The 118,209-nt window shown below is 32.3% G+C and overlaps 2 protein-coding genes and 1 long non-coding RNA gene across 3 annotated transcripts; 1 reads left to right on the forward strand and 2 right to left on the reverse strand.

Annotated features, from left to right (window-relative positions):
• Positions 1-404: 404 nt before the first annotated feature.
• Positions 405-113,105, reverse strand: LOC144856255 (uncharacterized). Its single transcript, XM_078714202.1, has 6 exons — positions 113,063-113,105; positions 109,102-109,172; positions 108,883-108,970; positions 1,317-1,424; positions 631-735; positions 405-449 (listed from the first exon to the last, which is right to left on the reverse strand). Exons 2-6 carry the CDS (start codon positions 109,107-109,109, stop codon positions 405-407), a joined length of 354 nt encoding a protein of 117 aa, XP_078570328.1. The 5' UTR covers positions 109,110-109,172; positions 113,063-113,105.
• On the forward strand, positions 47,137-55,522 carry LOC144856501 (uncharacterized). Its single transcript, XR_013614932.1, has 3 exons — positions 47,137-47,534; positions 55,008-55,130; positions 55,269-55,522. It is a non-coding gene; the product is annotated as an uncharacterized LOC144856501 (long non-coding RNA).
• On the reverse strand, positions 60,139-97,184 carry LOC144856109 (uncharacterized). Its single transcript, XM_078714079.1, has 39 exons — positions 97,107-97,184; positions 95,777-95,881; positions 95,425-95,535; positions 93,651-93,761; positions 93,096-93,206; positions 92,436-92,540; positions 92,084-92,194; positions 89,287-89,391; positions 88,983-89,087; positions 88,579-88,689; positions 87,552-87,656; positions 87,248-87,352; positions 86,846-86,956; positions 85,668-85,772; positions 85,316-85,426; positions 82,548-82,652; positions 82,197-82,307; positions 79,433-79,537; positions 79,080-79,190; positions 78,287-78,391; positions 77,690-77,794; positions 77,217-77,321; positions 75,800-75,884; positions 75,482-75,647; positions 75,243-75,343; positions 74,838-74,900; positions 71,743-71,849; positions 70,825-70,914; positions 70,536-70,733; positions 69,394-69,639; positions 67,565-67,759; positions 67,155-67,307; positions 66,727-67,026; positions 66,338-66,433; positions 66,038-66,242; positions 63,403-63,459; positions 61,574-61,603; positions 61,309-61,365; positions 60,139-60,927 (listed from the first exon to the last, which is right to left on the reverse strand). The coding sequence occupies exons 1-39, from the start codon at positions 97,182-97,184 to the stop codon at positions 60,245-60,247; spliced, it is 5,169 nt and encodes a 1,722-aa protein (XP_078570205.1). The 3' UTR covers positions 60,139-60,244.
• Positions 113,106-118,209: the final 5,104 nt, after the last annotated feature.

Here is a 118,209-nt window from a genome sequence, read left to right on the forward strand (position 1 = left end):
ACCAAATTTTATTTAATTGTGATTCATGGTTGTGAAGATATAATTACAAACGTGATTTCGTTAAATCGTGCGTAGACCGCGTACTTTTTTATTGCGCACCGTGAAAACATAACCACATCGATTCCTGGCCATAAGGAATATTCTGTGAAAAATTGACATAGCTAGATTAAACTGATATCAAGATAAGTTCAGAAAGCGATAAAACGCATAGTGATACCGGACCGACAGACAGACAGACCGACAGACAGACAGACCGACCAACCGACCGACATAGTGAACTATAGAGTCGCGTCCACGCGACTAAAAATAGACAGAAAAATTGAAGAACTACTATAATTGTAATACAAATGTGTGAACGACAATCGATTTATGATGTCATAATTGGCGAGACGCACTTAGTTATACTATGGAATAATGATTTTTACAAACACATATCGATCATGGCATGTCTGCATAATATAGTTTTTAATTAATTTATTTTTTATTTAATAACTGTTTTGAATTTGCAATACCTACTTATAAATAATTCATATAATTATAAAAGAGACGTCATAAATGGAATAGAGATGTTTGCTTGAACCGATGTTTTATTAATACTGGCATAATAGACCTCCTAAAATTGTATGTTACCTGATCTTGTGACGTTACTGATGCGCCGTGTTGTATGAGATAATCGACTAATTCTGTTGTAGGGTTTTCACATCGTAAATACAAATGTAGTGGAGTGTCTCCAAACTAGAAAGAAATCATAATCAAGTAGTTTATAAATATCAATTCCAGCTGTAATGTAATCATATATTTTGATCATGCCACATTGATAATGGTTGTATATTCTACATTGTTATGACAAAATCTTCTGAGTGTACAAAACAATAAAAACCAGCTAAATTCATTTGTACATTATTTACCACACATAGCTTGTTACATAACATACCGTACTGACCAACGTCAACACAACAGTCTACTTTGCTACGCCTTTATAAAATAGGACCCAAATAAAATTATTCCAAGAGTTGATTATTGTATTATATAAACCAACTTAAACAGACTAGACAGATAAATTAAAGTGCTACTATGTGTGAATTAATATTAATTGACTTTATGCAGTGTAATATTGTTTCTAAAACACATGTCGGTTATTGCATGCCTTCGTTTATTGTTTCATTCAATAACTGCTTCTAAAATTCGCAATGAATAATTCTAAATAATTAATTTAAATTATAAATGAGAAATTATAAATGAAATAGAGATGTTTGCTGGATCAGATAGGCCTGCTGTTTTCATAATAACAATCAGTATGATTGTGTGTACATTACCAGAGTATCTTGTGACGTTACTGGTGCGCTGTGTTGTATGAAATAATCCACAATTTCTGTTGTAGGGTTGGGACATAGTAAATACGTATGTAGTGGAGTGTATCCAAACTAGAAAGAAATCATAATCATGTAGTTTATAAATATCAATTCCAGCTGTAATGCAATTTTGTTTTATTCATGTCACATTGACAATTGTTGTAAATTCAACATTGTTATGAAATGACTAAAATCAGTTAAATTTATACTACGTTTAATAACATGCTAATCTTAAAAATCATGAAAAACAAAAGCACAAACAAACAGTTATTGTACAACCCTGTAAAAAGTAAATAATTGTTATAACTATAATGATAAGCGAAATAAGTGAATACATAGTTGTTGTTGTCGATTGACAAAGAAATGTGAGTCTACTGTAGTCACCATTATGAATTATCTGTATAATTATTTCGAAAATGTTTTACTAGATTAGATGTAGATGAACTCAATTATGCTCTTGAAGTTTTTTATTCACATACACAAAATGGGCTCTTGACTTGAAACTGTCATTCTGACCGTCTACCTAATCGGCCAACCCTCTACAGTAACTGTACACATCGATCTCATAATTTAAAACAAACATTATCAGTAGGCCTAAGTACTGATTAATATCGTCACTAAGTTTATTTAATTTGCCGCATTCGTCAATGAAGCCTGTGTTATTGATCCAGGGTATTATACAGTAATCGTTACATTTGAATATATATAGGAATAATGATTACAGTTTTACAATTTACATACATGTAATGGTCTAATAGACTGACTAATTGAATGAAAATAATTGGTTATCCGCACTTGGCGGATAACCCCTTGTTATTGTCAGGATCTTTTTTTTTTTTTGGTTATCCGCAACTTAGTTGCAGGATAACCCTTGTGATTGTAAATATCTTTTTCTTCATCATCTTCTTTGTTGGTTATCCGCAACTTAGTTGCAGGATAACCCATGTGATTGTAAATATCTTTTTTTTCATCTTCTTTGTTATTCTTCTTTCTTTCCCGGATTTTTGTCTACAACATATCCCCTATTGCTTGTGAACATAACTTTGTATAACTTGGTAAAAAGACTGACATTGAAGTGTAGATGTGCAGCCAAGCTTTTCGATGATGTCAGATCCGCGTTGCGTAAGTTACGCGCGATTTTATGAATTTCTATAACTGATCATAACTTTAGAACCAACAAATATTCTTTCATGAAACTTAATAAAATTATAATTCATATCATGGGTCAACTTTCTATGGATTAAAAATGGCATGTTTCACAAGAAGTTACGCGCACACACGCATTTAACATTTCAAAATGCGCAAAATTAATTTCTAATCAACTTTCTACGCTGAAAATGACATTTTAAGCATGTCAAAAATTCCCACGCGCGCGAAAAAAATTACGCGTAAGGTGCGCGCGGAGCATGAAAATCATGTGTTTTTCTCTTGAATTATGATTTTACAGCCTATCGTAGTCATTTTAAAAAAGATTGACATCATTTCAAATTAAAATGACGTCATATGAACACGTTGATTTAGACAATTTGCGCGCGTTTTAGTTGCAAAAGTGACAAAATATTGTCAAAATTATGCCTATTTTGAATCTATTATAGCTCCTCAGGATCAACCGTTACCCCCAATTTTTTTCATTTAATATAGAAGCAGATAAGTTGTAGATATGAATTCATGCAGAATCTTTACCCCTCGGATGTTATGACGTCATCGTATGGCCACACAAATGTAAAATATTGGATTTTTGACTGTTTCGTTATTGCTCATTACATTAAATAGAGCGCATCTCGCTTATACGTATTCCATTTCCTCATATATTTTAATACTGTCTAGGTCAATCAACTATCTTTCGCATGAGTTAAAAATATTTTAATTTTTAAGACGTCATCATGTCTAAAAATGTAAATAACGTGGGTCACCTATTTTCATCTTTACAGTAAATTTCAATCTGTTATAACTCGTCAGAATAAAAAGTGATAATCATGATTAAAACGTTTTCTGGAAGCTATTGGATTGTAGATACAAATTCATGTGAATATTTTGCCAATCCGATGTTATTATGTTATTGTATGGGATCAATATTTTTTTCTGTATTATTCTTCTTTCTTTCTCGCTATTTTTGTGCAGCGCGTTTCTCTAAAATGTGTAAACATAACATTTCATAACTTTGACAACATGTGGACATTTACCTGAAGTTGGTCACCTCCTATTTTTGAAAGACGTCAGAGTTGCGTAACGTGACTTACGTGCAATTTTATGATTTTTTATGATTGATCATAGATTAAAAACTAAAAGTAATATTTAATTGACACGTTGTGAAAATTTAAGTCATATCAAGAGCAAACTTTCTACGGATTAAAAATGGCATGTTTCACAAGAAGTTACGCGCGCACGCGCATTTAAAATTTCAAAATGCGCAAAAATAATTTCTTATCAACTTTTTATGCGTTTCTTGTCATTTTGAGCATGTCAAAAATTCCCACGGGCGCGCAATTTTTTACGCACGCGGTGCGCACGTAGCGTTAAAAACATATTTTTTTCTCTTGAATTATATTTTTCAAGCCTTTCCTAGTAATTTTGAAAACAATTTAGACCTTTTCCAGTTTAAATAACGCCATACGAACACGTTGAATTAGACAATTCGTGCGCGTTTTTTATGAAAAAGCTTAAAAAATCGTCAAAATAATGTCTTTTTTTAAACAGTCATAGTTTCTAAAGTAAACCGTGAACCGTTTATTTTTATTACAAAATCTAGAAGTTGATGAGTTGTAGATATCGGATTATGCATCGATAAGGCTAAAAAAACATTGTGAAGTCATCGTATGGCCACACGAATGTAAAATATAGGATTTTTGCCTTTTTCGTTATTGCTCATCACATTCAATGGAGCGCATCACGCTTATCTGTATTCCTTTTTCTCCTACATTTATATATTGTGTAGGTCAATCAACTTTCTTTAGCATGAGATAAAAATATTTTAATTTTTATGACGTCATCATGCCTAAAAATTTTAATTACGTGGGTCATTAATTTCATCTTTACAGTAAATTTTAATCTGTAATAGCCCGTAAGAATAAAAAGTGATAATCACGAATAAAACGTTTTCTGGAAGCTATTGGATTGTAGATACGAAATCATGTGAACTTTTCGCCAATCGGATGTTGTGACATCATCATTTGGCCAGTTGAATAAAAAAAGTCGTATTTTCATATTTTGCGTAATAGTTTATCACATTTAAAAGGGTGCGCATCTATATTTTACGTATTCAAATTTCTTCTACACGTTAATATGTTGTTCCTGTGATAATTTTCTTCTGAAATTGCTATCTAAGTGTTTCATTTTGATACCGTCGCCATGTTAAAAATTGGAATAAATGGCGGGTCTCGTAATTTCACCTATTCTACACTGTATGTAATATGTATACAGATTATACTGTTTGCACTGTATATACTATATGACACAAAATTGACAGAATTCAGCACTAACAGCATATCATATTCTTAAGTTCTTGTCATAATGCCATAATCTTTATCTGTGTGCAATATTCCAACGTATGACGTGCACGTGGCGTTTGCCGTGGTGCGGATAACTAACTCGTCAAAGTGACGAGTTTTATGTCTAGTTTTTCATCTTTATTCTTATTTCTTTCCCGGATTTTTGTGCGTCGCATATCTCTCATCCTTGTCAACATAAGATAGTATAACTTTGTCAAAAGATTGACCTGTAGCTGTAGATGTAATTTCACCTATTCTACACTGTATGTAATATGTATACAGATTATACTGTTTATACTGTATATACTATATGACACAAAATTGACAGAATTCAGCACTAACAACATATCATATTCTTCAGATCAGGTCATAATGCCATAATCTTTTTCTGGGTGCAAAATTTTAACGTATGACGTGCATGTGGCGTTTGTCGTGCGGATAACTAACTCGTCAAAGTGACGAGTTTCATGTCTAGTTCTTCTTTCTTTCTGTCATTTTTGTGCAGAGCGTATCTCTAAAACGTGTAAAGTTAACATTTTATAACTTTGTCAACATATGGGCAATCACGTGAAGTTGTGCTTTCCTATAATTGAATGACGTCAGAGTTGCGCAACATGACTTACGCGCGTTTTTATGAATTTCGCGTATTTAACATAGATCGAAAACCATATAACAATTTAAATTGAAACTTAGCAAAAGTCTAATTTATATCGTGCGCTAACTTTTTGTGCACTAAAAATTGCATGTTTTACACGAAGTTACGCGTGCACACGCGTTTAAAATTTTACAATGCGAAAAAACAATTTCTAATCAACTTTCTACGCGTTTCATGTCATTTTGAGCATGTCAAAAATTCCCACACATGCGCAAATTTTTACGCGCGTGGTGCACACGTAGCGTTAAAAACGTCATTTTTCGAGTGATTTATGTTTTTCCAGCCTTTTCTAGTAATTTTACCAACTTTTAAACAATTTCGACTTTAAATTACGTCATACGAGCACGTAGAATATGATAATTTGCGCGCTTTTTTGATAAAAAACTTCAAAAATTCGTCAAAATTAAGCCTTTTTTTAAACAATCGTAGTTTTTAAACTAAACGGTAAAAATTATTTTTATTAAACATTCTGGAAGTTGATGAGTTGTAGATATCAGATCATGCATTAATTTGGCTAACTGGACATTGTGACGTCATCGTATGGCCACGCGAATATGAAATTTAGGATTTTTGTATCTTTCGTCATAACTCCACACATTTAATAGAGCGCATCTCCACTTATCCGTTTTCCATTTTCACCCCGATTTTGATATTGTCTAGGTCAATGAACTATCTTTAGCATGAGTTAAAAATATTTTAATTTTTATGACGTCATCATGCCTAAAAATTTAAGTTACGTGTGGCATTAATTTCATCTTTACAGTAAATTTCAATCTGTTATAGCTCGTAAGAATAAAATGTGATAATCACGATTAAAACGTTTTCTTGAAGCTATTGGATTGTAGATACAAAATCATGTGAAAATTTTGCCAATCGGATGTGGTGACGTCATCATATGGCCAGTTAAATAAAAAAAGTCGTATTTTCATATTTTACGTCATAGTTCATCACATTGAAAAGAGCGCGCATCTATATTTTATGTATCCAAATTTCTTCTACACGCTAATATGTTGTTGCTGAGATAATATCCTTCCGAAATTATTATTTTAGTGTTTCATTTTGATACCGTCGCCATGTTAAAAAATGGAATAAATGGCGGGTCCCGTAATTTCACCTATTCCACACTGTATGTAATATGTATACAGATTATACTGTTTATACTGTACTGTACTATATGACACAAAATTGACAGAATTCAGCACTAACAACATATCATATTCTTCAGATCAGGTCATATGCCATAATTTTTTTCTGTGTGCAAAATTCTAACGTATGACGTGCACGTGGCGTTTGTCGTGCGGATAACTAACTCGTCAAAGTGACGAGTTTCATGTCTAGTTAGTTATCCGCATTCAGCGGATAACTCCTTGTAACTGTCCTGTTTCATCATCTTTTTTTTTTTTTTTTTCTGTATTATTCTTCTTTCTTTCTGTCATTTTTGTGCAGAGCGTATCTCTAAAACTTGTAAAGTTAACATGTTATAACTTTGTCAACATGTGGGCATTCACTTGAAGTTGTGCTTTTTTATTTTTGAATGACGTCAGATTTGCGCAACATGACTTACGCGCGTTTTAACGAATTTCGCATATTTAACATAAATCGAAAACCATATAACATTTTAAATTGAAACTTAGTAAAAGTTTAATTTATATCTTGCGCTAACTGACTGTGAAAAAAAAATGGCATGTTTCACACAAAGTTACGCGCGCACGCGCGTTTAAAATTTCAAATTGCGAAAAATTCATTCATTTCGACTTAAAATCACGTCATACGAGCACGTAGAATTAGACAATTTGCGCGCATTTTTGATGAAAAAGTTCAAAATTTCGTGAAAATTATGCCTTTTTTAAAACTGTCATAGATTCTAAACTACGTGGTGAACTTTTTTAAAATTACAGATTCTGGAAGGTGATAAGTTGTAGATATCGAATTATGAATCAATATGACTAACCGGACATTGTGACGTCATTGTATGGCCACTCGAATATAAAATATAGGATTTTTGTCTATTTCGTCATAGCGCATCATATTTAATAGAGCGCATCTCCACTTATCCGTATTTCATTTTCTCCCATGTTTTTATATTGTCTAGGTCAATCAATTATCTTTCGCATGATTTACCATTTTTAAATTTTTTGTGACGTCATCATGTCCAAAAGCGTCAATAACTTTGGTCACTTATTTTCACCTATTCTGCACTGTATGTAGTACGTATACAGTATATAGTGTTATACTGTATATACTTAGACGTGACACAAAATAGAGAGCGCACTAACATTTTTTCAATGGCATAATCGTTTTTCTGTGCGTAATATTCTAACGTATGACGTGCACGTGGCGTTTGCGCTGCGGATAACCTAACTCGTCCGTAGTGACGAGTTCAAATCTAGTTGGTTATCCGCACTTGGCGGATAACCCCTTGTTATTGTCAGGATCTTTTTTTTTTTTTTTTTTTCTATGTTCTTCTTTCTTTCCCAGAATTTTGTTGCGCGTGTATCTCTAAATTTTCTCAACATAACATTGTATAACTTTATCAGAAGATTGACCTCTATCTGAAGATGTCGTAATAAGGTTTTCGGTCCCGTCTGAGTTGCGCAGCGTAAGTTACGCGCGATTTTATGAATTTCGCGTATTTAATTTAGATCGAAAACCAATAAACCATTTAAATTGAAACTTGGCAAAAGTTTAATTTATATCATCATGCGCTAACTTTCTATGGAGAGAAAATGGCATGTTCCACAGAAAGTTACGCGCGCACGCGCGTTTAAAATTTTAAAATGCGAAAAATCAATTTATAATCAACTTTCTATGCGTTTCATGTCATTTTAAGCATGTCCAAAATTCCCACGCACGCGCACATTTTTTACGCGCGCGTGCGCACATAGTGCTAAAAACATACTTTTTTCGCGTTATTTATGTTTTTCCAGCCTTTTCTAGTAATTTTACCAACTTTTAAACAATTTTGACTTAAAATCACGTCATACGAGCACGTGGAATTGGATAATTTGCGCGAGTTTTTGATGAAAAAAGTCAAAAATTCGTTAAAATTATGCCTTTGTTTAAACAGTCATAGATTCTAAACTACATTGTGAATTTTATTTTTTATTACAAATTCTGAAAGTAGATGAGTTGTCGATATCGAATCATGCATCGATATGGCTAACCGGACATTGTGACGTCATCGTATGGCCACTCGAACATAAAATAGAGGATTTTTGTCGCTTTCGTCATAGCTCATCACATTTAATAGAGCGCATCTCTACTTATCCGTATTCCATTTCCCCCCATTTTTTTATATTTTCTAGGTCAATCAATTATCTTTCGCATGATTCACCATTTTTAAAATTGTGATGACGTCATCATGTCCAAAAGCGTCAATTACTTTGGTCACTTTTTTTCACCTATTCTGCACTGAATGTAGTACGTATACAGTATAGTGTTATTTTGTATATACTTAGACGTGGCACAAAATAGAGAGCGCGCTAAAATTGTTTCAATGGCATAATCGTTTTTCTTTGCGCAATAATCTAACGTATGACGTGCGCGTGGCGTTTGCGCTGCGGATAACCTAACTCGTCCGTAGTGACGAGTTCAAATCTAGTTAGGCTATCGCTCTCTGTAGAGCGATAGGCTATTGTTATTGTCAAAGATTTCATTTTTTCTGCTCATTTTTTGTTGGTCGCATATCTCAAAAACGGCAATAGCAGTTATGTTGTAACTTGGCCAGCAGATGCACGTATATATGTAGTTGTGCAACAAACTTTGGTTTAATGAAAATATGGTCGCGTAGCGTAACTACGCGCGATTTTCTGAAATTCTTAGATTGACTATAACTTGAAAACCAATAGCTATTTTTAAATACCACTTGACACACGTATGCTTCATGTCAAGGGTCATCTTCCTGTATCATCAGCAAAATTTTGAACATTGGTCAAATCGCGCGTACGCGCGCTTTGAAAGTTAAAAATGCTCAAAATCAATTTCTAATCAACTTTCTACACGTTTCAGGACATTTTAAGCATTTCACATTTTTCAAAAAAATTTGCGTTGCGCGTGCGCTTTTGCGCACTTCGCTCGTACGCAGCCTAGAAAGTCCGTTTTTGCGCTTGATTATTATTTTTCATAGTTTTATGATATATTTCTTTCATATTTGCAAAATAATGACACACGTGCACGTCAAACTTTAAAAATCGTGCGCTTGAAAATTGGTAATTTTATACAAATTTGTGTAAAAATATGCCTATTTTGAATCGATTATAGCTCTCTGGGATGTCTGGTGACCCCCAATTTTTTTAACTTAATATGTAAGCAGATATGTTGTAGATATGAATTCATGCAAAATTGTTGCCTCTGGGCTGTTGTGACGTCATCGTATGGCCACACAAATGTAAAATATAGGGATTTTGTCTCTTTCGACACAGTTCGTCACATTCAATAGAGCGCATACCGCGTAAACGTTATCAATTTTCTTCCAATTTTCAATATTTTATTACTAAAACAATTCCTCTTTAGACTTTTGAACTTTTTTTTTTATTTGAAAAGGTCATCATTTTCAAACAATTGAATAAACGTGAGTGGTGTAAAATAAAAAATAACCGTCAACTAAACCGTTTACAATGCTAATACCGTCAACTGTTGACACTTATTAAACGATTTTGAAGTATTCCAGCTGTTCGTTACAATCGTTATAGTGCAGCCTATTGTAGACTAAGCATAATAAATAACATGTGCGTGTCACGATGCGTTGGGCGATAGCCTAACTCGTCAACGTGACGAGTTCAAATCTAGTTGGTTATCCGCACTTGGCGGATAACCCCTTGTTATTGTCAGGATCTTTTTTTTCTTTTTCTTCTATTTTCTTCTTTCTTTCCACGATTTTTGTTCGCAGCGTATCTCTAATTCTGGCCAACATATGATTGTATAACTTTGTCAAAAGATTGCCCTGTAGCTGTAGATGTGCAAGAAACTTTTTTTTTCGAGATTCGTGTCGCGCAGCGTAAGTTACGCGCGATTTTATGAATTTCAATGATTGATCATAGAATAAAAACTAAAAGTCATTTTGTATTGAAACTTGGTGAAAATTTAAGTCATATTATGCGCAAACTTTCTATGGATTAAAAATGGCATGTTTCACAAAAAGTTACGTTACGTTAAAATTTTAAATTGCGAAAAATTCATTTCTAATCAACTTTCTACGCGTTTCATGTCATTTTGAGCATTTAAAAAATTCCCACGCGTGCGCAATTTTTTTACGCGCACTTGCGCATGTAGGGCAAAAACATGTTTTTTTTGCTTGATTTTTGTTTTTTCAGCCTTTTCTAGTAATTTTAACAACTTTAAAAACAATTTCGACTTAAAATCACGTCATACGAGCACGTAGAATTGAACAATTTGCGCGCGTTTTTGATAAACAATTTCAAAAATTTGTCAAAATTATACCTTTTTTTAAACAGTCATAGATTCTAAACTACATGGTCAATTTTATTTTTTTTTACATATTCTGAAAGTAGATGAGTTATAGATATAGAATCATGCATCCATTTGGCTAACCGGACATTGTGACGTCATCGTATGGCCACTCCAATATCAAATAAAGGATTTTTTTCTCTTTCGTCATAGCTCATCACATTTAATAGAGCGCATCTCTACTTATCCATATTCCATTTTCCTCAATTTTGTAATATTGTCTAGGTCAATCAATTATCTTTTACATGATTTACCATTTTTAAAATTGTGATGACGTCATCATGTTCAAAAGCGTCAATAACTTTGGTCACTTATTTTCACCTATTCTGCACTGTATGTAGTACGTATACAGTATAGTGTAACTTAATCAGAAGATTGACCTCTATCTGAAGATGTCGTAATAAGGTTTTCGGTCCCGTCCGAGTTACGCAGCGTAAGTTACGCGCGATTTGATGAATTTCGCGTACTTAATTTAGATAAAAAACCATTAAACTATTTAAATTGAAACTTGGGAAAAGTTTAATTTATATCATGCGCTAACTTTCTATGGAGAGAAAATGGCATGTTTTACAGATAGTTACGCGCGCACGCGCGTTTAAAATTTTAAAATGCGAAAAATCACTTTCTAATCAACTTTCTATGCGTTTCATGTCATTTTGAGCATGCCAAAAATTCCCACGCGCGCGCATATTTGTATGCGCACGTGCGCACATAGCGTTTAAAACATACTTTTTTCGCGTGATTTATGTTTTTCCAGCCTTTTCTAGTAATTTTACCAACTTTTAAACAATTTCGACTCAAAATCACGTCATACGAGCACGTGGAATTGGATAATTTGCGCGAGTTTTTGATGAAAAAGTTCAAAAATTTGTCAAAATTATGCCTTTTTTTAAACAGTCATAGATTCTAAACTACAAGGTAAATTTTATTGTTTATTACATATTCTGAAAGTAGATATGAGTTGTAGATATCGAATCATGCATTGATATGGCTAACCCAATATAGTGACGTCATCGTATGGCCACTCGAATATAAAATAGAGGATTTTTGTCTCTTTCGTCATAGCTCATCACATTTAATAGAGCGCATCTCCACTTATCCGTATTTCATTTTCCCCCATGTTTTTTATAATGTCTAGGTCAATCAATTATCTTTCGCATGATTTACCATTTTTAAATTTTTTGTGACGTCATCATGTCCAAAAGCGTCAATAACTTTGGTCACTTATTTTCACCTATTCTGCACTGTATGTAGTACGTATACAGTATAGTGTTATACTGTATATACTTAGACGTGACACAAAATAGAGAGCGCTCTAACATTTTTTCAATGGCATAATCGTTTTTCTGCGCGCAATATTCTAACGTATGACGTGCACGTGGCGTTTGCGCTGCGGATAACCTAATCTAGTTTGTTATTAGTAATATGGGAGTCCTATCATTATTTTGTCTTACCTCATCTTCGGTTTTCAAAATATATGGCTCTCTTTTACATATTTCTTTAATTTGTTGCAAGTCATTAACCTCGAATGCATTTTGTAATCTATGACAGTAAAGGTATAGGATATAACATGAATTACATCAATACATTAACAAAATAATGATATAGTTGTTTATAGTCTCGTTAGAAAATATATTTAATATTCGTATAGTGTTGTTCTTCTACTCTATAACTCACCTCAGCATCTTAATTACTATACTGAGTCTTCATTTAGCTTATTTCTTTTTTGGTTTCGTTTGATTTGTTTCTGTGAAGATGATATAATTAATATCTTTTGATGCAACAATAATATTATATTCTTTGCATGTTGACATAAATCTGAAAGATGAAATTATCTAACAAAAATGTAATGTAATACTAATAATATGAAACGTGTGGAACACAACATTTAGGGAAAATAATGAAGCCCAGCTGCATAAATGTGACTAACACATGTGTGACTATTACTCATAATGAGAATATGTACATTTAATAAGTATTATTTTTGACTTTTGTCATTTACCCATATGGGTAGTGTTTTATAGATCATTCAATCATACAATGATAGAACTGTTAAGTACAATAATTAATAAGACTAGCTATGTCAGGAATACCTTATTATTATACATTATTCACTTTTGTGAATTTTACAATTAAAATGTTGTTTCTCCTATAATACTCGTTTAACTTGTTGTAGAGAATAAATGTATAGGTATTACAAAAACCTTTGAGGATTCTTAGAATTCTTTTTATTTTAAATAGATAAAACTGTATATTATAATAGGCCTAAATATTTAAAAACCCGAATAGTCTGATAAATGCATTTACATTTTACTTTAAATTCATAATTTCGTCCAAGCAGAATACTACGAAAGATATCCCACCCATGAGGAAACAATGTAGTCCTGAATAGCCTGTATTATATTTTGGCTAACATTGGCCAGTACAACGTACATTAATATAGAAACAAGATATTCCACTCCAACATAAATACGTTGCTTTCAATCAATGTATATTTTATACATACTTGCTTAATGATAATTTTAAAATAATCAGTTGAAACATAAAAACTTGACTTGAAAAGTTGATGTCATTTCAACAGTACCTGTATGCTTACGATGCAGTATGAGGATTGGATTTTGATTGAATTTTACCGTTTATTTTTTCTTTTTAAGTGACACACTACGAAAGTGATTAACTTGATTAAAACTGCAAAATTACCTATTACCTTTTCATGTTTCGGGGGTGAAATACATCTTTAAGCTAACAGACGCATTGCTAGTCTACACATACCGAACGACTCACAGTTTTGTATAATATACGGTATACTAAATAGTACGGACATGGCGATAATCTAATGAGTTTAATTATATATTATAAACCTTTCTAATGATTCGATCGTATGTGATCCGATGTGGCCTACGTTATACCAGTGTTACATTGGTACTAGTAAGTTGCTACTTTTAAACAGACGGTCCAATTCATCAGTAGATTGATTTGATAATAGAGATAGAGAGGTAATAACAATAGTATTTCCAAACTGTTTCCTATCTTTTCGTGTTTGTGGCTGGCGTATATATCGAAAATAAAAACTATTATAGATTTTGATCTATTTTATCACATTTTTGTATTAAATAAAGAATGATTATGATCATAATAATAAACACATATTTGTCAGATGTTTTGCCCTACTCGGACGTTTGTACTATGTAGGCCTACATTGAGAAAATATTCGCAAGTAATTACACAATAACAATCCTGCTTAGGCTCGAATCTCACCCTTGCCAGCTTGGTGATCTAGATGTATGAACGCCATGGTAGAGATCTTGAGGTCATGGGATAAATACACCTTGACCAATTGTTGTTGTAAGTTTTCTTAATGTACTTAGTACAAATTAGGGCAAAACTCCCTGACGCAAAACTACTCCACAGTAGTTAGCAAGTAAATTCCTGTTGGTTCAGTACCCGCTGCACTATTAATTTTGTTACGTGTGCTTTATCAGTCTGATTTTACGCCTTCAAATAATACGTAGGCCTACCTGTACTTGGTTTACATTTTACCGCCGCTTTCATATTTTTGGAAGTTTAAATACACCGTGAATGTTTTTGTTGTCAACAACGACGTATTTTACAGTATTTTCTCATTTTAGAATCACTTTTTTGCAACAATAAAACAATAAATAAATAAATAAATGGAATAGAAAATAAATAATAAAAAGAAGATACAATTTCGATAATTTTCTCCAAATTAATTGTTGAAATGTCATTGCCCAGGATATAATAAATTCTTTAAAACCCGTTTTTAAAAAGGCCGCAAATACATGGTGTTCAAATAAAGTTTATTTGATTGACAACAATGCTTTAGTCAGATTACTTCCCAATATAGGCATAATGAAAACTAAGGTGTGGCGAAATTGTTGCGCCTTTTGTAGAGTTTAAACATTGCTTCAAAAAGTATGTACGTTGTTCATATGAATGTGAACTTTTATAACTAAAACAAATATTTTAATAAATAACAGATAAATGTAAAGTGGATTGAAGGAGAGAAGCCGATTATACTGTGACCATAAAACATCGCTATTTGTGATAACAAAAAAAGCAACAGGCATAACTTTATCTCCTTATGTATATTCATAACGCCCTCTGCAGTTTCTGCCTTAGCATGCTTGAAAACAAAAATGCTGCTGAATGAGGGCATGCTTATCCGAAAGCTTAAGTTTAAACTTTTTGTTAAAACAAAGTACACAAACCTGAAACGAATGTTTATTATACAACATAATCGTGGACAAAGACAAAATCGTTGGTGAAAATTGACAATTCTGGTGTGCTCAGATATCGATTGAAACGACCTATACATTACTTATAGAGCCGGGCGTCCGACCGAGGGCACTTGGCGAAATTAGATCAAAATGGGAGTGTATATGAAACTGATAAATCAGTACTTACACTTAAAGATCTAATGAAAAGAAAAAAACTAATAGGCCTAGATGTGTGGAGGTTAAAGAATGAAAACAAAAACCAATTTACATGGCGACAAAAAGTTAAAAATATTTATCGTAGGTTAGATTACTGGTTTATATCAAAAGAACTAAATGGGGATGTTAAGTCTTGTGACATTCGGCCTGTGATCTTAACTGACCACCAGGCTGTATCGATTAAATTATACATGCATGAACCAAGACGAGATCCTGGTATGTGGAAATTCAATAACAGTTATTTGCATGCAAGACCCAACGTATACAAATCCAATAATTAGTATAAGTGTAAAAACAATATCAAGACATTTAGATGTATTGGGTTTACCTAGTCAATTGGAACTTATAAAAAAAGATAGACATAAAAAACAAATTTAAAAAAAAAGAAAAAATGACAAATATATACAAAGATAATATACAAATTGAACTAAAATATGTTTAATGATGGAATTTATTATATGGATCTTGAAAAAATAAGAACATATATGAAATTGAAAGAAGATTAAGATCTAGGGCAAAATGGGTTGTTTGCCTCTTATTTTGGTCTTGAAAAATCAAATGGTAATAAAAAAACAAATTAAGAGAATGTTAAACAATAAAGGAACTACAGTAAAAAAGCCAGAATATATAGTTAGTATACAAGTAACGCACTTTAGCAAAAAGGAAATTAATGACTACCTTAAAAAAACACAAGTGAATACTCTATCCGAGAAAGAGAACGAATTTTAAAAGTTAAATGTATTATTCTGGTCCTCAAGCTTAACTGGACACTAAAGGAAATCGGAGTAGGCCCTCCACGGACACACGGCAGCCAGAGAAAATCCCCTTTTTTTTTATTAGTGTACCAAACTCTTTAACGTGCACTCTTAAGTACACGGGACCAACGGCTTTACATCTCATCCGAAGGATTAGTCAATGTAAGTAAAGCATCTTGGCAATTAGTATAGTACCGATAACCTCGAACCCATGCCTATCACATGCTAGTCCGATATTATCATTACACCATCACTCTTTGGTGTATACAGCACCCGCCGCTATTTCTATACGCTCTCCCATCCAGAACGCAACCGGACCCAACGTCGCTTAACTTCGGTGATCTGACGAGAACTGGTGTTTCAACGCAGTATGTCCGTATATATAATGCAGTGTGGCCGTACATAAAGAACTATGTGAAGATAAATCACTACTGCTGAGGAATGTAAATAAAAACAAATCACCTGGTTCTGATGGGCTGGGTGTAGAATTTTAAACGTTAGGAGTATATGTAGGATATGATCGCAAAGCATGTGAAGCAAAAAACGGGAATGAAACTTTTAAAATTATGGAGTTCTAGAAATGTATATAGCTGTATTTAAATTACTTGCACTAGCAAAACTAACGTATACTGCAAATATTATTGATGTACCAAAATATGTTTCAGATACAATTAGCACATTAAGTTATGCATTTCTATGGCACAAAAATTAGAAAAAAGTAAAAAGGAAAACCATAATTGGAAACTTAAATAAAGGTGTGATTATGATGCCTGATTTTGTGTTACATACAGAAGCACTTAATGTTTTATGGTGAGAAAGTAAAATGGAAATATATTCCAACATTCTTTATTCATAAAATATGTCCAGAGCACATCCATTTTAAGATTACAGATGAAAATCGTATTATACACGCTATACCTTTTTTTATGCAAATATGTTAAAAGCAACTGTAAAATATAAAGATTGTTGTAAACAAATTGCTGACACATATATGATGGTATAGACTATATAGCCTCAAGTCTGTTTTCATTGTATTTTTTTTTTTATTTGGTTTTATTTCGATTTTTGTCTGAACATACAGACTTTTGAAACACGTATAGAAATCGATTTGCAGACCACAAACATCCGGTAAGAATGACGTAAGTTATCATGCCGTATTTGGCTATATGGAGCAGGTGGTATGTACATATGGATTTCGAATCAACCAATGATTATTTTGTTTCAAAACAAAAAAGATCGAGTAAGTACAGTAGTACTAATAAATGCTGAATGTACTATCGAGACTGAAATAACACCTATTGAAATATAAAATCGCGTTGCCAAGTGTTTTTTTTTTATTAATTGTCCCGTCCTAGCCTAGGCCTCCTTCGTAGGCCTCCTTGTACGTATGACCTGCCAAATAAAACGCCAATAAGATACATACCACCGCCGGAACACATAGCTACACCACACAGGACAGGGTTTTGGGGTGGGAATTAAATCAAACCACATAATAAATGATCAAAAAAAATCCGATCAAATGTTTACCTGACTACTAGGCATATAAAATCATGTCTAGCCTTAAGAAACTGTCATCATCACATCATCATCACTTGGCTTCGCGATAATGTACCTAAACATGTACACAATGATGTTGTAAAAGAGAATAGGTTCTTAACATCAACAGAAATATTAGGAAATTTAACACCTAAATCTGGTAGAATGAATACATGTACTTATTAAAAGCATTACGAACCAAACAAATGGAAACGAATTCATCTTTAGTTGAATAAAATAGACTAGATAAATCTCTATTCTTGCATCTATTACACACATGTACAAGACTAGAGTTGAAATCATCATTTTGAAGAATTATAACAAAGTATTGTCCTACCAATTATACATCTCTAGATTATGTGGTTCACCTTCTTCACAATGTTAATTTGATGTCCGGTCTTTTCCGGTTTCCGATTTACTGAAACTATACAACATTAAAAAGTATGAGTACATTCAAATACATGTATGAGGGAGTGAATAGGCTTACTAGTCAAACTAAATAATATATACATCTTTTATCAAAGGTAGGAGCCAATAATTACATTTCTAACATTGTATCACCTTGTAAACTAAGTTGATGATGGGAAAATAAATGCTCAAAGTAAAATTTACAAATAATTATAACCTGATTTAAAAAAAACCGATATAATTCGTTTTGTTTCATGGTTAACACCCTTTTCAGTGGTTAGGAAATTTCTATGGAAGTCATTAATATTTATGAGCCTCTTGGCATTTCCTGTTTGGTATATGATACCTTCTCAACAATTATTTCGATTTCTTCTCAGTAATATTTTATAAACATTTCCTGTCATTTCAACATGTTTTATACTGAACAATTATTTTAATAATATCAGGTTTTGTCTTGTTGTACAATGTTTATTAAATGGAGGTCTACCTGGTTTTCTCTCGCAAAGTATTTTAATGAGCTTGGTCAAATTGAAAAGAAAACAAACTTCCTAGTTACTGTAATTGTTGCTGTTGGAATAATGGGCCATATAACCAATTTTCCTGTAAAAATCACCATTCATACATGTAAATATTTGTCAAAATTGTATAAGAACTGAATAGCTATTCATTTCTATGTTTTATTGTATAAATCCAAAGGCAAAATACTGAAAAAAAGACAATGCTGTGGGTATCAGAGGCTGGATCTCAATGGAGATACAAAAAAAAAAAAAAATCAAAACGATAAAGTAAAATAGCCAGAAAAGTTAGCAGAGCTGTCGGGCAACACTAGCCCTTCGTCAATGCAAGTGAAGGTACTTTGACAAGATAGATAGATATATCAGGCAAGCGCTGCCTGAGTGGACAGTAATAAAAAAATAGAACAAAAGAAGCATAAGACTGGTGAATAGAGGGTGTGGATAGTATTGTGTAGAAAAATAAGAAGAAGATAGCTTGGTAGATATAAACAATTTAGAAATAAAACTAAAAAACTGCTTAAATGGTGGTTAATATTGAAACTTAAATGTAGGTAGTCAATGGAGTAATTTTACGGATCTGGGAGTATATTCCTAATTTTTTATTTATTTATTATTTTTTTTTATTTTATAATCTTTCTTCAATACATTGGAAAAAAAAAACAGACATTACATCACACAGAGTAAAAATAGAAAAATTATACATAATCAATTCTCCTATATAAACATCCTCTTATAAATTTATGGAAATACAGTTGTGCACGTCGAGTCAGAATATAGAGTGACAAATCTATGTTACAGAAGATTATCCCAGGCTCTCCACTCTTCTTATTCTTCGGCTCTGTTATTAATCAAACATCTAAACTTTTTAATTGTAAAGTAATATTTTACAAAGCTTATGAGGCCGGTGGGTGAGAGGAGGCCCGAACTTACTCTTATAAATATAAAACTTTAGTATTGACAAAAGTAAATTAATCCTATTGGATGGTGTATTACTAAAAAGCAGTTCACTTTCCGATACACATATGTGAATATCAAGATTTCGAGAACAATATATTCCTAATTTTAAGTCCAAAAGGCTTTGCGGTTTTAAGTAGTAAATCCCAGTGGTTTTCTTTGTCTTTGCGAGTTTTGTCGGTGCATTTGACATCGTGGTCTATTGCAATAACTCTGAAATGTGCAATCGAGTGACCAGCTGAATTAAAATGTTCGGATACAGGTATTACAGTATATGAGATAAATGGCGTTTTTTGTTAGACAATTAACAACTGATTGTCTTATCCGAAAAATGCGGCCAGTTTGGTTACTCTTAAATTTCCAGTAGTCAACAAATGAACAAGTTTTGCAAGATTTTCCGCAAAGGTGACTGCCCAAATTTTGGCTGTCATGAGAATTAATTTCACTCTTAAATGTGGTTCTTACTAATATAACACGAAGGTTGGGAGGTCTACGAAATACAATAATGGGTTGTTACGAAAAAACAGTCCAGAGACGTTCTGTGGACTGTAGAATGGGCATATGTTTCTCAATAATGGCCCGTATTGGAGGCAATCTAGGGTGATAGGTTGTGACCAATGGCACACTTGTCGATTTTGGCTGACGTGGTTTGTACGTCAGTGTCTGACTTCGAGGAATATCTTTTGCTTTGTTTATAGCAGTTTCAATGTATTTCTTCTTGTAATTTATATTCCGGAGATGTCCGATTAGTTTTCTGTACGATTCTGAAAATCTAAATCTGAAGAAAATATACGTCTGATACGTAATGCTTGACTGTACGGTATGTTTTGGTACAGTGTCGGGGATGACAACTGCTGGGTAGCAGGTACATATTTTTATCCGTGGGTTTACGGAATAGGTCAGTTTTGAGTGTAACATTTCCTATGGTCACTATAGTGTACAAAAAGTCAACGCTACTAGTGGATTTAGTAGCTGTAAAGTTGATAGTTAGGTGAACTGAATTAATATTCAGAAGAAATGAATCCAGATTTTCTTCACCATGGGTCAAGATCATGCAGATGTCTTCAATGTATCTCAACCAAACAAGTGGTTTATTAGCTTGGAGGAACAGAAACTTGGCCTCAAATTGTCACATCAATAAATTTATAAATGGCGCCATTTTTGTGCCCATCGATGTGCAATAAATTTGGAGGTAATATCTATAGTTTATTTTTATTGGTTCATTTTCATGATTGAAAACAAAAATGCTGCCGAATGAGGGCACGCGTACCCGGAAGTCACTTAATTTAGTAAACAAACCCTGAAGTGTCAGGAAAATTTAATTTATCACAAAAAGTAACTATAATTTGTGAAAGTGACAAATTCGTTTGATTTTAGATTAGGTGTCTACAACAAACAAACATGGAAACTTTTAACATAATACTCCCTATTAAAGATCAACACAAAAGCTAAACTAACTGTAATATTCCCTAAATGGATTAAACATTGGTCCAAATAACTGTAAAACTGCACATTACTTGAAAATATTAACCTTATTAATGAAATTGAAACGGCATTGTCACAATAATATAAATACACTAATGGCCAAACACAGAAAATACATACCAACAAGAGGCAAGCAAATAAAAAAAAAACATAGATGAACAAAATCCAATATATACTAAAAAAGTAAAGGTCACTTATTCAATTCTAAAGATAGGGTAATGAGCTGTAAAGTATGTTTTCCTGTTGACGTTATTCTACGCAATCGTTAACAATAATCGGCGATGTTCTACGTAAACATTAAGATGTTACCGATTCACAGTACTTACGTACTTTTTTAACTGACGACGATACAAAATGTCGGCAATTTACAGGAAAAGGGGTAATACTCGACAGTAATCGACTCTACAAGACACGATAGTTGACAATCGCAAGAGTTGAATCCAGTTCAACTCCATCGATATCGCAACGCTAGAACGTAAGAACTGACCAATCACCTTGGCGATATAGCACATGACGTCACATAATTGATTTCTGCTGACTACAATTATTTTGGTTGCATCGCGGTGCGGTCAAAGCTATGCCTAGCCTAGCCAAAGTGACTATAGAATGATGTTCCGGAAAGTAGGCGTGGAGATATTAGGTAGGTCTAAGTATTCAGCCTAGTCTAAACTGCTATTTGGGCTAAGATATGCCTACTGAAAACGAAGAACCATTATATAGAGATATTAGGCCGACGTCTCATACACTGTGAGCCTACTAGTAGATGCAGCTGAGTCTTATATTCTTTTGTTCGCCTTACTGCGACGTCGAGAAAGAAGACAGGAGTTTCAACTCTAACGTTCAACGCTAGAAATCAAATGTTCGCGCTATCTTTATCATTTCAACCTAATCGTTTTTAAACGATCGTCTTTGAACTTTTAACGATGATAGAGTCGACTAACATCGACAAGAAAACAGGCTTTAGGAGCTAATTCGACCTGCCCCGGCATTTTGCGTTAGGATAGCCGGTTCTTTTCCACGCCGACTTATCCTCCCTAGTATTGTCAACCAGGTACTCATCTACAACTGAGTAGACTGGGAGTTGTGGGGAGTTGAACTCTCTGTGTGACAGTCAAGTATCCTAACTAAGTGTACTACCAAACACCATTTATATTAGCATACAACTTACATATAACTTTATGACGATACAACAGTATAATGGCTACGCTTACTAAACCCATACACAAAACGTTTGCGTTAGCGAATTTTAGTTAGCTCAATTCTTACGTCACGCATTATGGATATGACTAATGAATATTCATGTTTATTTTTTGACGTTTCATGATGGGTCCCAGCTTATATAGCTACCTGTAAGCCACTTAACTAAGTAAACCAACCCTGAAGTGTCATGAAAATGATATGTTATCACAAGGAACAAGGAAACTTTACATTATAGACTCACTATTAAAAGTCAAAACAAAAGCTAAACTAAATGGAATATATTCCCTGAATGAATAAGCATTGGTCCCGATAACTGTAAAACTGCACATTGATTGAAAATAAATAAGCTTAACTACGGCAAATAAAAAAATAGTGAACAAAATCCACAACAACAAATGTAATTTATACTAGCATACATGTAGGGTAAAACTAACCAGTAGAAACTGTAGAAGCAACTTACATATAATTCCACGACATTCCAACAGTATAATGGCTACAACCATACATATTTAGGCTTTTATCTGTATAACCGTAGCTTTTTGTTTAATTGTGATTGTGAACTCGGTCGTTATCATTCAAAATAAAGAGGTTTCGCATGACTACCAAACAGACGGAAATGAATGAATATTAGTTAAATAATAATAGACTTTGAGTAAATATCTATATTTATAAAATTAGAGTTAAAATCATCATGTTGACGAGTTATATATCATGTACTAGCAATAAAGCTCTAGACTATGCAAATACGGTTCACTTCTGCATTCCACAAAACGTTTATTTTCTGTCTGGTCTCCGATTAGTACTGAAACTAGACAACACTATAAATTTGACTATTTAGTATGCGTACATATTCAATTACATGTATGAGGTGGTGAATACTAACTAACATATACATCTTTTCTTAAAAGGTGTGAGCCAATAATTACATTTCTAACATTTTATCACCATATCAACTAATGTTGATTATGAATAATTAATGCTCAACGTAAAATTTACCAATATAAAGTGATTTACAATAAATAGAATACAGGTAATTTGATTATTTGTCTTGTTTCAGTGTTAAAACTCTTTTTCAGTTGTTAGGGAATTTCAAAGGAAGTTATTATTATTCACTTTTCTAAAACTGTATTGTAGAGACTAGAGGCCGACACACAATGTGACCAAAAGAACATCGCTATTCACGATAATAAAAAGCAACAAGCATCACGTCATCTCTTCATGCATATTCAATTGACTCGATAACGCCCTCTATAGTTTCTTTTTTTTTTGCATGATTGAAAACAAAAATGCTGCCGAATGAGGGCACGCGTACCCGGAAGCCACTAAACTAAGTAAACCAATCCTAAAGTGTCAGGAAAATTATATGATATCACAAAAAGTATCTATAATTTGTGAAAGTGACGAATTAGTTTTATTTTAAATTAGTTGTCTACAACAAACAAACAAACGAGGACACTTAGCATAATACTCTCTATTAAAGGTAAACACAAAAGCTAAAATAACTGTAATATCTTCCCTGAATGAATTAAACAATGGTCCCGATAACTGTAAAACTGCACATTGATTGAAAATATTAACCTTATTAATGAAATTGAAACGGCATTGTCACAATAATAATTATAAATACACGAATGGCCAAACAGAGAAAATACATACCAACAATTCAATTCAATTCAAAATTCTTTAATCATCCCACACGGGGCAATTCAAACCAGAGGCGAGAAAATGAAAAAAAAACAACAAAAAAACATGGATAAACAAACTCCAAAACGGTTTATGTCATTTATACTAAAAAGGTAAAGGTACCGTTTCAATTCTGAACATAGGATAATGAGCTAATTCGACATGCCCCAGGCATTATGTGGTAGGGTAGCCAAATCCTTTCTACGTCGCCATATCCTCCCTAGTATTTTCAACCAGGTACTCATTTACATCTGAGTAGACTAAGAGTTGTGGGGAATTGAACCCAGGTCTCTCTTTGTGACAATCAAGTGCCTTAAGCACCTGGGTGACAGCCAAGTGTCCTAACCACCTGGGTGACAGTCAAGTGTCCTAACCACCTGGGTGACAGTCAAGTGTCCTAACCGCCTAGGTGACAGTCAAGTGTCCTAACCACCTGGGTGACAGTCAAATGTCCTAACCACCTGGGTGACAGTCAAGTGTCCTAACTACCTGGGTGACAGTCAAGTGTCATAACCACTCGACTACCAAACTTATTTATACTAGCATAGGGTAAAACTAATCGGTAGAAGCTAAACCAACTTACATATAACTTCACGACACCCAAATATAATGGCTACGTTTACTAAACTCATACATATTATCTGAAGTTTTCTTGTGCATAACCGTAGCGCGTTGTTTAAACAAATAAAGTGTAGGAATATTGTGATTGTAAACTCGGTCGTTATCATTTAAAATAAATAGGTTTCGTATGACTACCAAACAGACGGAAATGAATATTTAGTTTAATAATAATAGACTTTGAGTAAATGTCTATCATTGCATTGACTACCGTGTAACAACATACGTATTATTTTTAAAATTAGAGTTGAAATCATCATGACTGATTATATATCATGTACTAGCAATAAAGCTCTAGGCTATGCAAATGCCGTTCACTTCTTCATTCTACAAAAGTTTATTTTCTGTCCGGTCCGGTTTTACTGAAACTATACAAAACTATAAAGTTGACTATAATCATGAGTACCTATTCAAATACATGCATGAGGGAGTAAATAGGCCTACCAGCCAAACTAAAATATACATCTTTTCTTAAAGGTGTGATCCAATAATTATATTTCTAACATTGTATCAACATGTCAACTAATGTTGATGATGAATAAACGCTCAACGTAAAATGTACCAATATAAACTGATTTACAATAAATAGAATACAGGTACTTTGATCATTTGTCTTGTTTCAGGGTTAAACCCTATTTCAGTTGTTAGGGAATTTCTATGGAATTCATTATTATTCATTTTTCTAAAACTGTATTTAACAAATAACATATAAACGAAAAGAGAATTGGAGGAGAGAGTCCGACATACACTGTGACCAAAACAACATCGCAACAACGATAACAGGCATATTCAATTGACTCGATAACACCCTCTAAAGTTTCCTTTTTTAGAACGATTGAAAACAAAAATGCTGCCGAATGAGGTCACGCGTACCCGGAAGCCACTTAACTAAGTAAATCACCCTGAGTGACAGAAAAATCATTTTTATCACAAAAAAGTATCTCTAATTTGTGAATGTTACGAATTAGTTTTATTTTATTATGTGTGCACGAAAAACAAACAATAAAACTTATTTATTATATTATAGATTCTCTATTAAAAGCCAAAACACAAGTTAAGATAAATGTAATATATTCATTCGCTGAATTAATTAAACATTGGTCCCGATAACTGTAAAACTGCACATTAATTGAAAAAATTAACCTTATTAATAAATTTGAAATCAAAACATAAATAAACTTGACTACTGCATTGTCACAACAATATAAATACACTGTTAGCCAAACAGAGAAAATACCTACCAACGAGAGGCAAGACATGAAAAAAATATAGTGAACAAAATCCAAAACAACAATGACGTATGCTGTATTAAATTCAGAATATAATTTATAGTAGCATAAATGTAGGGTAAAACCAACCAGTAGAAGCTAAACAACTACATATAATTATACGACACTCAAACAGTATAATGGCTACATTTACTAAACCCATACATATTTGTTCTTTCTTCTGTACAACCGTAGGTTTTTGCCTATAAACAATAAAGTGTATGGCTATTGTGATTATGAACTCGGCCATTATCATTGAAAAAATAGGTTTCGCATGACTACCAAACAGACGGAAATGAATTCATCTTTAGTTTAATAAAATAGATTTTTAGTAAGTATATCATTGCATTGGCTATTTTGCAGCATCATACATATATTTATAAAACTAGTGTTGAAATCATCATTTTCAATACTTATACCAATAAAGCTCTTTTCCCAGACGTTTTTTGGATCCAGAAGCTTGGACCTATCAATTAGTCGAGTTTACAAAATACCAAAAATGTCGGCCGTAGATAAAAAGCTTTCCGCTTGATATAGCTTCTGAATGAGTAGTCCTCTGGTGATATAGCTGGCTAAAGCAGCGGCGCGAAAGGCAACAAGCATAACTCATCTCCTCATGTATGTTCTATAGTTTATTTTTTAGCATGATTGAAAACAAAAATGCTGCCGGATGAGGGCACGCGTACGCGGAAGCAATGTTTGTTAGTACATAAGTGAAAGATAGTTATTTCCTAAAACTAACTCTCTATTTATTATCTCTCTCTCTCATTATAACGTAATAACATAACATAACATAACGATTCGAACCCCATAATCTAATCCACCCGACTATAAAGACGGCCCCAAAGTTTATATTATGGATATGACTAATGAATATTCATGTCTCTTTTGTGACGTTTCATGATGGGTCTCCAGCTTATGCACGAAATGAAATATCGCTACCGGAAGCACCTTAACTATGTAAACCAACCTGAAGTTTCAGGAAAATTATATTTTATCACAAAAGTATCTATAATTTGTTAAAGTGACGAATTATTTTTATTTTAGATGTGGTGTGTACGAAAACTTGATATTATATACTCTATTAAAAGACAAAACACAAGCTAAAATAAATGGAATATTTTCCCTGAATAAACTAAACATGTAGTTGTTGCCGATAACTGTAAAACTGTACATTGATTGAAAATAGACTTATTAATGAAATTGAAATCAAAGCATAAATAAGCCAGACTACCGCATCATCGTCACACTAATACACTGTTGGCCATACAGAGAAAATACATACCAGAAAGTGGCGAAAAAATGAAAAGAAAAACACATGGTTGAACAAAATCCAAAACAACTTAACAATAATTTATTCTGCATTGCATTCAAAATATCATTTATACACTAGCATAGATTAAAACAAATCGGTAGAAGCTAAAACAACTTACATATAATTTCGAGACACTCCAACAGTATAATGGCTACGTTGACTAAACCCATACATAGTTTAGGCTTTCTTGTGCATAACCGTAGCTTTTAATAAAGTGTATGACTATTGTGTTTGTGAACTTGGTGGTTTTCATTTAAAATAAAGAGGTTTCGCATGACTACCACACAAACGGAAATGAATTGATTTTTAGTTGAATATATACTTTGAGTAAATATATATCACTGTACCAGCCAAACTAAATAAAATATACATCTTTTCTTAAAGGTGTGAGCCAATAATTATATTTCTTACATTGTATCACCATGTCAACTAATGTCGATGATAAATAAATGCTCAAGGTAAAATGTAGCAATATAAACTGGTTTACAATAAATAGAATACAGGTACTTTGATCATTTGTCTTGTTTCAGTGTTAGGGAATTTCTCTGTAATCATTATATTATTTACTTTTCTGTATTTAACAAATAAGCAATAACATATAAACGTAAAGAGAATTGGAGGATAGAGGCCGATATACACTGTGACCATAACAACATCGTTATTCGCGATTATAAAAAAAGCAACAAGCATCACGTCATCTCCGCATGTATGTTAAATTGACTCGATAACACCCTCTATAGTTTATTTTTTAGCATGATTGAAAACAAAAAATGCTGCCGAATGAGGGCACGCGTACCCGGTAGTGTTGCTAATGGAATTCGAACCCCATAGTCGGCTCAACAGAAAACGTTTGCGTTAGCGAATTGTAGTTAGCTCAATTATGGATATGACTAATGAATATTCATGTTTATTTTGTGACGTTTCATGATGGGTCTCCAACTTATATAGCTACCTGGAAGCCACTTAACTAAGTAAACCAACCCTGAAGTGTCAGGAAAATTATATGTTATCACAAAAAGTACCTATAATTTGTGAAAGTGACGAATTAGTTTTATTTTAGATGGTGTGCACGAAAAACAAACAAGGAAACTTTACATTATAGACTCTCTATTAAAAGTAAAACCAAAAGCTAAAATAAATGGAATATATTATTCCCTGAATGAATTAAGTATTGGTCCCGATAACTGTAGAACTTCACATTGAATGAAAATAAATAAGCTTGACTACGGCATTGTCACAATGATATAAATACACTGTTGGCCAAACAGAGAAAATACATAGCAACAAGAGGTGAGAAATGAATACAAAATAGTGAAAAAAATACAAAACAACAAATGTAATTTATACTAGCATACATGTAGGGTAAAACTTACCAGTAGAAACAGTAGAAGCTAAACAACTTACATATAATTCCACGACACTCCAACAGTATAATGGCTACATTTACTAAACTTATACATATTTAGGCTTTTATCTGTATAACCGTAGCTTTATGTTCAAACAATAAAGTGTAGGACTATTGTGATTGTGAACTCGGTTTCGCATGACTATCAAACAGACGGAAATGAATAAATATTTAGTTGAATACAGACTTTGAGTTAATATCTATCATTGCATTGACTACTATCATACATATATTTATAGAACTAGAGTTGAAATCATCATGTTGACGAATTATATATCATATACTACCAATAAAGCTCTAGACTATGTGAAAACGACCATCGCTCACAAATTTGATAACGCCCACAAAGGTAAAAAAAATAGAGAATTTTTCGCCCACAAATGTAAAAAAAAAAATCAAATCAAATTTAGTGCTAGACTCAAACAATTTTGATTGAGTTAATACATTAACTTGAGACTTAACATGCACATATCGCGCGCACAAGCAGTAAATGGTAATAATCCAACGCGTTAACGACGACCCTAACAGACGTATCGTGAAAACACAAGTATTGAAAAAACTCAATACAATGTTTATAAATACATTAATATTAACTCGATAAAAAATGTTTGGGCCTAGCACTAAATTTGATTTGATTTGTATTTTTTTTTACATTTGTGGGCGAAAAATTCTCATTTTTTTTACATTTATGGGCTCTGTTTTCACATTTTTGTGGGTGATGCGTTTTTACATTTGTGGTTGTTTTCACATTTGTGGGTGATGCGTTTTCACATTTGTGGTTGTTTTTACATTTGTGGGTGATACGTTTTCACATTTGTGGTTGTTTTCACATTTGTGGTTGTTTTCACATTTGTGGGTTCAACAAGGCACCTGAAAATTAGGGTCAATATGAAAGAAACCCAACATTAAATAAAACTTTCTCTATAGGCTATTATATTAAGAAGAAAATAAATAATGGACATTACAGATAATCTTCGTGTTAAAGAAGATAAAATCAGAGATAATTAATACATACAATCAAGGCAAATGCAACAGTATTAGTATGCCATCATAATAAATGGTATCTTTAAAAAATGTAATTAATGATTCCGTTCATCCACTCAATAAATTCGTTAAGCTTAGCCAAACTGGTAGACTGATCACTCTAAATCAAAACACTAAAGGTTGCCTACAAGCATTCGTTTATTCAACCAGGTCTTTAATAGCAAGTTTGTAGGATCTCTTTAGAATCACTGGTTACGACACATTGTTTTGTATTCGTTTGTCTAATTACATGTAATCAACCAACCACATTTCAATTGTACCTTGTTTTTAAACACGCAGTAGGCCTATTGTTTGACGTTTAGTGCGGCATACACATCAAACTTTAAATGTATGCGTCGTCCTCAATAGACATAATTTTGTCGTCCTGAAATTGGCCTAAACATCATCATCATCTGTCATTTATGTCACTGGAGGGCAGCGCAAAAAGTCGAGACAAAAAGAAAGCACACAACTCCAAACTGGATGGAATATGTCATATATTGAATTACGGAAACAATATGAATAAAACAAATTGGGCAGCCACATCATAATATTTACATTACAAATCAAGACACAGTATTTGTATTATAAGCTAAATTGAGCTGCCCAAAATCACATAATTAGATAATCGTATAATATAATAAAAGAAAAAAAAATAATATAAAACGTATGTTAAATGAAAAATACACAATTAGCAAAACTAAATTACAAGCTTTAGCACTACAAAGCAAAAGCTATATATCTGGAAATTAAAAGATAACAAACATTGTAAACATTGTGGCATCACTGAAGGTGAAGAACACAATGTTCTTCAAATGTAAACAGATTAAAGATGTTTGAAAAAAGTAGGAAATATTCTTAAATCTGAATGATAACTATATGTATAGTATACAGTTTCAAATGTGTACTTATTTTCTTTCAAAGAAGATACAAAACTGTATTTTTCTGCAATCAAAGTGCCAAATGTTTCTTATATAGTTGCTGCTAAATCACGAATAGGCTACTCTCGCATTAAATCAAACCACATAAGAAAAATGATACATTTTCACCTGCATACTAGACCGGGCCCCCAGAGTATTAAATAAATTTTATTCATGTGAAAAGCCACAAAAGGTTCGACGGGCTGATTATGTAGATATATGTCTAAGATTCAATAATCAATATTGCTGCCGGGTAATATCCTGTAAATTTTCCCTGGGGAAACCAAATAGGAGGGGTAAAACATGGATTTAATCATGTGAAAAGCCACACGGATAAAAGTTGTTGGACATTGTCCGCATATGTGTATAGAATGCTAAAACAGCAATGACAGCAACTTTATCCTGTAAGTTGCCTGAAACAGTAGCCCCAAGTGACCACTCAAAAATGGTGTTATTCATTTAAAGAGCCACACGGCTAATTCCTTTTGTATTATAACTGTTATACATTGGGATGCACAAAAATACCATTGACAGCAACTTTATCCTGTAAGTTCCTCAGACAGTAGTCCAAAAATGCCCGTTGGCCATACAAGATTTATTCATGCGAAGAGCCACACGGCTAACTTCTTTTGCATTGTAACTGTTACACATTGGGATGCACAAAAATACAATTGACAGCAACTTCATCCTGTAAGTTGCCCCAGATAGTAGGCCAACAATCGACCCATAATATTTAATAACTCGAAGAGCCACACGGCATATTATTTAATTTCCATTGCATGGAATATACGAAAATACCATTGACGGCAACTTTATTCTGTATGTTGCCCAAGACAGTAGCCTATAAATTTCCCAGCCACTACAAGATTTAACCACACGGCTATTTTTTTTGGCATTGTAATTATTACCCTTGGGATATACGAAAATACCATTGAGATATAAAAAATACATGTGAGCCAGCAGAAACTTTCCCCCAGACAGTAACCAAACATCTACTATAACACTAATATTTAAGGGGCAACTAATTCCACTTTAACAATACGAAAATACTCATGACAGCAACTTCAATCTATAAGTTGGCCCAGACAGTAGCTAACAGACAAGATTCATCATGTGAAGAGCTAACATGGCTAATTCGTTTTTATTGGAACTGTAAACATTCGGATACACTCATGACAGCTACAACTTTATCCTGTTAGCTTCTGAATTTTCTTTATTTAGCACACTCACTTGAGTGGACAATATCAATATTTGCTGTATAGTATGTTAAATGTGCAAACACAAAATCACTTATATTTCGTCAAAGTGTGACGATTAAATTGTAGTTTATTTTTGTTTTAAAAGCTATTCTGTATTTTGAAACCATTGATGTTTTAAAAATATTTAATTAAGAGATAGACTATTTGAATATCAAAAGAACAAAAGTTATTTATATCATATATTTATTTTACAGTTTAAATGGTATTTTGATTACGATAAACAAAAAACACATTTCATTTAGACCATTTTCTTTCACTCTCGAAACTTCTAGCGAAGGTAACATTCTCTTTAAAAAAACCTTAATACCATATGCTTGCACATATAAACGATTGTGGTCGTATTTGATGACAATGTCTCTAAAACCCTGTCTTAAAGGTATGCTACTTTGATAATCTAATTATCTACACTTTATATTATATTAACCATATAATATTCACGATTTTACCAATTACGGATTCTCCTTCTAAATCATGTCTATAATTACAGCTATAAAATGGTGTTAAAAAAAAACTATCTTAAAATGTAATTGTTAATCGATGCCATTAGTAGAACTAGGATTGCTAATTTCTGTACGTACTTCCAAACAGGGTATTAGAAGTCATAAAAGTTAACATTGTCCCACCAACAACTCAGTTACATAGGATACGGCCGGGTTTCCTGTTGAACGAAAGCATTCGTTTCAACATACGTTCTGGTGATTATACAGTATATAAGAAGCCAATTAAAAGGATATTTTAAAATAACGCCGTGGCTAAAGATACGGTACCGTATCCTAAATTCCGTTACAGTAAAATTGCATTACGTCATAATCAGCCAATGGGGTGCTGGTACGTGTGTGACGTCATCGTATAATGACTTTGGATTTGTTTTAACGCGAAAACAGTGATCAACCGCTTAACGTTTTCGTTATGCTTCATTTATCGCTATTATCGCCGTCGTGTGTGACAAAACTAAATGTAGCCTACGTCTGTTATTATTGAAAAGCCAAAACATGTTTATTTTAACTCTAGAATACAGAAAACCGTTTCAAAAGAGGCCTACTACTACGTACTATAACATATAGCCTCATTATATGAAAGGGAAAGCGGTGCCAGGCTGTGGCCAGCTGCATGTGTGCGCTGATTTCTGTGACTCAGCCCTAGGGCTACTGTCTAAATCATAGTATTTGAGGGCCCCTTTATTGTCGGCATTTGCTTGTTGTTTATGGTCACCATCTGTAAACAAAGTTTAATTAAAAAAATATAGGCCTAAATAGGCTATTTGGAATAAAAATAAAATCTTCATAATAGTAACTATTGACGAATGAACTAGACGCAACTCAATTTCCAAAATTTAATTATAATTCCTTTACTTCTAATTTGGCTATCAACATATCGGATTATAATACTATAGACTACTAATATGTTGTATAATGAAATAATATTTGAGATTGAGTGCATGTTTTAAACGCTTTATGTAACGTCCACCAACTACATTAACTTGCTCTATTACTACAGCATCGACGTTGTCGCCCGTTATTAAACTTCTGGATTCAACGATGGACGTACCTCCATGATTCAACATTGCTAGGTCTAGCCCCGGGGCTGAGTCACAGAATCAGCGCATACATCCATTCTCTACAGACGCGATATGAAAAAACAAGGCCATATAGATGGCTGCAGTCGCGTGCTCATTAGTGTTTACCAACCGACCGACCGACCGACCGACCTACCAACTTACCGAAATTACTGAACATGTTTAAAAATGTTGAAATGTTTAAAAACATTTATATTTTTTTAATTTACACGTGCGTAGCCTGTCACTTTTGACTTGCTCGTATAACGTAATTTCGAGTTGAAAAGTAAGTCAAGAAAACAGAAATCGGGCAAAAAGAGTGCGCAATAACATTTAACGCGCAGTGCGCGCGCAAAATCTGCGCACTCATGGCAATTTTGTAAACGCTTAAAATTGCCTGAAACGTACTCTTATTTCATAGAAAATAAATTTTGAAAATTTTAAGCGCGCGTACGCATGCATTACATGCGCTACGCACGTAATTGTATTGCCATATGATGATTTATGCTTTGAAATTTATGAGTACCAAATTTTATTTAATGATTAATTATTAATTATTTATTTGATTCATGGTTGTGAAGATATGATTACAAACGTGATTTCGTTAAATCGTGCGTAGACCGCGTAATTTGTTATTGCGCACCGTAGAAACATAACCACATCGATTCCTGGCCATAAGGAATATACTGTGAAAAATTGACTTAGCTAGATTAAACTGATATCAAGATAAGGTCAGAAAGCGATAAAACGCATAGTTATACCGGACCGACAGACAGACCGAAAGACCGACAGACCGACCGACCGACATAGTGAACTATAGAGTCGCGTCCACGCGACTAAAAATCCAAAGTCTTTATACGATGACGCCACACACGTACCAGCACCAACATTGGCTGATTATGCAGTAATGCAATGTTACCGTACCTTTAACAAATGGAAGTTAGGATACGGTACCGTATATTTAGCCACGGCGATGTAAATATGGATTTTGAATCAACCAATGATTATTTTGTTTCAAAATGAAAAGATCGAGTACGTACAGTACTACTAATAAATGCTGAATGTAAGATCGAGACTGAAATAACAACTGTTGAAATATATGTTGCCATATATAATAATTGTCTAGATCTAGCCTAGGCCTCTTTTGTAGGCCTACTCGAACGTATGACCTGCCAAATTAAACGCCAATAAGATACATACCACCACCGGCACACAGAGCTAAACCACACAGGACAGGGTCTGGGTGGGAATTAAATAAAATTATCTCCGCATATATAATAAATATAAGCTAGCCTTATCACGAGTTTTCATGTTCTTGGAAAATATCCCATCAACTTTTTACCAGACTTCTAGGCATACAAAATCATTTCTAGCCTTCAGAAACTTCCATCATCCCATCATCATCATCACTTCGCTTCGCGATAATGTACCCAAACACACACGTGTGTTTCCACACATCGTCTAAATGTAACATAGCGCATGCGCATCGCGTTAGTTGTTGAATCTTTAAAATTCTGAAATATGAATATTAAAACTGCGTATGAGTAAGGTAGTGGCAGATGCTACAAATAGTGGATATTTTGATTTATGATTGTCCTTAAAAAAAGTATTCTATTAAGAATAAGATGTGATATTCAATATGAAAGACAGAAAGCTAAACAAAAATGGAAATATCAATTTAAATATTACTACAGAATGTGAGAGTATTTAAATCGTTTTTAAAAAGATTGATATTGGTTTAAAATGTTAAAGTTACAGTATAATAATATAATACGCAAACAACTTCTGAGTTGTATGTTTTACATTAAATATATAATATTATTTATGTATAATGTATAACTATTGACGATTTTTAAGAATGAAACCTAATATACATTTAAAAAAAGCATATAAGAAATAAAATAAAAACAGAAATTTCGGTTGCATACAAACGTAATACAGTATGTTTACAATGTTAAAACAAAATTATCTGTATATGTACTGAAAACGAAATAAAGGTGAGTATCTCACGAAAGACAAACCAAGAAGAGGTGTCGCAAGACTAACCAAAAAAACGGAAAGGAATTCATCTTTAGTTGAATAAAATAGACTAGGTAAATCTCTATTATTGCATCTGTTAAACACACATGTAAAAGACTAGAGTTGAAATTGTTATTTTGACGAATTATAAAAAATTAGCATGTCCTACCAATACATCTCTAGATTACGCAAATGTGATTCATTTGTTCACAATGTTTATTTGATGTCCGGTCTGTTCCGGTTTCCGATTTACTGAAACTAAACAAAAATAAAAAGTATGAGTACATTCAAATACATGCATGAGCGAGTGAATAGGCTTACCAGTCAAACTAAATATATACATCTTTTCTTAAAGGTGGGAGCCAATAATTACATATCACCTTGTAAACTAAAGTTGATGATGGGAAAATAATGCTCAAAGTAAAATGTACAAATATAACCTGATTTAAAAATAAATAATTTGTTTTGTTTCATGATTAAAACTCCTTTTCAGTGGTTAGGAAATTTCTATGGAAGTCATTAATATTCATGAGCTTCTTGGCATTTCCTGTTTGGTATATGATACCTCTACCTGCTGAACAATTATGTCGATTTCTTCTCACTAGCATTTTTATAAATATTTCCTGTCATTTCCATATTTTTTTATACTGAACAATTATTTGAATAATATTAGGTTCTGTTGTACAATGTTTATTCCATGGAAGTCTCCCTGGTTTTCTCTCACGATGTATTTTATGAGCTTGGTCAAATTGAATAGAAAACAAACTCCCTAGCTACTAATTGTTGTTATTTGAAAATTGGTCCATAACCAATTTTTCTGTAAAAATGAGATAATTTCATGAAAAGAAGGCCATCATAAATGTTAATATTGGTCGGAATTGTAAGAACTGAATAGCTGTTCATTTATGTTTTATTGTATAGTTATTTAATGTAAGTCATGTAAAGTTGGTCACACAATATGGCCTATCCTTTACCATTGTGTGTAATTTGATATAAAAGACAGCCTTGTTCTTAAATTAGGCATTCACATTCATTTTCTAATTACAATTTCTACTTTTTATAAGAAAATATTACAAATAACAGATTAGAAGTTGTATTACCGAGCACACATTTAAACTTAAGCTGGTAAAAAGTTACTAGTAGTAATCATACCAATTATGCCTTTACCATAATTTTTAATAAACAACAAGTAAAATAACACTAAAGCTGGGTGTCACGAAACCTACGATCACGAAAGCTAAGACCCCCTAAGACCTAAGATCACGAAACCTAAGACCCAAGACGACAGCTTAAAAACAATAATTGTTTATATATACACAATTTTAAACATAGTAGGTTTCATTTATTAATGCTTTTTTACCATACATTTAATTAATTACTTATCAAAAACAGAAATAAACTCACAATATTTTCGCCCGTTGAGTAAATATATACCTTTGTTTCACAACAAACAAATTGGACGGTTTGTTTGTTGATATAATTATATTTACTCCATTGTGTTGGTTTCAGGAGGGGTTTCAGTTTCGCACCTGCATTGTATTTTGAGTCCAAAATAATTAAACTAACTTTATTCTGAATACCACACCTTAGAATTAGGCATCATAAGTACTTTTATGAAAGAGATTCACATACAAATCACAAATAAATACTTGGTATTATTTATAAATAAAAATTGGTGATTTTACAGACGTGTTTCTTGCACACTTTCGCATACTCAACTTTTAATATTTTCGTTTCTATGGAGCGCCAACAGAGCAACAATAATAGAAGGCTATAAACTCGATGGAATGCGTTTACATTTAATGCATATATTGGTGAAATGCACGTTTAATTTGTTCAATATATTTTGTCAATTTGTCAATGAAAATGCTGTAATATGTTACTGCTCATACTTTTCTATTTTCAAAGAATATTAATCGATCTTAAAATCAGCTTCACTACTTACCCTAGGCATAGTCAAGGGCGACCTAAGGGGATATGATGAATTTGTCGATTTTATTCTTAAAGTTAACGAATCCGTGTAAAAAATCAACAGTAACATTTTATTTGTATTGACAGTGACAGTATATTTGAACATGATTTTCACAAAAAAATGAGTTAAATAGATGGATTCCACAATCCACGTTACACATAGCCCTCTATTATTGTTGACCTTTTGGCGTTCCAGAGATACAAAATATTCGCATGAGAAAAACGTTTGTAAAATCATCAATTTATTTAAAGCATTTATTGTTATTTTATTGATTCTTCTTCACCTAATTATAAGGTGTGGTATTCAGGATAAAGTTGGTTAACACATTTAGAGTTAAAATACAAGACAGGTGCGAAAGAGAATTATTGGTAATCTTATAGCCCAGAAGATTTATTCATTTGAAAAGCCACAAAACGTCTGATGTGCTGATTATGTAGATATATGGCCAATATTCAATAATCAATATTGCTGCCGGGTCCTATCCTGTAAATTTTCCAAATAAGAGGGTAAAAAAATGGATTTAATCATGGGAAAAGTCACACGGATAAAAGTTTTTGGACATTGTTCCCATATGTGTATACAATGTTAAAACAGCAATGACAGCAACTTTATCCTGTAAGTTGCCCGGGACAGTAGCCTCAAGTGACAATTTAAAAAGGTGTTATTTATTTCAAGAGCCACACGGCTAATTCCTTTTGCATTGCAACTGTTACACATTGGGGTGCACAGACATATCACGTATGGCCCAACGGACATTTCTGGGCTACTGTCTGGGGCTACTGTTTGTGGCAACTTACAGGATAAAGTTGCTGTCAAGGATATTTTTGTGCACCCCAATGTGTAACAGTTGCAATGCAAAAGGAATTAGCCGTGTTGCTCTTGACATGAATAACACCATTTTTTAGTGGTCACTTGAGGCTACTGTCTCAGGCCACTTACAAGATAAAGTTGCTGTCATTGCTGTTTTAACATTGTATATGGGAACAATATGTCCAACAACTTTTATCCGTGTGGCTTTTCACATGAACAAATCCATTTTTTACCCCTCTTATTTGGTGTCCCCAGGGTAAATTTACAGGATAAGACCCGGCAGAAATATTGATTATTGAATCTTGGCCATATATCTACATAATCATCCCATCAGACCTTTTGTGGCTTTTCACATGAATAAATCTTCTGGATCAGAGTATTAGGTTTCGTGATCTTAGGGGGTTTTAGCTTTCGTGATCTTAGGTTTTGTGACACCCCACTGAAGCTATTATAACATTCAGAATTATAAATAACAATCTTAATTACTCACCATAAGGTTGTGCTCCCTTCATTTAAATAATATAACCTACAATACTTCCATTAGAACTGGGTGTTTACGGAGGTGCTTCTATTTCTGTCTGCACTGGACTATACACTATATAACAAAAAGGCCAGGATTGCTAATGAAGGCATATTATATAAATAATAGGGACTTTACACAGGACGGTAGACCACGGAGGAAATAATATATCTATATATTTCCTCCATGGGTAGAATGTAATTAACAGAGCGTGACGGATATATCGAGAAATTAGTTAGCATACCCTGTTAGACGCGGGCTTGGTGGGCGTTTATGCGTTAGGCTAGGCTACAGTAAGTCTTAGGTTAGCTTGAGCGTTAGCGTCTCCCATTAATTATGCACAACTCTACAAGTTATCAAATGTGTTATTACTGAATGAAGAGAATAGTATTTAAACTGGCTTCATTACCCTTATGCTAATCTATTTTACCATATCTTTTAAAGACAGAGATAATGCTAAATTATTACAACCATCAGCCATATTGATAATAAAAACAAATCATCCTGGGTGTATTATCCATCATAGTGGTAATCATATTTAAAAATAAAAAAACGATGACATATTATAATTATGTAAATGCAATTGTTGTGCAACGCATACTCAAACTAAATGTCTTGAGTATATACACTTTCATTTGTTTAGTATGTATTACACTGTATGTGTAAAACAACATTATAATGCCACTGCGTAGTTCACGTGCATGTGACACACTTGTGAACAGGATCTGAAACTCTGACATAAAACAATATACGATATATAAGAGAGAGCATGAATAGACATTTTAAAGATATATCAATACATTTAAATTAATGCTACGTGTTTTAAGAAATGGTTCGGTAACAACAAATTATTTAGAGGCCGTTCATTTATAGTAACATATTGGCTTAAATAAAATAATCGATTCGAATAAAATTGAGATAAAATCGAATTAATTAAAAATTGAAAATGAAAAATAAAATGGCATTTATTACAAGTTATTAAAATGACTGGTTATCAGACTGAGCGTTAAATCTACCAAATACAGTACCGATAATAAACGGGACATAATACAATGGGCTTAATACGCATACGCAGTTTAATCGATTGTATAAATTGCCGTCTCATTATAGTCGTTTTCCGTGCCAATGCGGAAGTCCAATACTTATAAGATATTATGGTTAAGGATTTTGGAAACACATACATTGGGGTTGATACCAAGGTCGTTATTGAAATAAAGTCCTACTTTGTTTTACTGTACAAACAGTTTGTAGGCCTATATGCGTACTTTCGATTCGATTTCCTATATATCCGATTTAGTACAAAAATAACAAATAACATACGATACTGTAGCAAGCTGGCTTATGCATCGGGAAATGGTACAACTTCCGTTATACAATACATACTTATTTTGATGTATTTTCTTCTGCGTCATTGTAGTGTATTATTTTACCAATTTATTTGAGTATACTAAATGTACGTCATTGATGTAAAAATAATCCGCACCATGAATGTGGGTTGTTTACTACTTCTCTACATCGGGTTTTACTATTGATTTACTAATTACATATTAATAATATATGTCACAGTAAAAGGTGACGGGTATTAAAATTTAAACGCAAGAGTAATTTGGATAGAACAATTCAGGTGTATTACCGTATATAAGAATTGCTGAGGAATGTATTAAGTACACCTCACATTAACCTTATAGAGAAGGGAGGTGTCACAACTTAGCAATAATACAGATTGACCATTGTAAGTAAGATACTCATTTATTGTAATACTATATACTTGTAATACTATATACTTGTAATACTATATACTTGTAATAACGTTAATGTATAGGCTACAATGTAATTCTGTGCTAACGTAGATAACTGTAACAATTAAACGTTAACGTTTGCTTGTAGTGCTGCCCGTTGGGCTGAAGTTGGTACCAATACGTAACTGTCTGACCACCATTTGTAGTAAACCAAGCCGAGTATACACATGAATGTTTATGTATTATTGATTGTAATTGGTAGGGACCAAGTCCACGAAGAAGTGCCCGGCGGACAGTGATAATAGTATACATCTGTACACTTTTAATTGCGTTCTTCTGTAGCCATATATGTACATACAATCTAGGCGTGACAATTATGGGGGCTCGTCCGGGAATGCAAAGAGAAAGGGATATTTGAACACGCCGATTATTGTAAAATTAGAGAAAACATTTTGAAGTGAAATTACTAACATCGTACCAATTATAGATGCGTTACCCGCAGGTCCCAAGGAAGAAAGTAATTTACTTATAAAAATTGGTTATGTGGGTGAGCATAGAGTTTATGTGTTGCGTGATTCAGGTTGCACCAATGTCGTTGTTAAAAGTAAATATGTTCAGAAAAGCCATTATTGTAATGAAAATAAAACGGTCACACAAATAGATGGTACAATTAGAACCTTCCCAATTGCGCGCATTGACATAGATATACCGTTTCTGGTTGGCGAGGTGCAGGCGGGTGATAATGGAAAGTACGGTATGTGAGTTAATTATCGGAAATGTAAAGGGAGCAAGAGACTCCACTAACCCCGATAAGGAATGGGTAAGAACATCCCAATCTATGGCAGCAGTAATGACCAGAAGCCAATCGAAGGGAGCGAAGAAAAAGGGATATGTCTAAGTGTATTGCGGGTGACAAGTCCAATATATGAATTAACCCCTGAAGATTTAATAGCTAAACAAAAATCATGCCCCACATTGAAAAAAACAAAGCGAACTGACGGGAACGGGTAAACACAAGGATAGAGGTTCCGGGGAATCTGAATACCTTGTAGATGGAAACGGATTCTTAATGAGAGAATTCACTTCGCCCAAAGTATAGAAATGGGAAATTCGATTAGACAAATAATTGTCCTGGGAGAGTTTAGAAATAACGTTCTTCGAATTGCTCATGAGTCTATCGTTGGAGGACACATGGGAAGCAAAAAAACTGTTAACATGTTTCTTTTGGCCGGGAATGCAGGGTGATATTCGGCATTATTGCCAATCGTGTGACATTTGTCAGCGTACGGTGCCTAAGGGAAGGATTGGAAAAAGGAAAATGTAGAGTAGTGTTACCACAATTTAGAAGTAAAGAGAGTACCAAAGATGTGAATGTGTGCACAAATATCATGGAGTCCAGACATAGTGACTTAATGAGGACACTAAACGAATTTAGTGACGTGATGACAGATGTACCGGGTTGTACCAATTTAGGCAATCATAAAATTAATGTAAATGACAATACACCAATTAGAAGCAAAGCTTATGTTATTCCACACGCGATGCGTAAAGAGGTTAAAAACGATATTCGGCAAATGTTGGCGTTCGGTATAATATCCACAGCTAGTCCGATAGTGTTGGTTAACAAACCCGATGGCACAAAACGTATGTGTTGCGATAAGCGTAAAATTAACGCGCTTACCATATGTGATGCTAAACCGGATCCGGAAGAGGTAATTCACAGTGCTAGCTAAGGATATATTCTTTAGTAAAATAGACCTAAGCAAAGGTTATCGGCAAATACCTATGTCTCCGGATTAACTGCATTTACCACACATATGGGACTTCTCGAATTTGAAACGATGCCTTTCGGTTTGGTTAACGCAGCTGCCACCTTTTCTCGCGTAATGCGTAGACTATTACATGAGATTACCCAACAATTATATAGACGACATACTAATTCATACCGAAACATGAGAAGAACACATAAAGTGTTTGTATTCTGTACTTGAGAGGCTACGCAAAGCAAACCTAACCGCTAGACCAACCAAGTGTTATATAGGCTATAACGAGATTGAATTTCTCGGACACATTGTGGGTAAGGGAAAACTTAAACCAAAACATGATAAAGTAAAGGCAATAAAAGAAGCTAAAACACCTACAACTAAAGATGAAATGAGATCGTTTCTCTGGCTTGTAGGCTACTATAGAAAGTTTGTAGATGGGTTCGCTTCAATAGCCGCCCCATTATCTGATGTAATGAAGAAGGGTCAGCCAAATGTAATTAGGTAGAAAGAAGAATTAGAGAAGTCATTCAAAACTTCATTTAAATCAATTTTATGTACAGCACCCATTTTTCAATTTAAAAAAAATTGTAATAAGGACCGATGCTTGTGATATTGTGCTTAAAATACTGTTTTTAAAATATTACTCTTTGTTTTTAAGTCTATAAATGGCATGGCTCCTGAATATATTTCTGACATGTTTAGGCTGTTATCTACGTTCTACTGTAGTGATACGCTGCTTCTACATCAGCCTAAGTCTCGCCACTCATGGAGAGACAGAGCTTTCATCGTTACTGCTCCTTGTCTATGGAATGCTCTACCGAGCTCTATAAGATTTTGCAAAACCGTTGATACTTTAACAAAATTATTGAAAACACATTTATTCAATAAGGCATATGGAAATCATGAGGTTTCTTAAAGTTCTAGACATAGAATTGTATAGTAAACTTTTTCCTGGCCAGCATTGTCTTGGTTGTTGTCTCTGAGTACCCGGTCGTCTTTGACATGGCAAATGTGTATCCTGCTCCTTTGTTTGGTCACCTAGATAGGGGTCCGGGACCGCGACAGAACGAGAACGGATGGGGATTCTCCAAAGAAATTGCATTTTATTTGTCAGGAATTTGTATGATTTGTTTTTTATTTTTTAAATGCGCCTTGAGCACTCTTGAGTGGTATGTGCGCTATAAAAATCCTGTTATTATTTATTATTATACTGGGATAGGTGCCGCACTACTGCAAGAAACGGCAGGAGAATTGTTCCCCGTGTCTTATGCTAGTAAGAAATTGAATGATACCCAGAAACGATATTCGGTAATTGAACGGGAGTGCCAGCAATTGTTTCGGGAGGTCAAATATTTGAACTTTATCTTTATGGGCGTGAATTTGTGAGTGAGACGGATCACCAGCTTAAAGAAGAATTGGGTAGCAAATGGTCGAATTCTGCGCTGGGCCATTAGTTTACAACCATTCAAATACTCAATAAGGGTCATAGAAGGTATTAATAACGTTGGTGCAGACTATTTGAGTCGCATGGACTAAATAAGAAGAATTGCTGAAGAATATATATACACCTCACATCAACCTTGTATAGAAGGTGTCGCACTTCAGCACTAATACAGATTGACCATTTGCTGCCCGTTGGGCTGAAGTTGGTACCAATACGTAACTGTCTCGCCACCATTTGTAGTAAACCAAGCCGAGTACACACATGAATGTTTATGTATGATCGGATTATAATTGGTAGTGACCAAGTCCACGAAGAAGTGACCGTTGGGACGGTGGACAAAGAAATAATGACATTTAGTTGCTAATATTATACATCTGTATACGTTTAATTGCATTCTTCAGTAGCCATATAATTACCTTCAATCTAGGCGTGACAATATATTTCAATTTGTGAAATGACTATTGGAAGTATAAACTTTTCAACTCACTAGACTGTCGCACCCACGGTATTAACGTTTTGTCATGACCAACCCTTATAATTTACCACTTTTGAATGTGCTAGTTTAAAAAAATAAGAAATTATTATCCACATTTCTAACCGTTTTGAAACGAAAAAAGAAATGTATAGCAATAGCCTGTAAGCTTCTTTTAACCAAAAATGCTGTTTATGGCTGAAAAAATTGCCATAAACAGATTCAGTGTCTTACAGCAAAACAATTACTATATTTGATTCTAAAAATTGGGTGCAACTTTTTTGCAATAACCAGGAGCAAAAAACCCCAGAAATATTTTCTCCTGAAATGAAACATTGAAATTCATTAAAGTGTGTATGTGCTATTTTTTTCAAGATGAAGGATAACAGAGGAGAAGCACTCCTTATTATATAACGAATTAGCATCATTGTACGAGCAACTGGAGCATGGTAACAATGGATCGCAGTCTGATCAGAAGATCCTGTTTTCACTGAATGGAGGCGATGCATGTTCACGTTCATCGCAGAACAGTTGGCACAATTTAATGGCGAAAACATTGTTTAATTACACAGGTAATTTCACATCATTTTTCTATACTTACTTCATTACATTTTAGCTTATATTGAACAGATTACAAATTGTGTACGTCATATTGAATTTGGTAATTTTTTTCACCTGCTAACCTCAAGCGCAAACCCCCAATGCGAAAAAAATGTCAACCCCAATCCAATTATCTCTGAATTTCAAATTCATAAAAATAGGGATATACTTCAAACATTTTAAAATATTAAGAGAAATTCTATAATAACAAAAAAAAAGCCATTTAAAATTTCAAGAAACAGTTGCCCACAAAACTGTAAAAATATCAATAGACAAAATAGCAAGTCAAATCCAAAACTGAAACAATGAACACGTACAGATCAATAACTGTGTTATCCTCCTTCAAAACCTACTCATGTTGTTTTTGTGGTGGGGGGGGGGGAGGGGGGGTGGGAAGTACATGAAGTACCTAAAATACACTGCAAACTTTAATCCAAAAAAAATAAAATACAATTTAGGCCTTTTAACATGATTTTATTTACTTACAATGTAATTGCCAGAAACAAACATAGATTTTCAGTAGACACTTTTATTAAAATTATTAAAATATAATAATTTCATAAAACATCTATTTTCATGAGCTTTGAAGGAGTAAGGGTTTGCGCCGATCTGTTGAGCAATTCAGGTCTATTTCGCCCACAACAACATCAATAGTAACTCTATTAAGAATATGACATATTTAAGTGAAAATGTATATCAATATCAATTTGGCCTAAAGATAACAGTTTGGTAAATTACAGAAAGTAAATCCATGAAAGTGTGTCACAGTGCAACAACAACAAACTACCTTTAAAAATATTAAACAAATTGAAGATTACTTAAGATTTCAGATCTCAGACATGCACAGAAAACATTAAAAATAAAGATATTTAAATTATTTAATAATTTCAAAACTCTAGTGTTGTTATTGATGGAAATCTTGGGTAGGCAAATTTGGTCAATAATAAAGAATTGTTTTTTATCCTAAAATTAAACATCTTTTATATCACAGCTGTTAAATTAATTATAAATCCATTTTTAGACAGTGAAATCAGAAGTGTTCTGTTATCCTGTTAGTGTCTGGATCTGGAATATGTTCTGTTAGTGTCTGGTTCTAGAACTAGAGGGCGTGATGGCAAGGTAAGCAGTAGAAAACCGTAGCTCCGAAATTACCTACCTTTTCACTCTTTCAGTTATCTCCATACTACTGATTTATTAGTACTCTATTGAAACTATATCACTTAAACATATTATTTATAATGTCGACACCATCAATTCGCCCAAATATTCGTAAAAATAAAAACAATCCTGGGCCGACCACTGAGGCTGAAATAGCAGCAACAATTGGATCTCAGCACAGGGCTTGACTTTCTAGGACAGGATATCGTTACGCTAACTGACAAACTGAGTGGACGGCTGGATACCTTGCTTTGTAAGCAGGATAAATTGATTGAACGAGTGGAAGCGATGGAAGTTCACCAAATAGAGATGGAGAAATCGGTTACATATACATCATTAGTTGTATCTATTTTATTGTATAATTGCAATAGCTTGTCTGCTCCCAAAGTTGTTATGAAAAAAAAATGATACCTGTCATAGGTCCCACTTAGGAACTATTAATAATTTGAAATGTCAGAAAAAGATTAGTAATAATAAGTTATATTTGGTAACAAATACTAAACTTTTATCTGAGATTGTAAATAAACTTAGGTGGTCTATGCTTGGCCATATACTTAGAATGAGTGAAGATATTCCTGCTTTTTCAGCATTAGTGCATTTGGTATTGTACACTATAATTCAATAAAAGGGCGAATTGGAAAACATCAAACCAATCTGTTAAGTACACTTAGAAATGATTTATTTATCAGAAATTTTATATTAAGTAATTTAAACGACTTAATTAATTTGCGTGAGATTGCCAGAAACAGAAATAAGTGGCTTTTGTTATTTTTAATCATTAATTTGTACGTTATTTTATATTTTTTGTTGTTGTAAGAGGCATGCATGTAAGAACTTATCAGATTTTGTAAAGCCACAGTGGGTGGTTTTGTTACATTTTTTGGAAATAAAGTTACAAGTTATAAAAAAAATAAAGTTATATATACATCAAAACTGATCAGTGAACTGGAAGAGAAAAACATGAATCTTACCACCAAAGTATTACATTTGACTACTGAAATATCTACTAACATGAAACCGACTATCGAGAGACTTGAAACGGAGATTATTAACTTAGAACGCTATTCCTGAAGTTTTAACCTTCGTTTTGGAAGATTTGTTTTTCGAAGTTTGTTTATCGACCTGAACGCCATATTGTTTTAAAAAAGGCAAAATCAACAACAAAAGAAGGTGGGAAGGTGTTTGTTCTTGAAGATTTACCAACTGTTGATATAGCCAAGAAGAGAGCTCTCCGTGATGTTATGCATAAGGCATGGAATGAAGGAAATAAACCGGTCTTTCGCAAGGGTAGTCTGTTCATAAACGGTAAATTATACAAGTAGTTTGATGCAAGGCTTTACCGGTACTGTACATTAGCTGTTATTGATGGAGCGTCGGCTTGTTACACCTAGTTACCAATTAGGCAATTATACTTTTTTTTTATTCAATGTATGCCCAATGTAATTCCTGAACATTCACTAGTGACCAATATAATATTTATTGAACAAGGTAATCTTTATCCACCTTTCTCAGTTTGTAAATAAATTACATTTCATTTTTCTGTTTTGCAGTTAGAATTTTGTGGAGACCACAAAGGGGTTTTAGCAAAATCTCAAGGTCAGGTGACAAGACTAGCCATGGTGTTAGAAGCATTGTTCAATTCAATACTGGACATAGAAAATGAGGTGGACGATGTAAAATCGACTCCTACACCGAGTGAGCCGAGTTCAGAAAATAAAAGGTATACCGTAGCGTTTACAGCAAAAAGCTGCTACCGCATCTGCTGTTAGTGCTTTCTGGAGCTTAAGAAGGGATTTTAGTGTACGATCATATGTACTGCCCCAACTAATGTGTTTATACTGGAGGTGCGGTAGAACTAGTGTATTATACAGATTTGTTAAAATAATAGTTTGATAAAATGTCTAGTTTTTATGACTATTCCAATAGACCTAGCGGTCCTTTTGCTTTTAAGCCTTATATGATTTTTCCAGCAAAGGTTCTCATTTATTACAACCCCAAGACATGTTACGTTTTTTTTTTCAAATGTAGTGTTATTCATTGTTGGTTGTAATAATACGCCTTTGAGCAGTTTTAAAGATTACGTAATTTGTTTTGCTGGTGTTTAATAGAAGTCTATTAGCTTTGAACCACATATTAATTCTACCTAGTTTCACATTCATCGTGTTTTCAAATGCGTTCAACCCTGTTGTATCATCGGTAAAGCTAATCAATTCAATGTGTGTGCTTGAGTTACATATATCGTTCACATATACAAGAAACAATAAGGGGCCCACCACGAACCATTGTGGAACACCAATACTAGTCTCCTTAATATTAGACGAGGTACCATTTATAGAAACATATTGTTTTCGTGATTTTAAATAGCTCCTGAACCAGTTTAGTGTAACACCTCCTATACCATAGTGGAATAGCTTGTTCAGTAAAATACTGTGGTCAATGATGTCAAATGCCTTTGACTAATTCATAAATGTGGCAATTACGAACTTTTTATTTTTTAGTATCTTGTGGACCAAATCAATTATAGCGTGGGAGGTTGAATGATTGTTTCGGAAGCCGTATTGCCAATCATTAAGTACATTGTATGTTTTAAAGTAATTATACAATCTGGAATGGACTATCTTTTCAAAGATTGTAGAGAAAATTGGTAGTAGTGATATCGGGCGATAATTCGATGATAAATGACGGTCCCCTTTTTTGTATATAGGGATTACTTTTGCAATTTGTATCTGTTCCGGTATTATGCCGGAATGAAGAGATAAGTTAAATATGTAAGTCAAGGGCTTTACAACAGCATCACCAACTGCCTTGACTACGTACCTTTTGTGAAATATCATCAAAATCAGGTGTTTGTTTGCATCAAGTGATTGAATCACTTTTAACACTTCCTCCTCATTATATTTACATGGTAGAAAAACATTAAGTTACTTTGCCTGTTTAGCAGACCATCAGACTATTTTGCCGTTGATGGCTCCATACTGTCTCGTACCTTGAGACCAACATAAATAAAATAATCGTTAACCCTCTATGATTTTGTCCCCAGATGTAAAAGTGGATGGAACATTATTTTTGTTTCCACCTGGATTTACTATATCATTTATAATATTCCATGTTTTTTTTAAATTTCCTTTAGTATTGTTAAAAACATTTTCATAATATGATTTCTTTGCATTTTTACATGTGTGCATAAATGACTTTTTATATAAAACTATTTATACGTATCCTTATTTTTAGACGAGGGATGTTTTATACATTTTTTGTACAACACATGTTTTATTTTGCTATACTTTATTAGTCCTGAGCTCATCCATGGTTGTTTGAACTTTTTATACATTTTATAATTTTCTGGTGGTTTTGCGTTTTTTTTTTAATTTTTATTAAATAATTCTTTGAAAGTGTTGATAAATGCATTGTAAGCATCATCAGGATTTTAGTCCTTGCATAGACATCAACGCAATCAACAGGTAATAAGTCATCAAGTAGTTTAATTATATTTCGTTCGTTTATTGCATATTTATGAGGTTCTATATTACCGGTCTTTGTGTTGATATCTTTGTCAGGCACTTAGTGGGTAATTTGGTATACTGGCAATTGATCAGATATGTCTGAGATTAGAATACCAGATAAGATTTTATCAGAAAGTGCATTTGAGAAAATGTTATCAATTAATGAAGGTGTGTTGTGTTGTATTCTAGTAGGTTTTGAAATCGATGGGTAAAAGCAATGCGACATCATTACTTCTAGAAAATCATTTACAAAATCGGTCGATGCGTGCCTAAGTAAATTCATTTTAAAATCATCGATCATGTGACATGATTTTCCCTCGATATTAACATTATATTGAGAATATCGTCTAGTGATCTAGTGACAGAGCTAGCAATTACGTTTGCAAAGAACTGATTAAAAAATAATCATTTTTAATATAGATAGACAAAAGGATTGGTCAAAATAACACTACAGTCAAATAACCCAAAGTGAAAAAGATAAATAATGTTACACAGAAGAAATCCTCACTTCCAAAAGTAAATAAACGTCTTTGATAAAAAAAAAAAAAACACATGCATACTTCACTACTGAAATGCACATTATGGACAAATTTCACAAAAATCGAAAAAAACAGAAAAAATAAGCGCCTTCGTTGCAAATTGGGATCTGTTTTGGAGGCAATAACTACTGTAGAAAGTCTATTTTTAGCAATTTCCTGATAAAAGAAATAATAATTTTTGATTTGATTTATTTGATTGGTTGCATTCCATTTAGAAAATCACATTACTTAAAGCTATTATTTTTTTTTCAATATTGTGCAGATTTCACCAACTTTTAGTTATTGAAAGTACATATAATTATTTTATTTATGCTATAGGTATCAGTGGCTGGATCTCAAATGGAAATACAAAATAAAATACTATCATTTTTGTTTTATACTTTCTTTGGACATTCTTTTAACATACGATATTATGTGATACCACGGTTATTAATGAAATCAAGTAATTTTAAATATTTGTTGTTTAAATATTTTTTTTCTTATAACCAATATGCCTATTGTATTTTCTAAAACTAAAAATAACCTTACATTTCCACATACCCAAAATGCCAATATTAACAAAGAAATTAGCTTTTTTGGCATAAACTACCTTTCCAAATAGATTATTTATTAAGTCTGATTTTATGAACAGTAATTGTTCATGTTTTTGGGGGACAATATATGTTTAGGTTGACACACGGCGACTTGTTACGTGTATGGATTTTACTGTTTGTTTGTGTCATCTCATCTTTTAGAGAGAAACCGAATGAAATAAGAACACTTTACAGCAGCTGCTAAAAGAACATCACTTGTTGAGATAGTGTATGATCTAGGTCTTATTTTATTTTTTTTAAACCTATAGATTGTTTTTTCAAATGTTGTTTTAGTCACGTAGTCTTTATTGATAACATCAGAATAATGATTCGCTTATCAATACAGATATTATATTAACGAACACAATATTTTTTTTTTTGGCATTATGTTAAAAAAAATAAATATTTGCCATGATCATTATAAAACATGGCACCGTTGAATAATTTAAAATTTAAAGATACTGTCCCTTGGAAAATTGTGTTTTTTTTTACTACAAACGTAATTAACTTTCCAAAATACTACTACTTGTTTTCATATCTCACAAAAAGAAACTAACTTAAGGTTACCTATGATAAGTTGGGATTGTAAATTATGTGCAGTTGTCTGCCCTTCTTCTGTATGGCGTTTACATATATTTGTTTCTGTCATTTAGTGAAGGAAGGAGGAAATAAATATTATTATATTATTAAAAAAAAACACCAGAAAACAGATGATAAGCATAAGAAGAGGACAGTGTATTTCATTTGAATAAAGTAAATGTGGACAGGTATAATTCAGAAAATTATAAAATTGTTTTTCTCCTATATTATTTGTTTAACTTTATACGTTATTAATAATGAAGTTATCGTACGGTTGTTACCTCATTATAACTGCTATAATTGTTTAAAAAAATGTTATTTCACTCGAGATACATCGAGTCTATTACAAAAACCATTGAGGTCTCTTACAATTCTTTTCATTTTAATTAAATCACTTATTAACTTAAACTTAAACCTATATAAATAGAATCGGATAGTCGCATACATGTAAATGTATTTAAAGGGCAGGCCAACATAAACTGTAAAAAATAATTTTACCTCCTTTTTCCTTCAAGCACAAATACTACGAATATGACACAGATCAGGAAGAAACGTAGTCTTGAACAGCCTAAACATATACTATACTTTATTTAGGCCAACATAAAGTGCGAACGTACATTGATATAGAAACAACATATCCCACGGCAACATAATCATTGCATTAGGCCTATATATTTAAGTCAACATTGGCCTATCGGTGTAAACGTATTTAGATAGAAACAAGATATTCCGCTGCAACATAAATACTTTAATACCTTGCTTTTAATAAATGTAAATTGTTATACTTGCCTACTGATGTAGTCAAAATAAGCAGTTTGAACAGAACAACTTAGACATAATTCTTGGACTTTTCAATGTATGCTGACGATACTGTACTAATTTAGTCTTTGTACTCTTTCATAGTAACTCTCTGCTTAGCTTCGTTAAAACAAACAAAAACCATTGCCATTGTGTATGTATACAGACCATAATTCACCATCATTACCCTGTTGATTTATTTAAAAGTATAAGACTGTCATTGTCAATAGTACGTGTATGCTGACGATGTTGTATGATGATTGTCTGACTATACATACAGTGTTCACCTTTGTGAATTTTATTTAAAATTTTGTTTCTCCTATATTACTCGTTTAACTTTTAGTTAGTTGTATCAAATAAACAGTCCATTTGAACATTATACGTTTTTCGAAATAAATATTTTACTACTCGGATACTGCGGCAATTAAAAAATTCATAGAATAATAAATATAGACGCATACAACATAAGTTTTGGCTTAAATAGTTTAATTAGTAAATGAACATTCGCCCATGTAAAACTGCACATAAAAGTCATAAGCAAATATAAGTTATATAGCAATAATTTTCCAATTCTAAGTAAGCACAACAGGGATGCTCAGAAAAAAATAGCCCTATTGCCATAAGTAAACGTAATTAACTTTCCGAAATAGATTATTCAAAGTCTGATTTTATGAACCCTCATTTTTTATGTTTTTTGAGTGACAATATATGTTTATGTTGGAAGAACCAGTTGGCGGTACACACGACGACTTGTATGGATTTTACTGTTTGATTTTGTCATCTCATCTTTTAGAGAAAAACCTAATGACATAAGAACACTTCACAGCAGCTCTAAAGAACATTTCTTTGTGCGATAGTTGTCAGCCATGTTTATCTTTTCGTACCGAATAATGTCATTTACAAAAGATATGCTATCATTATAAGTATCACCAACATGATGATTATATCACAAGCTTTGCCACTCATCATGATTTCTTATCCATGAAGTCCTATGTATGTCTAAACAATCACTGACTATCTCACTGACGTATTAATATATCTGGCGTATTATGGCCATACGTGGCAACCTAGTTATGTGTATTGAAAGTAAGTTGTTTTATTGAAATAACTTAATTTGAAACACACAGCCAGTGTTTTCGTTATAATGCTCTTCTTTAGGTAAGATAAATCAGAAACAAACCACGTATTTTACACTGTGTCCTTATTCTAACGATTTTTTTTGCAAGTTAAAAAAAATGTGTATTTTTTAAATGGAGTAAAAATAAGATTAAGAATATTTAATATCTGCATTTATCTCAAATTTTAATTTTTAAAACGTCTTTTCTCGGGATTTTATAAATTATGTAAACGATTTTACAGGAAAATGGGTAAAAATAAACGTTAAAAATCGTTAAAAATCTGCAATCATTGAAGTTGAACCGAGTTTAACTTCAACGTTACGATCGTTAAAACTGACCAATCAAATGGTTGACAAAGTAGGCCTACGTCCTTGCAGTTAGTGAAAAAAAGGTACGCGCTGACAATTCTTGAATTTTTACAACGCGATGATGTTTTTTACTTTTTTTGTGTTTGTTTATGGTCAACAATATAGGCTTATGTAAACAATAAAAGGTAGCGATGATTGTTGCACCCTTGTAGAGTTTGCCTTAATACATTTGCAAAGAAAATAATTATGGTTTTTGAGGAACATTGCGTTAAAAGACGTTGTTCATATGCTTGTGCACCTTCTTAAAAGTGTGTTTAACAAAAAAAAAAATTTTTATTTATTAAACGTAAAGAATTTCGGAATACACTGTAAACACAACAACATCGCTAATCAATCCTTGCTTGTTGTTAGGAGTGTTTTTAAATAGAAATTATGAGAAAGTGTGACTTGCATTTGATATCACATACAGAATTACAGATGGACACCGATGACCACACTTTATTGCTGTGATTTTTTTCAGAAAATCACAATTTGTTTACATCCTCTCCTACTTACCCTCATATATTCCTTTTTATATTGTATTTCTATAGTAACGTGCAGCTGTTCAACTTTGTTTCTGTTTTTAACATTGTTTACTCACTTTATTAGGTGATTATACGCGATTTCGTTGCATATTGTGATCAGTTTTCGAGGCAATAACTACTGTGGAAAATACATGTTTAGCAATTCGTAGATAAAAGAAATAATTCGTGTTAAATGTAGGCCTAATGTTGTATAATATTTTTGATTTGCATTTTAATTTGAATGCAATCTATTTGGAAAAACACATTATTTAAAGCTATTGAATTATTTGTTCAACATTGTGCAGATGTCACTTTAGATTCTTGAATAGGTACATATAATTATTTTATTTATGCTATGGGTATCAGTGGTTGGATCTCAAATGGAAATACAAAATAAATACTATCATTTTTGTTTTATACTTTCTTTGGCCATTCTTTTAACATACATTATTATGTGATACCAAGGTTGTTAATGAAATCAAGTCATTTAAAATATTTGTTGTTTAAATAGTTTTTCTAATAACCAATATTGTATTTTCTAAAATAAAAATTACCTTACATTCCCACATACCCAACATATCAAGTTACTTATACTTTTTCAATAATTTCGCCGAACTGGCATATAATATAAGCAAAACAAGACTGTAGCATCTTCTTTTTAATATTTGATTAAAAAAATCCACTGTGAAGCTGTATACAGTTAGCAGACTTTTCCATGAAGGTAATAAACAAAACAAAATAGTTTCAAGTTTTTTTTTATTTCTTAAGTTATTACGTTTAAGTGTTCTTGCTTGAAATTATTTATAGTTGTACTGTCTATAACATGTTGTTCCATTTGTCTAAGATTATTGTGTCAACATAGTGTATATTAAAAAAAAACTCAAACCATTAGGAATGATTAAACACCATTCCCACTTAAGCTAAGGGAACCACAATAAAAATAAAAATAATCTCCTATCTAAGTGAATATGATTTAAGGTAAATACTTGTTGAGTTAAATGAAATACTTTATATATTTAAGGGAAATCTCACTTCAATGTGATGGGTGAATACGGCCACTGGTGTATTTAACAAATTCTATATTCTAAAGATTTCTTATAGAACGCAGATATGTATTTAATTATGTTTTCATTGAATAAATAAATAAATTAGAGTGCATTATGCTAAAAGTATATGTTTTGGACATTTAGCTTTTTTCTATTTTATTCTACAGGAGCATACTGGGAATTGTCAACTAACGTTCATAGCATAAAGTTGTTTTTGAGTACAGGATATTTTCTTCATATTGAACCAGAAAGACGTGTAACTGGTACACGGAATTCCAAAGACAACTATGGTAAAAAAAAATAACAATATAATATTTCTAAGAATAGTAATTGTTATAGTAGATTTTTTTTTTCAAATACATGTATAACGTAATAAATTCAGACGATCACATCAATCATAACCTGAACTTCATCATAATTTTTTGCAGGTAATGATTTTGGTCACCCCGCCAATGGATGTTTTGCCAATTAAGGACAACTTATACCACCTCCATATATGGCGGTGTTACAATTATTACAATTTTCTAAACAACGGACGTTTTTTTTTTGCTCTACATTAACACTAGGCTTTGCACTACGTTTATCAGCAACGTCGACTCTTAAAAAACTAAAAGAAAATAATAAATAAAAATACAAAACCAACTTTAATGTTTTGTATTTTTATTTTAAATGACGTATTCGTAAATTGTCGAATTATAGCGTGATATAATAGTAATGTTATGTGGTTAAATAATAAATTCAATTTTTTTAATCATATAAACATACAAAGAAAAGGTTGGTTTTGTATTATTTTAAATACATTTTCTTTTTTTCATAATCAAATCCTTCAATCCAACATAATTCATCGTCATAATTTGTGTTTTATTTGCATTGAAAAGGAGAATGGTTTATTATCTAAAAGGTATCTTCATCAATATGGTAATGTATCATAACGTAATCCTATTGTTTTACAATTTGTTTTGTTTTATAAACGTAAGCCGTTTGTGAAATAAAGATTAAGTGCCGAAATGTAACCTTGGCGTACGAATCCATATCTTTTCTAGCCACCCTTATCTGACTATTGATGAACCACAATGTACACTGCATGCTATTCGGAGCTTTAAAGTAATGCATTGCAACATAACCAATAGAAATGTGCTTGTAAATACGTCAGGTTAACAATAATTATTACTTAATTACCTCCATGCAGGTACACGTTAAGCTACACGTGTCCAAATCGAAATGAATGTCTAGAAGGTATGACGTCAATGAAATCCGCCGCGGAATCAAACGTAGGTACGTTTTACTTGCCGCGCAGTCATATTTTATGGGAATAACGCCATGGTGATTCGCGTGTAGTGCTTTCATTCTATGGGAGTCTTCTTACTTCTTTCAGTAAACACCGACAAGTATTGGACCCGTTTCCAGCTGTCACTACTAGATACGTACTAACCAACTAACAGTAATTCATCATTTTAAGTCATCTACATTAATATTATTATTTAATGCTCTTGTTTGGACAGAATAAAAATTAAACACAACGTTCATATCTTTATTTTTATTGTCATACATATATTTTCCTAAAAATGAGTATTTAGAATCAATAAATAGAATGATGGCATTTCATTAAAAAAAAACGTATCCTGAAACTTAAAGTAGCTAGTTTGGCACAACCTTTACACAATACACATTTTTGATAGATTTCCTTCCTACGTCGCTTTAGTGTATTTGTACAAATAAGAGTTAAAAAAGAATGTTGTTTTACAGAAAGATATAATCTGTGATCACCCCTACCAGCATTTATTAATTAAGGCATCAAAGTGATATCGGATAGTTATCATCTAATCTAAAACAAACATTTGTAAATAATAATTATTGACCAGTCTAAATAGTGATCTTCTTTCGAGTTTTAATGTTTTGTTTTTAAAAGAATGTAGACCTATTACTTTTTAATACGCTCTTTAAAAATAAATTATTTTACTTTAACCCTACTAAATATTTCATAAACGATCGTGGAATGTATTTTCTGTCAGTTTATAATTTATGAAATTTAAATTGTGTTGAATAAATATACACTAAATCGATAACGTTGATAATAACAATACAATCCGAGTGATCAGTTTACCGGGATATGACTTTAGTTGTTATACACTGCAAAACCTGAAAGAATCCTTTTCCATTAGTCCACTGGTAAATTTGTTCTAAGTGTCGATATTAGTTATACTGCACGTAACATTTATATTCAATGGTGATATTTAATGGTTGTATTGGACGTTTGCATTACACTGCTGTATTCAACTCACAAATATGAATTATTTGTATACAAAATAACATTAACAATTGATAGTAAAACACAAAATAATATCAATTATGCGTTAAATTGAAAACTTCTAATAATTAGTATGAAGAAACTGACATAATTTGTTAACATGAATCATGCCAATGTACTGTATTGTTTTATTTGTGTACAATGTCGTACAATGACGTAAATCCTCTGAACATGAGGTCAGCAATATGAATATCATAATACTTTTTAAATGTCAAAAGGCACAATACTTTCACTACTACGTTCAAAACGTATCTACACCATTGATGTAGGTGGTTTACTACTTTTGCAACAGTATCCACATCGTTAACTTGGTGTTCTAATCTTCTAACTGTTCAGCGACAACAGTCATCGCATTCGCCTTTAAATCTCCGATAAAAGACTGCAATTTGTCCTTCCTAAGGACACCTATATCCCCCAAGATCAATATTAAAATCCACTGGTTATAACACTGTTCATAAGAAACATCGTTTAGATACGGAGCTTTGTTATATTTTCTTTCGAAAGTGCGTTGCCCAATTTAATCAGCTTTTGTCGATACGGAGAGAAGGATTTTACTGGACGATCCACTTCATCGCAGTTCTCCTTTATCAGTGCGTTGGCTTCCAGAAAACCATTGGTTTCAGTGACATTAATCATATCAAGAATAACGTCAATGTTGGTAGTGATAAGATGGCCAGAGGATTTCAATAAATTGAATAATTTCATCGTGCTTTCCGTCTTTTGCAGATCAGATCACTGTATGATGTTATTATGTCTTTGCACAAAACCTTCAGTTTACCACGATGCTTATCATACCAGCTTGATACTTGTACCAACATTGTCTGAAATTCCTTCTCGGTTGATTCTGTACAAAAAAAATCCAATATTCGTTTTTATAAATTGTATTAAGCATAGTAAATTAGTGAGTACAGTTAGATAAGTTATTATCAATCAATTTAGATAATTTATCAGATATTTTTTCAGATTATGTTTAGAAATTTATGAAAAACACAGTAATTTAATAATAATCTTTTTATTCAACATGATATTCTTTGTGTTAATAATTGGTATAACGACCATAAATTGAAGTGTCTCATCATCGTTATCATTATCTACTTTGTTCATTGAGAACTAGATGCCATAATAACAGAGTCATTGTGTTGCATGTTAACATACATCCAATGCAAACATTTACAAGGTAGAGCTGCAAATCGTAAAATCAACGCAAATCGTAACAAATAATTTAAAAACCCTTATTAAATTCGTTAAATCAAAATATGCGCCATAATACTAAAACATTAACAAAAAACATAAAATCAAGTGATTAATTTGTTGATCAATATCATTGATAAAAATATCTGGAATAATTATGATACATACGGTCATACAAACATCCAGATTGTAGGTCTATTAGCAAATTTTATGAATATAAAACTGGTCGTTACATCATGGAATATGATGTCATCATCATCATCATCATCATATCATTTAGCAATTGCTACTTTCAACACTTTTGCACTCGACACCTTAACCACGACGAAGCTTAATAATTATAACATTCTCTTGGCAAATGTTTGTTTCTAGATTTTCACTCATAAACCGTAAAAGACAGTTGTAATAACTAGCAGGCAAAGCCAAGGAACATGGTTTTGGTAGTGTTGTATATTATTTTATCATTAAAAAAACAATATCTAATGATTAAAAATGTAAAACACAACATTAAACAAAACAAATGTTATCAAAATGCATAAACATAACGCAAAACAGGTTAAAAAAGAAACAGATTGAATTACAAACTAAAAAGGTGTCTTTTCAAAAGAGTTTTTAAAACTTCTGCTAGTCATAAATATTACTATTATTATAGATACCTTGATGTTCTGGTGATGGCACATATACTGGTACTATCTCTGGCACCTGCTCATGCTCTGTATTTGCCAGACACCTAGTCTGGTTCTGACTCTGTAACTGGCACTAGCTGCTTCGGCTTAGCGTCTGGCTCCGATTCTTTAAATAAACAATATATTTTTTATTTAATGTTTATTAATTCGCATTTGTGAACATTTCGATATATATTTGAAATTTTAAAGTTATAAACATTATGTGTACTTTTAGGTTTTAAAACTTATCATCCATTGTCCGCTGACATTCATGCATTGGCTAAACTTTGGTGTTGGTTTTTTATTAAATTATTGTAAGTAGTAACATTATGATATTTATATCATTATAATGTTTAAGATACAAGGAATAATTATTGAGTATAAGTATTAATTTAGTTCTAAATGGACATTCCGTATTAATTTTTATCTTATTAACTTTTTTTTAAATTCTAGCGAGCTCGGGATCTACCATGTTATCACTCAGCTGAGTTGTCATATTTATTTTTCTGTACATGTTTTAGTGAGTTGATGGTAATTACTAAAGTCTGAGCATGTTCACACTAGACTAGTTTATATAATTTTAATATCTTTGGTTAAAACATGTATACAATAAGTGTGGACAATATTTGTCATAATTTTTGACACCCCTCCCTCCCAACCAATGACCAATCTTGGTTTGCATGAAGTAGATACACATTTGCACAAAGTGATTCATATTTTGTTCAACATCTAAGTCATCATCATCATCATAATGAAAATAATCACGTCATTATTATCTTTATTTTACTGATAATTTACCTTCGCTTGTATTACTGTGACTACTCAGTGGTGCGTTTCGCTGCCAAAAGTGATCAAAGGTTGATGTCACTTTCAAAATTATTGTAATTATCTAAACGTGTTCATTATTTGTACGCAATGTTGTAAAATTGTTTATACGTATCAACAAATTCCTTTATAACAGTTCGCTGTTTTGTTATGTTGACGTGTGACAGTGAGTTCTTAATGAAGAAAGTTGTACAGTTTAATTAATATTCACTTAATCTAAACCAATACAATAATAAATACAACATACCTGTAGTTGAACTGGATGCCCCAACAACACCTATAACAATACAGTAACTATTTCCAAACAAAATATAAATTCCAGATTTCTTGTGTTACATTATAATGATCATAATGATCTGAAACCATCATTTTAGGTATCTTAACTTAACTAAATAATACTAATGTCAGCGCCTTATCAAACGAGCTTTGATAGTGAAAACAAGACTTGTTGAAATTGTACTAGAATACACATTTTAGCATAATGTTTATACCAATTATTGAAAATTATCGGTACTTGTAAGTGAAAGAATATAATAATTATATTACCTCTATCAAGTAGTAGCTTCTTTGCACGTTCGTTAAGACGACTTGCAAATTTCTCTAGTTTGCCTGGTTCATCTTTCAATTCTTCGTTACTCTCTAATTTGAAAACTACATCCCAGATATTTGTTAATCCAAAATGTTCAAGGTTGTAGTAGGCAATAACATGTGATAAACTGTCTCCTTCAACTTGATGTAAAGCAGCAAACAGCCGTTTTCGATATGGCGACATTGGTTTTATATTAGTTTGAGTTTGTTTAATATTGTTATCCTGAATATAATCAAGTACAAGATGTTCAGCAACCTTAAATTCTGTCAGTTTTGTGACCTCCAGGAGTAACTTGACATTAGAAGGTTCGATATAACCTTTTGTCTGGAGTTTATTAAACAAATTGTGTGCTGTTAAGCCACGCCCTTCAAAGTCTCCTAAGGGCAAGTGATCGTATAGGCATAGTTTTACCAAACGACAGTGATCACCAGCATAATGTTTACTAAGATTTGCTTTTAAGTCCTTGAATTTCTCATTCAAGTCTGCCATTTTATTTACTTTTTGGTTTGCTGCAAAAACAAAGTTTATACCAAATGACCTAAGTCTACGTAGGAAGTAGATTCTTCTCCGTGCCTTTCTAATAATGTTACGTGTGTTAATATGCCATTTCAGATCATTTGAAATATAAAATTAATGTGAAGTATGTGTGAAGTCTTTTACCTATTGTCTAACTAAGGACCAAATTCATTCCATTTTGTAATTTATGATCACTTGTTGGTTATCAAACATTATTGAATAGTTTCTTAAAAGAGTGCTAAATATTCATAGATTATTTACATACCTTTTCTGTTAGCTTTGGTTTAAAATAGACTGTGTCAAAATAACAAAATATATTCAAACATCGTGACAATACCCAATATCATTATTATCTTTATCTACTGGTAATTTACCTTCACTTGGATGACTTTGGCGACTCAGTGGTACGCCTTCGCTTTCGTCACAATTTCCTAAAATTGATCAAAGTGCGATGTTACTTTAACAATTATTGTAATTATCTAAACGTGGTCATTATTTGTACGCAATGTTTGTAAACATTGTTTTTATACGTATCGCAAATGTCCTTGTTCTGTGTGACAGTGAATAATTAAGAATTGTTTAACTTTTAATTAATATTCACTTAATCCATAACCAAAACCATAATAAAATATAACATACCTTGATTAGAACTGGATGCCCCAACAACACCTGTAACAATTAAACAATTCAATAATTATTTCCGTACAAATTTGAAATTCCAGATTCTATTTATTACATTATTATGATCATAATTATCTGAAACAACAGTTTTAGGTATCCTAACTTAACTAAATAATACCAATGTCAGCGCCTTATCAAACGAGCTTTGCTAGTGAAAACAAGAATTGTACTAGAATACACAGATAGTTTTGATAAATAAATTGCCATTTGGTTTAGGTCAGGACCCAATACAATGGGTTGAGACTATCGATTACAACGAATAATGGATCATAGAAAGGATTTTGGAAGAATATTGATACAAAGCTATAAATGTAAGAAGCAACAGGAGGTTAAAATTGCTCAGTTCGCTGACGATACAATAAATTTGGCAAGAGTGATAAAAAGTATTGAAACTTATTGAAATGAAGCAAATGTTTTGTAAGGTTGCAAGTTATCACAAATAAACACAACCAACATGAAAAACAAAGAAATGTGGATCTCCAAAACATTATGTTTTGTAAACCATTTGGAATACAGTGTGTCGATGACCCTGAACATTTTTTGGTACTTTTGTTGGTTATAATAACAAGAAATGCCACAAAAATAATTGGGGTGAAAAGATCAACAATTTAAAAAAAGTCTTAAAAGCTTGGGAAAAAAGAAATGTAAGTATTTTGGTAAAGTGACGGAAATAAAAACTTTCCTAGCTAATTTACACTACTGCTAGTATATTAGATGTGCCCAAAAGAATTATGGATACACTGTATTTGTAATTGAAAATAATAATATGTATTACTGTATTTTTCAAGAAATTAAAAACGGAGAAATAAAATTAACATGATTTATTGTAGTAAAATGATATTACCCGGTATCATGTCAGAAACATGAATGGGATTTACATTTTCGACGACCCAGGGAACTTAGAAAGTAACCTATGCAATGGAAAGGTAGTAGCAGACAAGTAAAATGCAGGTGCTGTTGATTGTCTCTAGACATAATAGGCCTACTGGACGATATAGTATTTAACAAGAGCAGCTACACTATTTTCAAGAGCCAGATTGGATGGCAGAGAATGTTTTCATCTCTCGATTTTTGTTAATTAGTGATTTTACCCAAAAATAAGAAAATTAGAAACAATGTGTCTTTTATTTGCTTAAAAATTTAAGAGGTTGATTTGATGTATAGTGTACCTTTAAAAAAATTTTCCCAAAAGTCCACGCAACATTTTCTTTGTAGAAATCGCAGAGATTTTACTTATTTTATATGACTGAGAAAATTTACCAATATTATTGTATCATGTGGGATTGTAGGTCTGTTGTAATTACTACCAGACAAAGCCAACTACTATGCTTTCGGAAGTATTGTTATATTAGTTATTGAATTATGGAAAATAATAGGTTATGTTATTTTATAAATACAAACAATCTCTAATTAAAAATGTTTTAAGTAAAAAAAATGTGATTGTTAACAAAATGCATACTGGAACAAAAAAAGAAAGAGATTGAAATAAATAACAAATTGGATTACAGACTATAAAGGTGTGTTATCAAAAGACTATTTAAAACTTCTGCTAGTCATAAATAGTACTATTATAGTTACATGTATGTCCTGGAGATGGCATAATTGTTCACACCCCCACCCACCCCATCATCTTTTAATGGACGATGCACAGAATTGGTTTGCATGAAGTTGATAAATAATTAAAAATCACTGTTCGGTTGAATAAATTTGCATTGTCATCGTCATCATCATCATCATCATCATGACAATAACTATATCATTATTATCTTTATCTACTGGTAATTTACCTTTACTTGGATGCCTTTGGCGACACAGTGGTGCACCTTCGCTTTCGTCACAATTGCCTAAAATTGATCAAGTGCGATGTTACTTTCAACATTATTGTAATTATCTAAACGTGTTCTATATTTGCACGCAATTATTTATACGTATCGCAAAATGCTTCATTACAGTTCCCTGTTATGTTCTGTTGATGTTTGAAAGTGAAGGAATTCTAAACACTGATGAATGTAAGAACACGTTATTTTAAATGAAATCTAATAAGGCAGTGATGATTTATGAAACGTTTTGGAATTCCATTGACACCCTATGTAATGCTTTTAATTTTTATTTAAATGTCAATTATCAGTTTTCGCAACAACAAAGGAACAACAGAGGAATAATCTCTTGATTGTGCAAATATGGTAAAACAAGCTTTCAAAAGCAGGAGACCGATAATGCTATTGCTAATAAATTAAAATTGATAGTTGGTGACGTAATAGATACTGATCAGAAATGCGAAAACAAGACTTGTTGAAATGTTACAAGAATACATAGATAGTTTTAATAAATTAATTGACATTTGGTTTAGTTCAGGACCCAATACAATGGGTTGAGACTATCGATTACAACGAATGATGGATCATTAGAAAGGATTTGGTAAGAATATTGGTATTATACAAGGAAATGGCTATACATGTAAGAAGCAACAAGAGGTTAAAATTGCTCAGTTTGATGACAATACAATACTTTTGTCTAGACAGAAAAAAGGTATTTAAACTTTAAACTTAAATAAAGTAGACTTGTTTTGTAAGGTTGCCTGTTATCACAAATATACACTTTCAATCAAAATGAAAAATCAAAGAATGTGGTTCTTCAAAACATTATTTTTTTGTAAACCATTTGGAATACAGTGGGTTGATGACATTCTTTGGTACTTTTGTTTGTTATAATAATAAATGCCACAAAAATAATTGAGGTGAAAAGATCAACAAATTAAAAAACGTCTTAAAAGCTTGGGAAAATAGAAATGTAAGTTTTTTGGTAAGTCATGGAAATAAAAACTTTCCAAGCTTAGGCTAGTTTACACTACTGCTAGTATTATTAGATGTGCCCTCACATATTATAGATACAATGTATAGTATTATTTGTAATAGAAACGAGAACAAATAATAAGTATTATAATAATAAGTAAGTACTGTTTGTTTCAAGAAATTAAAAATGGGGAAATAAAATTAACATGAATTATTGTAATAAAATGTTATTACCACCCCGTATCATGTCATGTTCAGAAACTTGAATAGGATTTACATTTTCGACGATCCAGGATACTTAAAGATGTATTGTCCCTTTGACTAATTCCAAAAAAATAAAGATTTCGAAAAAAAGTTGGTCATTTTGAAATATCAAAATAGTCATTAACTTTCACCAAAAATTATTCGAAAAAAAAAATCATTTAACTGAAAATACAGACGTTTTTTTGTTCAAAAAATAACTTTGACTTCCAGTCAAAGTTTTCGATCAAAACATATCTCATAATACAACGCGATTGTTTGGCTACTCTGTATGCATGCATAATCATAAAAATCATAGATTTCTCGTGATCTGTCTGAAAACACATTCTCAACCGTGACAATTTGTAAACAATCCTAATTAGCATCATACATAATGCATATTCGTGGTTTGAAATCTTTGTTTACTTTCGCTCATGACGATTTCCAGACGAAATGTAATCAAATTAATTTACCTGTTAATGACGTAAACTTGTTGTTTTTGGCTCGAATGTTCGACTTAAAGTGAATAACTTTAATATTACTTTGATATGGCCAATTTAAGTTTAGAATATTTTGACCTTCATTATTTGTGTTTCAAGGGACAATACATCTTTAAAAAGTAACCTATGTAATGGAAAGGTAGTAGCAGACAAGTAAACTAGAGGTGCTGTCTATTGTCTCTAGACATTTATAGGCCTACTGGACGATATAGTCTTCAACAGGAGCAGCTACACTATATTTAATTATTTTATTATAGTGTGTCTTCACAACATATTCCCAACAGTCCACGCAACATTTGTTTTGTAGAAATCGTATAGATTTTACATATTGTATATGACTGAGAAAATTTACAAATATTATTTTATCCTGTGTGTATAGCTATTGTATAGTAATAATTGTAATATCTGTATTGTATATTGGATTTGAATATTATTTTATAGTACTATTATTTCAATTATCTAACTGCTTACAAATGTTTAGTGACAGATTAGGTCTCACGGACACAATGTCTGAGTGACGAAGTTGTAATCACTAGCAAAAGAGTTATAGACTCTTTTTCTAAAAGAACAAACATCTTAGTATATGAAATGAACTACAGGGGAACGATACCTGTATTATTGTTAAACTCTCAAGGAAATAATATAGCAGCTCTTTAAAAGATTAAATGTAAACCGATAACGTCAATGGTATGTGATGCATAACTGAAACACTTCTGCTAGGCGCCTGTCATTAGACTCCTAATTTTACAAACGAGTTAAGTTCATTTTGTAGTGTGTTGTTGATGTATTTATCAATGGTAATGACGAATAAAGATGATAAAAAAGATTGAGATTTAATTAAGATGAGGTAATTAAATTGACGAAGGAACATAAACAGAAAACAAATTTACCTTTAGAAAAATATCGCTTGATATGAGCTGTATTCATAGTCGTATCTTCTCCACATGGAACTACATCATTCTTCAAACACTTTTCAAGGTCAACTAAGTGATGTTCCTTTGGATTACAAGCATCGCATACCACACGTAGCTTGTAACCACTACCTTCGTATATGTTGCATACGGTTTGTAGTTGGTCTCTCAAGTAACTTAGTACCTGAACACATGGAAGTGGTGTACGATATTACATTTAATTTACATTTACATTACATTTTGTTTAGAAGTGTTAATATCATGCATAATAATGATTACCTCTATGCAAACACTCGGTTGCAGTTGTCGTTTCTTTGGTTTGGCGCCACCAACTTCTGTGTCGAAACTATGTTCTGTCCTACGATATATTTGCAGCTATTAAGTAATAAAACAAAAGTAAATCAAAAGTAAGTGTTTGTTGATGAAGCCTTTCTTTCTCTTTATTAAAGATGTGTAAACATCATGTGATAATTTGGTTGGTTGATTTGTGTTATTGTTGTAAACATTACTTAATAAGAGATATGTTAAGTTGGTATGTGTAGGTGCGTAGTGCAAGATGCGTTATGCCATTATATACCATAAGTAACACATACACCATATATAATAATTGATCTATTTATTTATATGCTACAAACATAGTGAGAAATATTTAACAATTATTGTCCTACCTTAATTGCGTGTGGTTTTTCATTTTCACGCTTAATTTGTACGGCACCTAAACTGACTTTGTGATCTTTAAATTCAAAATCACTACGATTCCGGAACACTTTTGAATCATCACTATCTGTACCCGTCATCAATTCAAGAAATGCAACAACTAAAGTGTGGTACACAGCCTCAGGAAGAAAGTCTGTCGGAGTCAGGTAAATTGATACCATCTGCATGTCATCTTTTGTCACTTCTAGACTAGTATTTGTAAAAACTTTCATCCGACATGGAACCAAGAATTCACGGTTACCTTCTTCTTCCTGTTATTATAAACATTGATTTTAAAAATATTGAAAACAGGATACAATATTTTAGTTTATTGTTAAAGCCAGGGCTTTTTTTAAATGATTATAAATTAATCAATATAATAAGTAAGCTTCGTACATACCGTTTTTTTCTCAAAGAGTAACCGGAACACCCTCATCACTTCTATAAAGATGTCAAAATTACCTTCGTCCTGATTTTGCCATAAATAACGCAACACTTTTTCCTCAAGAATACCTTCATCTTCAAGTCTTTTCCAGCGCCTTTTTATTTCCTTCTGTACTCAAATAAAGTAACATTTTTAAAGAGTATTTTCACTTCAAAATTTACCATAACAAATTAATTGACAAAATTGCTTTCTTTTCCAGTAGATTAAAACAGCCTATTGTTCGGCACAACCACTCCCCCTCTATCTTTAAGTAGACTGGATCCGCCGCTTAAAATATTTATTTGAGGATATTTGTAGGTATGTGTTCATAATTAATCTGATCGCATTTCTAGTATTAATAATATATAATTGTACGTCTAACATACATCTTTAATAGCTGGTGGAAATACTGTGATCACAGTTGTAAACATCTGTATCATCGTGTGAAGATTAGTTATTATTGTGTTCCTTAATTTCTCGTCTTTATTGGAATACATAATCTTTCCAATGTCATTCATATACGTTATGGCAACGATGATAGCCTTTTCGGATATTCCACATTCAGTGCCAATTCTAGAAGCCTATAATACAGAATTGCAATCAGTAAATATGAATAATATAACATTTTTTATATTAAAACAACTTTTGGTAATAAATATTTTAATTTTACTATTATTTTACGATATTACTATTTTTACGATTGCATCCGTTAAATAGTATTACTGTTTATATATACCAAACTATCGTAATTGTTTGCTACTTTATTCTAATCCACTCAGGCAGTTCATGCTTAACTTATAATATATTCTTACTTCTCTCACGTGTACTTCGCAATTTTTTTCTTGTTGTTGTACTTTATCGTTTTGATTTATTGTTTGCCTATTTTATTTGTATCTTCATTACATTAGATTGATACCATATGACGTCAATATTTATGGATATGCGCATATATGATGTGCGTACTGTAAACGGGATTTAAAGATTCAACGAGCTCAATGAAACCATATTGTTTTAATATAAATTGATTCATTACAATATTGTTTTCTTATTGTTTGACATTAATATTAATTGTAATACCGGTGCCTGGATGAAATTATGCTTTTTTTAAACAATTCTTAAAAAATATTATATGGTATTATATCTTTTAAATTTTATTTTCATCTGTTTAATTCTTTTATATTGCTTCTTATAAGTCACTGTTCATTTTCGGATACTGGAGAGTATTTCAAAATCTCTTGAACTTTGCGTAGCAAAGGTTTTGGCTGTACAATTTTTAGAACTGCTGATAAAAAATTGCTTCAGAACATATTATTACAATATAAATTTTACTTAACGTTCTTCTGGTACTACTTTTCTACTAAAAGCTTATGCGCTTTTCTTTGTTTAGAACGATGCAGAAATCTATTTTTTTAGCTGGGATGATGTTCACGGCACCTTTCCATTTGTCTTATTAAGTTTAGTTTCGCCACTAAACAAAAACGTTCCTTGTTCCAAGCTTGTGATGGCCATACTTGTACCATATCACCTACATTATGTACACGTAATAACGCTAGTTCGATGTTGGTAATAAACAAGCCGAATGGAGATTACAAAGTTGTTTATTTCATATTGAATCCCTGTAGCTTAATACACCCATGAATGATTATGCTCATAAGTGTCAACATCTTCTTTTCCTATGCAGGAACTTTCGAGTCCTTCTTCGTGTCAGGTTCGTGCGATTGCGGTACATTAATGTGCGCAACCAAGCGTAACCGCGCCAATGTATTATACACTTATTTTAAAACGGCAAGCATAAAAAGTATTAAATCGCTTCCTATTATGCAATGTCGGAGACACATTTGCTTAAGCTTTGCTAGAAATAATTATGTCAAATTTAGGGCCAGAGAATCGACTGGTCAGGAGTCAGAACTATTTTAGTGATTTATTTTTAATATAGGATTTGTGTGTAGTTCGGCATTTATTCGGTGACCTTTAACCCCGAAAAAAGCAATAATGTGAATCGCAAAGTTATTGCCTAATATGATTTAAATAAAACAACTGTTTCATGCAGTCAAATCCATTGCTTTCTTCTAAATCAAATAACAGCGAATTGATCAAAAATGAGTTATATAAGTTATGATCAGTTTAAGTCAAATATATTTATATACCGCAATTGTAAAAGTCGTTTTTTATATCGCACTTTTATTATACATTTAGAACACAAACACTACTTTACCTCATTATAAGGAATGCACACTTTTGTTTTTCCAATGTCTTGTAATCTTTCCTGAAATTTAAGCCAGTTTATTGGAACTTCCTTCATTCCCATTGCCTGCATGTATTTACCAATGTTTTTCTTAAGTTTCTTTATATCTGCATGTGATTTCACAGTGTTGTCGACCATGTACATTTCACGATCTACATGCGCAGCATATTTCATTCCTTCCATTTTATCAAACATTTCGTTAAACATACCCTCAACCTTCAATTTAAAAAGATATTAGCATCGTTACAGTTATAAGTTTATAAAACTTGGATTTTATAAGTGTAATGTAGACCTCATCCATATTTCCTTCTTATTTTAAACATTTATTTAAATATTGATTTATTTATGTGAATCAATGAGTAATGCTGTTTCAGTGGAATTATACCATTCTTATGTCATTTGCATTTGCCATAATCGACGTGAATACATGCACATGCCAGTATTTTGAATTAAATTCTAACATCTTGCTCTGACTAACTTGCAAGACTTACTTACATTACAAATAAGACATATTGTGGAAAAGGGAACGGGCTTTGGTGGTTGACACAACTAAATTGGAAACCTTTTTTTGTGCGAAAGAGAGATTGTTTGGATGCCTTAAACAGTCAAAATATTTGTGAGAATTAAAAATTAATAATTAGGAACCTTAGCACAATCCATCCTTCAAGTTATCTTTTGCAAAATAATTCAACAATTTAATAATGTAGATCCAGCTCTACCCCAGCATTAAATAGCATAGTGTAAATGAGATAAAATTAAAGATGTACAAATAATACAACTTAAGTTAGCAATGTAGACTTGTCACTATATAATACCCAAACAACCGTTGATACAATTGATGCAATTGCATTATTATGGATTGAAAAAGATAAATGGTTAAATTCCAGTCAATTTAACCTTGTTTTAAATTACTGTTTTTTTTGGCAAATAATTGTTTTTCCTATCCAATTTTTGGGTCAAAGTTAATAGCTATTACGTGGCATTAATGACAGCACCTATTGATACAAGAATTAAATTGGATGAGGAATAATTGATAAGCTAAATTAGCATCATTGGTATTCAGTATCATATCATGTTAGATTGTTCAGTTTATTAACACAAGAATGAATTACCTTTTTCCGATTTCTCGATTTTCTCCATGATGGCAATTTGTCCATATGAGTAGCAACCAAACAGATGGGAGGTGACTCTATGGAAACTCTGCCATCAATTGAAATAGGGTTTCCTGAAGCATGTTGCGCCACAGTATGCTCATATACTGACCTTATCCAGAACAAATTCATGTCTAAATTAGTCATTCCTAGTGGACCCTAAAATACAAATTAAAAAAATCTAATGTAATATACTATATTAGTATATAATAATATTAATAATTGAAGTTTAAAATAATGTTGAACTTACAACTGCTGGATCTCGTGCATTAGCTGGTTCATCCAAGTTATCCAAAGCATTAAATGCAACACAGTACGATGCTGTATTTGTGAGGAAAAACTGAACAAAACACAGATATAAGGTGGTTATCATAATGGATAGTTATCCATATTCTATCGGGAAAGAGTCTTTTATTATAATTAGTGACATGTATTACAGCCTATAAGTGTATGAGGATAAAATGAACTGGTAAATGTAAAAGTGAAAATTATTTTACTTAGCCAAAAACTGGCGTGGTAATCTGTTGACAGCGTGAGGTGAAGAGGATGAGATGCTCACGCTGTCAAAAGATGATTGCGAGGGCGCCCCGCAATCACATGATATTGAAGCGAGTATGCCGATACTAATGTTAAATCAGAACGCTACATATTATATTCCTTTTTAAAGAATATAAGGAGGAAAATAATTACAGTTTAACACCGTTGCGTATATAAGAATGTGGACTGCAAGTTCTTCGTAGTATATAATACTATTATTAAACAATGTTTAAAGATATATTACAAATCAATATACACGTGCGTGTCAAGAACATGGTGCAAGCCACGATAATTATAATAAAACACTACTCATAATTGTAATCTTAATGTAATATTAGATAGATGTCTGGGCAACTCTATTGAGATAAAGCCATCTTCGCTTGTTTAACAAGTGGGGGAAAACAATATACTGTAAATCGAGAAAAGTATTATTAGAATATAATTGTTTTCAGATTATTCAAATGCAATATAGGCCCTACATACTAATACCACTACTACTACTACTACCAATGTCACTGCCACTTCCACTACCACCACCACCACCATCATTATCACTATCACTACTACATTAATATATCTATGTGATTATCACATCATATTCTGCCAATAAACAACATATTGATAGGCATACCCTATGCGTTATGTAGTAGTCCAATTGACCAGCGTAGTCCCATATGCTAGTTATTTCATTTGGAATGTTCACAGAATCACCTCCAATTGGGTAGCTTTGGTTGTCCTCTATTAGAAAATAAAATAAACTAAAAGTATTTATAGATTGCCGAATATCGACCATTTTGACCTAGTACTATTTTAAACGATCCAGACGCCTACCTTTACGTTTTTAACTTATACCTAAAATACCAAAAAACAACAACATATGATAGGCAGTATTGTCTGGCCATGTACTGTCAACATTGCATTTCATATTTACATAATAGTACATTATAATGTAATCAGCGTCAAGCTAGTACTAGTGTCTAGCCTTGGCCTAGGCCTGTTAGTATTAGGATTGTTTGGTCGTTTGTGGACAAAATTAACACTAAAGTAGGTGTGTTTTTATAAAATCTATATAAATATAACATTTAATATAATATTATTAAAAACCAAATGTTACTGTTTTAATCAATGTGAATGAAATGTAGGCCTTGGCTAGAGGGCTACCTTTTATTTGATTCAAATGACAGGAATCTATTTTTATGTTATATAAAACAAATAATGAATGTTATATTTGTGTTATGGTACAAATAATGGCATTTGGTGAATGATGAAAATTTAAATATTAACTCGGCGTTGCCTCGTTGATATATAACCTTTCATCATTCACCTCATGCCATTAGAGCCTATTGTATCATTACACCATGGATTGAAGAATAGAAGGATATGCATCGACGGTGACATCAAACGATTTTACAACGCGCTTGCCTATACTAAAGCACTGCTGCCAATCAAACAAACACGCTCATTGAACTCCGTGTCTCTAACCGCGGCCCTCTGTAGAATTCAATTCAATTCAATTCAAAATTCTTTAATCATCCCACACGGGGCAATTCAAATAAAAAGGTCTGGATTAAAATGATCTTACAAAATATACAAAATATCACAATACACAGTACAAAATAGAAAAAAAAAAAAGAGTCAAGGTTCAAGAATTTAAGAGTCGAATAGCCACTGGCAAAAACGAATTCCTTTTCCGGTTTGTTCTACATGCCGGGCATCGAAAGCGACGTCCATGAGGCATGAGCTCGAAATCACTGAACAAGGCATGGTTAATATTTTTTAGAATAGCTCTACTTTTTTCTAGAGTTTGCATGTCACAGAAAGAAGATAAGCTACGAAGTTGACAACCTATTAATTTAGAACTTAAGTTAACAATTCTTTGTAGTGAGTTTTTCTCTTTGACCTTAAGACTAAAAAACCAGAACGCTGCGAATCAACTGTTACATTTTTTGAGACCAAAACGTAATCATGTAGAAATCGTATGCGCAGTCTGAATGTTCTATTGACATGTCTGCGTCGATGATTAATTGACAACAAAAATATATTGCTGAACAATTCTGTTTTAGTTTCATCACAATCGGACTACGAAAAGTTAACTTTCTTACGACTAAGTAGTTAGTAATATTAATAAAATATGCAATTTTTATATTTGAATTATCATTATTTGTCTGCCATCTTCTGTCATTAAAAATTGCGTTAATCTATAGAATATTAAATTATGCATTTGACCATGTATGTTGTTAGCGTGGCCGGTGTTCACACATACAACAATCGTGTTTTTAATATATGGCTAAGCAGTGGTTTCTTCATAAATCTCCTTAATTATCGATGTGATTATATTTAAATTGTAGTGCCTGGTGATTGGCTAGTGGTTAGGTCATCCACATCACCGGGCCTAATTGAATGAAAACAGCGATCCCTGATCCGGGATTGGCTGGCTATGTATAGTTGCGATACGTTACCTAGCGGTCGTTTTGAAAAGTACACGCAGGGCAAACTTAATCACGAATTAATTATTAGTACCTATTATTATTCACACAAGAAGTAAGACAACGGTGAGTATATAGATCATGATTACACGTTGTATCTACTACACTTAAGATTAGCCTAGGCCTACCTAGGCAGTATCAATGTCGGCAAATCATATGGTTTACTAGTAAGACTAGAAGGCCTAGGCCTACTGTAGTATCCTTGATAATTTTGTAATTTTACATGTAGGCTGAGACAACAAATAGTTATTGTCTTAGATGTAGGGCTACTACAGGTCATAAAATGCTACTTTAATGTCATAAAAACATTAGCGTAGATCAATCGCGGCAGAAACCTATACTAATTATAATTATAGCATATACAATTCTAAGCCAATATATATATATATATATATATATATATATATATATATATCAAGCAGGCGGTCCGAGTTCGAGTCTCGGTTGGGGCGACTTTTTCTCATTCTCACAGATTTCCTAATCTTTATCGTTTCAAATTAATAAATTAAATTTCAGTATATCACCGGGTGGTTTAGAATTAATGTTCTGTGCCTGAATAAAAATACTGAAAGATGAGGGCGTATCAATTTGATCTCTGTTGCGCGTGCGTACAACTGAGGACTAGTGCTGTTCCGCCGTACCACGCCGAGAATGTTAAAGAGTCGTTATCCAATCGAGTTCGAACAATACCATGAAAGCCCCAGTGGTCTAATGGTTAGGACATCTGCATATCAAGCAGGCGGTCCGAGTTCGAGTCTCGGTTGGGGCGGTTTAGAATTAATGTTCTTTGCCTATTGTGTTTATATATATATATATATATATATATATATAGTATTGTTTTTATTTGGTATCAGAAAGGCTATAACTAAATTCGTCGTCGTATAAAGTGTTCGTCACCATTGTTGCTAGCGCTAAAACATCATGCCACCAAAGAACGCGCGAAATAAGCGTAGCCAACAAGGTTAAATGTCGTTGCACATGTGCAGTAAACAATATATTAGGCACGCGACCGTTTCGTTGTTACCATGCGGTTAATTAAACTGTAACATTGTGAGCGATCCGCGGTCTGTCGGCGAGAGTCAAGGAACCCTTGATCTCACGTCGATGCATATCCTTCTATTCTTTAATCCATGATTACACTAATAAACATTCATTATTTGTATAATAGTTCCGTTTAAAAAATATGAAGGATAAATGATTTATTTCAATTGTTAAAAAACTTTATATTATAATTACATACCTAACTCCTTATCAACCCTTTGTTTTATTACATGTTCACGCATTTTCCTGGTTAGCTCGGCATCTGTACAAAAATAGCAATTGGTTAAAACAATATGTATACAAATAATTATGCTGGTTGGAGTTTATGGGAAACACTGAATTTCATTTAATCTGTATCAATGTGTAATACAATTATTTTAAACATTACATATAACATCGTGCCTATTCTTGGTACATTCTTGGTAATTCCTCTAATAAGTATAGGTCTACAAAATTAAGTTAAGCCACAACTCTAGAGTAAGAGTATACAAAAAACTCTACTTGTCAGTACTACAATTACAGATATTAATTCCACGTTTCGCTTGGCATCACATGACGGCAGAAACTCGATTTTCTACTCTACAGGTAGTTACACACATCTTACCGTCGTGTTCATCTTCAATCCTCTTCCATTCGCTCTTACTATTTGATTGAAACACTGTCCGTGTAACGATACCGTCTGTCGATGGTTCGTCTGGATTGAATCTATTTTAACAACGTATGGTGAGGTAAAATGGTTAAATTAGTATTAGTATCTACATCAAATATATAATTAAAAATACACTGATAATTATTTCAATACTAAAATGTATATGTATACGTAAATAATTTGCAATTAGTTACCTTTCTTTAAGCATGGCCTTTACACAGCTAGTCTTACCAGCACCTTCCTTCCCAAGAAACATACATCTCGAATTTACAACTGCAATTTTACCATCTTTAAGTTCATTTTTATATAGTTTTATAGCCAGTTTACCCCTGGCAAATATTTCAGGAGGAACCAACAATTCTAATATTAAAGTATAAAAAATACGCATAACATACATATATTCAAATTAATGGTTTTATGTAAACATTATGAATAGCATTTGTTTCAGAATTCAAATATATGTTACTAACATTGTCGTTTTCATGTTAAAAACTTTAATAAAAATAGCTTACTGTCAAAATACAATACAATCTTGATTTTTGTTATTTTTTCTATCTGCGTATTTTCTTCTAAAACAGATACTGCTGTTTTTCCTTTCTATAAACATGAAAGTGTTTTAAGTATTGCTAATAGTAGAAATATTTGTTTATAAACCGATTTAGAAATCAAAGGAACAAATATGTCTATGGAATCAGACAGATATAAAACCCCAATTGTAGTAAGTGAGTGCAACAACAAGCAAAATCAAAATGAACATTATTATAGACAAATCATAATATAAGTCAATTCTAAATTAAGCATAGACCTTCTAAGAAAATGCCGTGCCACAGTACAAAGTACACTATTTCATAGTAATTGTAAACCCTTCTCTGAAATTCAAATATTGATTTTAATGTATTCATTAAAAGAAATCACTAACCCAAAAATATCTAAATTAAAATAAATAAAAAACAAAAAATATACATATAGAAAACATAGTATACTTCTAAACATCTTGTACTTACAGATGTCTATAATGAAGCACGGTTCATATTTACACTAACTAACAAACAATTTCGTATCCAGTAGTATTTATTACAATATTGCAAATCATGTATATTTACAACATACCCAATACATTCCTTTCTTCATGACTATTCCGATTTAAATGACATAAAGGGAGATACGAAAATTCACTACAGGAGTGTGTATGTTTATGTGGCCGTTTTATAAAAGGAATATTAAACGTAAACAATATCAGTACCACATACCATGAATATTATTGGAATCTATACGAAAATTAGTATTGTGGTAAGGAGATGTTGAGTGTTAATCAAGATGCAATATGAGATAATTAGTGCTGTTACGGATGCACCTTGCTTCGTGAGATAGTTTACTATACTACTTCTAAGATAGGTTTTTTCGCACGCATGTATTCATGCAGCAGGGTGTTACCGTCCTTTAAAAAAATTTTAAATAATGAGGTGGAAGCTTATACAAACAATGTATTGCAGCAAATAATTATAGTTAGATAATGATAAATAATACAGAAAGAAATTAAAATAAAACGTTTTTCTTGTGCATATCCTGTGAACGTAGACCGAATTAAATAAATTGTCTCTTATATTGTAATTTTACAGAATCATAAAAGAAATCATAATCGTGTAGTTTATGCATACATGTTAACGTGAACATTGCTTTCTGTCATGATTCTAAATTCAACTCTTTTATAATGACATGTCCACATATAAAACATAGTCAATATACCAATCTCACAATAACTGTAGGATCTTGTTTAATTACTACTAAATAATTATTGCAGCAAGTAATTCTAAATAACTCAATCAATTGTAATATGATATGAAATAAAGTAGATAAAATATATTTGCGGCGCAGATCATACGTACGTTATAGGTGTAATCATATAAATTATTTCTAGACTTATATTACCTTGTTTTGTGCTGTTATTGAAGCACCTTGTTTCCTGAGATAGTTTACTACTTCTAAGGTAGGTTTATTTGAACGCATGTATTCATGCAGCGGGGTGTTTCCGTCCTATAGAGAAAAAAATTATTATGACCAAGTTTATTATTAAACTTAAAAAATAACAGTAGCACATACCATGAATATATTGGAATCTATTCGAAAATTAGTATTGTGGGAAGGAGATGTTGAGTGTTATGCAAGATGCAATAATATGAGATAGTTGTAATTGAAAGTAGTATTCGTACTGGAATAGAAACGTTTGAACATTCCGCGGCGTGTTCTTCCAGTCATAATTCATTCGTATCCTTATTGATTATTTTGATGCCATTGTTGTAAGTTACATCACACCAAAACATTACATTTTTAAATAGGGTTAAAAATAGATAAATAAACATACTTTTGCCGACGTTAGGAACTTATCTGTAGCCATATATTACCTTATTTAGTGCTTTTACGGATGCACCTTGCTTCGTGAGATAGTTTACTACTTCTAAGGTAGGTTTATTTGAACGCATGTGTTCATGCAGCGGGGTGTTCCCGTCCTTTCAAGAAATTATAATCATGAAGTTTATACAAACAGTGTATTGCAGCAAATAATTATAGTTAGATTAGATAATGATAAACAAAAAACACACAAAGAAATTGAAATAAAACGTTTTTCTTGTGCATATCCTGTGAACGTAGACCGAATTATATCAATGTCTCTTATATTGTAATTTTATAGAATCATAAAAGAATTCATAATCGTGTAGTTTATGCATACAGGTTAACGTAAACATTGCTTTCTGTCATGATTCTAAATTCAGCTCTCTTATAATGACATGTCCACATAAAACATAGTCAATATACCAATCTCACAATAACTGTAGGATCTTGTTTAATTACTACTAATTAATAATTATTGCAGCAAGTAATTATAAATAACTTAATCAATTGTAATGATATAAAATAAAGTGGATAAGATATTGTTGCGGTGCAGATCATACGTACGTTATATGTGTAATCATAATAACTTATCTGTAACCCTATATTACCTTATTTAGTGCTGTTATTGAAGCACCTTGTTTCCTGAGATAGTTTACTACTTCTAAGGTAGGTTTATTTGAACGCATGTATTCATGCAGCGGGGTGTTTCCGTCCTATAAAGAAATTATACATACAGGTTATTGTAGAAAATCGTTTTAGTTATGCAATGATAAATAATACACAAATAAATTAAAATAAAAGGTTTTGCTGGTGCTTATGCTCTGAACGCAGACCGAATTATATCAATTGTCTGTGGATTCCCTAATTTTGAAATTTTACTGACAAAAGAAATCATAATCGTGTAGTTTATACATACAGATTAATGTGAACATTGCTTCCAGTCATCATTCTAAATTCAACCATTTTATAATGACATGTCCACATAAAACATAGTTAAATTGATAATTTATTCAATAAATTATCTCTATCCCTATTACCTTATGCTATGTGATGAAGATGTAATATTACATAATAATGAAGACGTACGTAAGGCAGCACTTAGTGGAGCACTGTGGCGCAGTGGTTAGAGCATTGGACTTGCAATCAAGAGGTTGCCGATTCAATTTAACAAAGGATGCGGATAATTAAAAAAATATATATTTTCATTTCCTATTTAGAGATTTAATCTCGGTACCACGAACGTTAGTGGTGTCCAACTGCATTTGCTTGCTGTAACCACTCTTGTGCAGGTATAGAGTTATGAACAACACCATACTCGTGATCTGAGGTGTGTTTGAGTCCCACCCGATAATTACACAATGTTAGATCACGGGAATTTATGCCCACTCTTATGTACTTCACCTTATTCTGTAATGTTGGAGATACACCAAGTTTAATAAGATTAGACACTATTTCTAACGTAGGTTTAACATATCTACCACTTAGATGTATATGTAGAGCATTGCGTCCTTTCTAAAAAATAAAAAATTGTATATTTTTAATAAATAAATATTTTTAAATCAAATTAATCGAAAGTCGCTAAAATGTATTATTTATAACAAGAGAAGTTGCATCATGTTTATAAAAATTAACATATAGTACAATACCTTCTTACGTGTGAAGGTAAAAAAACGAAGCAAAACATAATAATTATTATTAAGCATACTATTACCAGTATGATATACTATTGCAATTTAAAATGTTTGTCAAATTACCTCTTTTGGTAATGTTGGTGATACACCATTGGTTATCAGACAGTACACTATCTCTAATTTAACATCATCACGCTCCAGATAAATATTTATCGGTGTGTATCCATTCTGTGAATAAATCATAAACATAAAATTATAAGGATTCTTATTCTTATTGTTAGACACAACTGATAACATGATTGGTTGTTGTTGTTTTGTGGCTGATGCAACATGAATATTATAAGACATCATTGTGTTTACAAAACACTTCAGATACAGGAATACTCATACTTTTTACTCATACAATTATAAGGAATGGCAGAACGTTTGTTTGTTTTATATTTGTTTCTCATTCATCAATACTGTATTACAAATACATATAATAAAATGACACGATGAGAGCAAGATGATAACTCTATAAGCTCTAGAGCTTGTTTCCATAAGGACTCCCGACATAAAAAAATAACATACACCAACAATCTTAATTAACAAGCAAATCCTAATTAAATCATAAGTTGCAATGCAGAAGATGTGTTTAAGTGTATATTTGAATTGATTATGATTTCCAATGTCCTTTAAACTATTATGTGACACATTATATCGTAGGCAACCACCTTTCTTACGTGTGGTGATCCTTTAAAAGAGATGGACGCTTACAAGAGGTGGTGGTTCTTTAAAAGTGGTGGTCACTAATTTTATTACATAATATTGAAGACGTACGTAAGGCACTTTTCTCTCAAGTTCATTATAAATCACACGTATTTATTTTATACAAATTAAATTAAACAAAGGATGCGGATAATTTAAAAAATATATATTTTCATTTCCTATTTAGAGATTTAATCTCGGTACCACGAACGTTAGTGGTGTCCAACTGTATTTGCTTGCTGTAACCACTCTTGTGCAGGTATAGAGTTATGAACAACACCATACTCGTGATCTGAGGTGTGTTTGAGTGCCACCCGATAAATACACAAGAATATAGATCACGGGAATATAGGCCCACTCTTATGCGCATTAACTTATTTTGTAATGTTAGAGATACACCAAGCTTAATGAGATAAGTCACTATTTCTAACGTAGGTTTAACATATCTACCACTTAGATGTATATGTAGAGCATTGCTTCCCTTCTAAAAAAATGTTATATTTTTAATAAATAAATATTTTTAAATCAAATTATTCAAAAGTCGCTAAAATGTATTATTTATACCAAGAGAATTAATAATAATTAACATACAGTACAATACCTTCCTACGTTTAAAGGTAAAAAATGATTCAAAAATATATTTGCGGTGTAGATCATACGTACGTTATAGATGTAATCATATACATTATCTCTAGACCTATATAACCTTATTTTGTGCTGTTACGGATGCACCTTGCTTTGTGAGATAGTCTACTACTTCTAAGGTAGGTTTTATTTGAACGCATGTATTCATGCAGCGGGGTGTTTCCGTCCTATAAAGAAATTCTACATACAGGTTATTTCAGAAAATCATTTTAGTTATGCAATGATAAATAATACACAAATAAATTAAAATAAAGGTTTTGCTGGCAGGTGCTTACGCTCTGAACTTAGACCGAATTATATCAATTGTCTGTGGATTCCCTAATTTTGCAATTTTACTGACAAAAGAAATCATAATCGTGTAGTTTATACATACAGATTAATGTAAACATTGCTTCCAGTCATCATTCTAAATTCAACCATTAATTTTATAATGACATGTCCACATAAAACATAGTTAAATTCATTCAATAAATTATCTCTATCCCTATTACCTTATGCTATGTGATATGAAGATGTAATATTACATAATAATGAAGACGTGCATAAGGCAGCACTTAGTGGAGCACTGTGGCGCAGTGGTTAGAGCATTGAACCTGCAATCAAGAGTTTGCCAGTTCAAGCCCGGCCCGCGATTTTTTTTCGTATATAAGTTGGGGACCCCATGTGAAAAATAACCAAACTACTTCCTAAATATAACTAAACCTAACCCTCCAAATAATCTCTCTCACTATAAAGTAAAACTAGTAAGCTCATGGGAGTCGAACCTCATACATGGACATGTAAAGTCCATAGTCGTATCCACTCGACTACACAGACGGCTCGACAGAAATCGTTTACATTAGCGAATTGTAGTTAGCTCAATTCTTACGTCACACCTTATGGATATGACCAATGAATATTGATGTTTATTTTGTGACGTTTCATAAGGGGTCCTCAACTTATGTACGAGAAGAAATATTGCGGCCCGGTCACTGCGGTGTTGAGTCCTTGAGCAAGATTCTTTATCCACATTGTTTCTCCCAACCCAGGTGATATAAATGGGTACCGGTATGTTAAAAGTACTGGGAAGGTAAATCAGACTCGGGAGGAGTGGCGTACCCCGCAAACATACACACTTAGTGGAGCCTGGCCCAAACGCTAAGGAAATGGAGATGTACACCAAGGCCGTTAACATTAGCTTAGGTTTCGACTTTACTACTTTACTTACGTAGGGCACTTTTCTCTCAAGTTCATTATAAATCATACGTACTTATTTTATACAATAAAAAATTAAATTAAACAAAGGATGCGGATAATTAAAAAAATATATATTTTCATTTCCTATTTAGAGATTTAATCTCGGTACCACGAATGTTAGTGGTGTCCAACTGTATTTGATTGCTGTAACCACTCTGATGCAAGTATAGAGTTATGAACACAACACTAGTGATCTGGGGTGTTTTTGAGTCCCACCCGTTAGATCACGGGAGTATATGCCCACTCTTATGTACTTTACCTTATTCTGTAATGTTGGAGATACACCAAGTTTAATAAGATGAGTCACTATTCCTAACGTAGGTTTAACATATCTACCACTTAGATGTATATGTAGAGCATTGCTTCCTTCCTATAAAATAAAAAATTTTATATTTTTAATAAATAAATATTTTTAAATTAAATTAATCGAAAGTCGCTAAAATGTATTATTTATACCAAGAGAAGTTGCATCATGTTTATAATAATTAACATACAGTACATTACCTACTTACGTTTAAAGGTAAAAAACGAAGCATAACGTAATAATGATCATTAAGCATACTATTACCAGTTTATCATACTATTGAATTTAACATTTTTGTCAAATTACCTCTTTTGGCAATGTTGATGATTCACCATTGGTTATCAGACAGTACAATATCTCTAATTTAACATCATCACGCTCCAGATAAATATTTATCGGTGTGTATCCATTCTGTGAATAAATCATAAACAAAAAATATAAGGATTATTATTCTTATTGTTAGACACAACTGATAACATGATTAATTGTTGTTGTTTTGTGGCTGATGCAATATGAATAGTATAAGACATAATATTGTGTTTACAAAACACTTCAGATACAGGAATACTCATACTTTTTAATCATACCATTAAAAAGAATGGCAGAACGTTTGTTTGTTTTATATTTGTTGTTCATTCATCAATACTGTATTACAAATACATATAATAAAATGACAGGATGAGAGCAAGATGATAACTCTATAAGCTCTAGAATTTGTTGCCATAAGGACTCCCGACATAATAAAAACAACATACACCAACAATCTTAATTAACAAGCAAATCTTAATGAAATCATAAGTTGCAATGCAGTAGATGTGTTTATGTGTATATTTGAATTGATTATGGTTTCCAATGTCCTTTAAACTATATTATGTGACACTTATATCGTAAGCAACCACCTTTCTTACGTGTGGTGATCCTTTAAAAGAGATGGACGCTTACAAGAGGTGGTGGTTCTTTAAAAGTGGTGGTCACTAATTTTATTACATAATATTGAAGACGTACGTAAGGCACTTTTCTCTCAAGTTCATTATAAATCACTGACGTATTTATTTTATACAAATTAAATTAAACAAAGGATGCGGATAATTTAAAAAATATATATTTTCATTTCCTATTTAGAGATTTAATCTCGGTACCACGAACGTTAGTGGTGTCCAACTGTATTTGCTTGCTGTAACCACTCTTGTGCAGGTATAGAGTTATGAACAACACCATACTCGTGATCTGAGGTGTGTTTGAGTGCCACCCGATAAATACACAAGAATATAGATCACGGGAATATAGGCTCACTCTTATGCGCATTAACTTATTTTGTAATGTTAGAGATACACCAAGCTTAATGAGATAAGTCACTATTTCTAACGTAGGTTTAACATATCTACCACTTAGATGTATATGTAGAGCATTGCTTCATTCTAAAAAAAATGTTATATTTTTAATAAATAAATATTTTTAAATCAAATTAATCAAAAGTCGCTAAAATGTATTATTTATACCAAGAGAATTAATAATAATTAACATACAGTACAATACCTTCCTACGTTTAAAGGTAAAAAATGATTCAAAAATATATTTGCGGTGTAGATCATACGTACGTTATAGATGTAATCATATACATTATCTCTAGACCTATATAACCTTATTTTGTGCTGTTACGGATGCACCTTGCTTTGTGAGATAGTCTACTACTTCTAAGGTAGGTTTATTTGAACGCATGTATTCATGCAGCGGGGTGTTTCCGTCCTATAAAGAAATTCTACATACAGGTTATTTCAGAAAATCATTTTAGTTATGCAATGATAAATAATACACAAATAAATTAAAATAAAGGTTTTGCTGGCAGGTGCTTACGCTCTGAACTTAGACCGAATTATATCAATTGTCTGTGGATTCCCTAATTTTGCAATTTTACTGACAAAAGAAATCATAATCGTGTAGTTTATACATACAGATTAATGTAAACATTGCTTCCAGTCATCATTCTAAATTCAACCATTAATTTTATAATGACATGTCCACATAAAACATAGTTAAATTCATTCAATAAATTATCTCTATCCCTATTACCTTATGCTATGTGATATGAAGATGTAATATTACATAATAATGAAGACGTACATAAGGCAGCACTTAGTGGAGCACTGTGGCGCAGTGGTTAGAGCATTGAACCTGCAATCAAGAGTTTGCCAGTTCAAGCCCGGCCCGCGATTTTTTTTCGTATATAAGTTGGGGACCCCATGTGAAAAATAACCAAACTACTTCCTAAATATAACTAAACCTAACCCTCCAAATAATCTCTCTCACTATAAAGTAAAACTAGTAAGCTCATGGGAGTCGAACCTCATACATGGACATGTAAAGTCCATAGTCGTATCCACTCGACTACACAGACGGCTCGACAGAAATCGTTTACATTAGCGAATTGTAGTTAGCTCAATTCTTACGTCACACCTTATGGATATGACCAATGAATATTGATGTTTATTTTGTGACGTTTCATAAGGGGTCCTCAACTTATGTACGAGAAGAAATATTGCGGCCCGGTCACTGCGGTGTTGAGTCCTTGAGCAAGATTCTTTATCCACATTGTTTCTCCCAACCCAGGTGATATAAATGGGTACCGGTATGTTAAAAGTACTGGGAAGGTAAATCAGACTCGGGAGGAGTGGCGTACCCCGCAAACATACACACTTAGTGGAGCCTGGCCCAAACGCTAAGGAAATGGAGATGTACACCAAGGCCGTTAACATTAGCTTAGGTTTCGACTTTACTACTTTACTTACGTAGGGCACTTTTCTCTCAAGTTCATTATAAATCATACGTACTTATTTTATACAATAAAAAATTAAATTAAACAAAGGATGCGGATAATTAAAAAAATATATATTTTCATTTCCTATTTAGAGATTTAATCTCGGTACCACGAATGTTAGTGGTGTCCAACTGTATTTGATTGCTGTAACCACTCTGATGCAAGTATAGAGTTATGAACACAACACTAGTGATCTGGGGTGTTTTTGAGTCCCACCCGTTAGATCACGGGAGTATATGCCCACTCTTATGTACTTTACCTTATTCTGTAATGTTGGAGATACACCAAGTTTAATAAGATGAGTCACTATTCCTAACGTAGGTTTAACATATCTACCACTTAGATGTATATGTAGAGCATTGCTTCCTTCCTATAAAATAAAAAAATTTATATTTTTAATAAATAAATATTTTTAAATTAAATTAATCGAAAGTCGCTAAAATGTATTATTTATACCAAGAGAAGTTGCATCATGTTTATAATAATTAACATACAGTACATTACCTACTTACGTTTAAAGGTAAAAAACGAAGCAAAACGTAATAATTATCATTAAGCATACTATTACCAGTTTATCATACTATTGCAATTTAACATTTTTGTCAAATTACCTCTTTTGGCAATGTTGATGATTCACCATTGGTTATCAGACAGTACAATATCTCTAATTTAACATCATCACGCTCCAGATAAATATTTATCGGTGTGTATCCATTCTGTGAATAAATCATAAACAAAAAATATAAGGATTATTATTCTTATTGTTAGACACAACTGATAACATGATTGATTGTTGTTGTTTTGTGGCTGATGCAATATGAATAGTATAAGACATAATATTGTGTTTACAAAACACTTCAGATACAGGAATACTCATACTTTTTAATCATACCATTAAAAGGAATGGCAGAACGTTTGTTTGTTTTATATTTGTTGTTCATTCATCAATACTGTATTACAAATACATATAATAAAATGACAGGATGAGAGCAAGATGATAACTCTATAAGCTCTAGAATTTGTTGCCATAAGGACTCCCGACATAATAAAAACAACATACACCAACCATCTTAATGAACAAGCATATCTTAATTAAATCATAAGTTGCAATGCAGAAGATGTGTTTAAGTGTATATTTGAATTGATTATGGTTTCCAATGTCCTTTAAACTATTATGTGACACTTATATCGTAAGCAACCACCTTTCTTACGTGTGGTGATCCTTTAAAAAAGATGGACGCTTACAAGAGGTGGTGGTTCTGTGGTGGTCACTAAATTAATTAAAGATGTAGTGGTCGCTTAAGAGAGGTGATGGTCCTTTAAAAAGATGATATCTAACAAGAAGTAAAGTCAATATATCTTAATTCATCAGTGTTATTTCCATCTTATTTATTTTTTTTTATCTAGTATTAAATTATCTCTATCCCTATTACCTCATGCTATGTGATATGAAGATATATTATTACATAATATTGAAGACGTACGTAAGGCACTTTTATCTCAAGTTCATTATAAATCACACGTACTTATTTTATACAGTAACAAATTAAATTAAACAAACGATGCGGATAATTAAAAAAATATATATTTTCATTTCCTATTTAGAGATTTAATCTCGGTACCACGAACGTTAGTGGTGTCCAACTGTATTTGCTTGATGTAACCACTCTTGTGCAGGTATAGAGTTATGAACAACACCACACTCTTGATCTGAGGTGTGTTTGAGTCCCACCTGATAATTACACAATGTAGGATCACGGGAATATATGCCCACTCTTATGTACTTTACCTTATTCTGTAATGTTGGAGATACACCAAATTTAATGAGATTAGTCACTATTCCTAACGTAGGTTTAACATATCTACCACTTAGATGTATATGTAGAGCATTGCTTCCATCCTAAAAAAATACAAAATGTTATATTTTTAATAAATATTTTTCTTCGATGGATTATACAACATGGATTAACTAAATCAAATTAATCGAAATGTTCTAAAATGTATTATTATACCAAGAGCAGTTGCATCATTTTAATAATAAATAAACAACATACAGTACATTACCTTCTTACATTTGAAGGTAATAATATGATGAATAAAAACGAAGCAAAAAAAAAAAATTATCATTAAGCATACGTGTACTATTACCAGTATGCTATACTATTTCAATTTACATTTTTTGTCGAATTACCTCTTTTGTTAATGTTGGTGATCCACCATTGGTTATCAGACAGAACCATATCTCAAATTTAACATCAGCACGCTCCAGATAAATATTGATCGGTGTGTATCCACTCTGTGAAGAAGTCATAGACATAATATAATGAGTCTTATAAATAACTTTTTTTGTTATTTATATATTGAAATAGACCGAATAAATGAAATGAAATAGTGTTACATAATGTAACAACAGAAAACATGAATACCCATTTGCGGCGCAGATCATACGTACGTTATAGGTGTAATCATATACATTATTTCTAGACTTATATTACCTTGTTTTGTGCTGTCATTGAAGCACCTTGTTTCTTGAGATAGTTTACTACTTCTAAGGTAGGTTTATTTGAACGCATGTATTCATGCAGTGGGGTGTTTCCGTCCTATAGAGAAAAAAATTATTATGACAAAGTTTATTATTAAACGTAAAAAATAACAATAGCATATACCATGAATATATTGGAATCTATTCGAAAATTAGTATTGTGGGCAGGAGATGTTGAGTGTTATGCAAGATGCAATAATATGAGATATATGAGTTTCCATAAAGACTCCCGACATAAAAAAACAACATACACCAACAATCTTAATTAACAAGCAAATCCTAATTAAATCGTAAGTTGCAATGCAGAAGATGTGTTTAAGTGTATATTTGAATTGATTATGGTTTCCAATGTCCTTTAAACTATTATGTGACACATATATCGTAAGCAACCACCTTTCTTACGTGTTGTGATCCTTTAAAAAAGATGGACGCTTACAAGAGGTGGTGGTTCTGTGGTGGTCACTAAATTAATTAAAGATGTAGTGGTCGCTTAAGAGAGGTGATAGTCCTTTAAAAAGATGATATCTAACAAGAAGTAAAGTCAATATATCTTAATTCATCAGTGTTATTTCCATCTTATTTATTTTTTTTTATCTAGTATTAAATTATCTCTATCCCTATTACCTCATGCTATGTGATATGAAGATATATTATTACATAATATTGAAGACGTACGTAAGGCACTTTTATCTCAAGTTCATTATAAATCACACGTACTTATTTTATACAGTAACAAATTAAATTAAACAAACGATGCGGATAATTAAAAAAATATATATTTTCATTTCCTATTTAGAGATTTAATCTCGGTACCACGAACGTTAGTGGTGTCCAACTGTATTTGCTTGATGTAACCACTCTTGTGCAGGTATAAAGTTATGAACAACACCACACTCGTGATCTGAGGTGTGTTTGAGTCCCACCTGATAATTACACAATGTAGGATCACGGGAATATATGCCCACTCTTATGTACTTTACCTTATTCTGTAATGTTGGAGATACACCAAATTTAATGAGATTAGTCACTATTCCTAACGTAGGTTTAACATATCTACCACTTAGATGTATATGTAGAGCATTGCTTCCATCCTAAAAAAATACAAAATGTTATATTTTTAATAAATATTTTTCTTCGATGGATTATACAACATGGATTAACTAAATCAAATTAATCGAAATGTTCTAAAATGTATTAATTATACCAAGAGCAGTTGCATCATTTTAATAATAAATAAACAACATACAGTACATTACCTTCTTACATTTGAAGGTAATAATATGATGAATAAAAACGAAGCAAAAAAAAAAAAATTATCATTAAGCATACGTGTACTATTACCAGTATGCTATACTATTTCAATTTACATTTTTTGTCGAATTACCTCTTTTGTTAATGTTGGTGATCCACCATTGGTTATCAGACAGAACCATATCTCAAATTTAACATCAGCACGCTCCAGATAAATATTGATCGGTGTGTATCCACTCTGTGAAGAAGTCATAGACATAATATAATGAGTCTTATAAATAACTTTTTTTGTTATTTATATATTGAAATAGACCGAATAAATGAAATGAAATAGTGTTACATAATGTAACAACAGAAAACATGAATACCCATTTGCGGCGCAGATCATACGTACGTTATAGGTGTAATCATATACATTATTTCTAGACTTATATTACCTTGTTTTGTGCTGTCATTGAAGCACCTTGTTTCTTGAGATAGTTTACTACTTCTAATGTAGGTTTATTTGAACGCATGTATTCATGCAGCGGGGTGTTTCCGTCCTATAGAGAAAAAAATTATTATGACAAAGTTTATTATTAAACGTAAAAAATAACAATAGCATATACCATGAATATATTGGAATCTATTCGAAAATTAGTATTGTGGGCAGGAGATGTTGAGTGTTATGCAAGATGCAATAATATGAGATATATGAGTTTCCATAAAGACTCCCGACATAAAAAAACAACATACACCAACAATCTTAATTAACAAGCAAATCCTAATTAAATCGTAAGTTGCAATGCAGAAGATGTGTTTAAGTGTATATTTGAATTGATTATGGTTTCCAATGTCCTTTAAACTATTATGTGACACTTATATCGTAAGGAACCACCTTTCTTACGTGTGGTGATCCTTTAAAAAAGATGGACGCTTACAAGAGGTGGTGGTTCTGTGGTGGTCACTAAATTAATTAAAGATGTAGTGGTCGCTTAAGAGAGGTGATGGTCCTTTAAAAAGATGATATCTAACAAGAAGTAAAGTCAATATATCTTAATTCATCAGTGTTATTTCCATCTTATTTATTTTTTTTTATCTAGTATTAAATTATCTCTATCCCTATTACCTCATGCTATGTGATATGAAGATATATTATTACATAATATTGAAGACGTACGTAAGGCACTTTTATCTCAAGTTCATTATAAATCACACGTACTTATTTTATACAGTAACAAATTAAATTAAACAAACGATGCGGATAATTAAAAAAATATATATTTTCATTTCCTATTTAGAGATTTAATCTCGGTACCACGAACGTTAGTGGTGTCCAACTGTATTTGCTTGGTGTAACCACTCTGATGCAGGTATAGAGTTATGAACAACACCACACTCGTGATCTGAGGTGTGTTTGAGTCCCACCCGATAATTACACAAGAATATAGATCACGGGAATATAGGCCCACTCTTATGCGCATTAACTTATTTTGTAATGTTAGAGATACACCAAGCTTAATGAGATAAGTCACTATTTCTAACGTAGGTTTAACATATCTACCACTTAGATGTATATGTAGAGCATTGCTTCCCTTCTAAAAAAAATGTTATATTTTTAATAAATAAATATTTTTAAATCAAATTAATCAAAAGTCGCTAAAATGTATTATTTATACCAAGAGAATTAATAATAATTAACATACAGTACAATACCTTCCTACGTTTAAAGGTAAAAAATGATTCAAAAATATATTTGCAGTGTAGATCATACGTACGTTATAGATGTAATCATATACATTATCTCTAGACCTATATAACCTTATTTTGTGCTGTTACGGATGCACCTTGCTTTGTGAGATAGTCTACTACTTCTAAGGTAGGTTTATTTGAACGCATGTATTCATGCAGCGGGGTGTTTCCGTCCTATAAAGAAATTCTACATACAGGTTATTTCAGAAAATCATTTTAGTTATGCAATGATAAATAATACACAAATAAATTAAAATAAAGGTTTTGATGGCAGGTGTTTACGCTCTGAACGTAGACCGAATTATATCAATTGTCTGTGGATTTCCTAATTTTGCAATTTTACTGACAAAAGAAATCATAATCGTGTAGTTTATACATACAGATTAATGTAAACATTGCTTCCAGTCATCATTCTAAATTCAACCATTAATTTTATAATGACATGTCCACATAAAACATAGTTAAATTCATTCAATAAATTATCTCTATCCCTATTACCTTATGCTATGTGATATGAAGATGTAATATTACATAATAATGAAGACGTACGTAAGGCAGCACTTAGTGGAGCACTGTGGCGCAGTGGTTAGAGCATTGAACTTGCAATCAAGAGTTTGCCAGTTCAAGCCCGGCCCGCGATTTTTTTTTCGTATATAAGTTGGGGACCCCATGTGAAAAATAACCAAACTACTTCCTAAATATAACTAAACCTAACCCTCCAAATAATCTCTCTCACTATAAAGTAAAAGAAGTAAGCTCATGGGAGTCGAACCCCATACATGGACATGTAAAGTCCATAGTCGTATCCACTCGACTACACAGACGGCTCGACAGAAATCGTTTACATTAGCGAATTGTAGTTAGCTCAATTCTTACGTCACACCTTATGGATATGACCAATGAATATTGATGTTTATTTTGTGACGTTTCATAAGGGGTCCTCAACTTATGTACGAGAAGAAATATTGCAGCCCGGTCACTGCGGTGTTGAGTCCTTGAGCAAGATTCTTTATCCACATTGTTTCTCCCAACCCAGGTGATATAAATGGGTACCGGTATGTTAAAAGTACTGGGAAGGTAAATCAGACTCGGGAGGAGTGGCGTACCCCGCAAACATACACACTTAGTGGAGCCTGGCCCAAACGCTAAGGAAATGGAGATGTACACCAAGGCCGTTAGCATTAGCTTAGGTTTCGACTTTACTACTTTACTTACGTAGGGCACTTTTCTCTCAAGTTCATTATAAATCATACGTACTTATTTTATACAATAAAAAATTAAATTAAACAAAGGATACGGATAATTAAAAAAATATATATTTTCATTTCCTATTTAGAGATTTAATCTCGGTACCACGAATGTTAGTGGTGTCCAACTGTATTTGCTTGCTGTAACCACTCTGATGCAAGTATATAGTTATGAACACAACACTAGTGATCTGGGGTGTGTTTGAGTCCCACCCGTTAGATCACGGGAGTATATGCCCACTCTTATGTACTTTACCTTATTCTGTAATGTTGGAGATACACCAAGTTTAATAAGATGAGTCACTATTCCTAACGTAGGTTTAACATATCTACCACTTAGATGTATATGTAGAGCATTGCTTCCTTCCTATAAAATAAAAAATGTTATATTTTTAATAAATAAATATTTTTAAATTAAATTAATAGAAAGTCGCTAAAATGTATTATTTATACCAAGAGAAGTTGCATCATGTTTATAATAATTAACATACAGTACATTACCTACTTACGTTTAAAGGTAAAAAACGAAGCAAAACGTAATAATTATCATTAAGCATACTATTACCAGTTTATCATACTATTGCAATTAAAAAATTTTGTCAAATTACCTCTTTTGGCAATGTTGATGATTCACCATTGGTTATCAGACAGTACAATATCTCTAATTTAACATCATCACGCTCCAGATAAATATTTATCGGTGTGTATCCATTCTGTACGAGAAGAAATATTGCAGCCCGGTCACTGCGGTGTTGAGTCCTTGAACAAGATTCTTTATCCACATTGTTTCTCCCAACCCAGGTGATATAAATGGGTACCGGTATGTTAAAAGTACTGGGAAGGTAAATCAGACTCGGGAGGAGTGGCGTACCCCGCAAACATACACACTTAGTGGAGCCTGGCCCAAACGCTAAGGAAATGGAGATGTACACCAAGGCCGTTAGCATTAGCTTAGGTTTCGACTTTACTACTTTACTTACGTAGGGCACTTTTCTCTCAAGTTCATTATAAATCATACGTACTTATTTTATACAATAAAAAATTAAATTAAACAAAGGATACGGATAATTAAAAAAATATATATTTTCATTTCCTATTTAGAGATTTAATCTCGGTACCACGAATGTTAGTGGTGTCCAACTGTATTTGCTTGCTGTAACCACTCTGATGCAAGTATATAGTTATGAACACAACACTAGTGATCTGGGGTGTGTTTGAGTCCCACCCGTTAGATCACGGGAGTATATGCCCACTCTTATGTACTTTACCTTATTCTGTAATGTTGGAGATACACCAAGTTTAATAAGATGAGTCACTATTCCTAACGTAGGTTTAACATATCTACCACTTAGATGTATATGTAGAGCATTGCTTCCTTCCTATAAAATAAAAAATGTTATAAGGAAAAGGGAATGGCAGAACGTTTGTTTGTTTTATATTTGTTGTTCATTCATCAATACTGTATTACAAATACATATAATAAAATGACAGGATGAGAGCAAGATGATAACTCTATAAGCTCTAGAACTTGTTGCCATAAGGACTCCCGACATAACAAAAACAACATACACCAACAATCTTTAAATTAAACAAAGGATGCGGATAATTAAAAAAATATATATTTTCATTTCCTATTTAGAGATTTAATCTCGGTACCGCGAACGTTAGTGGTGTCCAACTGTATTTGCTTGCTGTAACCACTCTTGTGCAGGTATAGAGTTATGAAAAACACCATACTCGTGATATGAGGTGTGTTTGAGTCCCACCCGATAATTACACAATTTTAGATCACGGGAATATATGCCCACTCTTATGTACTTTACCTTATTCTGTAATGTTGGAGATACACCAAGTTTAATGAGATTAGTCACTATTTCTAACGTAGGTTTAAAATATCTACAACTTAGATGTATATGTAGAGCATTGCTTCCCTTCTAAAAAAATGTTATATTTTTAATAAATAAATATTTTTAAATCAAATTAATTAAAAGTCGCTAAAATGTATTATTTATACCAAGAGAATTAATAATAATTAACATACAGTACAATACCTTCCTACGTTTAAAGGTAAAAAATGATTCAAAAATATATTTGCGGTGTAGATCATACATACGTTATAGATGTAATCATATACATTATCTCTAGACCTATATAACCTTATTTTGTGCTGTTACGGATGCACCTTGCTTTGTGAGATAGTCTACTACTTCTAAGGTAGGTTTATTTGAACGCATGTATTCATGCAGCGGGGTGTTTCCGTCCTATAAAGAAATTCTACATACAGGTTACTTCAGAAAATCATTTTAGTTATGCAATGATAAATAATAAATAAATAATACACAAATAAATTAAAATAAAGGTTTTGCTGGTGTTTATGCTCTGAACGTAGACCGAATTATATCAATTGTCTGTGGATTTCCTAATTTTGCAATTTTACTGACAAAAGAAATCATAATCGTGTAGTTTATACATACAGATTAATGTAAACATTGCTTCCAGTCATCATTCTAAATTCAACCATTAATTTTATAATGACATGTCCACATAAAACATAGTTAAATTCATTCAATAAATTATCTCTATCCCTATTACCTTATGCTATGTGATATGAAGATGTAATATTACATAATAATGAAGACGTACGTAAGGCAGCACTTAGTGGAGCACTGTGGCGCAGTGGTTAGAGCATTGAACTTGCAATCAAGAGTTTGCCAGTTCAAGCCCGGCCCGCGATTTTTTTTTCGTATATAAGTTGGGGACCCCATGTGAAAAATAACCAAACTACTTCCTAAATATAACTAAACCTAACCCTCCAAATAATCTCTCTCACTATAAAGTAAAAGAAGTAAGCTCATGGGAGTCGAACCCCATACATGGACATGTAAAGTCCATAGTCGTATCCACTCGACTACACAGACGGCTCGACAGAAATCGTTTACATTAGCGAATTGTAGTTAGCTCAATTCTTACGTCACACCTTATGGATATGACCAATGAATATTGATGTTTATTTTGTGACGTTTCATAAGGGGTCCTCAACTTATGTACGAGAAGAAATATTGCGGCCCGGTCACTGCGGTGTTGAGTCCTTGAGCAAGATTCTTTATCCACATTGTTTCTCCCAACCCAGGTGATATAAATGGGTACCGGTATGTTAAAAGTACTGGGAAGGTAAATCAGACTCGGGAGGAGTGGCGTACCCCGCAAACATACACACTTAGTGGAGCCTGGCCCAAACGCTAAGGAAATGGAGATGTACACCAAGGCCGTTAGCATTAGCTTAGGTTTCGACTTTACTACTTTACTTACGTAGGGCACTTTTCTCTCAAGTTCATTATAAATCATACGTACTTATTTTATACAATAAAAAATTAAATTAAACAAAGGATGCGGATAATTAAAAAAATATATATTTTCATTTCCTATTTAGAGATTTAATCTCGGTACCACGAATGTTAGTGGTGTCCAACTGTATTTGCTTGCTGTAACCACTCTGATGCAAGTATAGAGTTATGAACACAACACTAGTGATCTGGGGTGTGTTTGAGTCCCACCCGTTAGATCACGGGAGTATATGCCCACTCTTATGTACTTTACCTTATTCTGTAATGTTGGAGATACACCAAGTTTAATAAGATGAGTCACTATTCCTAACGTAGGTTTAACATATCTACCACTTAGATGTATATGTAGAGCATTGCTTCCTTCCTATAAAATAAAAAATGTTATATTTTTAATAAATAAATATTTTTAAATCAAATTAATCGAAAGTCGCTAAAATGTATTATTTATACCAAGAGAAGTTGCATCATGTTTATAATAATTAACATACAGTACATTACCTACTTACGTTTAAAGGTAAAAAACGAAGCAAAACGTAATAATTATCATTAAGCATACTATTACCAGTTTATCATACTATTGCAATTTAAAATTTTTGTCAAATTACCTCTTTTGGCAATGTTGATGATTCACCATTGGTTATCAGACAGTACAATATCTCTAATTTAACATCATCACGCTCCAGATAAATATTTATCGGTGTGTATCCATTCTGTGAATAAATCATAAACAAAAAATATAAGGATTATTATTCTTATTGTTAGACACAACTGATAACATGATTGATTGTTGTTGTTTTGTGGCTGATGCAATATGAATATTATAAGACATATTGTGTTTACAAAACACTTCAGATACAGGAATACTCATACTTTTTAATCATACCATTAAAAGGAATGGCAGAACGTTTGTTTGTTTTATATTTGTTGTTCATTCCTCAATACTGTATTACAAATACATATAATAAAATGACAGGATGAGAGCAAGATGATAACTCTATAAGCTCTAGAACTTGTTGCCATAAGGACTCCCGACATAATAAAAACAACATACACCAACAATCTTAATTAACAAGCAAATCCTAATGAAATCATAAGTTGCAATGCAGAAGATGTGTTTATGTGTATATTTGAATTGATTATGGTTTCCAATGTCCTTTAAACTATATTATGTGACACTTATATCGTAAGCAACCACCTTTCTTACGTGTGGTGATCCTTTAAAAGAGATGGACGCTTACAAGAGGTGGTGGTTCTTTAAAAGTGGTGGTCACTAATTTTATTACATAATATTGAAGACGTACGTAAGGCACTTTTCTCTCAAGTTCATTATAAATCATACGTATTTATTTTATACAAATTAAATTAAACAAACGATGCGGATAATTTAAAAAATATATAATTTCATTTCCTATTTAGAGATGTTATCTCGGTACCACAAACGTTAGAGGTGTCCAACTGTATTTGCTTGCTGTAACCACTCTTGTGCAGGTATAGAGTTATAAACAACACCACACTCGTGATCTGATGTGTGTTTGAGTGCCACCCGATAATTACACAAGAATATAGATCACGGGAATATAGGCCCACTCTTATGCGCATTAACTTATTTTGTAATGTTAGAGATACACCAAGCTTAATGAGATAAGTCACTATTTCTAACGTAGGTTTAACATATCTACCACTTAGATGTATATGTAGAGCATTGCTTCATTCTAAAAAAAATGTTATATTTTTAATAAATAAATATTTTTAAATCAAATTAATCAAAAGTCGCTAAAATGTATTATTTATACCAAGAGAATTAATAATAATTAACATACAGTACAATACCTTTCTACGTTTAAAGGTAAAAAATGATTCAAAAATATATTTGCGGTGTAGATCATACGTACGTTATAGATGTAATCATATACATTATCTCTAGACCTATATAACCTTATTTTGTGCTGTTACGGATGCACCTTGCTTTGTGAGATAGTCTACTACTTCTAAGGTAGGTTTATTTGAACGCATGTATTCATGCAGCGGGGTGTTTCCGTCCTATCAAGAAATTATAATCATGAAGTTTATACATACAGTGTATTGGAGCAAATAATTATAGTTAGGTAATGATAAATAATACACAAAGAAATTGAAATGAAAGGTTTTGCTGGTGCATATGATGTGAACGTAGACCGAATTATATCAATATTGTCTGTGCATTCCCTTATTTTGCAATGTTACTGATAAAAGAAATCATAATCGTGTAGTTTATACATACAGGTTTATGTCAACATTACTTTCTGTCATGATTCTAAATTCAACATTATAATACTATGTCTACATAAAACATAGTTCAATTAATAATGTCATTGCAAAATATACCAATCTAACAATAACAGTAGGATCTTGTTTAATTACTACTAAATAATTATTGCAGCAAGTAATTCTAAATAACTCAATCAATTGTAATATGATATCAAATAAAGTGGATAATAATATTATTAAATTTCTTTCTTTCTTAAACTTCCTTCTAATATATATGCTGTATAACGTACCTCTCAGCACTATACATCCAAACCGAAGATATGCCCCTGTCGGTAACCAGGGTTCGGTAGTAAATTGAAACCTGGTGAGAACCCGATTATCCCGGACTCGAGCGCCTCAAATGATAGCAGGCATAAGGAAACTGAAACTCATAAAGTGAATAGGTTTACTGTATTCTTAAGTTATGGAAGACAGCAAGTTTGTTTCCCTGTTCACACTGATAGAACAAAGAAATGAATGAACGTTTCGGGCGAGTGGTAAAATTCGACTTCTATATTTATATGCTATAGATGTTCAATTAATTCATCATATAACAGAATAATATACAATGTTAAACTGTATAACATATATGTAATGTACACAAAAATGTTGTAAATTATTTATAGTGGCAATTTGAGGCCAATTTGCTGTTATTAGAATTGGCAATGTCATTTTCGAACGAATCTTCTGCTGGCGCAAGTGTGCTTTTTCAAGTTGTTGCATGGGTTATAAAGAAGTCTCACTTTATGTTTTTTCGGAATAGTACATAATTAATGGCGAATATGTTATCGGTGTCGTTCCGAGTCTTCCGGTCTGGGGTGTCAATATCATTTTGGAAATTATTTGGCCGGAGAGTGACAGTAGAATCGGGTGTAAAATGTGTGTAAAAAATTAATTATCACACATGCTGCCATCATGTGAGGTGGCGAAATATATAGCATAAAACCATATATGTTATTCATGGTCTGTGATGCTTGGGGTTTAGCCCATTTAAGTTGCTGTATGGTCAAACGGTTTGAGTCCCTCTCAAAATAGTCTAAGACTGTTTGGGAATTTAGAGGAGTCTGTATCAATACTTGGTTATGTGTCTGAAATTTGTGATTAGTTAAATCGTGCACGTGAGATGATAAACAGAAATTAGGTAAATATTCAAGTTAAAATGCAGAGAATGTTCGATAGAAAAGAAGACAATAGAGGTTTTAGTTCGGAGAATGACGTGTTGGTTATGTTGCTTCTTTCCAGTCAACTATTATTTGCAAGAATTGCTGGTCCTTACAAACTAGGAGAAGTTGATTATGTGATAGATACTAGATACTCCAGATTGGCGTAAGAAGAAGCGACTAAACACGTTGAAACTGTACACGAAAAAAAATAAGATAATTGTACGTCGAAGACTATTACGTGTGCTGTGGAAGATAATTCAGGGATCCTGATACATATGTTAAGTTCAATAATTCAGATTTTCTTGAACAAACAACATTGAACACACATTTTGTCAATTGTTTACGTGATCAGAAGGTAAATATAATAATATAAACGTAAACAAATTATTCTGTTAAAATGCAAAAGAAGAATCACAAATAAGTTGAAAAAATATAATTTTTAGTAGCCTAAACTGATTTAAAAACATAATTTTTAATTAAAAAACGTAAACTTGGTTTATTTAATTAAATGTAATTATTAATTTATACATGATTTGATCTCTACATAAAGCAAGGCACTTTTAATTGTTAGAATAAACGTTTTTAATTCAATTTTCCCTTAGTAGGGAAAAAATCCATTGCACAACAGGGATTTTCAGCATATTAGGCCTAAAATCATTTAGCCATAATGTCCAATATATTATTTATTGAATAACATTATGTTATATCTACCTTTTCTAATCCTTATTTGAGGGCTATTTTAAATTATTTACTAATTCAATGACATTCAGGTCTAGCGTAGGGCCTATCACAGTATAATTTGCAGACCACCCTATACAGTATAATATTTAGTATAGCCAAAGATATTTAATGACTGATTAAATGCCGTAATAATCGAATTTAAAAATCAACAAAATATATAATAGTCTAACATCAAAATGTATGAATTGTTTAAAAAAATGTGTATACAGAAATGAAAGTTACTATCCTTAGTAGCATTATCCATTATCGATAGAGGTAAAATATTATGTCTCTTTTTAATAATCACATTATTTATTCTCTAAAAAGTTCAAAAATACTTTAAATAGTTTAAGACTATAACATTTTAGGCGTAATCGTTACAGTACCGTTTCGTGTGTGTTGTCAGTGCCATAATGTAATTCAATGTACATGCTTGTGCTCGAGAGAACGTACGAAAGAACAAACATCGAACCATGACATTAAATTGCCTGAAATTTATTTATATAATTAGCTTACTATATAATTTATCAATAACCACATAAATCAGTTTTTACTGGGTAAAATACTGTTCAATATTCCATAAACTATGCTCACTCTAACATCGCGCGACTGAACATTAGCCATAAAGTAATGGAATGTTCCAGATACACAATAAACCAATAATACCACTTGCAATTAGTGACGAATCGCATATTCGCCGTTTATTGAGCCGCGTAAACAGTGTGCGCGATGCGCGTTTTCCTCCTACGAAGTGACGAATCGATATTCGACGGTCAGTGAGAGGAATAATTATAATAACATACAATATTCGCCAAATTATAATTAAAATAATTAATTAATGAAATAAGATACGCAGTTGATATTTGCATCAATTGCTCTTTAGAATAAATACTTTCAAAATATACACAAACAAATTTCGCGCCTACATGACGATTCGCCGGTTCGTGTGACGGGTGACGAGTGACGGTATGATTAGAAATGATATCATAGAGCCTAGTTGCAGTGCTTGGTATGATTAGATATTGTATTAGTATAACTTCCAACGCAAGATAAATCTTATCCTTTTTGCACTGATTATCGGAACGTTAATATCTACTACAGATTCGTATCTCATGCCGAGGATAGAGAACTGTAATGATCGTGTGGCTAGTGCTTTGTTTGACAGTAAGTTTGACCTCCTGAAGTGTTACTGACTAATTACTTTAACATAACGTGTGAAAGAAGAGTCAGCAATCGATTATTATGATGTCATAATTGTTTCTACAAACACATGTCGTTCATGACATGTCTTCATTTATTTTTTCATTCATTCATACTGCTTTTAGAATTCGCAATAAATAATTATAAATAAGTAATACTTAATATGAATGAGAGGTCATAAATGGAATAGGATGGTGGCGCTGCACTGCTTGCGTCAAGAGTGTCTTTTTCACTGCTCTGTGAAATAGTTTTTAATCCTTATATTTTAACAAGTTTTACATATAATCGTTTTAAATTTGTGGCGTACTTGTGTTGTGAACATGTTGTGGAACTACAGTTTGGTGATATTTATGTGTTATTTGATTGTTTCGTCGACTATCAAATGGTTGAAGCTAAGCCTACAACCGTTGTCTATTCTCGCTGTCTACTGTTCACGCTCGGGAAGAAATCCATTGAAAGCGCGCCAAGCTCGGAAGATATTGTTCTTGGTCTGCCGGACTGGGTGCCTAAGCGAAATGATCCTACCCGTAAACGCAAAGGCCATCGAGGAGGAATACGACACAGATTACAAAAGCGAAGAAACACTCTAGCATTACCGCAGATTACTTTTACAAATACGAGGTCAGTACTGAATAAAATCGAAGAATTCCAGAGCCTAGTCAAATATGATACATATTTTAGAAACTCATGTATAATTGGTCTTACCGAGACCTGGCTAAAGACGGAAACCCCTGACAGTGCTGTAGATTTAAATGGTTTCCTATTATTTAGAAATGACCGGATTCCAGAGCTATGTGGCAAGAAATGCGGAGGAGGTCTAGGCCTATATATAAACAGAAATTGGTGCACAAATATTACCGTAAAAAAATCGATCTGTGAGAGAAATATCGAGCTTTTATGCATATCGCTCAGACCGTACTACCTTCCTAGGGAGTTTAATCAAATCCATGTGATCCTGATCTATGTTCCACCCGACGCAAATGCGGATGAAGCCGCTCGTATTGTCGGAGATACTGTGAGTAATATATCAGAGGCATCCCCTGATTCCCCTAAATTCGTACTTGGAGATATAAACCACAGCGGCAAAGAAATAAAGAAAGCGTTGCCTACTTTCAAAAAGTACGTTGATAAACCTACTCGAGACGGGAATATCCTGGACCAGTGCTTCTGTAATTTAAACAAAGCCTATAGATGTATGATCAACGCTCCTATTGCAAGTTCTGATCATAACGTCATTACCCTATTACCAACATATAGACAAAAAATTAGAGCGGAAAAGCCTACCAGGAAAATAATTAAAGTTCGAAATAGTGAGGCAATAGAAAAGCTACAGGAATGTTTCCAGTCTACTGATTGGTCAACACTTATTGATACAGCAAATGACCTTAATTCAGCAGTACAAGTGGTGAATGATTATATCTCATTTTGCGAGGAATTATGTGTTGAAACTAAACGTGTCACCTTTTATCCAAATCAGAAGCCTTGGTTTACGCATAAAGTCAAAGCACTCATTCGCGAACGATCAAATGCCTTTAAAAGTGGTGATACAGTTCGCATTAAATCTATAAAAGCAGAAATAAAGAATGAGATAAAAAGAGCAACATATTTATTTAAAGGAAAGCTTGAAAATTCCATGGAATCTGGAGATGCCAAGGCGGCCTGGAATTGTATGAATATTATGTCTGGTGTTAATGCAAACAAGAAGACGGACCTTCTGCTATACAATGACGGTGATAAATTTGTAAATGACCTAAACAAGCACTTTGCGCGATTTGAGAATGCCAGTCATACCAATTGTACCAATCTGACTTCAAATATTATTACTAGCGAACAAGTTAAGATTCAGCCTTGGAAAATTGAAAAGTTGTTCAAAAAAGTGAAACGAAATAAAGCAAGTGGTCCTGATAACATTAGTGGCTGTATTCTGAGGACATGTGCCCATGAACTGTCTATTCCTTTTACCAAACTGTTTCAACTGTCGTTAGATAATCATATTGTACCATCGGTCTGGAAAGATGCATCTATTATTCCAGTACCCAAAATTCCAAACCCTAAGATTTTGAATGACTACCGCCCAATAGCCTTAACCTCGATAGTGATGAAATGTTTTGAAAAATTTATGTGTAACTCAATTATTACTCCCTTATCCCATTTAATTGATCCATATCAGTTTGCATACCAATCATGCAGATCTGTCGATGATGCGATACTAACTCTTACCCAACTGCTAAACCAGCATACAAATAACTTAAGTTGTTATGCGAGAGTTACCTTTGCTGACTTCTCCTCAGCATTTAATACCCTTAATCCTGCCATCTTAATAGATAAGTTGATTAAGCTAGAGGTGAACCCATCCATAATCAAATGGATTGAAAGTTTCTTATGCAATCGAACACAGAAGGTATCTCTTGGTAACTATAAGTCGAGTGTGATCAACACAAATATAGGATCACCCCAAGGTTGTGTGTTAAGCCCCCTCCTATTTATTTTATATACCAATGACTGTAAGTCAACTTCTAGTTGCATACATTATTTAAAATACGCGGATGATACCGCCATCGTTGGCCTATTAAAAAACAGAGCTAGTGAAACTGAATATCATGATGAAATCGTTGCTTTTTCGAATTGGTGTAAGGCAAATTGCCTCTTACTAAACGAAAAGAAAACCAAAGAAGTAATAATTGATTTTCGAAAAAAATGTACTGCTCTGGCTCCTCTAAAGATTAATAATCAGGAAATTGAATCTGTTGAAAGCTACAAATACCTAGGTGTGACTGTTGATAACAAATTTAGCTGGGAGAAACATTGTAAAAATACTATAAAAAAAGGAAATACACGACTGTTCTTTCTCAGAAAACTGAGAAATTATGGGGTAGATAGAACTGTATTAAATTTATTTTACTCTTCGATTGTTGAGAGTGTGCTCACTTTCTGTTGTGTTGCCTGGTTCTGTGGATGTAGAACAGAAGAAAAAACCAGATTACAACGAATATTAAATAAAGTAGGTAGGATCACAGGATCTAGACATAATTTAAATGACCTTTGCAACAAAATCATAAGAAATAAGGCTATGAAAATATGCGACGACTCAAACCACCCTTTAAATAAACATTATGTTAAAATGAGATCAAAAAGACTAAATGTGCTGATATCGTGCAATAGCAGGGTTATGCGATATTTTAATTCTTTTGTTCCGTATTCTATTAGACTGTTAAATGATTTTGCATAATTTTTGAAATTTTTGATGTATTGCAGCTTTTTATTTTTTATTAAATATTGTAATTAATTATTTTTTATATGAAACGTTTTTATATATTTTTGTACAATTTTGTGAAAAGCACTCAAAATATTTTCCCATGTGGACGAAATAAAGTTAAAAGTTAAAGTTAAAATAGAGAGGTTTGCTGGAACCGATAATGTTTTATTAATACTGGCATAATATACCTATTATTGTATGTTACCTTATTTTGTGATGTTACTTGTGCGTCATTTTGTATGAGACAAGCCACTATTTCTGTTGTAGGGTTGGCATATCGGAAATACGTATGTAGTGGAGTGCGTCCAAGCTAGAAAGAAATCATAATCATATAGTTTATAAATATAAATTCCAGCTGTAATGTAATCATATTTTTCGGTCATGTCATATTGATAATTGTTGGACATTCTACATTGTTAAGACAAAAGTGTACAAAACAATCAAAATCAGCTACATTCATTCGTACTTTATGTACAACACATCTGGCTTGTTACATATAGCATGCCGTACTGACCAACGTCAACGCAACTAACAATCAGTACTTGAAAACCGGTACGCTTGCAAAACGTTTTTTTCGCGTACTTATCTATCGTATTTGATTGAATAAAAAAAAAGAAATTTACGCCTTTATAAAATAGGACCCAAATACAATTATTCCAAGAGTTGAATATTATATTATTTAAACTAGACAGATAACTTGAAGTGCTACTATAATTGTAATATAATGTGTGAATTAATATTAATTGACTTTACTAGAGGGTGAGCTTGCTTCGCTCGCGGTAATTATTTTAGTTTTAGTTTATTGGGAAGGTGTTCCGGGCGTTTATTCAAATAAATACCATCTTAATTGGCATAATTAATACATTATTCCGCGACACAGTGAGCCATATTTGCCTATGAACGAAGACGTTTTAGACGGCTTGCAACACTGGCCAGAAGTATCCCAGGGCCCTAATGGGACACAGATAGCGCACAGTATACATAAAGTCCTGGCAGCTTATACTCAACAACTCGGCTATCGGAGTTTCAATCGATTTCAAACAAAAGCTGTTATCATCAGTTCTCTCGATGTAATGTTATATAAATATTTCCCACAATTTACTCCTATGTTTTATGAATATCTTTAATTTGATCTTTATGTAGGCCTACTACTATATACCTTCACACGCGCGGTCCGAAAATATAAAAAACAAAATGGCTATCGCCACCAAGCACCAACGGCCAACTTAGTTGAAACAGGGAGTTGTTTTACAACTCCCTGGTAGAAACCATGACGACCTTGCAGGGAATAGTAGCAAGGTGATTGACACACCTTACCGTGAACCCGGAAATTACTTCTACTTCTACCGCACATAGAGTTAAAATTTAACGATTGAAATTGAAATTTTGTTATAAAACCCTTTATAATATCCTCCTAAGATAGAAATATGGAACGATATCGTAATAGTGGAAACTAATGTTATCAAATCTACGTTTCGCGGTACATCTGAGATAGATAAGGTAGGTATCCAAGGCAGAGATTTATACCGAAGTTTTTGCATTGTGCTCGCCTATGTCGGAATTAACCATAATTTATATATAGATGCAATGTAATATTGTTTCTAAAAATACATGTCGGTTATGGCATGTCTTCATTTCTTGTTTCATACAATAACTGCTTCTAAAATTCGCAATAAATAATTCAAAATAATTAATATTAATTATAAATTACATGTTATAAATGAAATAGAGATGTTCGCTGCTTCTAAAATTCGCAATAAATAATTCAAAATAATTAATATTAATTATAAATTACATGTTATAAATGAAATAGAGATGTTCGTTGGAACAGATACTGTTTTCATAATAATGACATAAATACCACGATGATTGTGTGTACATTACTACATGTTGTGATGTTACTGATGCGCCATACTATGTGAGACAATTGGTCACTATTGCTGTTAGAATATCGCAAATACCTATGTAGTGTAGTGTCTCCATACTAGAAAGAAGTCATATTCATGTAATGTATTCATATTTTTTTTTATGTTAAATTAAGACCCAATGAAATTAGTTCAAGAATAATAATTATATTCTAACCAGCTTAAAAAAAATAGAAGATAAATTGAAGAACTACTATAATTGTAATACAAATGTGTGAATGACAATAAATTATATGACGTCATAATTGGCGAGACGTACTTAGTTATACTATGGAATAATTGTTTATACAAACACATATCGATCATGGCATGTCTGCATAATATAGTTTTTAATTAATTTATTTTTTATTTAATAACTGTTTTTAAATTTGCAATACCTACTTCTAAATAATTCATATAATTATAAAAGAGACGTCGAAAATGGAATAGAGATGTTTGCTTGAACCGATAATGTTTATTTATACTGGCATAATATACCTACTATTGTATGTTACCTTATTTTGTGATGTAATTGCTGCGCCATGCCGTATGAGACAATCCACTATTTCTATTTTAGGATTGTCATTGAAAAAATACACATGTAGTGGAGTGTTTCCAAACTAGAAAGAAATCATAACCATGTAGTAGTAAATATCAATTCCAGCTGTAATGCAATCATATATTTCGGTCATGCCACATTGATAATGGTTGTAAATTCTACATTGTTATGACAAAATCTTCTGAGTGTACAAAACAATAAAAACCAGCTAAATTCATTTGTACATTATTTACCACACATAGCTTGTTACATACCGTACAGACCAACGTCAACGCAACAGTCTACTTGTCTACGCCTTTTTAAAAGAGGTCCCAAATAAAATTATTTCAAGAGTTGATTATTATATTATATAAACAAACTTAAACAAACTAGAGAGATAAATTAAAGTGCTACTATAATTGTAATACTATGTGTGAATTAATATTAATTGACTTTATGCAATGTAATATTGTTTCTAAAAATACATGTCGGTTATGGCATGTCTTCATTTCTTGTTTCATTCAATGACTGCTTCTAAAATTCGCAATAAATAAATCAAAATATATAATATTAATTATAAATTACATGTTATAAATGAAATAGAGATGTTTGCTGGAACAGATACTGTTTTCATAATAATGACATAAAGACCACTATGATTGTGTGTACATTACTACATGTTGTGATGTTACTGATGCGCCATACCATGTGAGACAAGTCACTATTGCTGTTAGAATATCGCAAATACCTATGTAGTGTAGTGTCTCCATACTAGGAAGAAGTCATATTCATGTAATTTATTCATATTTTTTTGTTATGTTAAATTAAGACCCAATGAAATTAGTTCAAGAATTATAATTATATTCTAACCAGCTTTAAAAAAATAGACAGATAAATTGAAGAACTACTATAATTGTAATACAAATGTGTGAATGACAATCGATTATATGACGTCATAATTGGCGAGACGCACTTAGTTATACTATGGAATAATTGTTTGTACAAACACATATCGACCATGGCATGTCTGCATAATATAGTTTTTAATTAATTTATTTTTTATTTAATAACTGTTTTTGAATTTGCTATACCTATTTCTAAATAATTCATATAATTATAAAAGAGACGCCATAAATGGAATAGAGATGTTTGCTGGAACCGATAATGTTTATTTATACTGGCAAAATATACCTACTATTGTATGTTACCTTATTTTGTGATGTAATTGCTGCGCCATGCCGTATGAGACAAGCCACTATTTCTATTTTAGGATTGTCATTGAAAAAATACACATGTAGTGGAGTGTTTCCATTCTAGAAAGAAATCAAAAACATGCAGTTTATAAATATCAATTCCAGCTGTAATGCAATCATATATTTCGGTCATGCCACATTGATAATGTTGTAAATTCTACATTGTTATGACAAAATCTTCTGAGTGTACAAAACAATAAAAACCAGCTAAATTCATTTGTACATTATTTCCCACACATAGCTTGTTACATAGCACACCGTACAGACCAACGTCAACGCAACAGTCTACTTGTCTACGCCTTTTTAAAATAGGACCCAAATAAAATTATTTCAAGAGTTGATTATTGTATTACATAAACCAACTTAAACAAACTAGACAGATAAATTAAAGTGCTACTATAATTGTAATATAATGTGTGAATTAATATTAATTGACTTAATGTAATGTAATATTGTTTATAAAATACATGTCGGTTATTGCATGTCTTCGTTTGTTTCATTCAATAACTGCTTCTAAAATTCGCAATGAATAATTCTAAATAATTAATTTTAATTATAAATGACAAATTATAAATGAAAGAGAGATGTTTGCTGGATCAGATAGGCCTACTGTTTTCATAATAACAATCAGTATGATTGTGTGTACATTACCATAGTATCTAGTGACGTTACTGATGCGCCGTGTTGTATGACATAATCCACAATTTCTGTTGTAGGGTTGGCACATTTTAAATACGTATGTAGTGGAGTGTATCCATACTAGAAAGAAATCATAATCATGTAGTTTATAATTATCAATTCCAGCTGTAATTCAAACATGTTTTTTATTCAAGGCACATTGACAATTGTTGTAAATTCAACACTGTTATGATTATGACTAAAATCAGTTAAATTTACACTACGTTTAATAACATGCTAATCTCACAAATCATGAAAAAGTGAATACATAGTTGCTGTTGTCGATTGTCAAAGAAATGTGAGTCTAGTCACCGTTATAAATTATCTGTATAATTATTTCGAAAAAGTCTTACTAGATTGGATTTAGATAAACTCAAATATGCTTTTGAAGCTTTTTTTTACATACAAAAATTGGCTCATGACTTTAAACTGTCATTCTGAAGTCGGCCAACCCTCTACAGTAACTGTACACATCGATCTCATAATTTAAGACAAACATTAACAATAAGTACTGATTATATTGTCACTAAGTGTATTTATTTAATTTGCAGCATTCGTCACTGACGCATGTGTTATTGATCCAGTAATCATTATATTTGAATAGAGGTATAATGATTACAGTTTACAATTTACTTAATGTATGGTCTTTTTGGAACTAATTGAATGACTATACTTTCTTATTAGTAATATGGTAAGCCCATCCTTTGTTTTACCTTATCTTTGTTTTTCAAAAGATCTGGATTTTTCTGACGTATTTCTTTAATTTGTTGCAAGTCATTCATCTTAAAAGCATCTTGTAATCTGTAACGGTCAAATATGAAATATAGAATGAGTTAGGCCTACATCAATAATAAAAAAAAAAAAACAATGATAGCATTTATGTTTTTCGTAGCCGTGTTCGTATAGTATTGTTCTTCAACTTTACAACTCACCCCGACATCTTAAGTACTATACTGAGTTTTCATAAAGCTTTTCTTTGCTGGTTTAGTTTAGATTTGTTTCTCTGAAGAAAATATCATTAATCGAATTTAAATATTATTATTACAATACTAGTTTTTGATACAACAATAAAATGTATTTATACAGCAATACTATAGTGAACAATAGTATTTAATAGTCAGATGTCAAAAACATTAAGTACAATATATTGCTCAATAAGAGCACGTGACATTCTGTTAGATACAGGACAAGAACCCTACGTGTGCAAAAATATACTATCGTGTTAATATGATTTATGAACATTATTACAGAAAGTTTCTTCAGATGAAGACTTTTAATAATTAATTTTTTTCATTTCTCAAAAATAGATATTGCCTTAATAATAATAGACAATTAATAATTAGGGTTTTTGCGGAATATTCCGTCAAAAAGCATGTAAATGTTGTTTCTATGATTGTGCACTTTCCTAAACTATATTTAACAAAATACAAATATTTTTTTAAATAAAATTAAACGTAAAGAGGATCGGGTGAGAGAGGGCGATATACACTGTGACCACAACATCGATAATCCGATAACAAACAGCAACAAGTATAACTTTATCTCCTCGTGCATATTCAATTTACTCGATAACGTCCTCTGTAGTTTCTGCCTTAACCTAATTGAAAAAAATAAAAATAATGAAGCCACTTAACTAAGTAAATCAACCCTAAAACGAGTTTTTACGGCCATCCTGTGGAAATATAACGAGGAAATTGTCTGATCGCGTTAGAAAACACTAAGAGACAACAGTTTCTATTATCATTATTATTATATAACACAATAATAGACACAATTCAGCAGTATAAGCAAATTATGTTTCAGGTCATAGCATGCCAACAATTTACTCTCATACTAACGTACGTGCTTGGTTGCGTTTGCAAGGATTTTTTTTAATTAAATGTCAGGAAAATTATTTTTATCACAAAAATTAACTGTAATTTGTGAAAGTGACAAAATCAAACAAGGACATAGTAGACGCTTTATTAAAAGTAAAAACACAAGCTAAAATAAATCGTATAATTTCCCTGAATAAATTAAACATGTAGTGGTTACCGAAAAATGTACATTGGTTGAACCTTAATACATTTAAAAAAAAACAGAAATAAGCCAAAGCCAAACAGAGAAAATACATACCAACAAGAACGTGCCTAAACAAAATTAAAAAAACAACAATTACCTTTGGAATGTCATTTATACCATGGAGGTATCCATGTTTATACTATAGCATAACAGTAGGGTAAAACCATGGAGGTATAAAAAAGAAGGAGATACAACTAGCTAATAGAGATTAAAATGCAGTGTGCTATGGTAAAACTAATCGGTAGGAGTTAAAATAACGTCAATATAATTTCGACACACTCCAACAGTATAATGGCTACGTTTACAAACCCATACATATTTTAGGCTTTCTTCTGCATAACCGTAGCTTTTTGTATAAACAACTAAAGTGTAGGACTATTGTGTTTGTGAACTCGGTGGTTTTCATTCAAAATAAAGAGGTTTCGCATGACTACCAAACAGACGGAAATGAATTCATATTTTAGTTTAATGATAATATACTTTGAGTAAATATCTATCACTGTATTGACTACAGTGTAGCATCATACGTATTATTGATAAAACTAAAGTTGAAATCATCATGTTGACGGATTATATATCATGTAGGCTACTAGCAATAAAGCTCTAGACTATGCAAATGCCATTCACTTCTTCATTCCACAAAATAAAGTTTATTTTCTGTCCGGTCCGATTTCCATTTCCATTTCCTATTAACTGATGTACAATAAATAGAATACAGGTACTTTGATCATTTCCCTTGTTTCAGGGTTAAAACCCATTTTCAGTTGTTAGGGAATTTCTATGGAAGTCATTATAATTTACTTTTCTAAAACTGTATTTAACAAATAATCAATATTTAAACAAATGACATAATATAAACGTAAAGATAACTGGAGGAGTGAGGCCGATATACAATGTGACAAAACAACATCGCTATTCACGAAAATAAAAAAGCAACAAGCATCATCTCCTCATGCATATTCAATTGTCTCGATAACGCCCTCTATAGTTTCTTTTTTAGCATTATTGAAAACAAAAATGCTGCCGAATGAAGACACGCGTACCCGGAAGCCACTTAACTAAGTAAACCAACCCTGAAGTGTCAGAAAAATTATATTTATCACAAAAAGTATCTATAATTTGTGAAAGTGACGAATTGGTTTGATTTTAGATGGTGTGTACGAAAAACAAACAAGAACACTTGACATTATAGAATCTATATTAAAAGCCAAAACATAAGCTAAAATAACTGTAATATATTCATTCCCTGAATAAATTAAACATTGGTCCCGATAACTGTAAAACTGCACATTGATTGAAAATATTAACCTTATTAATAAATTTGAAATCAAAACATAAATAAACACTGTTAGCCAAACAGAGAAAATACCTACCAACGAGAGGCAAGAAATGAAAACAAAATAGTGAACAAAATCCAAAACAACAATGACGTATGCTGTATTAAATTCAGAATATAGTTTACACTAGCATAAATGTAGGGTAAAACTAACCAGTAGAAACAGTAGAAGTTAAACAACTACATATAATTATACGAAACTCAAACAGTATAATGACTACATTTACTAAACCCATACATATTTGTTCTTTCTTCTGTACAACCTTAGGTTTTTGCCTATAAACAATAAAGTGTATGGCTATTGTGATTTTGAACTCGGCCATTATCATTGAAAAGAAATAGGTTTCGCATGACTACCAAACAGACGGAAATGAATTCATCTTTAGTTTAATAAAATAGACTTTTAGTAAGTATATCATTGCATTGACTATTTTGCAGCATCATACATATATTTATAAAACTAGTGTTGAAATCATCATTTTTACTACTTATACGAATAAAGCTCTTTTCCCAAACGTTTTTTTAAGATCCAGAAGCTTGGACCTAACAATTAGTCGAGTTTACAAAATACCAAAAATGTCGGCCGTAGATAAAAAGCTTTCCGCTTGATATAGCTTCTGAATGAGTAGTCCTCTGGTGATATAGCTGGCTAAAGCAGCGGCGCGAAAGGCAACAAGCATAACTTCATCTCCTCATGTATGTTCTATAGTTTATTTTTTCTTCATGCCGCATGAAGGCACGCGTACGCGGAAGCAATGTTTGTTAGTACATAAGTGAAAGATAGTTACTTCCTCAATATAACTAAAACTAACTCTCTATTTATTATCTCTCTCTCTCATTATAACGTAAACACAAATTACCATGGGATTCGAACCCCATAATCTAATCCACTCGACTATAAAGACGGCTCCAAAGTTTATATTATGGATATGACTAATGAATATTCATGTTTCTTTTGTGACGTTTCATGATGGGTCTCCAGCTTATGCACGAAATGAAATATCGCTACCGGAAGCACCTTAACTATGTAAACCAACCTGAAGTTTCAGGAAAATTATATTTTATCACAAAAGTATCTATAATTTGTTAAAGTGACGAATTATTTTTATTTTTGATGAGGTGTGTACGAAAACTTGACATTATATACTCTATTAAAAGTCAAAACACAAGCTAAAATAAATGGAATATTTTCCCTTAATAAAGTAAACATGTAGTTGTTGCCGATAACTGTAAAACTGTACATTGATTGAAAATAAACTTATTAATGAAATTGAAATCAAAGCATAAATAAGCCAGACTACGGCATCGTCACACTCATACACTGTTGGCAAAACAGAGAAAATACATACCAGAAAGAGGCGAGAAAATGAATAAAAACTACATGGTTGAACAAAATCCAAAACAACTTAACAATAATGTATGCTGCATTACATTCAAAATGTCATTTACACACTAGCATAGATTAAAACTAATCGGTAGAAGCTAAAACAACTTACATATAACTTCACGACACTCCAACAGTATAATGGCTACGTTGACTAAACCCACACATAGTTTAGGATTTCTTGTGCATAACCGTAGCTTTTAATAAACTGTATGACTATAGTGTTTGTGAACTTGGTGGTTTTCATTTAAAATAAAGAGGTTTCGCATGACTACCACACAAACGGGAATGAATTGATTTTTAGTTGAATATATACTTTGAGTAAATATATATCACTGTATCAGCCAAACTAAAATATACATCTTTTCTTAAAGGTGTGAGCCAATAATTATATTTCTTACATTGTATCACCATGTCAACTAATGTTGATGATAAATAAATGCTCAACGTAAAATGTAGCAATATAAACTGATTTACAATAAATAGAATACAGGTACTTTGATCATTTGTCTTGTTTCAGTGTTAGGGAATTTCTCTGTAATCATTATATTATTCACTTTTCTGTATTTAACAACTAAGCAATAACAGATAAACGTAAAGAGAATTGGAGGATAGAGGCCGATATACACTGTGACCATAACAACATCGTTATTCGCGATTATAAAAAAAGCAACAAGCATCACGTCATCTCCGCATGTATGTTTAATTGACTCGATAACGCCCTCTATAGTTTATTTTTTAGCAAGATTGAAATTTAAAAAATGCTGCCGAATGAGGGCACGCGTACCCGGTAGTGTTGCTGATGGAATTCAAACCCCATAGTCGGCTCAACAGAAAACGTTTGCGTTAGCGAATTGTAGTTAGCTCAATTCTTACGTCACGCATTATGAATATGATGACTAATGAATATTCATGTTTATTTTGTGACGTCATGATGGCTTATATAGCTACCTGGAAGCCACTTAACTAAGTAAACCAACCCTGAAGTGTCAGGAAAATTATATGTTATCACAAAAAGTACCTATAATTTGTGAAAGTGACGAATTAGTTTTATTTTAGATGGTGTGCACGAAAAACAAACAAGGAAATTTTACATTATAGACTCTATTAAAAGTAAAACCAAAAGCTAAAATAAATGGAATATATTATTCCCTGAATGAATTAAGTATTGGTCCCGATAACTGTAGAACTTCACATTGATTGAAAATAAATAAGCTTGACTACGGCATTGTCACAATGATATAAATACACTGTTGGCCAAACAGAGAAAATACATACCAACAAGAGGCGAGAAATGAATACAAAATAGTGAAGAAAATCCAAAACAACAAATGTAATTTATACTAGCATACATGTAGGGTAAAACTTACCAGTAGAAACAGTAGAAGCTAAACAACTTACATATAATTCCACGACACGCCAACAGTATAATGGCTACATTTACTAAACCCATACATATTTTAAGGCTGTATAACCGTAGCTTTTTGTTCAAACAATAAAGTGTAGGACTATTGTGATTGTGAACTCGGTTTCGCATGACTACCAAACAGACGGAAATGAATAAATATTTAGTTGAATACAGACTTTGAGTTAATATCTATCATTGCATTGACTACTATCATACATATATTTATGGAACTATAGTTAAAATCATCATGTTGACGAATTATATATCATGTACTACCAATAAAGCTCTAGACTATGTGAAAACGACCATCGCTCACAAATTTGATAACGCCCACAAAGGTAAAAAAAATAGAGAAGTTTTCGCCCACAAATGTAAAAAAAAAAATCAAATCAAATTTAGTGCTAGACTCAAACAATTTTGATCGAGTTAATACATTAACTTGAGACTTAACATGCAAATATCGCGCGCACAAGCAGTAAATGGTAATAATCCAACGCGTTAACGACGACCCTAACAGACTTATCGTGAAAACACAAGTATTGAAACAACTCAATACAATGTTTATAAATACATTAATATTAACTCGATAAAAATGTTTTGGGCCTAGCACTAAATTTGATTTGATTTGTATTTTTTTTTACATTTGTGGGCGAAAAATTCTCTTTTTTTTTACATTTGTGGGCGCTGTTTTCACATTTTTGTGGGTGATGCGTTTTTACATTTGTGGTTGTTTTCACATTTGTGGGTGATGCGTTTTCACATTTGTGGTTGTTTTCACATTTGTGGGTGATACGTTTTCACATTTGTGGTTGTTTTCACATTTGTGGTTGTTTTCACATTTGTGGGTTCAACAAGGCACCTGAAAATTAGGGTCAATATGAAAGAAACCCAACATTAAATAAAACTTTCTCTATAGGCTATTACATTAAGAAGAAAATAAATAATGGACATTACAGATGATCTTCGTGTTTAAGAAGATAAAAGCAGAGATAATTAATACAAAAAATCAAGACAAATGCAACAGTATTAGTATGCCATCATAATAAATGGTATCCTAAAAAATGTAATTAATGATTCCGATCATCCTCTCAATAAATTCGTTAAGCTTAGCTAACCTGGTAGACTGATCACTCTGAATCAAAACACTCGACAAGCATTCGTTTATTCAACCATGTCTTTAATAGCAAGTTTGTAAGATCTCTTTAGGATCACTGGTTACGACGCATTGTTTTGTATTTGTTTGTATAATTACATGTAATCAACCAACCACATTTTATTTGTACCTTGTTTTAAACATGACAATAAATAACATCGTATCGTTTAATGCAGTTCCACACAGTAGGCCTATTGTTTTGTAACTTAATTTGACGTTTAGTGCGGCATACACATCAAACTTTAAATGTATGCGTCGTCCTCAATAGACATAACGTTGTCGTCCTGGAATTGGCTTCAAAATAACTGTTATGTCACTGGAGGGCAGCGCAAAAAGTCGAGACAAAAAGAAAGCACACAACTCAAAACTGGGTGGAATATGTCATATATTGAATTACGGAAACAATATGAATAAAACAAAGTGGGCAGCCACATTATAATGTTTACATTACAAATCAAGACACAGTATTTGTATTAGAAGCTAAATTGAGCTGCCCAAAATCACATAATTAGATTATCGTATAATGTAAGAAACAAAAAAAATAATATCAAAGGTATGTTAAATGAAAAATACACAATTAGCAAAAGTAAATTACAAGCTTTTGCACTACAAAGCAAAAGCTATATATCTGGAAAATAAAAGATAACAAACATTGTAAATATTGTGGCATCACTGATGGTGAAGAACACATTGTTCTTCAAATGTAAACAGATTAAAGATGTTTGGAAAAAAAGTAGGAAATATTCTTAAATATAAACGATAACTATATGTATAGTAGGCCTTATATACAGTTTCTAATTTGTACTTATTTTCTTTCAAAGAAGATACCAAACTGTATTTTTCTATAATCAAAGTGCCAAATATTTCTTAGTTGCTGCTAAATCACGAATAGGCTACTCGCGCATTAATCAAACCACTGAATGGAAATGATACATTTTCACCTGCATACCTGTATCATTAAAATGACAAAACATAACCAGTAGTTTATTGTCTTCCATATTTACATCATTTGTTAGATACAATATGATATTGTAGGCCTACATTAGTTAGTAAAAAATGCACTGTCCAGTTAAAAACATACAAATCTAATTTAAAAGATTTAAAATACAAAAACACAGTGTAATATTGATGAAAACCTTAAAATGTTAAACATAAAAGTTAAGAACATATGATTACTAGAGCAACGATTATATTTTAGAAAATAACATCCGAATTAGTAAAATTACCGAAAGCCCGTTTACATGTTGTTTATTTTCAGTCTTCAGTGTTTAGCAGTATTTATACCTAATTTGTAAAGTAGCTTGTTCGGTAGGACTTACAGTAAACTATGATATAGTGTGTTTGTTTATTTATGTATTTTCCACACATCCGACAAAATATACAGAAGTATATTTATAAAAACCTAAAGCATTTAACACCCGGACAGTTGTCCACATGAAATGCTGATTTGTGAAGAGTTGTGAAGAGTTTGTATTTGTACTGAATGGATACCAGTACTGTAAAGCATAACACCAAGTCAGATATGGATGTCGCGGGTGAAAGTGTGGAGTTACCAATCGTATGTACCGGAGTACCAAGCTTTTTTTTCATCCCTACTTTTAAGACAATAATGTACTAACTGTATTACAGTTATGGAATACAAAATGAATTATAATATCATACCGAAATTAAAAATCTTAAAAGCTACTCAATTATACTATACTACAGGGTATTATAATGATACCTGTATTAAGGTATTACATATAGGTGCATAACACTCTCTCATTACATCACAAAAATAATGCACAATCAAAACAAATGTAAAGACAAACGGTGCAATATGACAGATATGTACTGTAAATTCGTCTTATCTATATATATAAGGGCAACATTCGGTAAATCGCGCGTTATTTCTAGAATGTTTACTCGACGGTATATAAAGTTGGTTCGTACTTTCTGTACTGATTTTAACCACCTGATGTAACCCTGTTTACTAATTAAATTGAGTTCGATAATTATTTATTGACGATTAAAAGGAATTTAGGTTCAACGATTTGCCCCAAATAGGGGTGTTTTTCGGTCGTGGTATACACTGTCTAATGGATGTCCGTCTTGAAAAATACCCGCAGACGATAATACGAGGATGCTTCGCATTTTCCTATCTCCTCCTACGATAATTGTTTTTAATGGCTGAAAACCGGTTGAACAGCTCGAGTACAGACCGATTTTCTTTAAAAAATACTATTTTGATAGATTTAATATAGGTTTATACAAATGTATTGATTTGCGATGGAACATTCCAATCTCTGTTCCACAAGTGTCTATTCCCTCAGGCGTCGTAAAGGCAAGTACTGTATACTCATAACAGAAATTCGATCCATTTGTTTTTCAATCTGTGCTGCAGAGGTTGGATATAATTTTTTTTTAAACGGATAATGAGCTAGCGTTTTCACTCGCCGTATATTATGTACAAATCTTTATTATTGCAGTTAAACCACCCACATCATCACCCTTCTCTCACTGGCATTAGTAGCGTTGTAAAACCTGTAGAGGATAGGCCTACGGTACATCACATGCCTTAAACGCAGAACAACTTTGGTGGGTAGGGTAGGAACCAACTTAAGTATGAATTGGCTCTAAGAAACAATTGAAAACCATTAGGCCTACTAATTAAGTTGAGTTAGATCATTTAATATTAATTTTTATTGACGATTAAATC

The sequence above is a fragment of the Antedon bifida genome, chromosome 11 (assembly GCF_963402885.1).
Source record: "Antedon bifida chromosome 11, ecAntBifi1.1, whole genome shotgun sequence".
NCBI classification, from domain to species: domain Eukaryota; kingdom Metazoa; phylum Echinodermata; class Crinoidea; order Comatulida; family Antedonidae; genus Antedon; species Antedon bifida.

Bases quoted from the DNA above. Each gene is read 5' to 3' on its own strand.
- LOC144856109 (XM_078714079.1), bottom strand. From the start codon at position 97,184: ATGCGTTCAAATAAACCTACCTTAGAAGTAGTAGACTATCTCACAAAG. The intron at 93,762-95,424 runs GTAAAGTACATA...ACATTTTTTTAG, and splicing joins CTCCAACATTACAGAATAAG to AAGGGAAGCAATGCTCTACA. The intron at 75,648-75,799 runs GTAAGCTATTTT...CTTTAATATTAG, and splicing joins GATTGTATTGTATTTTGACA to AATTGTTGGTTCCTCCTGAA.
- LOC144856255 (XM_078714202.1), bottom strand. The intron at 736-1,316 runs GTAATGTACACA...ATTTCTTTCTAG, and splicing joins TAACGTCACAAGATACTCTG to TTTGGAGACACTCCACTACA. The intron at 450-630 runs GTAACATACAAT...TATATTATGCAG, and splicing joins CAGTAACGTCACAAGATCAG to ACATGCCATGATCGATATGT.